At 42.4% G+C, this 107,915-nt stretch overlaps 6 protein-coding genes across 11 annotated transcripts; 4 read left to right on the forward strand and 2 right to left on the reverse strand.

Moving 5' to 3' along the window:
- Nucleotides 1–1,010: 1,010 nt before the first annotated feature.
- LOC118088932 (vitellogenin-2-like) lies at nt 1,011–29,821 on the forward strand. Its single transcript, XM_035123162.2, has 31 exons — nt 1,011–1,051; nt 1,233–1,253; nt 1,912–2,063; nt 3,588–3,839; nt 5,707–5,868; nt 5,988–6,136; nt 7,385–7,535; nt 7,641–7,798; nt 8,152–8,317; nt 9,610–9,735; nt 10,759–10,977; nt 11,945–12,162; nt 13,411–13,508; nt 14,348–14,469; nt 15,593–15,694; nt 17,725–17,844; nt 17,940–18,111; nt 18,704–18,797; nt 19,418–19,603; nt 20,250–20,382; nt 20,785–21,013; nt 21,876–22,084; nt 22,713–22,925; nt 23,747–23,889; nt 24,161–24,299; nt 25,799–25,934; nt 26,172–26,358; nt 26,958–27,055; nt 27,607–27,701; nt 27,796–27,955; nt 29,490–29,821. The coding sequence occupies exons 1-31, from the start codon at nt 1,012–1,014 to the stop codon at nt 29,528–29,530; spliced, it is 4,491 nt and encodes a 1,496-aa protein (XP_034979053.2). The 5' UTR covers nt 1,011; the 3' UTR covers nt 29,531–29,821.
- Nucleotides 29,822–31,226: 1,405 nt separating this feature from the next.
- Nucleotides 31,227–40,139, forward strand: CTBS (chitobiase). Its single transcript, XM_035123163.2, has 7 exons — nt 31,227–31,482; nt 33,854–33,992; nt 35,897–36,105; nt 36,866–37,037; nt 37,271–37,368; nt 37,853–38,014; nt 39,765–40,139. Exons 1-7 carry the CDS (start codon nt 31,351–31,353, stop codon nt 39,951–39,953), a joined length of 1,101 nt encoding a protein of 366 aa, XP_034979054.2. The 5' UTR covers nt 31,227–31,350; the 3' UTR covers nt 39,954–40,139.
- A 4,665-nt stretch (nt 40,140–44,804) lies between these two features.
- On the forward strand, nt 44,805–51,601 carry LOC118089131 (di-N-acetylchitobiase). Its single transcript, XM_035123548.2, has 7 exons — nt 44,805–44,846; nt 45,184–45,322; nt 47,146–47,354; nt 48,673–48,844; nt 49,344–49,441; nt 49,784–49,948; nt 51,048–51,601. Exons 1-7 carry the CDS (start codon nt 44,805–44,807, stop codon nt 51,255–51,257), a joined length of 1,035 nt encoding a protein of 344 aa, XP_034979439.2. The 3' UTR covers nt 51,258–51,601.
- Nucleotides 49,934–82,238, reverse strand: SPATA1 (spermatogenesis associated 1). Of its 6 annotated transcripts, none has more exons than XM_060276780.1 (14): nt 80,257–80,542; nt 77,518–77,624; nt 75,558–75,675; nt 71,503–71,556; nt 71,065–71,407; nt 69,839–70,114; nt 68,301–68,445; nt 67,733–67,793; nt 66,560–66,683; nt 63,981–64,106; nt 62,124–62,302; nt 59,503–59,601; nt 57,837–57,954; nt 49,934–50,313 (listed from the first exon to the last, which is right to left on the reverse strand). In XM_060276780.1, exons 1-13 carry the CDS (start codon nt 80,290–80,292, stop codon nt 57,850–57,852), a joined length of 1,773 nt encoding a protein of 590 aa, XP_060132763.1. In that variant the 5' UTR covers nt 80,293–80,542; the 3' UTR covers nt 49,934–50,313; nt 57,837–57,849. The 6 variants fall into 6 exon arrangements, with proteins under 6 accessions (XP_060132763.1, XP_034978998.2, XP_034979000.2 ...); XM_035123107.2 differs by lacking the exon at nt 49,934–50,313 and adding an exon at nt 82,220–82,238 and having other exon boundaries at nt 53,805–57,954; nt 80,257–80,486; XM_035123109.2 differs by lacking the exon at nt 49,934–50,313 and having other exon boundaries at nt 53,805–57,954; nt 69,839–70,054.
- A 6,066-nt stretch (nt 82,239–88,304) lies between these two features.
- On the forward strand, nt 88,305–94,552 carry GNG5 (G protein subunit gamma 5). The gene is made up of 3 exons (XM_035123112.2): nt 88,305–88,620; nt 92,798–92,953; nt 93,948–94,552. Exons 1-2 carry the CDS (start codon nt 88,540–88,542, stop codon nt 92,921–92,923), a joined length of 207 nt encoding a protein of 68 aa, XP_034979003.1. The 5' UTR covers nt 88,305–88,539; the 3' UTR covers nt 92,924–92,953; nt 93,948–94,552.
- Nucleotides 94,553–96,678: 2,126 nt separating this feature from the next.
- On the reverse strand, nt 96,679–106,656 carry RPF1 (ribosome production factor 1 homolog). The gene is made up of 9 exons (XM_035123994.2): nt 106,425–106,656; nt 105,755–105,811; nt 103,732–103,812; nt 102,942–103,037; nt 101,564–101,717; nt 99,040–99,122; nt 98,782–98,963; nt 98,574–98,700; nt 96,679–97,331 (listed from the first exon to the last, which is right to left on the reverse strand). Exons 1-9 carry the CDS (start codon nt 106,632–106,634, stop codon nt 97,290–97,292), a joined length of 1,032 nt encoding a protein of 343 aa, XP_034979885.1. The 5' UTR covers nt 106,635–106,656; the 3' UTR covers nt 96,679–97,289.
- Between the last annotated feature and the right edge of the window lie 1,259 nt (nt 106,657–107,915).

The following is a 107,915-nucleotide window of genomic DNA, read 5'->3' on the forward strand; positions in this document are numbered from 1 at the left end:
AGAGCTTGGGCCATGTGTGTCAGGTCAAAATGACCTTGCCAACCTTATGATCTAATTCCAAATGTTTCAAAACCTTCCAGCTCATCATGGCCTTCCACAATTCTCCTTCTGGAGTAAATATTTCTATATATATATTCTTAAATAATCATGTAACCCAAGTTTGCCATTTTTTTTTAAAAAAAGAAATTAAATCTTAGCAAATTCAGGAAGCTGAGCCATGACAGCAATGTAGCTAAAACTGAGAAATAAGAGAAGGTATCAACGTGTGAGAGGAAGGGGTGGGCCCAAAGTTTACAGAAGTACAGATAAAAACATATTTAAGAAACACAGAAAAGGCCTAAGGGGCAGTGAGGAGGAAACATCCCCAAATAGGCCAGTGAGAATTCTCCAAATTTTGCATTGCACTTCACCGACCCAGTAATGAGTACAAAAATTCGTATACTGGGGAAATGTGTGCATAAAAACCCATTATATATATATATATATGGAATCCGCTTGCAATAAATGGGTACAAAAACGTTTACTATGAGAAATTTGCACAAAAATGCTGATTTTTCATGAAGATAGAAAATGTTGCAGAAATGTGGAGGACTGAATTTAAGTTTGGAAAAATGAGAAACTGACAGCACCAAAATGGAAAGATCTGCCCTGCCTTACTGGTGGTATGAATGAGAGAACAACCTTCAGTATGCCAAAAGGAACCATAGCTTGCTGGCTTGCTCAGATCACGAGCAGCAGCACTTCACAATTTCGTTGAAGTTGCCACTGTTTCCTGCCCTCCTCCACCCTGTGCTTGCATCGCAGCAGTGAATAGTTTGAGGGGGGCGCATCAATATTTTCCGTTCTCTTTATAAAGCAAAAAAGCCAATATGGTTGCCAACAGAATGTTTGAGCAACTTGAGTAATAGAGTTGATAACTCAAGAACTCCTCCCCCAGCACCAAATGCCTGTTAATCATTCTTTGTGTATAAAAGCTGATGCTGTTCCCTGACATTTTCATTCACCTTGAACATGAGGGGGATCGTTTTTGTGCTGCTCATCACTCTTGTGGGTAAGCTCCCTACTCCCTCTGCCACTAGGTAGGGATGGTGATCTCTAGAGGGCAAGGTGGAAGTGTATTTGGGGTATCTCACCTTACCCTATCCCAAGTGAAATCTCTATCTATCATAGATCTGTCTATCATATTAAATTACAGTTCTTTCCATTTACAAATGTATTTCTTCCCCACACAGGGAGCCAGAAAAATGATAACGGTAAGTCAGGTTCTCATTATTAACATGCTATCTTTTTGGTAGTTATTGGCTAAAGCGTAGAGAGGTTCTCTGTGGATTTGTGTTACAGTACTTTACATTTTGTCATCCCCCCCCTCAAAGGGCACAAGACAGCACAAGGGACCATGTAAGGGTTGTTTTCATTTTTGTGGCGTGGAGGGGGAGCGAGAAGGATAAATTTCTGGGAGGGTCAAGATTCACAGCACGAGTTATAGGCCTGCTCTTAGCTACTGTATGTCCAAGCTGTATAGCCTATTATGTAGTTACTAGTGAGTAAGCCTATTTAACTCAGTAGGACATATTTCCAGGTACACATGTATAGGACTGAATTGTGCAAGGTTTTTTTTTTCATTCAGCTATGTTTAGGAATCACAGAAATTGTTATTTACATGTAAACCTGCTTTTGAGAGACAATTAACCTGTTGGTTTCAAGCTGAATTCAGCATCCTAACATATACTAGAAATATTATATTCATTCACGTATTTTGCATAGTTTATTTTGTATAATTTTTAGTACTTTGGGAATGTGCTCAGTTCCCAAGCACCACAGATATTACTGTTACTGTTGTGTTCTTATTTGTGTAGGGTGCTATAGGTACTCAGAATTATTCCCTCCTTTTTATCCCCTCCTTTTTAACAGAACCTAGTTTTAGCAATCTCAAATCCTACCTTTACAACTATACCGGACTCATTCAGATTGGATTGGAAGATGGGGATTTAGAAAAATCTGTCTTAAAACTGTCTTGCCAAGTAAAGATCAGCAGAGTGTCCCAGGAAGATCACATTCTTAAGGTAGATTATGATAACAATTTTTAATTTTAGTGACTTACCTGCCAAGCTGTCTTTCTTTCTTCACCTGGAATTGTGTGGCTTCTGTTGGCTGGCATCCATCTATCTATCTCAGGGAGTGTGCTTTCAGGGGTGAAGTAAAACCGTCGCAGAGTTACAGAGCATGCTATGGCTGTAGAGACCAATATAGGAGAGACGTGGTTTTTTAGATAACTGGTTTGATATGGGGCCATTTTAAGTGGAGACGGTATAGGCAGCTTAAGCATGGAAGCAAGTGTCTAGAATCTCATGAGAGGCAGGCAGAAACAGGTTGAAGGGTCCCCATCCAAAGCTCTTTTCTTTAGAACAAAAATGCCATTGATGCTCTGTTATGTGTATTGGTATGTAAGGTGACATCAATGCTTAAGACTTAAGGCTATTGATTTCAGTGGTTCTATTCTGAAGATGACTAACATTAGATATCACCCAATACTTTTTGGTTAACTTTTTAAGCCAAAATATACAGATGTTATCGATACATTTTCATCCGTGAAGGAATTGAAGGAGAATGGCTTATTACAACTTGCAGAGAAACAAAACATGGCTAGTCTAGTGATGTCCGTTTATTCAGAATAGCTCAGAAAGACAGAGCCATCAATTTAGCTATATGGGATCTTCTAGGAGATTTCTACTGAGCTAGTGAAGAAGATGTGGACCAGCCAACCAATGCCGGCAACTCCTAAAGCAGGCATCCGCAAACTTTGGCTCTCCAGATGTTTTGGACTACAATTCCCATCTTCCCCGACCACTGGTCCTGTTAGCTAGGGATCATGGGAGTTGTAGGCCAAAACATCTGGAGGGCCGCAGTTTGGGCGTGCCTGTCCTAAAGAATTAGATGGGCAAACTTGAACACAAATACAGTACAAAGGTTTGGTAGCTTAACACAATTTTTTATACTGGGATGGACAAGTGAGTTGTACGTCTGGGAAACTGACAAAAGGGGGGGGGAGTGGACATAACAGTAACCTCATCACATGCTTTAGAAATGCAGTAGCTGTTTGTCATTCTGATAGGCCTTGTAAAATTGAACAGAGCTTGTGAGGGTAAGCCTCCATTAAGAGAGGGGGTGGAATGAGCAACCAGAAACAGATAAGGGGGAGGGTGTGCGAAAGGCAGCAGAAGAGAATAAGTTGCAAGCTTAACCAAAATGGAGGACTCTTGTACCAGAGCACAATGAAGTTTTTGCCAGCATACAACAATTTCCAGCATTGTGTCATAACCCAAGGAGCAATGCTGAGATCATGATGAACTGCACTCAGCATACTATTCTGGTTCCAGCTAGAAAGAAGAAATAAGGTTACTCAGGCATGTTTTCCATAGTTACTTAGGAGTAAGGGCCCACTCAGGAGATACATGTTCTCAGTTTTGGTGCCACATTCAAATTTAGGTAAATTTTTCTCTCCTCCTTATATGACTCTTCTGTTGCTTGCATGTAAATGTATTTTAATTTGGTTCAAATCTCTACTCCTCCGGTGCTTTTGCTCTTAGGTTCTTTCTCCACAAGTGGAAGAATACAATGGAATATGGCCCAGAGACCCAACCCTCAAAACACCCATACTCACTCAGAAGCTGGATCTATGTTTTCCTGAACCATTTAAGTTTGAATACAGAAGAGGTTGCATTGGAAATATTTATGCCCATAAAAATGTCTCATTCGAGTGCATAAATATAATAAGGGGCATCCTGAACTTGCTGCAGATATCTGTAAATGAGATGGAGAGTGTGTACGAGTTGCAGGAGGTATGGCATTTTTTTTGTCTTTTCAGATTCTAAAATGACTCATTTTAAGAACAAACATTAGAGTATTAGAATCATGTGTTGTTGTTTTTTACATGGGCACTTTCTGAAAGTGTCCCCCAGGGCTTGTTCCTGTGAACCACTTAATTGCTTTCTAATCACTTGATTACTTAGCAATTAATGACTTGCATCTGAACAGAAGTGAGCTAACTCCATTATGAGCATTGTGTCCGAAATTATGAGTGGTGCTACAAAAGCTCTTTCTGTCATGTTTGATCGTGGCTTATTCATACATTAAATGTGATGCTGTAATGATCTAGTAACGAACATGAATCCGCATGCAGAACTATAGGGTTGGAAGAGATGTGTGAGGGGGAAAGAGTACAGAGAGCCCCCCCCATCCTGAGGAGCAGTTCCTCCACCAGCAGCGGCGCCAGCGGCATAGCTGCCAAGTTTTCCCTTTTCTCGCGAGGAAGCCTATTCAGCATAAGGGAAAATCCCTTTAAAAAAGGGGATAACTTGGCAGCTATGCAGCGGGGAGGGGGAAGAGTCCAGTGAGGAAGGAGGAGAGAGGAGACGGGGCTCTGGCAGGATAGCAGAGCCTCTGCTGCACGAGGGAGAGGAAGAGAGAGGGGGGAAGAGGGGGAGAAGGAAAACATGGAAAGGAGACCCTTTTCCCCTCCGGTTCCGGAATTACGCAGGAGGAAACGTGGGAGGAGATTTGGGGTGCCCAGACTCTTATGTTGGAAGAAGACGCGGAGCGCGCCATTCCAGGGTTCTGGGTCAGACTAAGCGGATGTATCCTGTATAGCTCTAGCACTGTAAATAGCCTGCACTTAATAAAAGCATGAAAAGGCAAAGGTCTGGAGAGTCGTTACTCTAGAGTAGTCGCAACGCATCGCCTGTGACAAGATGTAAAGGACATCCTGCCAAACTTCCTAGACCAGCCTTCCTTTATCTGGTATAATTCAGTTAGCTGCAACCAGCATGGCCAGTGATCAGGAATGATGGGAGTTGTAGTCCAAAATATCCAGAGGGCACCAGGTTAGGGAAGACCATCCCAGACAATGTCCTTAACCACCCCTATTACAATCTGCCATGCCAACTAAATTAGAAAGTGCCAAAAGTAATGTGCTACTCCACACATTTTCTAAATTAAAGAACTTCATTGTCTGAGTAGAGCAAAACATCTGTGTAGCTTGTGATGTGAGATTATTGCATCACATGCAAATATTGATCAAGAAGCCACAACACACCTCAGGTTTCCAGCTATATAGAAGCAGTGAAATAAACATATATGTAGTGATCACATATGATGAATGGCTTTCACATTGACCAATGAACTTTAACCTTGAAGATGAAAGCAAAACTTTCCTAGTGAGCTACATCTGGGGATGGGGGAGAATTCAACATAGGTTTCTCACATAAATTATGCCTTCTCCACAATGATCTCATTGCAGATAAATTGATTTCAAATGATAACTTTCTCCAGATTGGGATCAATATCACTTTCCCCAAGTTGCACCTATCTCTGGTACCTCAAGAGAACAACGGGTGAAGAAGAACATCAGAAATGAAATAAATTCCTTCCCACACAGCCTGTCTAAATATCTATTGCCTTGCATTGTCCATGCTTACCTATTCCCATCCTGAAAACATATGACTTTATTCACTTCACTCTGATGAGCTTAGTGTGCCTTGTTCATTCCTGATCTCGCCTTTTAACAAACTGTAACCTGAATTATGCGGGTTAATAGGAAGTGAGGGAGACGGTTATGTAGGGCACTGCATTGTTATGGTGCATGAGGCTTTCTGATCTTCCTAGGACCTAAGATTCTGTGATTTCATTGTTGCCCATTGCTCTTTGCAGGATGGAGTTGGAGGAACTTGCCTCACCAAGTACATTGTCCAGGAGGACAAGGTCAATAATGAAAGCACCATTTCCCGAACCAAAGACCTCAACAACTGCACAACCAAAGTCATGAAGAACATTGGAATGGCCTATGTCCGGCCTTGTCCTACATGTCCTTTGGTAAGGAGCCTTAACAGCAGCCATTGATGTAAATATTCCCAATGGAGGTTGCTTCAAATAGTATAAACCAAGTTAATTTTAAAAGAACTTGATATAAGCAGTTTATTTGTCCTTTTCAGAACATCACAAACACAAGAGGGGCTGTGGCCTTCAACTACCAACTAAAATACATGGATACCGGAGCCCTGATCACACACGTTGACTCCCGGCAGGTGTATACTATCTCCCCATTCAATGAAGTTGGCAGTACTGCTGTTATGGATGCAAGGTATGTCTGACATGGTGGTACAATCAGAGCAAGGGACAGCATGTCACCAGAATTGTGGCTTGGTTTGCACATGCATGCACATCACTCTATTGGTACACGATTAGGCTGTGCTTACTGACTGGCAGCTGAGTATGGGAAACCCTTCAAGAGCCTTGTGTCTAAGGTGATGTCAGGGGAGATGCAAGCGTTTGGAGTGTTTGATCTGTCATGGCTGCAGCATCACATGAAAATATCACTTCATTCTGTGGTCAACAAGTGATGACATCATTAAAGATATGGCAGCTCTCCAAATGGTTAGCTGATTTTCTCTTGAAGCAAGAGAACTCCCAAGGACTGCCTCTCTCCACATAAACTGTCCCAGACTCTGCGTTCATCATTCCCTTCTGCATGTGGCTCCTCCATGCTAGGTCCGGAGGGTGATAACATGAGAACGGGCCTTTTATGCAGTGGCTCCCCATTTGTGGCATGCTCACCCCAGGGACCATCATTATATATTTTTAGGCGCCAGGCAAAAACACTCCTCTTCAACCAGGCCTTTTAATTGTTTCTGTGGAAAAGAGGGGTTATTGTTTTTGTTTTGCTGTTTTGGTTAAATTATTTACTTGTGTTTTACCTTGTACAGTGGACGCTCGGGTTGCGAACGTGATCCGTGCGGGAGAAACGTTTGCAACCCGCGTCTGCACACGCGCGGGTCGCAATTCGGTGCTTCTGCACATGCGCAAAGCCCAATTTAGCATTTCTGCCCATGTGCCGAAACCCGGAAGTAACCCGTTCCGGTACTTCTATGTTCAGTGCGGAGTGCAACCCGAAAAGACGCAACCTGAAGCGACTGTAACCCGAGGTGTGACTGTATTTTATTCTGTGAACCGCCCTGAGATCTTTTGATGAATGGCCGTAATCTATATAATCAGTGTTTGATGCAACGCTGGATGAAGAATGCTGCCCTGAAGCAGCTCTTAGAGAGTTTGAAACAAGAATCTTTCCCAGTTCTACCTGGAGAAGCCAGGGATTGAACCCAGGACTTTCTCCATGTTTAACATGAGATCTACCATTGAGCTGCATGTACAGGTTGTAGAATCCTAAACTGACCAATGCTTTGAGCCCTCAGACTGGGCACCATGGTGATGCTGAACATTGGTTTCTCTTAATCAAAGGGAATGCATTTCCTTTCTGTCGGAATCTATAGACTTCAACCTTTAATCCTTCTTCTCAGCATTAATACATGCATTTATTTCTTACCCCATCCAGACAAAACTTGACTTTGATCGAAACGACAACCAACCAAGACAAAATGCCAGGGATCTTGCTGCAAAACTATGGAAATATTCACTATCAGTTTCCAGAAGACCTTCCCCAGATGGCTCTGCACCTAATAAAGACCGATAACCCTGAGCCACGGGTGAGACGTTTCACAACAGAAAATGAACGGAAGGCCTAGAAAGTGAATCTAAATAGCCAAGGAGGGAATATAACCAGTTCCTGTCGCCCTCTGTTTGCCTTATAGATGGTGGAAATGCTGGAGTGGCTAATTCAGGAGAACCAGGTACAACTCCATCCAGAAGCGCCAGCCAAGTTCTTGGAACTTATTGAACTTTCCCGAGCAGCCACCCCTGAAGATCTTGAATCTCTCTGGAAACAATTTGCAGATAGACAGCAATACAGGTATTTGATGCTGTTAATGTGCAACCCATGTTTATAGTTGGCATGGCCAGCTCTAGGTGTGAGTGGGGCCTCAGTGTAGTTCCCTCTGGTGGACCACTTCCTCTGTGCACTGGCAGTTCTTACTTGATTCGAATGGGTGGTTGGAGGTCATCATGGGTGCTCTGTGCAATTTTAAGCAACTCAAATGGTGGCTTGCTAGTCAGCAGAGTGCTGAAAAAGAAGGGACCAAGGCAGCCATCAAAGGTGGGCTCCGCTGGGGCACTGGAAGTTGCCCAAGGATGCCAGGTGATTATGCTGGTCCTATCAGTAAGGGGAAACAGAAGATGATGATGATCTCTCACCTTGCTTTACAGGCGCTGGCTATTGAGTGCAGTTGCTGTAGCAGGAACCACCAATACATTTATGTTCCTGAAGCAAAGAATTCACGAAGAGTCTCTCAATTCCCTGGAGTCTGCTCTCACTCTTACTTTGGCCTTCCATTTAACAAAAACCAGTAGCCTTACTTTAAAAGCAGCAGCAGTAAGTAGTATACTGTTTAATGTTACCCACTTCCCTAAGCGGTAGGAAGCTTCAGAGCAGCGTTTTGGTCTCAGTTTTTCTTCTGCCATCAGTGAAAAAGATCACAAGAGTACAAAGCTTCCTTTTCTTTTGAATAAATGATATGAAATCAGTTTTTAAAAGTATGTTTTTTTTGTAATCTCTCCACTTTTTCGAGGTGGTTAAAGCGTTTGAATAATCTTGAACCTCAGATATTGAGATTTACCTCAGAATTAATATGCTCAGCAGCCCTGAATAAATTACCGTACTGAAAATAATGACCTTGTTTCAATGCTTTCTGTAATCCTTTTGTTCCTATGTGGCTAGTGTTTCTTCACAGTATCATTTTCTAGCTTTTTGGGGGGGGCACATGCTGTCCTTATTTGCTCACAAAACCATTTGATACAATTGGTAGTGGCAATGACCCAGATTACTTTGTTTATGGAGTCCATGATGTTATCATAGTGGTGTGATGTCATTGGTTCTGACGCCCCATGTGATCTTGCTTCAGGTTGTATAGGGAAACAAGAGCAAATCAGTGAGGGCAAGCAGAAGAAGTAAATTGGTGCTGAAACGGACAGCGTCAAAGCAATATACACTTTTGTTGGTGTCAGAATAGGGCGTGCTTTTGACATTCTCAGGAAGAAATATGTAATGGGACCGGGAGTTGAGATTTAAACTATCGCACAAGGCCCATCTGTGTAGTAAGGCTTATAGATAGCAAGATGGTTGGTTTCATCATCATCATCATCATTACCTGTCCTTCATCCTTCAGTCAAAGTTACAACAATTAAAAAAACTAAATTAAAAATTATTTTAAAAGCTTACAATTACAACAACAAAAAAAGCAACTGGAAGAAATAGGCTGGTTCTGAAAACACACACCTCAGGTGTCAGAGTAAAGGAGGTGTGTCTTCAGCATTTGCCGAAAACATTTGCTGGTTGCACCTCTATGGGGAGAGAATTTTAAAACTGTGGAGCTGCCACAGAAAATGTTCTCTCCCAGGTCACCACTATCTAAACTTCTGAGGACTGCAGAACTACTTAGAGCCAGGGAAGGAGGTGGTGCTGAAAATTGTAGGAAGGGCTGAAAAATCTTTATAGTGTGTCATTATTTTTTGTTTCAAGCTGTAGTTCTCTGTACCAGAGGTATTAATGTAATAATTTTTGTAAGCCTCCTTGAGCTCTGAGGAAAGTGGGTCAGATATATTTCAAACAAACCAATGGTTCTAGCAAATATCCACATTACATTGACTTTGTTTTGATTTCTTCAGGACATGATTACCTGTCCTGGAGTTCAGAAATCCTCAGCGCTTCGCATTGTCGTTGACTTAGGATATGGTGCCATGGTAAACAGGCACTGCGCTGACTTCCATCCCTGCCCTGCTGAAATTCTTCAGGTAACAAAGCAGTGCTCACATTTCCTAAAAGTGTGCAAAAAACCTGCCTTCAGATTGGCGTCTTGGCCTGTGGGAATTTGATTGGGACTCAGTTATTCCCTGGCTTTCATGCATCCTTTTTTTTTTTTTTTTACTTCACAAAGTTGTTATTGTACTTCACCAGATCATAACCTATTTACAGTATTTGTCAGAATGGATTCCAAATAGCATTGAATTTGTCCATGGCAAGTCTGCGTTTATATGCAAGTTGTTCATATGTTGCAAGTTTGTATAAGTCTTCAATCCAATCGTAGAAGTGAGTCACATTTTTGTTTTTCCAGTTCATCAGTAAAAGGTAAAGGTAAAGGACCCCTGGATGGTTAAGTCCAGTCAAAGGCAACTATGGGGTTATGGAGCTAATCTCGCTTTCAGGCCGAGGGAGCCGGTGTTTGTCCACAGACAGCTTTCCAGGTCATGTGGCCAGCATGACTAAACCGCTTCTGGCACAACAGAACACCGTACTGGAAAACAGAGGGCACGGAAATGCTGTTTACCTTCCCGTCGTAGTGGTATCCATTTATCTACTTGCACTGGCGTGCTTTTGAACTGCTAGGTTGGCAGGAGCTGGGACAGAGCAACAGGAGCTCACCCCATCATGGGGATTCGAACCGCTGACCTTCTGATCTGCAACCCCAGGAGGCTCAGTGGTTTAGACAGCAGCACCACCCGCATTCCAATTCATCAGTATCAGTCGTTTTGCTGTGGTAAGGGCACAGAGAGTCCACTCATATTGTCCTTTTATAAGGTCTCATGTCCTGGCTTTCACACATCCTAAATATCCCAAAGCAGCTCTCATCTCCAAATGTTCATGTGCATTCTGAGAGATAAAAGGGATTCAAGTTGTGAGTTTTATGTGGATGAGCTGCTGTTTGTTTTGCTGTTCTAGAGTTCCTGTGCATCCCACGTAGGCAGACATTACCCCTGAGCTTCCTAGGAAAGATCAGCAACTGAACGACTAATACGAGACCCTTGTTCTGTTTCCAGCCTCTCCATGATCTTGCAGCTGGTGCAGTCAGCGAAGGACATGAGGAAGACATGGTGCTGGCCTTGAAGGCCATGGGCAATGCAGGAGAACCAGCCAGCATCAGTTACATCAAGAAGTTCTTGCCAGGGTTTTCATCTACTGCTCATGCTTTGCCAGAGAATGTCCAGACCGAGGCAGTACTAGCCTTGAGGAAAATAGCAAGGAAGCAAGCCCCAGAAGTAAGCAAAGTCATTCTTAACCAAATAAATGGGACCCAGAGCAAATGCCATGTGTAATCTAAGATAGGGACCAGGAAGCATGCACATTTATGTAGGTTATCAGCAAATGGATGCCGTGCAGTGCAAATTATTTTGCTAAAAGTGTATTTACTTAGCAAAGGATCCTCCCAAAGGCACATGAGAGGCATTCACTGGGATGGTTACGTGGCCTTCTGAGAGACCTACAGCCTCTCACAGAAAGGTAACATGGCGGCAAGCAGGAGGTGCAGTGCCTTGCAAAAAGGCATTTAACTGCTCGTGTCACAGGCAAACTTTTAATCTCTGAATTGCGTCCGAAGTGTCAAATCACGGGCTGGTACAACAGTACCAATTTCTACAAAACACTGCAGCTCAGATGTAGGAGGGTCCTATAATTCACTATTATGTATATGCAGTGCTTTTTTCTAAAAAAAAAGTTTAGGGGTACTCTCATTTTGACTCAAGAAAATCACCATTTTATAGTTCAAATCAGGAAAAATAAATAGAGTAAATGGACAAAAGTACAAAGATTCACAAAATGTTTAGGGGTATGCGCCCCCCAGGGAAAAAAACCACTGTATATTTGTGTGTGTATTCTCCTAAGTTTGCAAAGCAGTTCTCCAGCCAAGTGATGTGTATTAAAATGTTTATTCTGGGGGTAAAATGTGCATAAAAATGCATAAATTCGTGAAAATCACATGCAAAAATGCATTATTTAAGGGGAAATTGCTCTGCAAAACTTGTGTATTAGGCAAAATGCCACACAAAAATGCATATTGGGAGAAATTTGCACTAAAATGCTTGTGGATTTTCACAACATGATGTGGAAATTGTGGAGATTGGAAAAATGTGAAATCGACAAATTCGCCCATTTCTAGTCATAAAGCAGCTTCCTATATTGGTACATAAGTTATCGTTTAACTTGTGGCATTGTCCTTTTTCTCTCCAGGTGCGGGAAATTCTCTTTCAGATCTTTGCAAACCACTCTCTTCCTTCTAAAGTCCGGATGGTGTCCTGCATTGTTTTCTTTGAAACCAAACCTCCTGTCCCTCTAGTGACAGCTTTGGCCAATGTCGTGCAAAGGGAGAGAAATCTGCAGGTTGCCAGCTTTGCCTATTCACACATGAAGGTGTTGGCCATGGGCAAGATTCCACAGCTCTATGACCTGTAAGTAGAAGAACTACAAACAAGGGAGCTTAGTAAACCTGCACAGCATCAAGAGTTACCACAGCTTAATTGGCCTGGTTGCAAAAGCCCTGTCCAAGCAATTTGTTCACACCTCTGCCTGTTTGGAAGGGAAGGGTCTTTCAGAAAGAGAGAGAGAGAGAATTAAGGTCAGAGAGAGACGACTGGTGGCCATTCACTTTTTTTTTTTACCTCTGGTCCCACCACCAGCATGCAGCCCCCAAAATGTTACCCAAGCGACTTCAACAGAAATAAGGTTCTACATCCTTAACCGACACAGTCAGCCCACCCTATGTGGTTGGATCTTGAATTGATTTTCCCACCTGCACAACACCGCTCACAAAAAAGCAGGCCAGGGAGTCGCACCAGACGCATAGCCAAGAAAGGCACCTTCTCAAAGTCTGGTGAGCACTTGACCAGCTTCGGAAAGGAGGCATGAGGGCTCAGGCAGGGCCCTAGAGCCCTCCTTCCCCCCTCCCAAAGACGGGCAAGCACTTACTGGGCTTTGGGAAAGAGGAGAGAGTGCTCTAGGACCCTGCCAGAACCTCACACATCCTTCCCAAAGGCTGGCTTAGGTCAGCGCCACAAGGTCTGGGAGGAGAGCATTATGTGGCCTTGCACAGGGCACCATATGACCAAGGTCCTGAGCACGCCCCATGTGACTAGGAGAACCTTTAAACTCCACTAGGGTCTTTAAAAACAAACAAAAAACAACAACGTGGAAGGTTTTGATTCCCCTCTCCAAAATAAGTAAACATCTTCCTAAAAGTTGCTAAGTTTATTGCAGTGTCTTAAATACAGTGGTACCTCGGGTTAGAGGCGCTTCAGGTTACAGACTCCGCTAACCCAGAAATATCGGTAGTACCTCAGGTTAAGACTTTGCTTCAGGATGAGAACAGAAATCGCATGCCGGTGGCGCGGTGGCAGAGGGAGGCCCCATTAGCTTAAAGTGGTACCTCAGGTTAAGAACAGTTTCAGGTTAAGAACGGACCTCCAGAACGAATTAAGTTCTTAACCTGAGGTACCACTGTACAGTGCTTTTTTCTGGGGGGATGGGGACGCAGGGGGATGCATACCCCTAAACATTTTGTGAATCTATCGTAAGTTTGGCTTCATTGAGGGGCAGTATTTCAATATGAGTAGGAAAATGAGAGTACCCCTAAACATTTTTTAAAGAAAAAAAGCACTGCTTGAATAGGATTATGATATTGTTTCACTGCTGTCCCTTAGGTCTGCAGCTTGCAGAGTTGCCCTCGTGCTGCTCTCTCCCCAGCTAGAGAAGTTGAGCATTCGCTACAGCAGTGTCACCCACATTGATGGCTTCTACCGTGAGTAATTGGTTTGGCTGCAGGATTTTTTTTTCCTTTTTAAGCTGGATTTCTTGTCCTGCAAAAAAAAAACAACAACATTGCTGCTGTACGAAGCTCTATCTTTATATTGCAAAAGATTGTGACTGCATCATCCCATGCTGTGGTTTGGTAATATACTAAACGAGGAACTTATGATGAAGGGAAACTCATGTGACAAGTTCCCATGTCAATGTTGCTGACTTTAGATGGTGAAGTGGCGAGGGATCTTTTAACTTCACACCAGCTCTCGTTCCTCAAACAGGTTTCCGTCCCATCATCAAATCCAGCACAAACTCCTTATCTTTACCTGCAAAAGCCTTCCATAATATATCTCCCCACACCAGGGGTGCTATCTATGTGGGGCTGTTGGGGCAGAACCCCCACAACATTTTCAAGAAGGGGGCTAAGCCACCACAAAATTCTGCGGCTATCCTCAAAAGGGCTCGCCACATCCTTTTCAGGATCTCCACTGGGGATGCGGCAGGGCAAAACGTCTTCACATCTAAAGCCCTAAACAACTTGGGGTCAGGATATATAAGGGATCACTTGACTCCCTGCCTGGTAATTGCACTCATTGGATGAGGCACTTCTGAGAGTACCATACGTACGAGACCCCTGCCTACAACCCTGGAGAGCTGCTGACAATCAATGTAGACAGTACTGAGCAAAATGGACCAGTGGTCTGTCTCGCTATGATTCCGCTTGCTGTGTAATTTGCAAGTGAGTATATCAAATCGCATCTCATTGTCTGCATGGAACAAATCCTACAATGAGCAGCAAACCGTTTTTATTTATTTTTTAAAAAATTCCTATCCTAGGAAATTACAGAGCTGGTGCAATTGGAAGAGTCTACCTAATGAATAGTCCGAAGACACTGTTTCCATCAGTCCTTGCAAAGATGAGAGGCTACTACGCCACTTCAGCAATGGATATTGCAGAGGTAAGTACATAACAATGGGAAATGTTATGCAATTCCTTTTTCTAAAGCTACGATTTTATAGGGAAATGTTAGCTTTTTCATTAGCGCCAACATTATTATTATTTTTTGAAGGCATGAAGCTTAAAATTAGGGCCTCAGTTTTGTTAATGGTGCTGGGAATTGGAGCTCTCCAAGATTATTTGCAGATTTGCAGATTATTATTATTATTATTATTTTAAAAAAACCTCATGGAAACTCACCAGCATTTTAGTGTGAATTTCTCCTAACAAACAACTTTTTGTGTGCAGTGTACACATTTTTGGAGTGATTTCCCAATATACAATGCATTTTTTTGTTATGTTCACTTATATCTCAATTTTTATTCTTACTTTCCGCTAACATATGCACTTCTGTAAGCATTGTTAGGTTGAAAAACTGCACTGCAAAATTCAGAGCTGTATGAATTTCCAAAGATAGCTGTGTTTCGGTTCTCATTTGTTTTGAAAAGTACACATTTGATAGATTCAGCTTTAAATATGAACTGAATTGAATTTTTCCTCCACCCCTCATTTGAAGGTTCCAACATCACTGGTTTCTTCCTATCTGGACTTCCTCTTACAGTGGTACCTCGTGTTACATACTTCATCCATTCCGGAGGTCCATTCGTAACCAGAGACCACTTGTAACACGAGGCACGCTTTTGCTAATGGTGCCTCCTGCTGCTGCCGCGCCGCCAGATGTGCAACTTCCGTTTGCATCCCGGGGCAAAAGTCGCAACAAGGGGCATCTACTTCCGGATTAGTGGAGCGTGTAACCCACAGCATTCGTAGGGGGGGGGGGCGGTATGTAACACAAGGTACCACTGTATTCCAACCAGTCATTTCAATTTGTGTCAGCGACCACCAGCACAATGCTTCAGTGTAGGGAAGGTACTGAAAAGAACACAAGTTACCTAAGATGAAATCGTACGGCCAATGGAATTCCTCCAATATCTTCTCTGCTCTCTTTAGTTTTCTCCAGGCCTTTTCTTTAGAAAGATTTACTAAACAACCTTTCTTCGTTTTCTGTTCATCAGTGATTCTGAAGAATCACTGCTTCATATGCTTCATGTTTTTGCGCATATAAGCTTATTTACTTTACATAGGTTCGTTTCGACCTGGAAGGCCTTGCTGATATCTTCAGAACAGAAGATAATCCATTTGCCGAGTCTTCAACGTACCAAAAAATTAGGGCACTTGGGAAACTGGTATGTGTGTGCCTTTTTGTTGTTGTTAGTTTGAGTCGCAGTACATTTTTAATTGGAAGTGTGGCCTGCCACTTCGTTTGCTTCTTTAGCCTAACCGCATCCCCGCTGAAAGGGGTTACTACTGCCCTGATGGATCAGGCCAATGGTCCATCCATTCCAGCATCCTGTTGTCACAGTGGCCATCCAGATGCCAGTGGGAAACCTGTAAAGTGGACCTGTGCACAACAACACCCTGCACAACACACTTGCAATTCCCCAGCAACTGATATTCAGAGCCATACTTCCTTTGACAGTGCCCATAGAACATAGCCATTGTGGCTAGTAGCCGCTGCATTTTGCATGCATGGATATACCTGTTTCTGGATGTTGCTGCAAACCACTCTTCCTCCGACCAAACCTGATAAGTAGCTGAAAGGACAACAATACCCCATCTAGCCGGAACCCTCCTAAGAGAAGTCAAAAGCTTATTCCCAGAGCCAAGCACTGCATCCCATGTGTATCTTGGCTTGATCTCTGCTATCCCATGTTCTCACCATTTGTTGCCGAAATGTCCCATTTATCATCCTTTTCAGTTGTTTGTTTCAAGAAGTTTTAGACAACATTGGTAGCAAATAATAGGTGTTTAGCTGTTGTTGTTGTTGTTGTTGTTTAGTCGTTTAGTCGTGTCCGACTCTTCGTGACCCCATGGACCATAGCACGCCAGGCACTCCTGTCTTGCACTGCCTCCCGCAATTTGGTCAAACTCATGTTCGTAGCTTCGAATTGTCTTTGTCCATGGAGTTTTCTTGGCAGGGTTACTGGAGTGGCTTGCCAGTTCCTTCTCCAGGTGGATCACGTTTAGTCAAAACTCTCCACTATGACCTGTCCATCTTGGGTGGCCCTGCATGGCATAGCTCATAGCTTCTCTGAGTTATTCAAGCCCCTTCGCCACGACAAGGCATTGATCCATGAAGGGATGGATGTTTAGCTAGCATAGGAATACAAAAAGAGCACTGCTGGGTCAGCCCAAAGGTCCACCTAGTCCTGCACTCTGTTAACACAGTGGCCAAGCAAATGCCTATGGCAAACTTGTGACCAGAGAACAACAGCATGTGCCCCACAGCGTTCTCCCCAGTAAATGCTATATATATATAGGGGAATACTGCCTCAGCCAGTGAAAACAGAACATAGTCATCGTGACTAGTAGCCGTGGATAACTTTATCCTCTGTGAATTCGTCTAATCCTCTTGTAAAGCTGTCCAAGTTGATGGCCATCGCTACCGCTTCTGGGAGTGAATCCCACCATTTAACTATACCCCCTGTGAAGAGTACAATCTCCCATTTCAAGTCTCCCATTTTAGAGGAGTTGCAAACAACACATTGTCAGACTTTCCCACAGTGGCTTGACTGTATGTCTCGACAATGAGAGTCATTTAACCAATCAGTGACAACCATGTGCATGCACACGCAATCTGTAGTTCTCCTCTTATATAAATAAAATGCAAGGGTGTCGTCACGTTGCGATTCATGCAACCATCTATTGGAAACTACGCCAACTTTGGTGCGATAGCAGACAGGGAGATGAGTGAGCAGCATGGATGGTAGGTGGCTAGGCAAGCTGTTTAATGGAGGGGGACAGGTAGCTTCACAGAGTGGTTTGGTTCAGTCACCCCAAAGTTGGAGATGTCTATAAATACATTGTTGCACCCAGGCACGCAGAAGGCATTATTCTGGTTCAATGTTAAATTCCTGCCAGGCAAAATAAAGAGAGGAGGATGTGCAGCAGGAGCAGTGAGGGATATGACCCAGAGAGGAGAGGAGAGAGTTGGGGAGAGTCCCAATGACCAGATAGAGAGATGCCCAGAGGGTTGTATTTGGCCCCTGAGCTTGTGGTTGTTCACCCCTTGTCCAAAGAAAACTGAAGGAGTACGTTTCCATTTCTGCAACGATATAATTTATGCAATAATTAAAGGTAAACTGACACTATGTGAAACCTGACATGACTATAAACAACCTTAAAAAAAAAACCCCAATCATTTCTCTCTTTCCAGCTAAAGGGATGGAAGGAACTTCCTGCAGAAAAGCCTCAGTTGTTCAGCTCTCTGAAATTATTTAGTCAGGATATTGCCTTTGTTCTTGTTGACAAAGAACTAATTGAAAAGGCCACAAAGGTACGTCAACTTTTGTCAGTCAGAAGGGTATGGAAGGATTCTCCCTCCATCTCCAATTGTTGATTAAACATGTTTGCATTTTTAATTTTGCTTAGCTTGTGACCCAACCAGCAGAGATGCTAACCGCCCTGTCCCAAAATGGCCTAACAGGCAGATGGACCCAGCCCATACTGGCAGGAGAACTTCGACACATTGTACCTACCTGTGTAGGCCTCCCACTAGAACTTGGCTTATATAGCGCCAGCGTGGCAGATGTTTCAGCAAAAGGTGAGCACTGGTACAGCTCCAATACCACCTTAGCTTTGTTAGTGCTCATTGGGGTGGGGTAGGGTGGAGAGATTCAGTTCAGCTCACATGATAATGTGAACCTATCTAATTTACATTCTCAGAAACAGTATGTGAAGCAGAAAACAGCTATCCTTCAAAAAATTGCACTTCTCCTGATTTTGCAGTGTAGTTTCCCCATCCAGAAAATGTGTACACAGATGTGCATATTAGAGGAAAGTGTGCCTTAAAAATGCACATATTCACGAAACTAACATGCAAAATGCTATGTTAGCAAAATATGTATATGGGAAATTGCTTGCAAAAATGCACATAAAATGCCAACAACTTTTTGTGATCACACACACACACACATATTGATGCAGAAACATAGTGAGCTGAATTTCATAGCTGGTAAATTAGAAACTTCAGAGAAACCAATATTGACAGATTCACCCATCCCTAGAGCTTAGTGAATTGCTTATACATTTGTGAAAATGAAAATATGCTAGCTGATAACAGTAAATCCATGTCTTGAGTTCCTTTTTTGCTTCATGCTTTTGACAGTTAGTCACTCTTTTTTTACTTCCTGCAGTCGATGGGAAGATATTTCCTTCCTTGACTACTGACTCTGGACCAGAGCAGTTGCTTAAAGCCAGCCTGCTTCTTAGTGCTGACATTAACTCAAGGTAGGCATGATTGCTGATATGAAGTTAGTATTGCTTAATTATCTGATGAATGGTGAAATTAAGAAGGAATTGTTTACATAGTCCAAACTGAGGTTTGGTGATGCCCAACTTACTAGCATTGGCTTTCTGTCTTCTGTTCCAAAGATGGGAGATATGAGTCACACTATTGCAAGTTTTTCAAGTGGGGTCACCTGGCACTTGGGAATGTCAAATTGTAGGTGTAGCAGACAGCACTATACCTTTATCAAAGAAGAATATTGCTTTGTGCTTCCATTACCTCAGGCTGTGAGAAATTACGGAGGCTGTGCTTAACAGGTTTGGTTTCCATTCAAAGGAAAGGTGACAAAAGACCTTAAAAGTTTATTTAATATTTGAGTTTATTTGTAACTCCACCAAGAATGAAAGTCCCTTACCACTAAAATCCATAATCTGCATGATCTAACAAAAATATTGACACAGCTCCTATGTTTGAATCACTAATAGTTCCTTATGGTTATATTTACTGACACATTCTCATTCTGTATGTTGCATATTAAATGAGATTCTAAATATGTGTAATATGAGCGTGAGGGAAGAATTTACATTATTATCTAAGTTGGCATTTCCATCTTTTTTTCCAGTGTATCAACGCATTTGGTAGGAGTGATGGCAATCAACACACCACATTTCCAATCTGGCCTTGAATTCCACGCTAAATTCCACACAAGCATTCCGGTTAAATTTGATGCCAAGATAGACATGAAGGAGGAAATATTCAAGTTTGAAATGACCCCAGTCCAAAAGCAGACAGAATTACTGGCTGTGAGGTACAGTAGCCATATCTTAATTGTGGCAAATAGCAGCGAATTGGTGCTGTTGCAAGAATTATAAATATATGTTGGTTTCTTAATGAGTAATACTTCTGGAAGTATACAGGGTTGCCTTTTCTTTTTAATTCGTCATGTTCTCAGTGGTTTCTAAACATCTATTAACCTTTACAGGCAATTTCTATTATTTGGTGGCCCTGATCTTGCAGTCCTTACCAAGGCAATGAGTAGATGAGAATTTTGCCTAAGTAAGGACTTCAGGGTCAGCCTCAATAGACACTAAAGTGGCTACTACAGATCAAAATGCAATTCTCACTGCACTGGAATCACAAGAGCAACTAAGGATGTGCGACGGAGTGGCTACTACAGATCAATTCAAAATGCAATTCTCACTGCACTGGAATCACAAGAGCAACTAAGGATGTGCGATGGAGTGTGCTTTGGAAAGGTTGGCCAACTTTCTCCACCTGCAGATTCCTGAATCACATGCCTCATTTGTGTCTCAGTTGTTCTCAGTATCACCTCTGTCACTCATTCAAGTCACGACAAACATGAGAAGGACTGGACTGAAAATTACAGCGACCTTATATTATGTATATTTGTTTATTTCACTTACATATCGAGTGTTTTACACCTGTGCTTTCAGGACTAAATTTTATGCTGTGTCAAGGAATGTGGATGAACCAAATTCACCTTTGATGACCGCGGTTCCACCAGACATGATTGGATTTGATGTTCTAGAACAATGCTTTGGATCATCAAAAGTTAGGACCAAAAGGGTAATGGATAGTACATTGTAAATATACACACAGCAGATGGTCCAGGACTCCAGGTCCTGCTGCTGATTCCAGTTTATTTCTAAATTTCCATACTTATCCAATATGCCCAATTAAAGAATCAAAATATTTGTTTATCCACTGAAATATTGTTAAGTAAATATATACCGTTCCAGTAATTCACAATTGTAGCCTATCTATATAATAGAACTTCATCGAATCTATTACTTTATTGGAAATGCGTTGGGGCACCCAGTTTACCTATCTACTCATATCCAGGCCTAAACTTTAACTAATCTGGTGAGGTAAATCCAGTTTCATATAAGGGGGGGGATTGCCTCTGAGTTTATTTACTACTTATTTTCCTGTCCAATCTTTTATCGGTTGTTGTTCTTTTTAACGCAGCAAGGAAGTGTGTTTGATATTGCATCACGGGCATTTACTCATGGCTTGAAAGAAAAGTTTCACCACAGTCAAAGAAACGCCTTGTGTTCGCCCAGCTCTTATATCAAACTATCTAGCTTAGGGTATCAAACATGTATCACCATGAAAGAGTGCAGCACTGCGTTCTTCAGAGATTCATACCTACACAAGTTTTTTGGGCAATGTGAAGTCAAACTAGCTGTGAAACCAGGTACAGTACAGTTTTTATTAGAAATTTATCATTACTAATCAAACTTGAATACACACACTAATTTTGTGGTTCTCAACCCTTATACTGAATTGTAAACAATTCCTATACAATAATATTTTGCCTTTCTTAGGGGCCTCCCTCCATACTCTGCATAAGCCCCATCCCATCAACCCATGGCAGTCAATTCTTTGCAAGAAGGAGAGCATCAAACATTTGATTAGAAAAATACTTTCATAAATGCAGTTTCTTCTTATCATTGAAGAATAAAGTGCTGAGGAATTTTCTGTCATCTTAAAAGTGAACAAGAAGCCCCACTAAAGGGGGTAATCTTGCCAACATTGATCTGTTTTGGCAGTGTGCACCCTGTGAATCAATGGGAAATATATCCAGGCAAATGTGTTTAGGTCTGGAGAAACATTTTATTGCAGTTTCCATGCAGTAGGTTAATAGGTTCATTAACAGTAATCTACGCCCACAATGCTCACTAGTGTCAACACCAGGCTTTGAAGAGCCCTTGGCCAATATGCTCTCTGTTGGTCCTTCCCTCCATGAATGGACCCATCTCCATTACCGTTATCCATTTGCTTGCCCTCCTTCTCTGGGCCCAGTGCACAGTTATTCAGAAGAAGGGGAGAATCTCTTGACTCTGTTGTTTGCATGTCTGGAGGGAGGAACAAACAGCACCTGCATGTTAGGAGGAGCAAGGCTGGAAGCTCTGGAGGGCAGCAGTCATCCCCAGCCCCCTGCATAGTTGCGGGCCAGTAATGTCAACACTTGACACCATACCTGATGCTCCCCACAACTCATTGTTGTCACCCTTTCAATAGTTATTGTTCTAACTCATGCACGGTGTTTTCGACAGAAGCGGCTAGAACCAAAATACAGCTGGAGGTTCAAGCAGACTCTAAATCGCATTCAAACACAATCCACCTGAGGCAATCTGAGGAAGATGAAGATGCTGCAGATAACGAATCCTCTTCTTATGAAGACCAAAGGGCTAAGAGAAAGAAGTGGAAGACTAAAGTGAAGAAAGAGGCCGCTAAAACCAAGACGAGTAAAGGAACTGAACTGGTTTGTATGGCTTGAAATGAAAATGAAACAAAGGTGTGTGGAGGAGAGAGGGAATGAATTGGAAAAGAGGTGGGTGGGTGAGACATCTTTCATAGCAACTCTCAGAGGGAAAGCACCCAGTCTTGCAACTAAGTGCTGGGACAGTCATACATATTCATAACTTGCATGTGAAAATGGGCTATCACAATGAATGGGGGAACTTTTTCAGCACCTACCCTGTAGTCTGCTCAGTTCTAGCTAGGCTATATAGTTCATATATATGAAAGTTAAAATCGCTGCATTATTAAATACACTTACTAGTTGGTGTACTAAAGCTTTCATAGATTATGAACCTATTTCAAAATGGTTTTGGCTTATTAACTAATATCCAGCCTATTACTTAATACTGCTTTGTTTTTTCAGCCCTTGTGCTGATAAAATTAGAACCTTTTAAATGATACAACCTCATTAAATATCTGATCCCACACAATAGAATTACATTGGAAATGCTTTGTAAAACAGCATGTTATACCAGGAAGATGTATTTAAATTTCAGGATGCTGTTCAGTTTTGCTTCAACGGCATGATAATGTTTGTACTGTAGTAATGTTTCTGAAGTCTGCCCCCCCCAATTTACTTCTGACTTTAGCCCAAATTCTTGAGACACAATAAAACATCGGTGCTGGTTGCTGATCTCCATGCTATCCAGAATGAAAAGAAGGTCACCCTATTTCACCTTGAGCTCCACGATGAGTTACACACTTCCAGGCCAACAGTACAAGTCTTTGTGTCAGACTTAAAAGAATCCAAAAGACCCAAGCTCTGTGCTGGTATTTCCATTCTTGACCCTCAGAAGGCTGAGGTAAGAAACAACTATATGACCAAAAATACCGTATTTCCCCAACCAAATCATTCAGCAACAATTACAATATTTATCAGTAGTAGTGGGGGCAGAGCTGCAGAACCACCTTACTCCTGACACCAGTGTATCTGCTGCTTATGTGGACAGGTCTGGGGAGAGGTGATGGCAAAGTCAGGGCCATGGGGTGTAGTAGTAGTAGTAATTTATCATTTATACCACGCCCATCTGGCTGGGTTTCCCCAGCCACTCTGGGCGGCTCAAGGAGGAGGAGGAGGAGGAGGAGGAGGAAGAAGAAGAAGAAGAAGAAGAAGAAGAAGAAGAAGAAGAAGAAGAAGAAGAAGAAGAAGAAGAAGAAGAAGAAAGTGATAAAAGATCAAACATTTAAAACTTCCCTAAACAGGGCTGCCACAGGTGTAAAGGAGTCAAAGCAAGAAAGAAGTTTATTTCAGTTGTGGCCTGCTTCTTAACACTTTTTCTCGGGTTGCCATTTTGCTGGTCGCTTTTATTTCAGGCAGAAGTTTGGAAGTTCTGCCTGAAAATATTCCTTGCAAATGGTGGCAGAAATGCCATCTCAGTTGTGACCTTGGGCTGCAATGGATGGAAAGTGCTACTTGACTTTCAGAGGCCATTATGGTATTTGGTTAAGATGCTTTTTTAAAAAAAGAAAAGAAAAGACTGTAACCTAGAACTGCATCTCCCAGTAATGGTTAAGGAAATAGAAGAGTGCAGTGATCTGAAAAATCAGTGTAGTAACTGCAGCGATGTAGCTGCTTTATTTTTTATAACCAGAGGCATAAAATCCACTACCTATTTCTTCTCAGGGTTATCTAAAATGGGGCTGGGATTGTCGAGACTACAATATTGCAACGAAGGTTGAATATGGATGGCTTGCTGGTTATCCGGCTATGCGAATCAAGGTGGACTGGCTCAGAGTTCCTCAAAGACTAGAAGCTGCTGCAAGTGGGTGAGAATTAAGTAATTCAGAACTTCAAATATATGTTTAAAATTATATGTGGAAATTGAGCTGAGCTACATCTGCAGAGAACTACCAGCAAGGGATGCCATTATGTGTGTGTTTCTTTCCCCAGCAAAATGAGTTGGATTAAAAACATTAGTGCTCTTCCTCTTCTCCTTCCAGTGAAGATGCACAAGGTTGTTTCTAGTCTGAAACGGACAGAATTTCAAGCCATTCTACCAAATATGGATTAAATCCTTTCACCCCCTTTTCCCTTTAGGCTATCCACATTTGTTCCTGATATGGCCTGTAGGCTTGGATTGTCCCAGAGAGAACAGAAGAACCCTTCACAGCAGACTTCTGTAGTCGTGGCTCTCACATCTCCGAGAAGCTGTGCTCTTGTTCTGAAGCTACATAATGTAAATTATTTGCTTTGGGGTTTTCACAGCACAGCAATCCAAAGTGCACGTGTGGGGCGGGGGATGGGGTGGGGAGAGAAGATCTGTCGTGGAACTGCCACGGCATCCAGAACCCTGTGAGCTCACAATGGCCAGGGCAGGAGGTGAGGGATGGCTTTTGTATCGTCGTTCCTGGCAATCCTTTGCCGTTCTGAATCCCACCACCTTAAAACAATTGTTTAAATGGTCATTTATATCGGTCCAATTAATCAATGACAGATCAGCAAATAAAACAAAGCTTCCCACAGAGAGAGTCATGGAATCATGCAACTCTCAAGATAAATTCCTTCACAAATCTGCAAGGGCTGCTGCAGATGGAAAGAAGGCTACGTGTGCCAACCGCTCATATTGTACCATAGGGAAGAAAGAACTATTGCGATAAGATTGTGCAAATGAAGCAAATGTGTTTATTTTCCATTAATCTGTTCCATTTCCAAAGAGCGTGTAAGGCTTTGTTAAGAACTAAGCAAATGAAAAGAGGAAAGCAAATACAGATGAAGGCTAAAATCCTATACTTGCTTACTTGGGAGAAAGTCCCCTTGAACCTAGTAAGACTTACTTCTGAGTCAGCATGCATAGGATTGGGCTATATGCTTGACACTAGACCCGAGACAAAACCAAGCAGGAGGTGGCTTTTGTTAACCAGATTCCACTGGGAAATGGCCATGTCTTGGTGGTAGAGCATCTGCTTTGCATTCAGAAGGCCCCAATTTCAACCCCTGGCATCTCCAGGCAGGGTGACCAAATGACCAAATGTCATTTTTGTTCAGCCCTAGTTTCTCTAACAGTGCCTTTGGGATGCAGAAATTTAACAAGTGAAACATTCCCCATTGCTGCAACTGGTCTTAGTGCCTGGTGTTCTTGGGCAGCTGCTGGGCACCAAACACATTGACACAACCCACCATGGACACCTGCCTTGGAGCCCTTAAAAAACAAAAGCGATTTCCAGCAGGGCACTCTAACAACCACCAGGCAGCTGGGTCCAGCTGCTATTTAAATTTCTCACCATGCCCTGGAGTGCTGTGGCATTCTGGAAAATTTAAATGGTGGCTGGATCCAACTACCTTGCACTGCTCAGAGTGCTGCCGCCGGCCCCTGTCACCAGATAGAGCCACCATGAAGCACCAGCAGAGGAGAGGACCCTCCAGAGGGCAGTTAGCCCAGAGGTCTCTCAAACCTGGAACAGACACGGCCCATTGCAATGGAGTGCAATTGTTTTGGTTAACATCTTTCCAGTATGACTTTCTAACCATTTCTACCACCTGTGTTGCTTCCCCTTGCAATAGAAATATTATGCAGGGCCTTTCAGCCAGAAATCAGCGGAACTGAGTTCTGGCACTTCTCAGCTTGGCGCCATTGCCATTATAACACAACAAGGGAGGGGTTGGTGGTGAGTTCTGGCACCTCTTTTTCTAGAAAAATAGCACTGACATTATGTATACATGTTACTTCATTTTTAGGTCACACTTTATGACACAAACATCTGGCTACCACTTCCACTCCCTGTAGCCCAACACGCAGAAGGTTTAGCAATGCAGCCCCATGCCTGGAGTTTCATCTCTAATCTGCCATCCTTATTTGTTGAAAATCTGAAAGGTTAGTAGGTCAAAAGTTGGTTTACACCAGGGCTACAAACCACAAATCCTGGAAGCATCTCATCAGGCGGTTGAGAGATCTCAGTTGGTCCTCAGCACACCTTCCAAACTCCATGCCAGTTACTGAATCACTTTCTGGGTTGAAAATTCAATAATAAAATATGCCAGAAGAATCTCTCTTATCAGAATATTATTTCTAACCATTTGAATATGCTTACTGATAGTGTTTGCTTTTTAGGTCGTTGTTCAATAACACAAGATAATATCACAACTTTCAACAATGTTAGCTTTAGCTATAAGATGCCTGTAGACTACTACCATGTCTTGGTCCATGACTGTAACCCGGGACTGAAATTCCTGGTGAGGACAAAGAAAGCAGAAGAGTCAACTGATCTGATAATGGCCCGTATCGACTTTGCCAATCTGTAAGTAAAGCATTATAAATTAGGGTTGCCATATTTCAGAAAGTGAAAATCTGGACAAAAAAAAGTTGTTGACCTTTTTATTTATTTAAGAGGGAAAGGTTATTTAGCTTCTTCTTTTTTTCAAAACCACCAGAAAAAAATAAGTTTTTCGGCTACTTTTAAGAAAATAGGCAAGAAGACCCACTTACGACATGGGTTGCCATACGTCCAGATTTCCCTGGACATTTAGAATGGACATAACAAATTCCACCCGGACACCAATTTAGGGGTCAAAATCCTGGCAATGTGTAGGATTTTCCAGACGTATGGCAGCCCTACAAAGTCAGCCTGATCAAAATATGAGAAGCAAAATAGTTAATGAAAATTGGTAATATGACTAGTAGAAAGATTAGTTATACTGGTAATCACACTAGATTGACACACTTTCCCCAACAAATATCTGAATTTCTCATACAAAATATTCTTAACTACCAGTGATTGATAACAAGGTAGAATGTTCATTGGTCCAATGTGAACAAGTTGTCAAACAAGGTATGCACTTGGTATGTATGACATAAATGTATCATTGCTTTAATTAAACCAGATTTTTCTGTTTGAAGGCAGGTTGACATGTATTCTTCAAATGGACTTGAAAAGCTGAGGATTAACAACATTGAATTTCCACCAGAGCATCTCCCATTCACTTCCAATTCCAAAGGTAGCATACCTTTTCTGACTCACTTGAACTATCTATAGCAAATTGTAAAGGGGCTTATGTATGCCAGTGGTTAGCAACTGAAAGGACGACCTTAGAGTCATGTACTAGGGCTTACCACTACCACAGCTAAAATGTCACATGCCCACACAATCTGGCACACATTTTTCATCTGTCCTTCCCATTGGCAACTTGGAGGAGAGCAGATGGTTTCTCTCAAGGAGCCAGACTGGGCCCCTACTTTGGCAGGTGTTGATATGACCATATCTATGGTCTGGTATATATCTGATTTTTCCTTTGGGACCAGTTGATTGTGGAATTAGGCCTAAACGTTATTCAAATATTTTATTTATTCCAGTAACCTTTTATATCGCAAACACAGTATAGAGTAATTCTCACTTGCTGGGCAGCTTTCACATAAGCAGCAGCAAGATTTCAGCTCCACATATCTGATGCTTTAATTGAAACAGAGAGAAATCAGTAATGGTGACAATTTGCACTGAGATGTTACACCACAGTTTTTAGGGGGAAGTAATTCTGTTTTCTGGTTACAGGTAATATCACTATCACTCGTGAGAAGAATGGCTTATCACTAAAAGCTCCAGAAGTTGGCATTGAAAATCTCTTCTATGATGGACGCATGCTTATGGTATACTTTTATCTGCTATCCTACCAATGTCTTGGATTTTTACAAATACATATGCAGCCAGACGTGCATTGACTTTTACCACGTTCCTGTGCAGATTCAAGTACCCTTTTCAATGGCTGGGAAAACCTGTGGAATGTGTGGAAGATACGATGCTGAATACAAACAGGAATATAAGATGCCCAGTGGAGATATAGCCAAAAATGCTGTGAGCTTTGCTCAGTCTTGGATTCTTCCGTCAGAATCCAGTACCAAAGGTTAGACAATTATCTATTAATAGGTGACTATCTGGGCATTGATGCACACATTTTTTCTTCACAACCTCTTATCTGAATACAGGTCTGGGGAAAAACACACACACACCAAAAAGGGAACCAGAAATTTCCATGACTGTGACTAATTTCCAAATCATGGTTCCATCCACCCCTTCACAAAAATTTTAGGAACTCACAATGACCACTTTACTAATCACCAAAGCCAACATGTGTTTTTAAAGATATTTAGTAGCAGCAGAAAAGTATGAACAACCTTCAGCTCTGGGAAGTATGTGTCTTCTAAAACACAATTGTATACCTCACACATTATGGCTTTCTTTCTTTCATGCATTGCATTGATGTAGTCAGGCAGTTGGGCTTCCCATTGCAGAACACTGGTTGAGTCCCACACTCCAGTATAGCTCATAATCCCTGTTCAATTTAAGCAGACACCTTTCTCTATTCTATCTTCATGTCAGGCTGTAACACATTTTGCACAAACAAAACAGAATAACCCACCCACACAGGCAAGTTATCAATTTGCCGTGTTTTCACAATTTATTTTGTAATGCGAGATTTCCAGCTGCAGTTTGGAAGCTTTAACAAAAATCAGGTTTCTGAAAATAGTCCAGGCTATAATTTAGATATAGTTTGAACTCCATGTATTTCCTCAGTGTGGCTTGCCTAAATGTTCATGTACAAATGTTTCAAGATATGAGAAAGCAACTTGCAGCTGAATATGACATCTTGACATAGCATAAGTATGTGAAGCAGTATTTTAATCCTTATTCCATGGGGAGGGAGGGAGAAATAGTATCCATCAATATTACCCAGAATATGTTGCCTTTAAGATACAGTTTGCTTGGGCTTTAGTTTGACTACCTTATTCGATGAGCCTGTGAGGACTGACATGACTGCATTCCTGGGAGTCTCAGAAATATACTTGTAACGGGTTGCATCCCTTCCTATTCCAGAAGTTTGAAGGGGATACGTAGGTAAAAGTCTATAGCTACTGTTGATTAGCCCTGGGCAGGTAAGCACTTCATTTCCCTTACGTCAGAGGACCAAGGAAATAGGAAGAGGCACCTGGGTCACGACTAAGGATGAGAGGGTAGATTTCTTCAAGAATCATTTTTTTCTTCCCAGAGTAGTGGGTTTGAAAGCTGAGATAAATAAGTAAATAGAAACCACCCTCTCACACCAAAGCATATTACCATAAAACAGAGAGCTATGTAATACAGTACAGAATGCAATCCACTGGGGTTGATCAAGTGAAGTCTCACTGAAGTTACTTTGCTCTTGAAATCCTGCCCAGAAATTTATCGTTCATTACTGTACTTTGGCTGCAAGCTATGTCCATTGTACTCCAGTTTGTTGTCGATCCAGTGATAAATCTTTGAGATAAATCTTTATCAGTGTTCTGCTCAATAAGTAGACTTCTAAATGCATAGTCTTTTTAAACAGTCACATGGTGAAATTGAATTAACAGGAAAAGTTTCAAATAGCAAAACTGTATCACATCCCATTTTTGTTCCAGAATCTGCTACCATTCCACGGGGAAGAGCAAATAGGTATTGACCAGAAGCTCAAGGATATCAAAATTGTATCTGAGATTCAAGCAGCATGTTCCTGTGAATACCTGCAATGCACAGCTTGATGTTATTTGGCGGAAGATTAGAGCTTCAAATGGTTTCCATTCCAAGGCCAATATATTTAATGGACAGAGCAATTGAATTATTTCAAACAGGAAAAGTAGCATCACTTTCTCCTTTGAAGAACAATGCATTTCTACCATAATCAGTAATTTTCAATAATAATTTTTTAAAAATCTATTTGAGTTAAGACATTTAATAAAACATCATGATTCCAAGAGCACAGCTGCACTTGTTCTGTGTCTTATGAAATACCATGTTGCATCGGGTCCAGATTCCATGACACACATTCACAAAACACACCCTCAGTATTGGCTCTTGCAACCGATACTAAAAATAAGCAGCCAGGCGTTACTGCAGAGCAATTTCAGAATTGGGAGCAAGGTGATTTGGCTTTTAGGTATCCAAATGATGCTTTTTAAAAAAAAAACCCCAAAGACCTGGGATCTCTATGCCAGCGGTTCCCAAAGTGGGTGGCACTACCCCCTAGGGGCTGGGGGCATAGCTGTCAAGTTCTCCCTTTTTTAAAGGGAAATTCCCTTATGCTGAAAAGGCTTCCTCATGAGAAAAGGGAAAACTTGACAGCTATGGCCAGTGGGATTACCTAGGGGGCTGCTGGAGGTGTAAATGGCCACCAAACTTTGAAAAGCTGCTATCACTGGATCATGCTCGGCAATTTCAACTATTCAAACTGAACAGTTTAAATCGAATTCTCAATAAACGTAGGAAATCGTTACTGCCTCAAATTTTATGGTGCTGCTATCTTCCTTAGCAGGTTGTGCAACCTGCCATTCCGAATAACAGTTTTTATAGGGTTGATGGGTACCAGGGATGAGTCTACAGTATATTTGACGTTTTATTATGTTTTTATATGGGTTGGAAGCCACCCCTATTGGCTGGGGAAACCCAGAGGGTGGCAACATGAGAATGGGTCTTCTCTGCAGTGGCTCCCCGTCTGTGGAATGCTCTCCCCAGGGAAGTTTGCTTGGCACCTTCATTGTGCACCTTTGGGTGCAAAAACATTCCTTTTTAACCAGGCCATTGGTTGATCCGATTTACATATGCCCTTTTTTTTCCTGTGAAGGGGGGCTATTGGGTTGTTGTTTTTATTTTTATTAGGTATCTTTGTGGCTTTATATCTTGATTTTATTCTGTGAACCGCCCTGAGACCCCCGGGGTATAGGGCGGTATAAATTCAATCCACCAGTAAATTGTGGTTTTATTTATTTATTTTTGTTTTGTGAACCGCCCTGAGACCTCTGGGTATAGGTCGGTATATAAATGCAATAAATAATAATAATTATTATTTTTTTATGGAGCCAAGCAGTTGTGGTGCGACCCCCCCCCCTCAAAGTTTGGGGAAGTTTACACAGTGAATAGAGAGTGCAGAGGATCAGGTACTGCCGTCTTTAAAGTGTCCAAATTAGGCAGCTCCTGAGGGATTTATTATTTTATTATTTGTATTATTATTCCACTTGTGTTTTGTCTCTTAACTGTTAAGGCAACTGGCACAGCCCAACCCCTGAGGGTGAAAAATGGCGGGTGACGCTAAGGGGCGCTCATGGAACGCTTCCCTCAGCGTCTCCCCCTCCCTTTCTGGGCGGGGCCAGCTTCCCACCTTCCTCCTCGCCGGCCCTCAGCCAGGCATTATATACTCTCGAAGAGGCAGAGGCGAAAAGGAGCAGCCGCGGCGCGCACGCACGCACGCACTCACGCACGCCCCGCTTAAGCACCTGATACGAAGACATGGAGGGGTTGCTAAGCGGCGCCGGCGGCGCGCTCCTCCTCCTCATCTCCCACCTGCGGCTGAGCTCCGGCGCGTGCCCGTGCGAGGACCCCGCGCTCTGCAACCCCATCTCCGGAGCCAGAGACTTCGAGGTGCGCAAGCGCAACAAGCCTCTTAGGCAGCGGGAGGGGGAGAGGAGAGGAGAGGAGAGGAGGGCGCGGTTGCTTGTTGAGTGCACGTGACGGTCCTCTTAGCCAATCCTCGTCGGCGTTGGTGAGGGGAGAGAGATCGGGAGGTAGTGGTAGCTTGGAAGGTTGTTATTGTCAGGGGTGGAGAGGAAGCTTCTCCAGACGTTGCTGAACTACAAACTCCCGTCCTATCCCCAGCAAGCATAGCCAATGGCTAGGGACGACGGGAGGTGGTTATTCAGCAACACCTGGGCCAGGGTTTCCCGAACTTGGGACGCCACCTGGGTTTGGACTACAGTTCCCATCATCCCTGACCAATGGTCCTGCTAGCTAGGGATGATGGGAGTTGCAGTCTAAAAAAACCAGCTGGGGACCCAACTTCGAGAAACACTGATCTAGAAGGCTGAAGCTTCCATACATATCCTGCAGTGCTTGTTAGTCTGTCATGCCTGCTCCATAGGTAGAGATTCAGCAATTGCAAGTTTTCTGCACCATGGGAAAGCTTCACCTGTTGGATTTCTGCTTTTCATGCAGTTGCTAAAGGCACTGGTGCCCTCTCAAGGAAAGTGCAAAACCTGAATTACCCCCCATCCTCAATTTGTTTTGGGGCTTACGGTATATGTAACTCCAGATTTCCCCTTGTTGAAAACTGATTGACACTGCCTTCTGTGGCCAAAGCACTAGGAAAATGAGTTAAAACTGAGGCTATGCAGTGTGAAAGTCAAAGAGTTTCCTACACACCATTTCTTTATGCAGGTAAGCTGGAGGCATTATCAGAGCTCAATGACACATTCCACCTACGCAAAAGCAGCAGTGGAAGGCATGAAGTAGGGCTAGGGAGGAGAGAATATATATCCTAGAGAGGAGGCCTGGCATGGGCAGAGGACTGAGGGCCAGATAGAAAGATACTGAGGGTCACATTTAGCTTCAAGGCCTAAGGTTTCTTACCTGCTGTACATAATATATAGCCATCATGGCTAGTCTTATCCTCCATGAATTTGTCTCATCCCCCATTTTAAGCTGTCCAAGGTGGAATCTACACACATAAAAAAACCACGCTCTGAAAATGCTTTTTAAAAAAAAAGTTTTGAAAAATACATTGAATTTGGCATAGCTCACTGTCACCATCTAGTGTCACATTTGTATATTGCACTTTACAACACATTTAAAATGTTTTATTTGCAGCTGTATAACCTGGGTCTCAAGCTGCAATGCTGTGCAGAGTGGTGCATAGATTGCAATCCTGTGCAGAATTAAGCACGCTTGGACCCATAGATTTCAGCGGGCTTAGGTGTCTCTTGTGCTCCATTGAAATATATACAGGACTGTTTCATTTATTTTTCATTTGAACATCCTCTTTTTTTTAACCACAGCACTGCTGAACCGTAATAGAACCTTTTACTGAGAAAATTTGTCTGAGGCAGATACGTATCTGAGGAAATGAAACCAATGTGCCCTGCCCCTTCAGGCATGCTTCTAATTGTTGAAATGCTCAAATTAGATGGGAAGTGCATCTCACCTACTTATCTGAAAGTTAACTCCCTAATGTATTGTCTCCTGCTTCCCAGGGATAATAGGTTGAGCCCTGGAAAATCATCACCAACTTATATTACAAGATGTTCTGTGGGTTGCTGCCTGGAAGTGGTTTAATTAACGATACCCATCTTTGTGCTTCACATTAGTAAACCTTGAATTTTAGCTAATCTCTTTAAAGATAATACTCACTTATTTGAAAGGATAAATGTTAATCATGAGATCCCATAATTTAGGAAACTATCTTATTTGATTCATACAAAGATTAAGTCTCTTTAGAGCCATCATTTTTTGACAATCTACTTCCTGAATTAAGAACATTCCTAGCATTTGACTATGAGAGCCTATTGTGGGAGCTACACAGATGACCTATGAGTGCTTTTGTGTTTTTTTCTGGTCCTTATCTCTTTGTGTTGCACCTGCCTTTAGAGTTTTAAGGCACTGGGTGCAAACTCTTTTATTTACCTAGACATTTAATGATGTTCAGTAGGTTTTCCTTAGCTGCGTTGTGTCGCTGCTGTTTCCACTGGCTTTTATTTTTGGATTAACATGTAACTTAAGTGTTGGTGGGCTTAAATACAGACGTTTTTTGTGCTTATAGTGTTATAAACCACCTTGAGGATTTCTGTTGAACAATTGATAGAACTATATTGAATAAGTAATAACTAAATGAACAAATAAATGGTTTAAATAACACCAAATTTTGCTTAAGACAATAACAAGAGTTAGCACATCTGGCTGTTGTGGGAGGAGAGGGAGACTTTTATTCTTTTTCTTTTCTTTTTTTGTTATGCCTCTGCAGGTCTTTATATTTGACATTGGTGGGCAGGCCTGGAAATTTTATGACTGGTCACATATTACTACAGTGGCAATTTTTGGAAAATATGACCCTGAGCTTATGTGTTACGCTCATTCGAGAGGAGCCAGAGTTGTTTTAAAAGGTACGTTCTGCAGTGTAATGAGAACATTTTGGTGCATCAGCAGCATCTTGTATGCGTTTTCTCATAAGTAATTCCTACTGAGTTACTCCTGTTAAGTGTGCACAGGAGGGCAACCTTAATAATTATATGAGAATATTGTGATTGTGTGAAAGTAAGCTTGCACTGTCAACTTGCACCACCAGTCTCATGACACACTAGCGATCTCCATTATGTTAAGCTGCTTTGAGCACAAAGGGATGGTGGACCGATCAGTTTGTCTTTGGGGGAGCTCTCTTTTGAAATCTACTAGCTTTAGATTCATGCATACCAAGAAGTGTAAAGCATGCAACATTCTCCTCCCATCTGCCATAGTTCTAAACTCACTTACACAGAAGATAAAGTTCTGATTGTTTCAGGAGAACTTCTATGTAAGCTCTGTTAAATGGTTGTGTAATTGATCATGAGACTTCATGTAATATCCAGTACTGTTGTCATACTGTGGACAGCCAAGGATAAAAGCGGATATAGCTGCCTGAGCACATGATGCCAGGCCAGAACACAAATGTGTCGCTTCAGAAAACCATGGTCTGGATGTAAAGTTGAAGCAGTCTGGAAGCTATGGTGTTTCCATTTAGAGCCCATCTACATTGAAAGTGCTTTTAAAAAACACACATTAAAACATTTAAAAAAAACATAAAACAGTGACAGTGATTCTGCCTGTCTGACATTGACCATAAGGTGACTGCGGGAGTAGCTGAGTTTTTGGCAGTAGTGTCTCAAGGAGTAGTTTAATAGGAAGAAATTTCAGATATATACATATACATACAATTAGTATATGCAGTTTACTGTTGCCTCTTTGTATGCATTTTAAATACTTTTGTATGTGATTCTTTTTCTTGCGATTCTATTTGTAAAATGCCTAATAAAGGTTTGATAGTAACATAAAACAGTGTTGCATTTATTTTGAGAAAGACGCACACTTGCATATGTTCAGACTGGTAGCGTGCTCCCAGTCTAGATCAGGGTCCCATGCAGATCTGCTGCCAAGAAATCTCCTGTGGCTGCTATTTGTCGCCAGCACCAAAGGTGCTGTAGTGTTTACTGCAAATAGCATCTTCAGAGGAACATGCCAGCCAGGAGACTAGGGACTCATACAACTGCTTTCCTTCAAAATAAAAGTGGTAGCATTAAGCACACTTTTATATATATATAAAAAGTGTGCTGGATGTAACATGTAGTTTATGTAACATGTAGCTTACTCCTTGGGCCCCATTACATAGTGTAAATTGTTAGTGTAAGGTAGCTCTGGCACACAGCAGGGTTAACTAGATCAAGTAATTGGGAAAAAGAATCTGGATCATTAAAGATGGAGGATATAACTCAGTTTTATTCAGCAGTAAATCAACAAACCAATCCAGTGGTTTCAGCAAAACAGTATAATAAGTTCAGCACAACAATATATGTGCGTTCACAAAAGTTCAGCAATATATCTTGTGACTACATTTAGTTCTTAAGCAACTTTTGAAGCAGTTTCTAAATGCTTTTTTTAATTTCTCGTTTCACTTTCTCCTTTCCTTTATGAACATTGGTGTTCATGCCCTCTCTTCTTGCTAATATCCATAGCCCACTGCTAATCACATAATCCACTTCAGCAGATGGTCATACAAACCCTGATCTGTCGATGAAGGCTTTTTGCCCCAAGATGTGTACAAAGAGCTCTGGGTGGATAAATTGGGGTAGTTTAGTTATGAAGTAAGGGATCAGGGCCCCAATCCTAAGCATAGCCTATCACAAAGTAAGCCCCCTTGAATTAAGTGGAATATACTGCTATATATTGAGTAATATTTAACATCACGGTAGTCTAAAATGTTTCTTGTCCCTTCCAGCAATTCAAGCCTGGCACTTAATCACATTTTCTTATTTAGGAGACATATCTGTGAAGTCAATTGTTGACCCTGCTGTCAGAGCAGCCTGGATAAAAGAAAAAGTGGATCTGGCCAAAAGACAGCATCTGGATGGAATCAATATAGACATTGAACAGGAGGTTGCAAAGTCTTCACCTGAATACTATGCATTAACAGATTTGGTTAAAGAAACAACAGAAGCTTTTCACAGAGAAATTCCAGGATCACAGGTAAAAAATAAAGCAGAGATTACCCTTTCACAAATATGAATTCAATTCTACATCAGCCAAATTCCATTGATTCATCTCAGTGCATGGCATTAAAGACTCTTTTTTGACACCATTTACCGTCGGTCACGACTGGACCTAATGGTCAGGGGTCCCTTTACCTTTACCTTTTTTTACCGTTGTGAGCACAAATTTTGGTACTGGATATTGATAGCAGACACAGCTATTCCATTAAGTGTCAGCCCAGCAACAAAAAAACAGTAATAGGCCAGGAATAATAATAATAATAATAATAATAATAATAATAATAATAATAATAATAATTTATTTATACCCCGCCCATCTGGCTGAGTTGCCCCAGGCACTCTGGACAGCTTCCAACATGTATAAAAACATAATAAAACATCAAACATTAATGATAACAATCTGATTCAATATAAAAAGTCACAATAACTTTTAAATAAACAAATTCAGAATCTTATACCTTGTTGCCAAGTATACACAGATGATGCTGTGGTTGTGTCCCCATCTATTCCAAGAAATTTACAGGAATGGATGGTATTCAGCTGAGTTTTACTTAGAGTAGACCCCATGAAATTAATAAACATGAGTCAGCTAGGACCTTAATTTTAATAGGTTCACCCTGAGTAAATCTAAGTTGAAGAACACAGTATATGCAATGTTGAAATGAATTGCAAATTGTGTATAATGTACTAAGAATATCCATTCAGAGATAGATGAGTGTTTTTATTTCCCACCACAGGTGACTTTTGATGTAGCCTGGTCTCCAGACTGCATAGACAAACGATGTTACAACTACACCGGGATTGCAGAGTCTTGTGATTTCGTATTTGTTATGTCTTACGATGAACAGAGTCAGGTGTGGTCACAATGCATAGCCAGAGCCAATGCTCCATATAACCAAACCATAATGGGTAAGAACCAAATATATAATATTTCAAAAAATTGAAGCCATGGAAATTTGTTCTCACTTTTTTTCCCCAAGGAAGAAAACAAGTAAAATAAAATAAAATGGGGGAGAGGGGGTTGAAAAATGGAGCTCTGAGGTAGGCGAGAGGATTCAAGAATTGTAAAATTTGATATATGATTGTTCCAGTTGAATTTCAGATGGTTGGATATATTATTATTATTTTTGTTATTTAATTAGAATATGAAAAATATATTCACATGGGCATTAATCCAAAGAAGATTGTGATGGGTGTTCCATGGTACGGCTATGATTATACCTGTCTAGGCTTAATTAAGGTAAGAGAAAGATAGCTGATTCATTATATTTCTTATTTAAAACAACTTCTATATATTATTTAAAATGCTTACAGAGATACATAATATATAACATTATAACTTTCATATTACAGTAACTTAAAAAAATTATACGGATATATGTTTCCCTTAAAATCATTATTCAAAACAATAGCAATGCCAAATGTTCTTAAAAAAAACAAACCCCTGCTTATTTGCTTGTTATTTTCTCTTCTAATACAAGTTCAGATAATGTTACAATGTCCCAAATATTTTCAAACCCATCATGAGACTGGAGATGCAGTGCTCTTTAGCTTTTGCAATACAGTACTTACTTTTTACAGTAAGTTAGACAATAAGGTAATAGCTAACATCTAACTGTGTTTTGTTCACTGTCTCTGAAGTTTAATTCAGGGGCATGGATTATAGACTGTTCCCTTTTTTTGAGATTTAACACGTCCGTGTAACAGAAGTTGCTTTTCTTCAGGCCCATGTTTGTTCAATCGCAAAAGTTCCTTTCCGAGGGGCTCCATGCAGTGATGCGGCAGGACGTCAGCGCCCGTATAAAGTAATCATGGATCTGGTGAACAGTTCTATTTCTGGGATCCTGTGGGATGCGGAACAGGAAGCCCCATATTTAGAATACAAGGTGAGTTGTTAAAAGTCTTGCTTTCTGAAATGTATTTCTTTTATAAGAATGTAAGTTGTACGACAGGGGTCCCCAAACTACGGCCCCCGGGCCGGATGCGGCCCAATCGGCCTTCCAATCCGGCCCGCGACGACCCCCGGCGCCCGCTGCCGCCGCCCGCTCTCACGGCGCGCGGCGCAGCGACGATCTAAAAAATCGGCAAAAAATCGCTGAAAATCCTTTGTGCGCATGCGTATGGGCCTCTCCCGACCCGGAAGAGGTCATTTCTGGTGCACTTCCGGGTCGGGGGAGGCCCATACGCATGCGCACAAGCGATTTTCGGCGATTTTTTCCCCCGCCCATGTGCGTGTGCGCATGCGCACGGGCGCGCACTCCCCCGCCCTCCGGCCCGCTGCGCGCGCACTCCCCTGCCCTCCGGCCCGCCGCGCGATCGGCGCGGCGGGCACCGGCCCGCCGCACGGTAAATCTGGGGACCCCTGTTGTACGAGTACACCAGAATCAGATAGTAGCCGTGTTGATCCATTAAGGAAAAAAAGCCCCAGTGTCACAAAGTGGTGAACATGCTTTGGAGTTTGCCGGAACTCTTCAGGGAGCAATGTGCTGAACAAATTAAAAGCTGGGGTGGGAGTGAGTTGGAGAAAGAGAAAAAGTAGGTGGTGGTGGTTTTGTCCCTCATATCTATGATTAAGATGGAGAGAGTAAGAGGCATCATGCAGACATAGCTGGAATAGCCACATCTGGCAAGACAGACTACAAGATCCATTTTTTAAAATCCATCTCCCTGGCCACTTCACCCCACAAACTCTCCACTTGGATGTGGATGGATATACAAAACGAAACTTGGGCGAACTTATAATGGTTTTCATCTTCTAAAAATGGGGGGGGACCCCTTATAGTAAAAAAAATAAAGCAAGAAGACATGTGTTGCCTAGAAAACGAAAGATAACAGGGGAGTCACCAAGCAGATCTCTGTTGGAGGGAGTTTTATAACTGAGGCATAACTAGAGAAATGTTCCTCTAATTGATCACCACCCATCTAAATTTTGCAAGTGAAAGCAGTTGCCTCTAATAATGATTATTTCAGCTGCTGGGCAAACACTGTTGGAGAGATGGAATCTTTCAGGGACCCTGATCCCAGACCATTTATGACTTTTTTAAATTGTGCCCAAAAGCAAACTTTGATCTAGTGAAGCTCTTTAAGTATAAGGGTGAAAATGCTAATACCAACCAGCATCTCTCAACAACCTAGCTGCTGTATTCTGCACCAACTGGTTTCTGAAATTTTTCCAAAGCTTTAACATGTTGCATTCCAGAAGCTTTAACATGTTGCATTAATCAAGCATTTCCTGATGAAATGGGTACTTGTCATGTCTTGGCTGAAGGCTTCATATATGGGGAAAGTAGACTTGCAGAATATGCAAATAATTATTGGAAACATAAACAGTAAGCAGGCATATTATTAACCAATACCCTGTGTAACATGTTGTCAATAACCAATCATTTTATATAGTGTTTAAAATTTGCGACGGACTTCCTCGTGCTTTGCCTAATGGCAACACTTTGAGGTGTGTGCCCATTAGCTCCATTTTCCAAAGGCCGAGAGAAGTTGTTTTGGCCGAGTACATGCAAAGGAGCATTTGGCAGAGACTTGAGTTCGGCTCTCTTGGATCCAAGTGCAAAAACCTCTCATCATCAAGCTTACTTTGCAGGAGGCATATTAACACATTTTCTTTGTTTCGCTGTTTTGTAGGATGAACGTGGTGCTTTCCATCAAGTGTGGTTTGACAATCCCAGGAGCATTTCTCTGAAGGCAGCCTATGTGAAAAACCTTGGCTTAAGGGGTATTGGCATGTGGAACGCCGATTGCCTTAACTACTCCGGTGGCTCCTTAGCACAAGGGCAAACAGCAGCAATGTGGGCAGCCTTGATACCAAAGTGACTTAAGGAGAGTGTTTAGTTTGCCTGTTAGCTGTCATTATTTTCAGTTTTAATGCATCTTTACATACAGATATAATTAGTTTTAATTATCTGGTTTTTATTTTTTCAATTTTAATACATCATCATCAACAAATAAAATTAAATACCTGCTTTATATTTTGTTCAGCATTAATAAATAACATTTTAAGTACCTTTATATCACATGTATTTCTTTTATCCTATAACTAACTGATTAGCAAAACCTTTCGATAGTACCATGGGCAGTAGGAAGAGCCCATAGAATGGGGGAAGAAGCAGAAACCGAGGGGAATCACCCTAACATTTCTAACCTACCTTCCCCTGTAAAGGCCCATCCTTTTCAACCCATCATACGTTCCTCTGTTCTCCACCCTATGCAAACACATAATCTAATTCCAATGTACCCATCCCTTTCTGACTACAACAGGGGGGCAGCAGTGCCCTATAACAAGAGCCAACCTGAGCCCATGGCAGGAAAAAAAAATCAATACAGCAATAAAATTTTAAAAAATCACAAAGAATTCCTCTGCTCACCAACACTCCAGCTGCTTGGCTTGATTCCACCACTAAGAGACAAACACTGTTCCACCCAGACAAGGTCAAAAGGCAGAGCACCCTCACTCTTGTGACACAATACACAAGCTGGCCTCAGGACAACCTCTCCCTGACCAGCCACTTGAGAAAGCACCTTGGGGGCACAGCTTCTACATGGGCTCAACATGCCACCACCAGCTCCTCCTTCCAACAGCAGTCTCAAGAAGTAGGATAGCATAACCTTTTTCAGTTAGATCTTGGAAATTTCTCCCCCAAGGAAAGAGAGAAGTCCAAAGACTCCTGGCGATCAGTCAGCAGCTTGTGCATTCATTCTATTTGCATGCCGCTTTCCCACAAATATAAGCCTGCTCAAAGTGGCTAAGGGCAAAGAGAAACAATACATTTCAACACCAAACAGTGCAAAAAGCATTTCCTAATAACACAGCAAAGCAACACAATAGCAAATATAATAAACATTCCAGAATTCTAAATATAACAAGACTACATAAACAATATTCCAACATCCAATAACAAAAATAAAGGAGCTTTATAGTTTCACCTTGGTCCTAGAAACACCCTTCACATGAAGTTGCTTATGGTCCTGCAAGGCTTCCAAGGACAAGTGGGGCAGCTGGAAACACCATTCCTATGGGGTTAAGTTACCCGTTTTCTTTATAGGCATACACAGATCTAAATGGATGCACAAACTTATTGGGACGTAGCAAAGTACACTGTGCCCTTTTCTCAATGTGCCAATTTTACTCCATCAACTGTGAACAATCAGCTCTGACTAAAGTATTCTGACTGCTGTTCCTTTTCATAGCTCCAGGAGGAACTTCTCTCTTTTGAAAATACATATCCTAAGAAAGCAAAGGACAGAAAACTGTTGGTCAGTGTAAATAAAATGCAAGGGGAAGATGCACATAAAACCATGAGCCATATCCTGAGCTGCCAACATCGAGAGAACTGCCAGATCAATGATTTGAAATGGGAGAGGGGCAAGATACTGTTCTGGTTAATAATTTACTACCCATGTTTACAGCTTAGGTCAAGGTGCATAGTTGTTAGTGCTTAGCTTTTTTCATCACATGGGGACTGGCCTTATATATGTAAGGCCTTTACCTTTACCTGTACAAATTATATTAACTCTGGAAAAATCAGCCAAGTTTTATTTTACCTTTTGTGTAACATTTCAGTTTCTTTTTATCAACTAAGCTGAAGAACAAATCAAGGAATTGCTTAGGAAGATAAGGTGGTGTATTACACCAGGTCACTCAGACCATTGCTCCATCTAGCAGTAGCCCTCCAAATTTCCAGAGGAAAGCATTTCCCAATCCTGGAGATAGGATTGGACCTGGGACCCTTTGATGCAAGGCCAGTGTACTACCGAAGGAACATCCCTTTCCCAGGGATATTTACCTCTTACCAGAGGAGGTAGCCTATTACCAGTAGTCAACTGTAGCAAAAACAATGAAAAGTCTTACGACACCTTAAAGCAGCAGTTAGGGGACCTCTGGCCCAGGGTCAAAATACAGCCCTCCAGGCTTATCTAGTTCCCCTTGGGACTTCATAATACAGTATAGACAGACGGGATGCCAGTCCCTAGCTACATGTAACTTTATAACCTGTTGATAAGGTAGATATATATCTCAGCTTTGCTATCAACAACAGTGAAAAAGGCCATCTGTCCAAAGGAAAAAAATGTTTGAGAGTAAGATATTCTACTGAACGGAACAAAATATGGGCCAAGGGTCTTAAGAACCATGAAACAAGTTACATGAGCCCAAGGGGGCTTTTCTCACACAGTTCTCCTTAATAATAATAATTAAGGGAAAGGGAGGGGGGTTCTGTTGGTTGATGTATTTAGGGATACCAAATACAGAGGGCTAGGAGGCGCAGCTCTCTCAAACCTTGTGAAATTAGGCTGCTTCCTCTGTGTTGAAAAAGTTCCACCTTCACAAATAAAATGCTGCCTTCCTTCTTCTTCCAAAATCCCCCTCAGTCTGCAAACACTGGCAGGGGCAGCTGATTGAGGGAAATGGTGACTGTCTCCATCTACAAACCTGGTCAGAGGCACTGACTGGCACTAGGGGGAGCCCACAGACTTACTCACTGAGTAACCCCAGCATGCACACCCCTTTTTTTCTCGACATCCCCTAGAACTTACTTCCTTGTTAAGAATCAGGTGAGGAAGTGTCCCCAAAGCGACAGATCGGATAGCCATGTGCAAGGCCTAGTCCCCAGTTTGACCAGGAATTTTCATCTGAGGGCTTAGTGTCTTGATTTGATAGAGTTGGGTTTTGGGTTAGAAAAGGAACCAGGGGGGCAATGTTACTGAATTTACTGTTGATGAAAATTTAGGCTGCAATCCTGGGCCTGCTTAACTCATGGAACATAGTGCTGTTTGCCAGGACTGAGCCACACAGCGTGTTTTCTGTGGCGTGGTTCTTTTGCTGAAATCCCATTCAAACCAGCTGCAGACTGAAAGTGACCAGTTGGTGCATTTCCACCGCTGCATTTCCAAGCAGCATTTACCAGTCCCGAGTATTGTGCAAAAGGATGGCTAGTCTAGGGTTGCCACCTGTCCATTATAATAAGGGGACCTGCTGACCAGGGAAGCGGTGAGTCCTTGTTGGTTTTACGTGCTTCCTTGACCCTGTTCGTTTATAGGGGTTGGGTGGGTATTGCAGGCATAGTCTATAGGTACCAATGAACCCCCCCCCAAAAAAAACCTCATGACTATTTAAGTGTTTTAAATGTGTGCTGCAAATGAAGACTCAAACTCCTTTGCAAGAAACGGTTAACAGTCCCAAATTCTCTTTCAGCCTAATCTTTTGAAAATAGAAATAAGTCCTGATTAGTTCAGCTGAATATAGTATGCAGAGGACCGGAGCCTTAAAATGGTGGTTGTTTTTCATTTATTTAAATAAATAGGATGGAAAATATTGTCTAAAGGACTATGGAATTATCACTCTCATCCTTTTGAAGTCTACGTTGATTCTCTGGCACCTGAGACAGAATGATTTGACCTGTCCCACTTCCCGTAGGATGAAAATGAGGAGGGGGGAGGGGAGTTCTGTACACACCAACGAAGAATCTTGATTCCGTTGGGGGGGGGGGTTGTGGAAGTTAGATTGTGGCATGGGGAGGTTGCTAGGCGGTAGAGACACACACCTGCTGGCCGCCCTTCTCCTCCACCTTTGGTTGGGCTCAGGCACTTGCCCCTGCGAGAACCCCGTGCTCTGCAATCCCATCTCTGAAAGCAGAGAGTTCGAGGTGCACATGGGAACCATGTGGGGGTAAAATTTATTATTATTGTTATTTTGCAATGAATAGGGTTAAAGGGCACATCATGTGGACCAGCCAATCCCTAACAACGAAATGGAGAAATCTAACAGACAGTTGCAAAGTCACCTCCTGCCCTGGCCACCTGTTTTAAGGCTCCCCTACTACTTGGCCTGCTGTGTTTTCTTCCTCAAAGGCTAGCTCTCATTTTATTGAGCAGGGGAGAAAGGAGCTCTGGCAGAAGAGCTTCCAGGGAATATAGGACACTCTCCCCTTCCAAGGCAGATTTCCAGGCCTGCGTCCACTCCATCCAGTGGTGTATCGTGGGTTGCCAGCGCATGGGGCCCGCATGGGAGGAAGGGAAACGGTCAGAGTACACATGCACACACTCAATGGCCTAACGTCATCCAGGATATTGCAGCTGCAGAGAAAGAGGAGTCATTCTCTTGTCTGGAGAGGTTACTCCCTGGTTCGCATGGAGAAGCCATTTTCAACAGAGCCCAGCGACGGAAGCATGCAGCTGTATTGAGGCAGCACCGGATGTTGAAATTTTGTACCCCCTAACAATTTTGCACCCGGGGCAACTCCCACACTGTGGCCACCCACCACACCACACCAATGCCTCCATCTGTTCAGAAAGGAAGGAAGGCAAGCTTTCCTCAGATGAGGTGGAAGGGGAGAGGAGAAGGCAGACACTGTGGGATCTCTTGAGTTACTTTCCCTTAACAAGTTATGTTTTTCACTTCCTGTTCTGTTGTTTATTTTTTGACTTACTTGCTTAAGCACGAATTGAACTGGTGAGGGGCATGTCCTGCCCACCAGATGTACACGCTAATTTTACTCCCTGCCAATGAGGGTGGGGGGGGTAACATCCCACACAGACTCCCCTTCCTCCCTCCAGAGAAGGAACTTATCGTGGTAAATACCAACTTTCACACCTCCATATCAGGATCCCCCCCCCCTGGTGACACCTAACAAAGGCACAGAAGCACAATCATAGAAATCCTGTCCTGGGATGTCGGGTGAGGATGCCTCTAGGACTCAGAAGGGCTTATGTGTAAGTCGGGGTTTCCCCTTGTACAAAACTGGGCGACAGTGCATTCTGTATCGAACACTAGAAAAAGAGTTGTAATTTAGTTGGAGACATGTGGGTGCAGAGTAATGACCAAAGGAGACAAATTGAACATATATTTTTGGGTGGCAGTGTACTGCTGGATCCACTATCTGTTGGGCATCCTACTTTTTATGAATTTGCAACGCAACACTTTATTGGTCAGCTGCGAGAGAGTGCTTGGCATTCGGGACATTAAATAAATAGAGCTGGTGAAGAGAGTTTACACCTCCAGCTGCTGAGGGAGAGAGAAAGAGCTATCTACTTTGCTGTGCCTCTGCAGGTCTTTGTATTTGATGTCGGCGGGAAGACTTGGAAGCTCTACGACTGGTCGCAAATTACAACAGTGGCGACTTTTGGAAGATATGACCCTGAGCTCATGTGCTACGCACATTCGAAAGGATCCAGAGTAGTTTTAAAAGGTATCTTCTGAGCAGGGTAATAAGAACATTTTTGCGCAGACTCGGAATGGATGCTTTCTGAAGTATATGTCCCTCAGGGCAATGAAGTTTACTTCCATTAAGTGCACATACAATGGCAAACCTTAATACAGTGGTACCTTGGGTTACGAACGCTTCGGATTACAAACTCTGCTAACCTGGAAGTAGTACCTTGGGTTGAGAACTTCTTTGCCCCAGGATGAGAATGGAAATCGTGCACCAGTGGCACAGCAGCAGTGGGAGGCCCCATTAGCTAAAGTGGTACCTCAGAATAAGAACGGTTTCGGATTAAGAACAGACCTCTGGAACGAATTAAGTTCGTAACCCGAGGTAGCACTGTATGACCCTATGTGAGAATCACATAACTGTGATTCTCCTCATAGTTTCTCTGTAGTGTGTGAAAGTAAATTGTTCCACCAGTTGTACTACCTGAGAGGCCTAAAACTGGCTAATAATCTCCAGTCTACGTTCAGAAAATAGTCTGCATTGCATTGCTTTTTGGGATCTCTCTTTTGAAGGTTCACAGCTTTAGATGCATGTAGAATCTGCTGCGTTCTTTGCTCATCCACCTAAACAAGTTCCACTGATTTCACAGACGTTATTCACGTAGCCTTTCCCAGGAATGCTGTTCAACTGCCGCCACCTGCCTTGCCGTGGAAATCCCCAAAGGGATATGGCAAAACATCCTCTCCCTGATTCAACAAAATCAGCTTGTGCATTCAGCCACTGCGGCAACAGATACACATCTGGCATTAGCTTTGCCCAAGGCATGATGGAGAGCAGCAATGGCTGGAAAATGATAAACATAACATTTTACAAGGACAGGAAGGAACACCACGGACAAAATAATTGTCACACACAGGAGGAATAAGGATGTAGTTTGAATGTTTCACCTATAGATTTATAAATCCTTTAAATGCGTGAAGAGGAATGGATGTCGTTAATATTGCAGTTGTTATATAAGGGATTTTTTTTTTGACTGAAAGGTAATTGAGATGAATAAGATTTCGGAATGCAGAAACAAAGTAAGTCATCAAACCATCAGTTCTAGCATGCGGGAGGCCACCTAAATTATATAATTTGGCATTTGAATGATTGGGATTAGTAATTGTTTTATAATTTGGCGTTGTTATAATGGGACTATCATTGGATTGCTGAAATTGAAAACTAATGAAAATTATTGAAATAATAATAAAACACACCTGGCAATCCATCTGCATCTGTATCACAAATTGACTTTTATTGAGTTGGTTGTATGCAGCTGTGGCCTGTGAATCCCCATCTGGGGCCACTAATTATTGCGATTGACTAACTGCTATAACAAGACGAATGTGTTTACTTTATTTCCAACCATTTAAAAAATCTCCTCTCCCCCCTCCGCCAAAAGGAGATTCAAAGTCTATAGGTGTAGACAGTAATGAAATAAGTGGTTCAAACTCTAATCCCAAAGTCATGGGTTAGACTTCTGAGTAAACATATTTAAGATGTCGGTGGTATTTTTATATACAGGGAACAACCATTTTGCATGTGTTCAAAGCACATGCAACCATGTGTCATTTTCAGACCTGGAAGAGGGCATAACAGGAGTTCGTGTCCCGCTGATGTGTGCAGTGACCCAGAATGCAACTGTTTATATGAACATCTCATCTAGTGAAATTTGTATTTAGATTTGTATTAATTTGGTGAAAATTTGTTTTGTTTTTTTAAAAAAGGAAAATAAATAAAAAATAATTGGCCATATATATATATCTATATATCATCTAGTGATGCAAAATTTTGACAACTAATCACCATTTGTTCTTTAGGAGACATACCTCTGAAGAAAATTGTTGACCCTGCTGCCAGGACAGCCTGGATAAACAAGCAGGTGGCCCTGGCCAAAAGGCAGTACATGGATGGAATCAATATAGACATTGAGCAACAGGTTAAAAAGTATTCCGCCAAATATTATGCATTGACAGCTTTGGTTAAAGAAATGACAGAAGCATTTCACAAAGAAATTCCAGGATCACAGGTAAAAATAAAGCAGATTCCTCTTACATGTTTTTCGGGTTTGGTGTGTGTGTGTGTGTGTGTGTGTGTGTGTGTGTGTGTGTGTCAGTAAACGAGGGGAATTAAGACTAAGAGAGCTGAGTAGGGGTGCTCGTGTAATCTCACTGTATACAAGTTGTACAAGTGACAATAAAGTATTTCCATTTAATTTCAATTACATATCACATAATGAAGTATGTCACTCCAATGGATGAGATTCAAGGCCTCCAGTTGGCATTTCCCATTGTGAGCACAAATTTTGGCCCTGAATATAGGTGTAGAACTCTAAAACTATGAAGAACTGCAAAATTATACAGTACAAATTCTACAAACACCTTCCATATCTCCTCAAAGTCATTTCTCTTGCATATTCCCCGTTTTACCTTAATGGCACATGTTAATTTATCATTAATAGCTATATCCCACATCTCTTTATTCCATTCTTCCATTTTATATTCTGCTTCCCCCTTCCACTTCCTATCTATAATAATTCATGCAGCTGCCAATAAATTTGTGAGCAAGTCCTTCAGAGCCTCTTATGTTCCTATTTGTCGAAAACAAATAACCTAAAACCAACTAACCAACCCTTTATCCACTTAAGCCACAATCCCATCTGAAAGTACCGTTGAGTTCTTTTAGAGTACCGTATCTCTGCCAGATTTCTGGCCTTCTGTGAACACCTATTCTGTAATGGATAGCCAGTGCTTTTTTTCTTTTAAAAAAATGTTTAAGGGTACTCTCATTTTCCTACTCATATTGAAATACTGCCCCTCAGTGAGACCAAACTTAGATTCACAAAATGTTATGGGGCATGCGTCCCCCTGCATCCCCCCCCCAGAAAAAAAGCACTGAATAGCTATTCACAACAGATACGTGTTCAGCTAAGCTGTGGGGAAACCCAAATATATGCAAAGTGTGAAGAGCTGGCTGCTCAAATTGTGGGTGGCTGCATTAATAGAGAAAACTGGCAAGCTAGTCTTGAAATTTAGGCTGGAATCCCACACTTACCTGGGTGTGTGCCCCATTAAATACAGCAGGACATACGTCTGAGGCAACATTCATAGAATTCAGCTCTAATGACACTCCCTTGTTATAATTTGGAAAAAAATAATGGGCGTATATATATATGGTTCTGAGAATGCTGCGGTTGAGGTGGAAACATTTTTTCGATTGTAATTTTTAATGCAATGTTATAGGGTGTGTTTGTGTGTGTGTGTTGCTGCTGCTGCAATAACATTAACAATTGTTTCTACAAATAATGCCTGTTTAGTGACAAATGTGCAGTTCTCTTTCCTCCGCAGGTAACTTTTGATGTACCCTGGTGCCCAGAATGCATATACATGAGAGTATACAACTATACTGGGATAGCTAATTCCTGTGATTTCGTGTTTGTGATGTCTTACGATGAACAGAGTCCGATGTGGTCACAGTGCATACTAGGAGCTAACGCTCCATACAACCAAACCTTAGCTGGTAAGAATTAGCCTCAGTTTATGGACTATCAAAATCTACTGGACATTGGCAGTAGGCTTAGCAACCCTAAGAACCTTAATTAGAATAAATTATGTATACTGTGGAACTTTGAATAATTCTGTATATTGCTTGGAAGCGATACATTAAAACGATGTTTGACAGAGTTGCAATGCACATCTTTAAGTAGCTGCAGCAGTAGAAATCCCAGATGTGGATCTTGGTTCTAAAGGAAATGTAGCCACCTTAAAATCTGTCAACATCTGCTCTCATGTTAAGGTGCCTTCTTGATCAGAGTAAGACATAAATCACATGGAAAATGGAATCACACAGCACTCTTCAAAGGTAGCTAGCTGCATATGAAAAAGACTCGGAGGGCTAGTTGTATCTTGAATATCTTTCTCAACAGCTTGTGATTTATTAATGCTACAAACGTAGCTGCAGGCGTGGAAGTAAGAATAAAAAAGCAGGCAGGTAAATGTTAAATTTTATATTAAATTAGGCTATGACAATTATATTCGCATCGGCATTCATCCCCAAAAGCTTGTGATGGGTGTTCCATGGTATGGCTATGATTATACCTGCCGAGGTTTATCTAAGGTAAGAGAACAACTGCTAATTTCTAACTATGTTTTGCTCACTGTGGTTTATAAAGTTTGTTTTTGTGGGCACGGATTCTACACTGCTTCAAAACTGTTGTAACAGCCCACGTTTTACTTCTGCCCAATTCTATAAATCTGCACACCGTGGTTGGTGCGTGCACTTAAGCAGAATTTTGTTAAGAAAATGGAGGGCTTGTTAAACAGGAGATATCTTATTTCCAAGAGATTTTAACGGGGTAGTAGACTCTTGTGTGGACGAGGAATTAAAATATATCACATGATCTACATATCGCTTCCTGGGCTTTAGTACATTTGCATGACACAAGGTGTGTTTCTTTAGGACCATGTTTGTTCCGCTGGAAATATCCCCTTCCAAGGGGCTCCATGCCGTGATCCTGTGGGACGCCAAGTGCCCTACAAAGCAATAATGAAGCAGATACTTCCCAGATCACTGTCTGGGATCCTGTGGGATAAGGAACAGAAAGCTCCATATGTGGAATACAAGGCAAGTTGTATAAAATTCCTTTATATGTTGTTGTTGTTTAAAAAAACATTTATTTATTATTCTATATATAAAAAAGAAAGTTACAGCAGTGTATCTGTTCATTCAGGATTTAATCCTTCCTGGCAAGAAGCCACCTCGTACATTCCTAGTTCCATCACACAAAATTCCGGTACAGTGGTACCTCGGTTTGTGGACCCGATCCATTCTGGGGTGCCATTCGTACCCTGAAAAGTCTGCAACCCGAGTGGCGCTTTCGCTGGAAGTAAACACTTCCGGGTCCGCCGCGTTGGTATCAAGAAAAAACGCAACCCGCAGCAGACGCAACATGAGGTATGACTGTAATCTCATGGTGGTCTATTAGTTTTCTGTAATAATTGAAGAAGAGAGAAAATGATAAATGCACAACTGCAATAATTCAACCAAGGGAGGAGGAAAGGTGGATAGAAATGAATCTGTTTAAAAACACACACACACACCCTCAAAACTTTAACCCATATTTCCTTGCTAGGATCTCATTTTTTCAAAAAAAAAAAATTAAACAAATTTCTCTTTTAGCTAGTTGCATGAGTCCCTGTAACCAGGCCTGTATTGAAGGGGATTAGCTTCCCAGTGGCACCATATTGATTTTTCTTTTACTATCAAGCAAGTTTAATAATGATAATAATAATTTTATTATTCATGCCCCGCCCATCTGGCTGGGTTTCTCCAGGCAGATTGCAGCATATCCAAAAAATATAATAAAGAACACACATCAATCATTTGAAACCTCCTGATACAGGGCTGCCTTCAGATGGCTTCTAAAAGTTGTGTAATACTTTATCTCCTTGACATCTGAAGGGTGTTCCACAGGGCGGGCGCCACTACCGAGAAGGCCTTCTGCCTGGTTCCCTGTAACTTCCCTTCTGGCAGTGAGGAAACCACCAGCTAGGGATCATGGGCGTTGTAGGCCAAAAACATCTGGAGGGCCGAGGTTGAGGAAGCCTGCACTAGTTCCTTGGATTTCTCCTATGCTTATGAACACCTAAAGCTGTGAGGCTGGGTTTGGAAAGAACACAGGGAAAGCATGTTGACATATTTTCTCCGTTTGACACTTTTGCAGGACCCACGGGGTGCTTTTCACCAAGTGTGGTTTGATGATCCCAGGAGCATTTCTCTGAAGGCAGCCTATGTGAAAAAACTTGGCTTAAGGGGTATTGGCATGTGGAACGCCGATTGTCTCAACTACTCTGGAGACTCCGCAGCACAAGAGCAGACAGCAGCAATGTGGGAGGCCTTGAAACCAAAGCGGCTTGATGAAAATGTGGGTTAAAATTTGGACAGCTGTGAATGGCTACTTTCCTTCATGGGCATAGAATGCAAAGAGGGGAGAATCCTTTGAAATGTACCTGAAATGTATCCCACCTTTCCCTCACTGCAGTAAAAAGGCATACTGTGTACTATTGTACCAATGGATTCTTACTGTCATTTATTTATTTCTGTATAAGAAGAAGAAAAAAATGTTACAGCAATGACCCTGTGTATGTTACCTTGAGTTCCCCGGAAGAAAGGCAACATTAAAAAAATGTAATAAATGAGTCACCAATCGAAAACCTTCTATAGCTGACGTTGGACCTCATTACTTGACTTAAAACATGCATGCTATGAATGTTAGGCAGTATTGGGGGATATGCTGCTGCAATTAAAACGAGCATCACGCTGCGCAAATGAAAGCCATGCACAATTTCTCATATACAAACTGAAAAATGAAAAGTCTATCATTTGGATGGGAAGTAAGAAATATCGCATTGCTGAATCATTTGTAGTTTCCATAGCCTAGTTCAAGATGAGTAATTCAATAGGCCTGCTTGGTTGTGCCTTTAGACCTTCACTTTTAAAAACTATATAACAAAACATTGTTAACAGTTGTATTTGTTGTTGTTTAGTCGTTTAGTCGTGTCCGACTCTTCGTGACCCCACGGACCATAGCACGCCAGGCACTCCTGTCTTCCACTGCCTCCCGTAGTTTGGTCAAACTCATGTTCGTAGCTTCGAGAACACTGTCCAACCATCTCGTCCTCTGTCGTCCCCTTCTCCTAGTGCCCTCCATCTTTCCCAACATCAGGGTCTTTTCCAAGGATTCTTCTCTTCTCATGAGGTGGCCAAAGTATTGGAGCCTCAGCTTCAGGATCTGTCCTTCCAGTGAGCACTCAGGGCTGATTTCCTTAAGAATGGATAGGTTTGATCTTCTTGCAGTCCATGGGACTCTCAAGAGTCTCCTCCAGCACCATAATTCAAAAGCATCAATTCTTCGGCGATCAGCCTTCTTTATGGTCCAGCTCTCACTTCCATACATCACTACTGGGAAAACCATAGCTTTAACTATACGGACCTTTGTCGGCAAGGTGATGTCTCTGCTTTTTAAGATGCTGTCTAGGTTTGTCATTGCTTTTCTCCCAAGAAGCAGGCGTCTTTTAATTTCGTGACTGCTGTCACCATCTGCAGTGATCAAGGAGCCCAAGAAAGTAAAATCTCTCACTGCCTCCATTTCTTCCCCTTCTATTTGCCAGGAGGTGATGGGACCAGTGGCCATGATCTTGGTTTTTTTTATGTTGAGCTTCAGACCATATTTTGCGCTCTCCTCTTTCACCCTCATTAAAAGGTTCTTTAATTCCTCCTCACTTTCTGCCATCAAGGTTGTGTCATCTGCATATCTGAGGTTGTTGATATTTCTTCCGGCAATCTTAATTCCTGCTTGGGATTCATCTAGTCCAGCCTTTCGCATGATGAATTCTGCATATAAGTTAAATAAGCAGGGAGACAATATACAACCTTGTCGTACTCCTTTCCCAATTTTGAACCAATCAGTTGTTCCATATCCAGTTCTAACTGTAGCTTCTTGTCCCACATAGAGATTTCTCAGGAGACAGATGAGGTGATCAGGCACTCCCATTTCTTTAAGAACTTGCCATAGTTTGCTGTGGTCGACACAGTCAAAGGCTTTTGCATAGTCAATGAAGCAGAAGTAGACGTTTTTCTGGAACTCTCTAGCTTTCTCCATAATCCAGCGCATGTTTGCTATTTGGTCTCTGGTTCCTCTGCCCTTTCGAAATCCAGCTTGCACTTCTGGGAGTCCTCGGTCCACATACTGCCTAAGCCTGCCTTGTAGAATTTTAAGCATAACCTTGCTAGCGTGTGAAATGAGCGCAATTGTGCGGTAGTTGGAGCATTCTTTGGCACTGCCCTTCTTTGGAATTGGGATGTAGACTGATCTTCTCCAATCCTCTGGCCATTGCTGAGTTTTCCAAACTTGCTGGCATATTGGGTGTAGCACCTTAACAGCATCATCTTGTATTACGTTCAGGCTTATTTTTATCAGATCAGTTGAAGAGTCACTTTTAAAAAAAGTTCTAAACTTCTTTCCAAAAAATAATTACATATATTCATTAGAAATTATCTTTAAAACCATTCATACGACATAACACGATTTTTGTCATGCACTATTTTAATATTGAAAGAGGAAGCCTGTTGTAAGTGGCATTTGGGAGTCTGTTCAGAAGTGCCCAGGGTGGGTGAAATGGGAAGCAATTTTTTCCATTGGGCTAGCGCAAGCCTCTAGCACAAGCCTAAGTAACTTGCTCAGTCCTGGCACTGATCTACTTTAATCAATCATCTGGTCAAGGAAGTGAGAAAGTCTGATGGTCTGGACTGAGACTTTTATTCTCTGCCGTCCCTTCGAAGTTGACTGGCTGTCAAAAGTGAAGATTACAGGTAGGTAGCTGTGTTGGTCTGGGTCGAAGTAAAATGAAAAAATTCCTTCAGTAGCACCTTAAAGACCAACTAAGTTTTTATTTTGGTATGAGCTTTCGTGTGCATGCACACTTCTTCAGATACCATGCACACGAAAGCTCATACCAAAATAAAAACTTAGTTGGTCTTTAAGGTGCTACTGAAGGAATTTTTTCAAAAGTGAAGATGCCACCCATTTATTTAGAATATTTGTGCACAGATCACGATATACACGGGTGTTTAACTTGCATAGTATACACACACGAGAGAGAGGGAGAGAGGGGGGGGGGTAATAAAACTTCTAAGTGGTTGACAAGGAATATTAACTCAATAAAGAAATAGTTAAAATAATTGAAAATCCTCCAAACTTTGTCAAACAGACCCCACTCGGAAACAGATATGTACATTGCTAAAAAGCAATGGCATACCTCTTCATTTCATTTTTCGTGCGATAGCATGGCAGCCATTTTGGGTGCTACGATCTCACCCCAATAACTCTGGTCTCCTAGATACATCTCTGATGGCTAGTAACACCTGTGTGCCATTTTTGAAGTTTAGCGGCTTTATTTTGCATTGTTCTGCATCACTTGTTTTAAAAAAATCTTTTGTGGAGTTCCCCTCCCCCTTGCTAAAAAGATTTGAAAGCGGCGCATTACTTCTGCCCAGTGATGGACAACAGATCTCCCCTGTTTAAACAGAGAGGCAAAAAACATGAACCTTTGCCTCCTGCAGGAAGATTGCTCCCTCCATGTAAATAAAGCTTATGTCACCAAGGATTCAAAACACATTTGAACCAGGGCTTTTTCCCCGCTAGAACTCGCTGGAACTCTGTTGCGGCACCTCTCAGGTGGGCGCCATTGCCATTCTAAGAGAACAAGGGAGAGGTTCATGGTGAGTTCCGGCACCTTTTTTTCCTACAAAAATAGCACTGATTTGAACCAGCCCTTAATTTTAAGTCTTTCACAAGGAATGAATTGGCAACTTCTGTTTTCTTAATTAAAAGCAAACAAATTTGGCATCAAAAATTAAGCACGAAGCGAAATAGAGTGAGTCCCTATCCTAAAAAGGATTTAAAGTAGGCATCTCCAAATTCCGTTTCAGGGGCCCCCATGGTGGTACATGTCCTTGGATAAAAGGCCCCAAAAAGGTCAGCAACTTTGGGGTAAAATTATTTTAAAAATCTCAATAACTTTGGTCAGCCCTCACGCATGTTCACTTCATCAAATCTGGCCCTCTTTGAAAAAAGTTTGGGCACCCCGATAAAGGTTTTTACGGAATAATGCTAGTGATAGGGATTGCTCGACGTATGCAGAGTTCCTCTTCCCAGAAGCGCTGCAGAATTTTAATATCCTCTTTCATATTTCATATCTTCTATTACTCATAGTAATTAGCACTTCCTTGTCAGCTTTCCAGCTGTTACCATGTTAATGCCTCCTATCTGGCTCCTTGACGAGACTTATGACATGGTTTTCAGGAAGGAAGAGCTCACGGGCAGGGCTTGCCGAAATTTACCACAAATGAGGCATTTACATTCCAGAAACTCATTTTCTGAGGATGATAACAGGTCTAAGATCTGATCTGAATATGGTGGCTGATGGATTTACTTTGACGCATTTACCTTTTTTTAACCAAATCCATTTTTGTTAAAAGTAAATCCATCAGCTGCCATTATTTAGATACATCGTGATCTTGTGAAGGGCAAGTTGTTTCCTCAACTTTTACAGAAAGAACGGAAGCTTGTTTACACCAATGTGGGGCCTAAGGTGTAAGGTTTAGATAGATCTCCATTATCTGCTTCTTGCACCCTTCACCTATCTCAGCTCCCCACTAAGCCACCAAGGGACTTCAACTAGCCACGAGCAAATGTAAACTCAATAGCAGTCTTCCTCTACTACATTGTCAGTCTTGCTAACAATTAAAACCTTGGGGCTTGAGAGTGGAAAACAAGTTGGTACGTAGCAGCTTACTCAAAAGCAGATACCTTTCTTTTACACCAAAATTGCAACTGCGGAGGAGGAAAAAGGAGTCAAATGTAGTTTCCATAAATATGAATGAATATAGTAATAATACTAAATGCTGCCTACTTCCTCCTATCTCACTCTACGTGGAAGCAAGACTAGGGCTGTGTAATTGCTATATATCTGAAGCCCGTTCCTTCCTTCAAAGAATTCTGGACACTGTAGTTTTACCCCCTCACAGTTGCAATTCCTCCCCCCCCCCCAATTAACAAACTACAGTACTCAGAATTCTTTGAAAGAAAGGATGTGGCTTAAAGTGTAGTGTGTCTACAGCCCTATTCAGATGCAACTTACAAGTGTGTTTAAGGTTGTGTTTAAGTTTATAACCAGTTTTTGCTTTTCAAAACACTTAGATTTGAAATAAATACAAAAAGTGGAGAAGTTTACTAATAGTTTTCTTTTGTCTTTTGTATTTAGATTTCTTATAAATGTTGTTTCCCCCAATCCGCGGCAGTGTCCACATACACTGTTGCACATGCAGAACCAGCCCTGCTTAACCGGCAACGTCAGAGCGAAGCTTCAGACAGCATCCTAATCACCAGAGGATGGTGGGAAGAACTCGGGAGTCAACCCAGGTGGCTCTTTGCCATTAAGAAGAAGGCAACTACTGGAGCTGCAATGGTTGTGGAGTCAGGCTTCCTCTGTCTCTGAAGGGTGCCATTGCAGTACACACCAGAAGGATTTTCCACCTTCCCCTATGAGGAAAGGTTCCAGCATTGGGGACTTTTCAGTTTAGAGTAAAAACAAGTAATAGGTGAAATGACAGACATTTATAAAATTTATAAAATTATGCGTGGAATGGAGAAAATGGATAGGGGGAAGCTTCCCCCCCACTTTCTCATAACACAAGAATTCATGGACATCCAATGAAGCTGGATGTGGGGAGATTCGGGTGATATGGAGCAACTGCATGTTTGAACTATGGAGCTTATTCCCACAGAAGACAGTGGTGGCCATCTACCCGGATGGCTTTAAAAGAGGACGAGATAAATTCATGGTTCAACAAATCAACAGCTACTAGCCAATTCATAGCTGCCAAGTTCTGGATTGAAAAATCCGGGACCAGCAGCGGCGCGGCACCAGAAGTTGCTACTACATGACTTCCGGACATGCGTAGAAGCAACTTCCCGCGCCGCTCCGCCCATTTCCAAAATGTCCGCAGCGCCAGAAGTTGCTTCTACGCACTTCCGGACATGCGTAGAAGCGACTTCTGGCGCTACAGCCATTTTGGAAATGGGTAGAGCGGCACCAGAAACATGGCTGGCAGGAGCCGGCAGGAGCTGCTTTCCAGGGGATTTATGGGATATAAATCCATTCGGGAGACCGGCGGAAAGCGGTAAGAAAATACGGGGGGGGGGGTTTCCAGGGAAAAACTGGATACTTGGCAGCTATGGTCCAATTCCTGACTGAACAGACTGTGATGCAGCCAGTTTTTATGCCCCTGCGGTGGACCCGACTGAACACTGGCTCTGTCAGGTCCGTCACTCTTTCAGGTCCCGCCCAACTAGAGCCATGATTGACCTGTTTTAAATTTTCATTTTCAGCAGGCCATCTCACTAGCTCCCGCGGCTGGCTGAGGCCGACTGTGACACCAGTTGGTTGTGAGGGCAGGTCCCCCTCACCCACCTACCCCAGCTATCTAACGACCAGGCTGCTATTGCCACCGCCACCTGGAAAACAGGTGTGCGGTCTTTCTGCTGTCAGAGGCAATGTGCCTCTGAATAATAGTTGCTGGGAACTGCAGTGGAACAGAGTGCTGTTGCGCTCATGCCCTCCTTGCAAGCTTCCCACAGGTATCTGGTTGGCCGCTGTGAAGACAGGATGCAGAACTAGATGGGTCATTGCCCTGATCCATCAGGCTCTTCCTATCTTCCCCCTTCCAGCTGACATTTTGCCCCTGCACATGGATATCCGTTACTGGAATGAGGTGATAATGCCATTTGACGCCAGCAGTAGAATTATTACATATTGGCGTCATGATGAATTACTGTTTTTCAACATACATTTTCAACACATTCAACATCTCTGCTATAGCGGAACAAATTTAAAGCTGAAAGAAATAGGTTCTGGGAGTAGCTATACAAATATGCAGAGAAGAATCTCACGAACGGGAGCCAGCTAATATACTTGTCCTTCCGAGTGGAGTCTTAAAGAAGACTGAACTTTTTTGTGGGCCAGTTCTGCCTTCAGTGCTCGCAGATCAGAAGCTGCCTGCTTTCTCATCTAGAAAAAAAGATTCCGAGATTGCAAATGGAAGAATGAAATTAGAACCTTCATATTTTTTTCATAGGTATAGTTCTACCTTTATGTGGATTAAGAACCATTCCCTTGTTCTTTCATCTTTCAAGGCTAATGAGTTAAAGGATGAATCATTTCGGTTTCTTTCTGGCATATCAAGGTCACTAGTAATGGCAAACCCTTGTGTACAAATTACATCATATTTCCATTAATGAGAGTGGGAAATGCGGCGAAGAAATACCACAGATTGTACTGCAGATCTCAAAGTGGTGTGTTTCTGTTCCTGTAATTTTTCTGAACACAAATTGCCAGTTGTTGTTGTTGTTGTTGCATTATTAGTACTGTACAATACCATAAATACAATACCATAAATGTACAACACATTTTACAGAGTAGCATAAGCAAAAGAGGTCCCTGAGACTAGCCTACTGAAAAGCACATGCCATCTTGGTACTGCATGTTGGCAGGTACAATGTTTAAAGCAGAGGTGCTCAACCTGTTTGGATCCCAGGCACATTTGGAATTTTGAAAAAGTGGTACAGGCACAGTGGATGTGAGAAAATATTATGTTCTGTCCCATCCTGTGTCAGTTGCATGCAGCACTGTTTTCTGTTCCACTGCAATTCATCTCCTGCCAAAATCTGTGCTATTCATCTCGCTGTCCGCTGTGGCAAAATTATTTGTGTATCCTATGCAGTTACGCTGCCCGTATGCTATTCCACCCATCATTTCAGTGCAAATAAAAGGCAAGGCGAGTGGTTTTTTCATCAGTTACATTATCTTGCCAACTGAAAACAAGCACACCAGTTGTATTTGCTGGTTCCAGACATGGGACGAACAAGTAAAAAGCTATATTGCTTTTCTATGTGGTATAGGACATTCACTGGTGCAGCATTACAATCTTTCAGGTCCCTATTCAAAGAACAAGGCTTGCGTATTTGCTTTTTGAAAAACAGCCTCTCCTTCCTCCTTAGTGGAGTAGTGGCTGCCTACAGAAACACTGCTGATATGGAAGCAAAGCTAAAGTTCAATGTTTTGGTGAACTAGATCTCAAATATGACCATGTGCTTAACTCCGGGGTGAACACTCTTTAGTCCTCAGCTCCATAGTGCAATGAACTCAGAATACGCCTACGGAACAAAAGCAATTGAAAAGCAAGAGAAGTTATTTCCCTTGACCTCCAGCTCTCCAGTTTTAAGCTACTGAAGAGCCGAGTGTGGTGTAGTGGGTGATGTATTTGACTATGACTGGGGAGGTCCAGGTTCAAATCCTCACTTAGTTATGAAGCTCTCAAGAATCTATGAAGCTAGCCCATAGTTACTTTTTCTCAGCCAAAGCTTCGTAAGAGTTATTCTGAGGATAAAATGGGGGGTGGGGGGTGGGATGTATGCCACTTTAAACTCCTGAAAGCAAAAGTGTGACTTAAATTATTATTATTTTTAAAAAAGAAAACACTAAAGATATAAACTTGAGATAATAACCTACATTCTTCACTTGGCTATAAAATGAACTAGGCACGTTAGTGTGTAATACCTTAATTTCTATGACTAGCTTCATTTTTGCATTATCAACCTTTCTCCTTAGTTGTTCAATTTCATGCTGCAGAGTGGTGATCTGGATTATTGTATTATTCTAGAAGAAACAAAGAAAGGTTTCATATGGATCAGAGTTAACATATATCCTTTACTTATTAATATCACTGTGTGCAAATTGTCCAAATCTGCACCTCTCCTTAAAATTATATGATTTAGTCCCTCAGCTCCTGTTGTATCACCTTCCTCCCAGAAACATACATAGTGCAGAACATCAGGGCTATGTCTCATACAGTTACTCAAATGGTGGACTGATTGGTCACATTGCAGGTGAGGCCATGGGCTCACTGTATTAACATAAAAGAATGCAATTCTGCATGTGAATTTACTTCCATGCTTAGTTGGTACACACCTGGTAGACCTTGCTAGAGCTGCCCTGGATAGACCCAAGCCCAAAATAAACTTGTCCTTCCCTTCTCCCAATGAGACTTCTATCTATTAAAAGGCACAGGTGAATTTCAAAGAGAGAGAGAGCTCATGTCCAGATATGTGTGCTTCCAACATGAGTTATCTTCCTGTTTCTCCATACCTCTTTGTTGTGAGAGGGCATGTGCTGGACTCCATTTTGGGGACTGGGGTAGACAAGAGGCTATTTTCTGGAATCAAGGGATCCAGTTTTGTCTAATATTTCTCTGGCAAATGAAGGAAAATAGGCAAGGAATCTTGTGGTTTGTATTTTGATTGTACTGCCAGTTTTAGACTCTCCCATCTCCCCTTTTGATATCACACAGTTTTGAGTCTGAATGTGTGACTATATAATAAAATTGAGTATTAATTTCTCCTGATAGTTATTGTTTCAGGCAATGATTGCATCTATCTCTCTATCTCTCTATCTATCTATCATCATCATCTATCTATCACAGGCATGGCCAAACTTGGCCCTACAACTCCCACCATCCCGAGCTAATAGGACCAGTGGTCAGGGATGATGGGAATTGTAGTCCCAAAACAGCTGGAGGGCCAAGTTTGGCAATGTCTAATCTATCGGATGGCTTTCCTTCACAGCTACTGTACTTTGTAAAGGAAAATGGCAGCGTCATAGCCACAAAGGAATACTAACACAACAAGTGGTGGCTGAAACGGTTGAAAATGAAGATAGAAAGCTGTGAGAAACTAAATGAGGAAGCTCCTGGTGCTATCGTTCGTGCAGTAGCAAAAATGGTCAAAAATGTGTTTCCTTTACCCCTCGGAGTGTGTTCAGATAATTTCATCTAGCGCATGATCTAAACCAGGAATGGAGAACTTGTGGCATTCCAGATGTTGCATTCTGACTCCCATCACCCCTGACCACTGGCAATGATGGCCGAGGCTGGTAGGAGTCCAACAACATCTGGCAGACCACAGGCACCCCATCACTGCTGTAAACAGAAGGTAATCTGAAGGGGAGGGAATCATTCATGCCTTATAACTGGGATATATCAAATCTTGGTTTAACAGGAAAATAAGTTGAAAGATGTAAACAGGAGGAAGTTTGCTACATAAGAAATGGCTGAGACACAAGCAAATCCTTTGGTTCTCAGAGTAATTAGCGGAACTGTGTCAATATTTCAAGGGCATGATTCATATGGGAAACATTTAATTAACTTAAAACTGTATTCTCACGAGTTTCATTGTCGAGCCAGCGAGAAAGCTATTTTACACACACAAAACAATTTAATTACATATCGGAGTTGAATCAGGCAAGCAGTGTGTTATGCCAATTCAAATTGAGGGGGAAAGAGCCTGCAGAGAAATTTCCATCTTTCCTGTTTGTAAAGCTATGATTTTTGGCAAGGCCACGTTGTTACAATGCTATGTACAGTATATTCCTGCATATAAGACTACTTTTTAACCCAGGAAAATCTTCTCAAAAGTCAGGGGTCGTCTTATACGCCGGGTCGTATTTCTTATACAGTGAGTATATCCCAAACTCTATATTTTAACTGGAAAAGTTGGGGGTCGTCTTATACGCCCAGTCGTCTTATACACCGGAATAGGTATCAATTTATATTTCATCTAGTTTTGGGGACCTCTCTCTCTCTCTCTCTCTCTCTCTCCATTATAGTATTTGTCTTCTAGTGCAGGTCACTATCAGTTTTCATTATTTTCACATTATAAACACAATGCCTTGATACAGGAAAGTTTGCATGGGCAACCTGTGGTCCCCCAGCTGGCATGGTCAATGGTCAAGGATGAAGGCAGAGAGCTGTAGTATGACAACATCTGAAAATTCACAGCTTGCCCATCCCTGTAGTAAAGGAACTGACTACCCAGGTAAGTGTATGTTTAGGATCGTGGCTTGAAAGTTAATCTGCATGGATATCATTTTCCTGTGCAAAAGAAAAACAGTCTGATACAAATATTTCTGATGAGCATGTTCAGTTATGGAATTGAGCCTTTGAGATATAAAAAGTAGCTCAGTTTAAATTAGACAGGCAGGGATTATGTCAGATTAGTGAAGGAAATTATTAAAATCTCTTCTAGGGTTATTATAAAATCTGAAGAATACTTATCTGTCTAAATGGTATGAAGGAGCTTAGATTTTATGGAAAGGGGAGCTAAAGACTGAACAAACAGCATTACCTTTGAAATAGCAACTTGTGTTAAATTATTTCGTTTTTTCCTTATATCCCTGGCTTCTAGCTGCATCAACAATTTCTGGTAGTGAAGTTCTAAGTCTTCCCGCAGTTTATTTGAAACTAACTCCAAGGAAGCTGTGACTTTTTTAGCTTCAAAATATTTCTTTTTCCAGGAATCACGAGCTGTATGGGAAAACCAGAGCACAGATCAAAACGATATTCTCAATGGCGCAATTCTATTCAGGTTTTCAGACCCTGTTCAGTTCAGTGAGGCTTAGTCCTAGGAAAATACAGGATTGTAAATCGTGTCCTCCCTTAAAGAGGGCACGAGTTGCAGTGTGACCTGGCAACCAAACCCTGGGTACGATTGGATAGCTACAACACCCGATTGGTAGGTCCCTTGATGCTGGGTTTTATCAGGCCAATGGGACGCTAGCCAAACTGATCAAGAAACCTATATATGCCCATGCATGTGACCCAGAGCTTCCTCTTTAGGTCAGTGCATCAGAACACCCGCCCACCTCTCCCTATTTTTAGGGCTTGTGTGCTTGACCTTGCTATGCTGTCATGTGTCGTCTGTCGTTTGGACAGGGGCACGGCAGGAATTTTCCCCATTTGGCTGATTGGCTGGTGCAACTTGGGTTTCACCTGCCGCATAGCAAATCGTCACAACTTGTAAGGTTGCGGATAGGCTCTGGTTCAGGTGATAGGGATGGGGGAACACTCTTGCCATCCCTATGTGAAGGGCATTCCGTTAAAGGAATCCAAGGACTCAATGGTTTGGTCTGGTCAACCCTGAGAGGGTTTGTGCCCGTGCCTGAGTCCAGGGGGACATCTGGGTGGTGGACATAATGGCTTTCCGCCATTCCAGGTTGGGTCAGTGCTACCTGCAATGGTTCAGGGAGCTAGTCGAACCAGAGCCAATGCAACCACTCACCTGATAACGTTGTGGCCTAAATTCTGCCAAAAACCAAAGCAAAATTTGAGTCTTGTCTGAATTTAAGGGGGGAGGTTTAAAGGTCTAAACACACAACTTAAGAATCAGAATAGTAAGCAATATTGCTCTGTTCAAACATAAACCAAAAATATTAAGAGTTGAAAACATTGTATAAATCTTAACATGCTAGGTCAAGTCCCACGGCTTTCATACAGTACTTAAAAAAGAATAGCTGGACTCTAGTATGTGGAAACCCAAACTCTCAAATGTGTGGTTTGCAGGCAGGTATGAGGCTTCACTTTAACAAAGATAAAGAAGGGGTATAAACTGAGAGACATCTAAGAAAGGGTCCAACTCTGATGGAAACCAGGGTGCTAGATGACACACTGCCGTGGAGGGGGAAGCAAATGCAAACCCACCTCCAACAATGATGCTATCTTCTAGCTTTTCTAGCTCCTCAGTCATCCACTGCCTCCACTCAAGCAGAAACAAAGTTATTCCTCCCTCTCCTTCTTTATTCCCTGGGCTCTGTCCCTTGACCTGTCAAAACCCACTAAACCACACCCATGACTGGCCAAAAGCTACCTTGGTTTTTATATACATAAAGCAGCTACACTTTGTCAATGTATCTCTTGGGCTTCCCTTTTTCCAAGATACTGCTTTGGTGACTCCCAAGACAATAGAGGCCGATGCAAAAGCTGCCTGTTCACCTACCGGTAAGTACAACTTTTAAAAAGCAGAAGGTGGGGTGGAGGGGGGAGACTTTGCCATTCATTTTTTCCCTGGCAACTGGCCTAAAACAAAACAAAACAAAATCTAAGGAGGGGTAGGTGTGTGTGTGTGTGTGTGTGTGTGTGTGTGTGTGTGTGTGTGTGTGTGTGTGGATAACAACCTCACCAGATATCTCAGCCTAATAACACATACCCTGGTATCTCCTGAGTTTGTTCTGTTCCAGTAAGCCCTTCACCTTTTTAACCAGTTCTTCTCTAACCCTCTCCAGGTGCTTTCTTTCTGCTTTGATGTGTTGCAGCTGTCTGATCAGCTCACTACCTGAGGAAAAGAAACCTCAAGATTAGTATACTTGTGCTGATTAAAAAATGCGGAAAGCCCAGGATAAATAAATCCGAGAAAAGAAGTGCCTCCAAGAAGAAAAGAACCCCAGGTCTACAGAAAGATCTGCATTATTTTAGGGGTCTTTGGTGTTGCAATTTGGAGCATCAGATCCCTGCCTGCCTCCCAAGATCTATGCACACAGCCCACACTAATATTCTGCCTTTTTCTGTCCTGTACAAGATGCTAGTGCACAAAACTCCACACTGTAGGAAACAAATCTTTCTCTGTGGCTTTTCCTTTCACATACCTCAGACAGGGGTGGGAAAGGAATTTTAAAACTTGCAAACACATATTGTGTTGCCCAGGCTTTCCCTGATGAATACATTTCTGCCAGGATGGTAATGTTTTAATGCTTGTATTTTTGCATAGAGATTTTGAATATTCAGCATTTTAGAAATGCTTTTAAATAAACAAAACGATGCCTAAACGCCTAGAGATCAATGAGACCAGGTATGTCTACTGGGAACCTGCCACTGAATAGCTCCTATGAAAAGTAGAAATTGTGCAACATATGCACAATTACAAAAAGTCTGCACTACTCCAGAGAGGTGTTGTGGCTAGAGTTGGACTAGGACCAGGGAGACCCAGGTTCAAATCACCTCTCCGCCACAAAGTTTACTGGGTGGCCTTAGGCCAATCATGATCTCTAAGGGCAACCTACCTACCTCAGGGGATTGTTGTGAGGTTGAAATAAGGAAGGGGGAGAACCATGTATTGACATGGTTGAACTCCTTGGACAAATGCTCTATATACCATATTTTTCCATGTATAACACCCCCCATGTATAAGACACCCCCTGTTTTGGGGGACTCCAACTTGAGAAAATGGGGGGGGGGTTGTATCCGTGTATAAGACGACCCACAATTTTGAACATAATTTTTAAATAAAAAACCATAGTCTTATGCATGGAAAAGTACGCTATACTGTATATACTGTATGTGAAATAACAAATGTAAGTTCTATGGGATTGTGCTAATTGTATAACAAAACACTTAGTCTGTGATGTGACACAGACGGCTGGATTAATTTTAATGATGTAAAAACTGAATTAAGCCAAATTATCCTCCCTCAGGGGCACTCGGTCAAAGGAAAGGCAAGTACCGGGGTTGGGATTAGTGTCTTTGGAACATGCTGGCAATGACAAGTGACTCCTTAGGCTCTCCGACAACGGTGTTTGCTTAGGCAATGTATGCACTGGGGGTGCTTATGTTTAAGCAAACTCTGCCTCCTACTTTGTAAGAGAGCCAGGAAAAGCCTGCTGCTGTTAAGTTATGCCATTTTTTTAACTACCAAGGTGTTGCACACCCTCAAAAATGAGTGTGGTGAGAGGAGTCCTGGCGCATACTTTGTACTTGGTTTCCTTGGAATGAACGTCCCTAGAGAATTGTCGTGTGTGTGTGTGTGTGTGTGTGTGTGTGTGTGTGTGTGTGTGTTATAAGGTTTATTTACACACACGTACAAGCAGAGCATGAGATTCAAGGCTTTTCCTGCTTTTCCCATTGGGTTTCCAGAGGCTTTGATTTCTGTCAAGTCATATTCACACAATACGTTTAAAGAACATGGCTTCCCCCCAAAGAATGCTGGGAAACATAGTTTACCCCTCATAGAGCTTCAGTTCCCAGCACTCTTAACTATGAACGTAAGACAGTGATTTGAGTCCTGACCTAGCTTTGTCGCAATCTGTTTCCATTCTGCTGCAGTTTGACAGCAGTCACGAAATTTAAAGACGCCTGCTTCTTGGGAGAAAAGCAATGACAAACCTAAACAGCATCTTAAAAAGCAGAGATATCACCTTGCTTACAAAGGTCCGTATAGTTAAAGCTATGGTTTTCCCAGTAGTGATGTATGGAAGTGAGAGCTGGACGATAAAGAAGGCTGATTGCCGAAGAATTGATGCTTTTGAATTATGGTGCTGGAGGAGACTCTTGAGAGTCCCATGGACTGCAAGAAGATCAAACCTATCCATTCTGAAGGAAATCAGCCCTGAGTGCTCACTGGAAGGACAGATCCTGAAGCTGAGGCTCCAATATTTTGGCCACCTCATGAGAAGAGAAGAATCCTTGGAAAAGACCCTGATGTTGGGAAAGATTGAGGGCACTAGGAGAAGGGGATGATAGAGGACGAGATGGTTGGACAGTGTTCTTGAAGCTACGAACATGAGTTTGACCAAACATCTGCTGTTGTTTCAATTTCCAGCAGAATTCTTTGACATCCCAACCATTAACTATGGTGCCCAAGAACCTTCGGGGGAAGGTGTGCTTTCAATGTATGGTGTGCAAGTGTGGGTCTCTTGCTGTCAATCTTTGTTCTCTTTCACGGTCAGGCATGATGTCGCTGGGTTGCGGGGGAAGACTTTAACCCCATAAAATCTCTTAGAAGGATTTGCTCACCCTCTGTTGGAAAGATTTCGCTGGGAACTTCAGCTCTGTTAACAGACAGAGCCAGAAGAGGTGGAGTAGGAGGCGAAATATACTGGCTCAGATGTGCAAAGTCATTTAGGTTATTTTCATCAGTCTAGGGACCAAATGGAAAAAGCATGTCAGTGTTTTCTGCTTTCCCTACAGTACATGAAACGGGAGATTCTATTTATATCAGTCTTAAAAGGAAGGCTAACTCAAGTGCCCTTTTAGTGGAAAACAATAAAACCCTGTCCGCAACCTGTCTAGGAATCCATGTGCCTCTGCCACCGACCTCCGAACATTGCAGAGTATCGAGGGCATGTTTCATGGCACACATCTGACCCATGTGTTCTGATGGACAAGCAAGCTGAACTTCAGCATTGCCCCCGATAGTGGGGTAGGAGAGCTGAAAATAAGGCCAATATACAGTATTTCACATCTGCCAACCCATGAGCTGCTCGGTTTCAGATACATGTGTACACGAGTCTAAAAGCCAGGGCCACAAAGTTTCATGGCCCTCTAGCAGCTATGGTGGCTCGCTTACCAGGAGTAATGTATTTAGTGTTAGCTCTGGAAGTGTATACTAATCAAACTAAACCTCCCAGGATTATTTTTTAAAATACAACACAAAAATGCATTATATTGGAGTAGGTTATTTGCAAAAACATTCGCCAAAACAGGATATTTCACCCTAAAATGTTTAAGGATTTTCATGAGGATTTATGTCCAAAAAAATGCGAATTGCTGCAGAAACGTGGAGAACTGAATTTAAGACTTAAAAAATGAAAAACTGAGAGAACCAAAATTTACATAGCCTTCCGTTCCTATTTCCAACTAAATATGCATAGACTTGGTCTACTCCTTGGTACTTTGGTACTGAATATATCTCTGCGTATGTGTACAAATGCATACATATGCAAACATTATATACCCACACACATCTCCAATTGCTTGTAGCATATGTGCTACTTCAAATGTATGGCAAAAGCGCTTGTTTCATGAGCATTTTTCCAAGAGTGGGTAAAAGTTATTCTGCTTCAGCAACGAAATCTTATTGTAATCAACAATCCAAAAGAAAATAAAAATGAGCTCAAGTTACTGAAACGATTGCAACCAATTTCAACTACCTTATCTATTTACTTTGCTAGACGTTTTGAAACATACCTGGCTATCTTGCACGCTACCAGTGTCAGCAATAGACTTGCCAATTTCAGGATGCTGTTGGCTAAAGATGAAATTAAAGAACAGTGCAATTACATTAGAAGCAATAAATAATTCCAGGGTGCTGTTGGCTAAAGATGAAATCCAAGTGCAGTGTAGTAATTACATTAGGAACAAACCACCTTAATTAAATTTGTTTAAAAGACTAGTGGGATCTAGCAAATATAGAGTGCTGGGGTGGCAGATTACCAATCTGAAAACGGGGTGCTGAAATTAGGGTGCGGCAGCTTGCTGGTAGCCAACTGGACCGGTAGCAAACATTCCATGGAAGCGCTAACCTCACACACAGGAAATGAGGTGAAGAGAACAGGTTCACAGGTTTAATTATATTTGTCTGAAAACTAATTAAAGTGTTTGCTCCCCCCCCCCTTATCCAACATGTTGGGAGCACTTAATGCAACTTTAATGAAGGGCAGCTAATACTGTCAAGCATGACAGCTTGTTTATTTCATGTGTTTTTAGCCTTTATCACAAAGATACGGTATATAAAAAAAATTCTCTGTTTTGTTACCTCCTCATTCTGTGTGAATAGTCCATGCCTCTGTCCTCCAAAGATTCTGGGATTCCAGAATCCCCTGTGGTGTGTCTTCCCATTCCAATACCTGTCAGGTTGCCTTCGTTTTCTGTATTTGCATCCAGCACAATAGGAGCTTCTTCTGCATCAGAGGTCGAAAAAAAAATTGTTTAGCTGTTTTTAATGGTGTGTTTTAAATGTTGTAACCTGCCCTGGGATGTTAGGGTGTAGAGCGGGTAATAAATAATGCCTAATATTAAATAATATTTCTGTTTCTATATAGATGTTTTTACTTCTGCCATCCACCATCAGAAGCAATGGCTTGGCGAAAAAATGAGTGTGTACAGATTCTGGGCATATCCGCCTGAAGCAAAAATGGAAATTATCAACGCAGAGTCAAGAATGCCAGTTGGCTCACAGGCAGGATATAGAAGGAAGACCCTGAGATGAAAGAAAACTCTAACGGCAACTGCCAGTATGTTTTAATAAAAACGTGTCCAGCCCTATCACACAGGAGATTGTAAAATGTAGAAAATGGGAGGCAATCTGGACAAAAGTGCGTATCAGCCGATGGGCACAATACATTTTCCCTTTCTTAAACTGCTGTAGTTTGCAATGTTTCTATTTTTTTCATCTAGGTTAGGACTGGTGTCACTCCTGGCTTCTAATTAGGCCTGATGCAAGCAAGCGGATCTTATCACCTAAAGAACCACCAATGTTTACTACTGAAAAGCTGTCCTCGTATGGCTTCTGGACCAGTTCTGCAGATCACTGAGCTTTATTAAATAGATTAATGCAAATTACTGCATTTTTCCATGTATAACACGCCCCCGTGTATAAGACACCCCTGTTTTGGGGACTCCAAATTCAGAAAATGGGGGGGGGGAGATTGCCAAGAGTTGTTAAGGTTTTTTGGGGTGCGTGTGTGCCAAATATCGCTCAGCTGCCTGATCAACACTGCCAATCCCACGCATCGCCAGAGCCACCAATCGTCTGCCCGCTCGCCGCCCACAGCCACCAATCACCCGCCCAATTGCCACAGCAGCAGCCAATCAATAACAGCCCTTGCCGCAGCCACCAATCACATGCCCAATCGCCGCTGACAATCTCCTGCTCACGGCTGCTACCGATTGCCCGTCCCCCCTCTGCACTATCTGTGTATAAGATGGCCCCAAATGTTTAACATTATTTTCTAATAAAAAAACACCTTGTTTTATACATGGAAAAATACGGTTAAGGGCATTATTTATTAAATGCTTTCATGCAAACCACAGAGTTGGGGTTCAGATTGGCTATTCCGTAAATGGAAGGCCTCCTTCTGTTGATGGAAAGCTCTCAGATCCCGTGGAGGTTCCCCAAGTAGAGGAAGGTGGGAGGCAATCTTTGCTTATTCTTCTGCCCCTTGGAATCCTGCATGGTGCCTCTCATGCTGTTCCAGGTGGCTCCCTGAATCTCCAGATAGATTTTTTTGTTTACAATGCTAATGCAAAATACAAATAAACTTTAAATGGAGTGCTTAGTGGAGCAAAGTATACCTTTTATCTTCTGTGTGATGTGATTGACTTGAATCTGGTTGTTTCCCTCTTGCTCTCGCTTCTGATTCATACGCACAGGTGCAACAGAATCTTTGCATTTCTTGACCTTTCTAGGAGTATTTTGCTGCCGTTCTTGAGCTTGTCTGAAAGACTTTTGCTGAGGAATTTTCACTGATGTGGATTTTCTTACAGAGTTTTGTCTTGCAGAAATTTTATCTTGGAATGTATAGGGAGATTTAATGGATTCATTTAGGTCTATGTTACAACTAATTTCTCCTGGAGGCAGAACATAATTATATATTAGGCTATATATACTTATGATGAGAGTTGTGTTAAGTTGTAGATTTATCATATATTGTTATAAATAATTATATTTAACTATAATAGTTATGTTCACGTAAGTAACGTGAACTGCTTTATGCACATTTCAAACTTTTTTTTGTAAGCCACTTTAAGTTTATTTTATTTCTAAGAAGGCTGGGTATAATTTTTTTAAATAAATATATACCCAAGTAAATAAAAGTTACTGTAAGTTTTTTTTTTTAACAAGTGATATTGTTGGAACCTTTGCTAAATTAAAAAAGCAAATGTTACATATGCCACAGTCTAGGTAGGACCAAAATACAATTAAAGATCAAGAACTCATATTGCAAACAAGTTGTTCTGATTTGATTTCCTCCCCACCCCTGAAACCTTGATTTTGAACTAAACCAGTCCAGACATAGGATTAACTGAACAAGGGAATGGCAGTGTGACAAATGAAGTTTCAGGGAAGAAAAACCTGAATGGGACCCAAACTCTAGCAAAACTGTTAACACCAAAAGGCACAAAAACAGGTTAGAAGACGGGAATCCTACTACTAGCATCATCAATACAGACAATGAAATAATGGCCAAGTTAAAGATGCTTAATCTCCCTCTCAAATAAGGTATGGTGGGGCAGAGGGAAGTGATCATTTGCCCTCTCCTGACACAACAGGCGCCAAGCCTCAATTGTGGAGAAAGAAATTAAAACTATGCTTTCCTCCTCATGTTGAAAACTCCTCATGGTTCCAAACAAGGCATAACTTGTCTGATCTTAATATGAAGTGCAGCTCTTGCTGCAGGAGAAATAATTGAAAACCATTTTATAAAAAAAAATGAGAGGAAAAGAAATATTTGTGCTGTCATTGCAATTTGACCTGAACTTGGTTGTTATAGCAATTAAGCAGCCTTGACATATCTCACCTTCCCGTCTTTGTGAATTATATTTCTCTTTAATCCTTTCGTTCTGTTCTTGCTTGGAGATTTGTGTTGCAGGGAGATCTTGAGCACTTCCTTTTTCAGTTTCGTCCCATCCTATTAAATTATTTTTATCCTGAGTTGGGCTGAGATGATATTTCAAGGAACTCTCCAAAACGTTGGGGTTCTGACCAGCTTCACGATCTGGAGCTGAGACGTCAGGTGGCCTTTGATACGATTTATATGCATGTATATAGTCTGCATTACTGTGATGTCTTTCTGGAGTTGACGATGAAGATGAATAAATAGTTTCTACTCCAGGCAACAAATAGAGTTCTGGATGAAATGCCTGAAATATACAGCAAGTTAATCTGAAATAAATAATATATATTTTAATAACATAGCTTTGCTTTTACACTAAAATTGATGTAACAATATACGTACATAGGGAGGAGCAAATGATTTGAGCTTCAGTTCTGTTTCTTGCTTTGCTTTCACCTTGGAAGGTCACAACAGAAACGACGTTATCAAAACAGAATAGTGCCATACCATTCAAAATGTAACTTTTTTTAAAAAAATGCTATACTCATACTTTTGTGAATAATGGAAAACACAGAATATATATCTTGGGAATTCTGCTAGATAGTTATGCCATTTTTTATTTACAAAGGCTTATAAATTCTTTTTCAATTCAGCAGTTTTATTTGTATTGTTTTATTGCATCTGTCTGTTTTTGGCTAATTTCTAATTATTTTTAATAGGTGTTAAATTCAGAGATACCCTTCTGCAAACAGCTCATTCCATTTCTGGCAGGGAATGCGATTCAGCAGAATTGTCTGAACCATCTTAGATCACTGCTCCCTTAGGATTGCTCCATTGATCAACCGATAAATCAATTAATTAAATCTCATTAATCACCTAAGGTTTCTTCAGTTGTGTGAGTGACTGCCTTAGAAGTAACATAGAAAATGCCGCTATAAATTTGGCTGCCCTTATTATTATTCTGAATTTATACGATCAGAGGTTTATCAAAAGTACTAAATGGTCCATAATGGTTCCATTCTTCAGAAAGTCACACTCATCAGCGTAAAGGGGGAGGCACAAAGAGAGTTTTAGAAGCAAGTTTTGGCAGTTTTGAATCTGGATAGAAAAAGGGAAAGAGTGCCAAGAGCACTTGGTGTTTATAGATAAGCTGACTAAAACAGAAGTAAATTTGGGGTGCAATTTTTCTTTTGAGAGCTAATAGAGAATTGGTGGTTTTGCTTTGGAAGTCTGTCTTTATTACTTTCTCCTTATAAATAATGAACTGTTATAAATTCTCTCTTGTGCCACCTCTGGACTTCTCACAGGGAAGTTTGAAGTACATAACAATATAAGAAGATGCTTGTTTAAAACCACACCAGATTTTTTCTGTGAAGGGTTGCGGTTCATTAAAAGAAAAGCATGTTGCTTAATTTGAATGTCACTTACTTTAATGGCTACAAAAAATAAGGCTGCTGATTCCCCTAAAATAAAAGCAACATGTCTTTACAGAGTTCAAGTATCTCTTCTCTTATTAGAAAGAAGTATCTCTGGGAAGAGATTAAGGCGCTGTTGGGCAATGGTAGAACTGGGAAATTCAGCAAATGTTTGTTCACATGCGTATAATTACATATAATTGCTCTGACCGCTCAAATATTATAAAACAACTTCAACCTTTCCTATCAAGTAAATCAAAAGGGTGTTTTGTACCATTTGTACAAGGGCTTTTTGAAACGTACAAAAACAGGAGGGAGAGACCAAAACAATATACATAGTGATTTGCTAAAGATATAGCATGGGCTCTCTACAAACTATAATTTGTAAATTGGGATCATGGCTCGAGAATATGAACTCCCTGCTCCTTTATTCCTCCCCACACCTTGATAGAATCCCCCAATGCATGATCTTGTTGGACTTAATCATGGTTTGATTATAATGCCTGCAGTGACACTAATCAATTCTGATATTGATCTGGATTTGAAACCCAGGTCTGAAGCAGGTTTGGAAATCTTTGTTATGATGGAGCCAGATTGATTTGGTTAACATCACAGCAGATGTGACACTACAATATGAAAAGATGACCGGCAAGCAAATGACAACTTGCACTGAAGGGGCCAGGAGGAAGGGAAGGAAGTGCATGTTCCTGAGGCCGGCTCCCAGTCTGCAAACCATAGTTTGCAGGAAAACAGTGACTCGTATCCAAAGAAAATGGGTCACATTTCTTACAGAAATCAATGGGACAAGTAGGTCATGACTAGCTTATATTCCAGATATTTCACTGGGGAAAAGTATGAATCACTTTCTCTTGATAAAGCCCAGTGCCTCCATCAAGTTTGTTGGGAATACCAATGACTGTGTGGGTAACTTCTGTAGCTCTTTAAATATTATGACACTAAACTTTTCTTTGTCCTTAGCAGAGCAGTTAAAACATGATTTGATTCTGTAAATACAACTGAGAGATTTGCATTAAGGAGAAATATGTTTGGACAAGAAAATAGCTTGCTGGCTCTTCCTGGGGAGTCTGTGACAACTATCTAGAGTAGGCTTTCCAAGCTACGCACTCTGTACACAGGCAGATCGTGCACTCGAAAGAACCATCTCATTTTCTTCATGGTTGCGTCTTTTATTAGTCTTGGCTCGGAAAAGAATTGGGGCAGTAAAAAAAAAAAAAAGCAAAAGCAAAACAAATTCCAAACCTCTTTGTTAGAAAGGCTTCCAGCAGCTCAAAGGGAAATAAATGATTAAAACTTGCAATTAGACCATTACTTTTCCTCGGAATTACTACTCTCCGCTATGTCAGCTATTAAGATCAAAACATTCAGAGTGCTTTTAAAATGCCGAGTGTTTTTACATGGGAGGTCTATCTCATTGCATTCATGGGGATTTACGTTGTTAAAGGTGAAATGAAAGTGAAAGCGAGAGGCATTTCTGCATAGAACAAACATTGTGGACAATGTAGGTTTAAAGTTTGCTTTGCAGGCCAGTTAACAGCAGGACTCTCTTAAAGAACCTAACACCCGTAAGGTTGCACCCAACTAAGTTACACTCAGGGTGCTGCAATACAACCTATTTAATGAGCAGTCATTTGGACTTGATTGCAGATGTTGCCAGCTACTTTATGAGTGTTCGTCCTGATTTGCTCTTGGGGAGATTAGGCAGGTGTTGCATCAACCAAGCATTATCTCACACTTTCCAGTGCATTTTCCTATCATTTCCTTATCACAAAAAGAAACAATGTTTTGGGAAAGCAGGTTTGCTTTGCAAGAGCTCCATATTGGCTCTAACTGCACAACCTGATGTCTAGGGGGCTTAGTTTGGTCAGAATCTGAGTACAGTGGTACCTCGGTTTATGAACACAATTGGTTCCGGAAGTCTGTTCATAAACTGAAGCGTTCATGAACTGAAGTGAACTTTCCCATTGAAAGTAATGGAAAGTGGATTAATCTGTTCCAGACGGTCCACGGAGTACTTAAACTGAAGCGTTCATAAACTGAAGCGAACTTTCCCATTGAAAGTAATGGAAAGTGGATTAATCCGTTCCAGATGGGTCCGCGGAGTACTCAACCTGAAGCGTACTTAACCCGAAGCATGGATGTAATTGGTTCCGGAAGTCTGTTCATAAACTGAAGCGTTCATAAACTGAAGCGAACTTTCCCATTGAAAGTAATGGAAAGTGAATTAATCCGTTCCAGATGGGTCCGCAGTGTTCGTAAACCGAAAATTCATAAACTGAGGTGTTCATAAACCGAGGTTCCACTCTACACAGATTCAGGGTTAACGCTAAATACATTACTTCTGGTAAATGAGCCACCATCGTTGCTGGAAGGCAATGAAAATTTGTGTCGCAGGCTTCTTGGATTCATCTACCATGTATTATCTGAAACCAAAGGGGCGCATCGGTTGCCAGATGTTATTATTTTTTAAAGCTCTCCTAGCCCACTATTGTTATATTCAACCCTCCGGGTTGTAGGTTCAAGCCCCATGTTCGGCAAAAGATTTCTGCATTGGTTGTGCTAGATGTTCCTCATGGTCCCGTCCAACTCCATGGTTCATATTCTTACAAGCTCCCTGCTCGTGAATGGCAGTTATGGCAGTTACAGAATTTTAGAAATGTAAGCCTTGATCAAAATCGCAAAATTCCCCAAATATTCACCTCCTCACGACTTCAAATTAAACTTGTAGTGTATAGTGTAAGGGCAGCCATGCAGAAAGATAAAGCCAAAACTCTTTTTGGCATCTACATCACATGAGCAAAGGAGCCTACTGGACTGTGACCAAAAAATGCATAATTTAAAAAAAATTCTCCACCTGCTTTGTTTTATAACTCTTTGTTTTGAAATGGTAGCTGCCAGGGAGAGGGGGGGGGGGAATCACATTTTTTCCCTGACTGCCACTACATGAAAATGAAATGTTAAATGGGAACATTTGAAAATAAGCATACAGCTCTTCTCGATAACCCACTCGCAGAAGAAACTTACCACTGCAAGTTTCTTCCCTATACATTTTAGGAAGATATACTTATCCACAACAGCATCTTCACCCAGGTAGTTTCCGAGCTGCTCTCTTAATGTTCTCAACGTCATATAAGGTGGCACCCTAGAATACCAGATTACATTACTGCAGAGAATGATGATTGATAGATTTGTTTTGGAAGTGGGTGTATAAAGGAAATGTACATTAATTACATGCCACAAAGATCTAATTTTACCTCTGAAAGCCCACACTGATGGCTTAATCCTTGAACATTAACTTTTAGAGCCCTCTGGTATCAAGGTGGGTTTTTTTTGTGCACAAACAACGAAACATTTATTTTGTGATAACAAATAGAATCTCCAAGGTGCCAGAAATCTCTTTCTTCACATGATTCATCCATGTCAGGCTCTGTTAACACCATAGCTGAAACTTCTAATTTCATGCGTAAGATCTTAGCTAGCAAGACCGATGTTCTAAGCAGTTTCTCAGATAATTAAGGCAGGAATTTTCTTCATTATAAGATAGCATTGTATTATAATTCATAATGCTAGGAATGAATAACACTAATAGGACATTAATAGTTTCTGTGATCTATAGATAAGAAACTATTAAAATTCCCTATGATCTTGGAAATGTAACTAGGTGGGTACAAGTTTCTGAACTTAGTAAGGTGATTAACCTGAAGATAATAAGACTCTTGCCTAATTTAAAGTTGCCGACATTTTCTACAGTGATTGCCAACATCCTTTCCCACCAATATTGAAGGAGTGCACTCTATACAGAAGAACACTAAACACTTCTACACAATAAACCTGAACAACCATTACTTATTTCCAGCAAAATATAGGAATTGTAGTCCTGGGATGGAAGATAAATTTGATTCAGTACTCGTTTAAAGCCAAATCTATCAAATTGGCTCATTCTGAAACAAGGCAAACCAAAACACCTGTCCTTCAAAATTCATACTTATCTGAATATTGCAATCCAGTTCTTCAATCAGTGTTTACAAAAAATGTATATGGGGAAAGTGTGCATGAAAATGTAATTAGTGAAAATAGCATTCAGAAATGCATTATATTTAGGGAAATACTTGCAAAAAATGTGTATAAACTGCATGTAAAAAGGTGTTTATTAGGAGAAATTCAGACTAAAATGCTGGTGAATTTTCCTGAGGACTTTGAAAAAACATATAAATAATGAATTGCTGAAAAATATGGAGAACTGAATTTCAGACTGGGAAAATTAGAAAACGAGAGAGCCAAAACTAAGAGCTTTGCATCCCTGATTGTAGGTTGCTGAGAAGAGGGAGAGTAGAGATCACTAACAGAAAATAAGCAGAACCTTATAATCTAAAATTCACAAGATTCTTGGCAGCAGGAGCCTGAGAGTTAACATTATATAAATTGACATAGCTGTGCTATGAACAAGTGCATTTATTTTAAAGTATTGTCTGACTTAAATGGTTGGGGCAAGTTGTTCCTCTTGATTGAACCTGAACTCTAGTTTCTAAAACCTTAATGATAATACTTTCCAATACAAGGAATATAACACACATTTTGCCACAATCTCCAATGTGGCATGCTGAAATCAAGAGCAAAGGACCAGGCTGAAGGAACTCTTTCCCTTCCTGTTACTTGTCCAGTCAAAACCCCGTTTAACCCAGAAGCTCATTTCTTATTAATGAGAGGTCATTAATAAGATACAAGAAACCCAAATCTTTTCCCCTCAGGGAGAAAAGCAGCTTGAGGGTGGTTTTGAGAGTACACATGATTGAAAAACCCCTCCCCTCCCCTTGAGTAATTTGGCTGCTTTCCATTTTACAAAAGAATTGATGGAAGAATCATGGAAGCTTCCCAATATATGACATTTGGCTTTTAGGAAACTATACAGCTTATATAATGGATAAATTGTTACTAGAACTGCTACACTCAAAAGGCAGACCCGACGTTTATTATTCCAACTCACCTTATAAATCCCGCTGAAAAAAATTTGCTGGCAACATCTACAGAAACTGTATTCAACTTGAAATTCCACACGTCTTCCGGAACGTAAAAAACGTGAAGCTCTAAAAGCTAAATGCATTAAAATAATTTTTAAAAAAATCTTATAATCAATTACTATGGACAAACTAAATATGCAAAGGGCAACCCAAACCCCCAACCCACCACTCTGGGGGGGCTTTAGATGGGGTGGAGGTTTGGACTGACCCAAATTAGATATCTTTGATTTCTTATACACACAAGTCCTGTAACAGGAGTAGGAACTATTAATGGTGTTTGTTTGTTTGTTTGTTTGTTTAGTCAAACACTATGTAGGGATGATAGAAACTCTGACATGGTAACAAGACACAATGAAACTGAATACTACTGTTAAAGGTTTGGCTATCAGATTTCTGCAACTGGCCTGCTTGTCACTTAATGCTAATCTAAGGTTGTTGGGGGCAGTGGAATGTGCTGTTGGAATGTTTAAGCTGCATGCTTCCACATGTATGCTGTACGCTTCCACACTGCTCAGAGAATTGGGGCAAGCTTAACACATTGTGGTGATCAAAAGAGGCTTCAGATAGGATGAAGCTGTGTTAGTTTTGCTCTTGAACTGAGACAAGAGCTTCCCCTTCCCCAGTATCTAGCACTGTTATCCATGTTTGACTGACTACTAAGTAGCAACACTCAAAAAAGAAAAGTAATGTCACCTCAGAACCAGTGTTGGAAACTCCCGTTGTTCTAGGCGCATTTTGCGACAGGGAATTTCATTAGCATAAGTCGTTTCTGAGCTCTAGGCGCAGTACTGCACCTAATATTTCAGATTAAAACTGCAGAGTGGAAGGAAAGGAGGACCTTTTCCTGCCTCCCCACTTCCAGCTACTTTTCAAAGACTGGAGAAGAGACCCTCTTAAGAATATTTTTTGGGGGGAGCAGGGGAAGGACTAGACCAGGGTCCCTAAACTAAGGCCCGGGGGTTGGATGGCGCCCAATCACCTCCTACCGTGTTTCTCCTAAAATAAGCCATACCCCGAAAATAAACCATAGCCCCAAAATAAGCCATAGTGATAGGCAGTTTAACCTTGTAGGTTAAACTGTACCATACTTAATTTTAAAAAATAAGACACCCCCTGAAAATAAGCCACCGTGGTTTTTTTTTGAGGAAAAGTAAATATAAGACGGTGTCTTATTTTTGTAGAAACACGGTAGGTTTACCTCCTAGCTTTCATATCTCAGTTTCTAACACTGCTCAGAACATAAAAGAGCTGTGGCCAATCATTGGGTCAAAATGGCAACACAGCCATTTAAATTTATGGAAGCTGAATGGAGAGCTGTACCTGATATAATCTAAAAGTGCCATGGGATAATTACATTACAGTACCAGTTTAAAATACTGTTTGAGCATTTTGGAATATACGGGTTGTGGAGACACTTTTATAAAGGGAGTTAAGGCAATATATATTGATCATTCAGCAAAATTGAAAGTAAATATTGACTGAGAATTGTAAAATAACTAAAGGAACCAGACAAGGCTGCCCGCTGTCACCTTTATTGTTTATAACAGTTTTAGAAGTTTTGGTGCAAATAAAAAGATGTAATCAAGAAATTGAAGGAATAAGGATGGCACAGAGACAATATTAAAAGCCTGCTCAAAGTGGCTAAGGACAAAGAGAAACCATACATTTCAACACCAAACAATGCAAAAAGCATTTCCTAATAAAGCAGCAAAGCAACACAATAGCAAATATAATAAACATTCCAGAATTCTAAATATAACAAGACTACATAAACAATATTCCGGCATCCAATAACTGAAATAAATTTAAAGCTTTTGCAGATGCTCAAAAGATGACAAGTGGGGGGGGAGGGGCGGCGTTGACGAAAACCCTACATCTCCATTCATGCGATCCTTTCAAAATGTGTCATTTCATTTCTAGGTTAAACTGATTAGGCCAGAACCTGCTTTCGATCTGGTCAGTCTAGATTTTATTTTCACAACTCGGTGGACTTGCGGGGAGGTTGGTTTTAATTAGAAATTAGGAAAGCAGAGTAATTAGCGAAACAGGGCTTTGTTACCCCTGCCCCTCCCTCCATTAGATCTGTACAGTTAAGCTATTAGCGACATGATAGCAGGGAGGAGGTGCTCCCTTCGCTGTATTAAGGTAGCCTAACACTCCTTTGCTTTGAACTTCTTCTTTTAAAGTATCAACTGTTGCTAATAGCATTTCAGGTCTATTAGTCACAGAAGATGAACACTGAGCACTCATGTGCGTAACTAGCAGCTGTCGCAACCTTCTAAACTGAAGCACCACCACGTAGGGTAATATGACCCTGAGCTTAAAGATAAAAAGTGTAACAGGCAAGAGAGAATGCTGAGCAGACTTCAGTTACCACCGGCACTGTTCCTGATGGAGACGAACGCCCACTGGCAACAAAGGAAAACCTTTACTAAACCACACCCAATGCCTATATGTATTTGATCCCCATAAAGCAGATTTGAAACATTATTTGGGTAATGTTTAAAACCAGCCTACTTGTAAACACCTTTCACAGACGGTGAGATTTGATCGCACAAAAAATGAAGATAATTCAGGCTTTGTTTCTAGGAAAAAGCAATTTATACACATTGCTCTTACCTCATCAATCTACAGCAGAAAATGTTGCAAGATTATGTACATTTAAGATCGGATAGACATGCTTTCTAAGATCCATTATTTCTCACCTCTGATGTGGGAGGTCTGATATGGCTGGATGGCATAGTTCCGGTTTAGCCTCCTTCACAGCGAATTCCGGATCATTTTTTAAAAAATCGCACAAACATAATTTAACAGAGGATATCGGTCTCTCGGAGGTAACATTCCACTCATTTCAGATGTATTTCCATGTCAAAAACATTGCTGCGTTTAAATATGAGACTACTTAGGAGGACAGAATACTTTGTTTCTAGCTAATCTGAAAACAAAATGAAAGGATTCAAACGTTGGCTAACATCACGCTTTGATGTGAACACTCCTTCTATACAAGTAAATATCACCTTAGTAACCCAGTGAATTGCACAACCAGGGCCATGTAACTGAGATTTATTTCAGTAATCAAAGATCTGCTCTACGCACATTGCTTACATGGGGATAATTGCCATGTAGAATAAAAACAATAACATGAATGCCATCGGTTGGACAATGTAGTTTAAGCTGTAAAAAGGCACTGGCCAGATATTCCTATCTGTGACTCGACACTCAGAAAAACGAAGAATTAGTACCTGAATCTGCTTGCTCCTTTCCTCACTCATAACAACAACACAAATATCTTATACTTGGCAGTAACCCAAATAGAACTTATGTGTAAAAACGTGCATAACTAGAACGAATGAGCGACACTCACACATAAACAGAGCTTGGGAAACACAGTATGCACCACTGCTATTGGCTTAGGTGTTTTGTAGATCATATTGTCAAGATGTGTACTGGTTTTATGATCTTTGCGGAACGAGGGCTGAGCCTGAGGATCATACAAATGACGGGCACTCGAAGCCAGTTGATTTATGATATTCATACCCCTTTTGGGAGTTGAAGGTTTATGCATGTCAAACAGAGCATGAGGATTATATGAAACACATTGTCGTGGTGCTCAGTGCATGTCCTGCAAGCAGCCCAGTTGATGAAGGCCAGCCTTGCAAGGGTCAACACCTATATATTATTATAATTATTATTTTATTATTACTCAATTTATTACCTGCCCTTCACCAGCAGGTCCCAGGGCATCTTATAACAATTTAAAATTCCATATTAAAAACAATTAAAACAAAGGAGCGTCGCGGGAAAAGGATGGTTTCTGAAAACATTTATCTCAGGTGTTAGGGTAAAGGTTAGGGTAAAGATGCGAGTCTTCAGCAAACACAGGAAACTATGTAATGAAAGTGTCCAATGCAACTCTGTGGGAACCTAGGAGTTGCCAGAGAATATCATTGCCCAGGCTGCCATCTCCAGAACCTCTGAGGGTGATGGAATTACCAACTACTACTCTGGTCAGTCTTAGCACCCAAGAAGGTCTGTAGGGAAGAAGAAAGTTTGTAGGGAATACAGTACTTGGCAACTAAGTTGTCTAGGGCTTTAAATACTAGCATGAGCGCCTTTTAATCAGGCCTGGAAACAAACCGAAAACAGGGCTTATATGAGCTCTAGAAGGAACCACAACCTGTCATCTAGCTGCTGCTTTTTGGACCAGTTGGAGTTTCTGAGTTGTCTTTATTAAGTTTGGTTTCCCGATCCTATCTTGTGAGAAAGAGTCTGTATTTCATTAAAGATATACAAATCTTCCTGTCACCTTTGCTACCTCGGTTAGATCAGTTGTGAGTTGTGGTTAGGTCATAAAACAAATAGATATTTTATTATGTCTTCCTCCTTGTTGCCGCTTGTGGGCATCTTCCCTCAAAAGACAAACAAGTAAACAGATTTCCACTGTTGCAACTGCATGCCTAGCAACACTAATTTTTTTATCATCCTGCATCCCCGCCCCTCCCTCCCTACGCATTTACTCAGCATACTACATCAAAGGATATTAGCTAATGACATGAAGTTCTGTTGAGAAAAATCATGCCCATACTTTCCAGATGTGGGCCTTTTGCCATTGGTTGTTTTTGTTTTAACAGCCTTCTCACTTGAAAATATAGAAGACTATAGTTTTACCTGGCGTGGTAAATGATTGGGATTGCTTGATCCCTGTATTGATTCAGGAATCAATGATTCAGTCTTGATTCAGCCTGTTGTTGTTGTTTGTTTTTGTTTTAAGGGCGGAGGGCAAACCTACGACAGACAGCAACCCTGTATGTAAGGAAAATGCAAGATGAAGGATGCACACTGAGCTGGAGAGCAAACCCCACTGAGATACAGTAAGTGGAATTTACTTCCAAATTAGCACGCAGAGTTAAACAAACAAAACCAAAATGAAATTAACTGTGATAAAAATTTTAAAAAGCCTGGCCCAGACAATCATCTCACATGCATTTGTTACTTTTCTCCTAGTGTAGTTATAAAACAAGTTCAGAAGTTAAACCCTTGAAAAATAACAAAAACAAAGGAGAGAGCTCACTGGGGGGGGAGGGGAACAACTTTTGTTGTTGTTGTTGCCTAGTGAGCTCTCTCCTTTGTTTTTGTTATTCTTCAAGGGTTTAACTTCTGAACTTGTTTTATAGCTACACTAGGGGATATATATATATATATATATATATATATATATATATATATATATACACTAGTGGAATTCAGCCCGTTTAAAAACGGGCGCTAGAGCGCGTGTCTCGGCAGAAGCCGGGGCCGCGGCGCCACCTCCTCGGCCAGGACACCATGGGCGCCGCTAGGAAAAGGAGAGGTGTCGGGGCTCAGGCAGCCAAGGGGCGGAAAGGAGGCGGCGGTGGGTGGATCCCAGGGCCAGCGAGCCTACTCCTCCTCTTCCAGCAGCCAGCCAGAGGCTATGGCGACGCCCGTGAGGAGCCGCGAGGGGCGGCCGGAGCTGCCGGGAGATGGGAGGAGGGGGTCCCACCATTGTCGCGCTCCTGCTGCTGCTGCTGGAGGAGGAGGAGGAGGAGGAAGGAAGGAGCCCGGAGCTCGAGGCGGCCTCCCCGGCGGCCCCCTCGGCTCGACGCCCGCCACCTCGGCCCGGGCCGCCCTCCTCAGCCCGCCGCCTCCTCAGCTGCACATGGCAGCGGTGACTCTGCCGCTTCCCCGGTGTCTCCGGCCCGAGTCCTGGCGCCGCTGCCTGGCCCGAAGGAGCCTCCGCCGGGGCGAAGGCAAGCGAGGCGCTGAGTTGCGGCTCTCTTTCCCCGGCGCCGCTTCCTGCCTTTGCCCCCGGCCTGAGAGGTGGCAGTTCCTGGCGGCTGCTTGCCGTCATGTCCCACCAGACCGGCATCCAAGGTACTGAGCCCCTTGGTCTGCTGGTGGTAGGGGGGGAAGGGGGCTAAAGCAGCCTCCTCCTCCTCCTTGCTCTTTAGCGCAAGCACACTGAGGCGCTTGTCCGGCCGGGAGCGGCAGTTGGCAGAGGGGTGGGGTGGGGAGAGCGTGTGCGCGTGTGTGTACGTCGTCTCTGCTGTCCAATCCCTTTGTCCCTGGGGCCCATGCGCAGTACCCCAGGGACACACGGGAAAACTGGACGCAGGGACAACTTGGACATTATTATATAGGATATATACACACACACACACACACACACACACACACACACACACACACACACATATATTGCAGGCCGTTTCACTTGCTAGGGCAGAGTGTCCGGTTTGCTCTAATAATGGACCAATCTCCTCTGGTTGGTCAGTGCACAAATAGGCCAAAATTCTCATTTCTGCTGCGTCCCCATCGCCCCTTACTGGCAGCAGAAGGGAGAAAGGGCAGCTAGGCAGGAAGGTCTGTGGAGGAAAGAGGCCTGCACATGGCATCAGCCTTCTCTGTAGGGACTAAACTCTGCCCCCAAACTTACATACGAGGCTGGGCAGGAGCATTTCAAAGCAGTCCCGCTCCCTCGGTTCCTCTCAGGGCGAAACAGAGAACATTCAACCGAAAGGCCTAGATGGTGCCCTGAAGGTTGGACGCATTGGCAAAGAGAGGCAGAGTGGGGGGGATCCTTGGCACCGATAGGAGGGGGTGGTTCAGGGCTGGGTGCCAATTTAAGGGAAACAAACTGACTTCCCTTCCAGCCTCTCCGTTTGCAGCAGCAGCGCCAGGTGGAGGCCTCAATCTGGGCTCAGGCCGGCACCTCAGCCTGAACACAGTGGAGCAGGGAAGGGTAGGCGTGAGCCTAGAGTGGAGGCCCCCTTACTCACAGGAAGGCCAGTTGACGAGGCAGGATCCAGTGTCTTCCCCAGGAGTATCCTGAGCAACCTGTAGGCTGGAGCCTGCTGGCTGCGGAAGACTGGGCAGTTGCTGCAGGCCTTGCCGGCTGAGCAAAACCTGGACTGTGGTACTGGTTGCAGGAGGGCCCTCCGAAGCATTGGTAGGCCTACTAAACCTGGGGGGCGAGAGCAGGGGGACAGCACTACGGCCAGCCCTTATTTTTTTGGGGGGGGAGAGTCTCCTTCAGGGGGATTTCGGCAGTTAGCAGAGGCTGGGGTTAGAATATTGCCCTTGCTGTTGCGAGGCCTGGACTTGAGCAGTGGTATAGGGAAGGGTGAAGGGAGTTTCTTCCGGACCTTGGTACTCATTTGCTGTGGTCTTGTTATTTTCTCGGTAGGTAGTACGGTATAGTGGTTAGCGTACTAAGCCCAAGGAGCTGGTTTAAAAATCCCCCTTTAACTGCAAGCTCATGCCGAGTCTCATTTAGCGGTTGGCTCCCAAGGGTTGCATTTTGCAACTGTGCTTCTGTTTCCTATGGGCTGGGGCAAGGGATAATTTTTTTTATAGCTGCGAATTCTTTCCCAACCTGCATTTTCTTAGCATGGCTCTAGGTCAAGGCAAGGGGAAGCCCTAAGGGTAAAGGAGAGGGGTCACCTGCACCCCAGAGGAAGCGTGAGGAACCAACCCCCTCCCCCTCACCTGAGGAGGTGGAAGAGTCCAATTTTGGGGGGGGGGGCGCTATATTGACACGCCTCAAGGCCTTGGAGGGGCAGAAATTACCCCCTGCCGCAGCTGCGGCTTCCAATTCAGCAGCTGGCAGCAGCAAAAAAGAAAAAGCCTAACCAGGGTGCTGTTGATTTAATTTTAGCTCATTTGGATGCTTTGGGGGCACAGCAACAGGTGAGGCATGTTCTTCCCATCAATGGAATTGGCCAGGGTGGCACCCACAATCGCCATGGGCTTGCCAGGGTTGGAGTTCTGTCCCATGGCCATTCTCCCTTTCGGTGGTGGCTGAGGCTTTTTCTGGGACCCCCCCCCAAAATATACAAACTTACCCAGCATCTTATTGGCCGCCGTGGTGGGCTACCTGTTATCATGGATAATGGATCATGGATGGGGCCCTGGAGGTGTGCCTGTGACCAACTCACCCCGGTGAGCATTATCATTGCTGCCCTATCCTGATCCATTGGGTGCAGTTAGAAGGGATGCCATCCCATTTTCAGAGCCATCAGACCCACTGGGTTTTCACCTTATCCCAGCTATGAAGGAGAGGATTTGGGAAGGGGAATGTGCTGGCGTGCTTACTCTCTTATATAGAGAGATACCCAAGAAAGAAAAGGATGAGTTGGACGGAGGCAAAGCTAAATGCAGGAAGGTGGAGAGGATTTGGGCCAATAGGTTACCTGGATATTTAATTTACGCCGGTGTTGTTAGACAAAAGGAGCCCCAGTGTGCCCGTGTTTCTTTTGAAATATTTAGATTTGATTTGTACGTTGATTTACAGAACATACTCACGAGTTCACAGGGGAGGTGTGGTAGGCCTACAATGAGCCTTTTTGTAAGTGGGCGATCTGGCTCCATTTTATGTCTCATGCACATCCTGTATTAGGGGATAGGACTGAAAGTGGGCACTTAATGCCTAGGCAAGGCCAAGCCACATGTTGGTAAAGGGGTCCAGCCCAGCTAGAATACGTCTGGGCATGCGCAGAAGCGATTTCTGGCGGACATGCTGCGGACATGCGCAGGTACATGCTGCGGACATGCGCAGGTACGACCGGCTCGCAGTCCAGGGCCGGTGAGGTCAAGTAATCCACCTTGAAAGTGTGGTTGGGATGGGGTTGAACTGTATAAGCCAGGTGGAATCCATCTGACAGATGTCAGCAATGACATCTTCCTACTGACCTGCAGAGGTGACTGCAAACCCACCTCTTTGGGGTGGGGAAAGGAGTCTAAATAGAGATTTGTCCCCTTTAAGTGGCAGTTTAAATGCAGGAAAAGAAATAGTTTGGTTTAGCCTGGTGACGTCTTTTAGGCACCTTTCAGGCAATGGGACTCACTTCTTCAACTCTGCGGTTCAGAGGGTGAGATAGGGGCCTCCTTTGAGGCCAAACTCCATCATCCACCTGGGGTTCTGTGGTCTGATGCCGTGGGGACAAGGTAAGGCCTCCCCTTCTCACCTTCAGGATGTGTGGCCCGGGAATTGGGGCAGGCTAGAAAGCCGTGCCCTTACTTCCTTAGGCAAGGGCGGGTCTCCCAATGGCTACAGTTATACAGGTGAAACTCAAAAAATTAGAATATTGTTGAAAAGTGCATTTATTTCAGTAACACAACTTAAAAGGTCAAACCAATATATGAGATATATGCATGACATGCAAAGCAAGATATGTCAAGCCTTTATTTGTTGTTAGGCGGGTCAATTATAAATGGAATGGAATTAATGAAATGTAATAGCGATGTTAATTTTTGTATTATTGTAACTATTTGTTTTATTACTGTGGAATTTCCAAAAGAAAGCATTTGTAAAAATTAAAAGGAAAAAAAAGTTGCATTACTGAAATAAATGCACTTTTCGATGATATTCTAATTTTACGGGTTTCACCTGTACAGTGAAGTTGGTTCCCGCCCCATAGTCATCCCCCTCTGCTGATTTTGAAATTTAAATAAAAGTGGTGCAGTTCAACTTCAGTTTATGTGGCTGCCTCTTGGGATGCAAGTGCTTTCCTTTACAGCACCCCCTTCAGGCGAAGCATGAGTATTGCTTCTTCCGCCCACCGCCAACTCCCAAGAACCTGAGCTGCAGACGAGGAGAGCAGAAGTAGGAAAAGTGTAAAGTGACACACCCAGTTGAAAGGTGGTGAACATATCCATAGCTGCCAAGTTATCCCTTTTTTAAAGGGAAATTCCATTATGCTGAATAGGCTTCCTCGCGAGAAAAGCGAAAACTTGGCAGCTATGCATATCGCCCGTTTTTGTGCTGCTTCCCATTTCTCCCGCTTGGGTTCAAAGCGAGAGCTTCCCGGCCAGGGAGAATCCTGTGTTCGAGCCCCAAGTTGGGCAAAAGAGTCCTTCATTCCAGGAGGTTGGACTCAAAGACCCTTGTTGTCCCTTCCAACTCTACAATTCTATGATAACATAACATAATATATAAGTTTATACAATTTTAATTATGCTAATGTTTAAATGTTTTTTTTTAATTATTGCCTTCCTACCCAGCTTTGTTTTTATGTGTGAGCCGCCTTGAGTCCCTGTCAGGGAGAAAAGCAGGGTATTAATACATGGATAATAATAATAATAATAATAATAATAATAATAATAATAATAATAATAATAAATAATAGGAACTGCATGTAACTGTAATCAAGTGCCCAGAAGCAAATCCAATAATTACCCCTAATCCTTCCAATATATTTTTTAATTACCCTGCAGAGATAACCCACCCATCCTTATTTATTGCAAGTGGGTGATGAGTGGAGGCTTATTACGAACCTTCCATGGCTAAAACTGCGGCTAGTGTGGGCTGAGTTCGGCAGTTTTGACACGGCTATCAATCCTACCTGTACTCAGAACTATTCCCAGGTAAGAGTGACAAAAGGCCATCCATCCTTTGCTTAAAAAAACTCCAAGGAAGGACTCTGTCATGGGAGTGTAACAGGTCTTACTGTCAGTCTTCCTAACGTTTACGATGCAAAGTGTGGGTGTCACCTGCGTAGAATCCTAGAACGGTAGAATTGGAAGGGATTCCCAAGGGTCGTGTAGGGAAACGTGGCTCTTTCAGAGCAAGACTCAGCCCCCAGGATATCCACATCTAGACATTTTTGCAATGCAATGCACCGCGCTTCTTAAGTCTTTCTAAACCTCGCCCCGCCACCACACGAGGTTGGGAAGAACCTTAAAATCTCGTTTCTTCCCTTTTAAAACCCTTCCCTTCATTTCCCTCTTGGCAGCTCCCTCTTCCGCCCCTTGGGGCGGTGGGGTGGGGTGAGATCCGGGAGGCAGTCTTTTTTTTCTTCTTCTTCCAAAAAGGAGCCCGGCAGCGAGCGCTGCGCGTGAGTCTGCAAGCCGTCGCGAGTCTGCGGGCGGGAGTTTGTCGAGCGCCGGAAACTTAGTTGGGAAAGTTGCGAAGGCTCCTCTGCGGCTCGGCTTGCCCCATAAAACGAACGGGATCCTCGAGCGAGCGGACCATGTCCGGCTCCTCCAACGTGGCGGCCATGAAGAAGGTCGTGCAGCAGCTGCGCCTCGAGGCCAGTGTGAGCCGCGTGAAGGTGAGAGCCGGGGGGAAGCCGCGGGTGGAGAGGGTGCCATTACCACTGCCGCCATTACTGCGCCTCGGGGGAGCGCCTACTCATGGCTGCTCCCCGCCGGGAGTCCCCGGGGCGTTAATTTGAGCCCCGGGAGCTATTACTCCCGCTCACACAACTGCTTCAAATATTTCGTTTGCACTTCACTTCGCTAGGCATAGGAAAGGTTGCTGCGCAGCGCCTCAGCAACGGCAGAGCGCGCGTAAAAACCCTGTGCGTAAAATCCAACGCACTCACCAAAAACAGGGCGCAGGAGACACCCCAACCCGACCTTCCCAGCATAAAACTGGCTTGATCTCTCTCTAGCTTGGCCCGTTAGGCGCTTGTTCCTGGAGAAGCGGCTGATCGCCGCCGCCCAGTCCCCACCCATACTTGGATCTACGTTATTCCCTTTTTTCGGGGTCTGTTTTCTTTCTCTTAGAAAGTTGGAGGAGGAGGGGTGCTTTGTCATATCGGCTTTCTCTCCCTTGGAAGCTTTTTTGTTCCTCGGAGGGAGGGAGGGAAGGAAGGAAGGGGAGGTGCAACAAGCGATCTGGCGAGCCGAGCCGGAGTCCGCCCTAGCCGCAAAATGGGGAAGTGTGCGAGGCCCCGGGCAGGCGGAGGAAGAAAGATCGCGGCGGGGCGGGGGAATCCCCGGCTTTAAAAAACAAGCACTTTTGAGCCATTGGCCTCGGGCGTTCCGAGCAATCCAAGCCGACTTAAGAATGACGAAGTTTGGTTGTTTCCCCCCTCTCAAGCGCTCAAAGCACTTCTCATCGAGAAGCGGAATTAGCTTTGCATACAGGGCCCACGAACAAGAGCTTTTGAGAATGCTTGCTTCTTGAAGTGAGGACCTGGCAACTTTATGTTCAGCGTCGCTTCGTTTGCTGACTGATTCGTTAACTGTTAATACGCTTGTTGCGTTTTCGCCTTGCAAGGGCAATCTGTTGTGCAAGTAAGGATCCCGCAAATATTATTCCTCTGGTGCCACCATGTCTCCCTAAGGGAAACGTGGCTCTTTCAGAGCAAGAGACTCGGCCCCCAGGATATCCACATCTAGACAGCTTATATTTGTGGTGTTCTTGGGAAGAATACCTTACAGTTCTGCAGTGGAGAGTGGGCAACCCGTGGCCTTCCAGATCTTGTTGGACTTTCAGCTCCCACCACTGTTGCCAGTTGGTTGTACTGGCTGGGACTGATGTGAGGTGGAGGGCAGCATGTGGGGAGCCACAGATCTCCCCCCTAACTTAGAGGTTTAGTGCCAGATTCATTCTGTAACATCTCCCATTAATAAGAGTTCAGATGGCTGGTCTTAAAGGCAGTGGTGCTAAGTAGTACTGATGTGTAAAGGTAAAGGGACCCCCGACCATCAGGTCTAGTCGCGGACAACTTGGGTTGCGGTGCTCATCTCACTTTACTGTGGCGTACAGCTTCCAGGTCATGTGGCCAGCATGACTAAGCCACTTCTGGCGAACCAGAGCAGCGCATGGAAACATCGTTTACCTTCCCGCCGGAGCGGTACCTATTTATCTACTTGCACTTTGACATGCTTTCGAACTGCTAGGTTGGAAGGAGCTGAGACCGAGCAACGTGAGCTCGCCCCGTCGCGGGGATTCGAACCGCCGACCTTCTGATTGGCAAGCCCTAGGCTCTGTGGTTTAGACCACAGCACAACCCGCGTCCCTAGGGCTGATGTGTGGGGCCCACCAAATGACCCCCCCTCGGTGAGCGGCAGCATTGGCATGAGGGGGCTGATGCAGATCACTGCATCCTTCCTGGTTTTAAAAAGTAGTATAGTCAGACTTCCGGTCTGCCGCGCTGGAATGGAGGCGCAGAAACCTCGCGCTGCGAGGTTTCTGGCATCGCGGGGGGGGGAAATCCGCGGGGGCACGCGGATCCCCGTAAATACCCCTGGTTGAGCGTCCAGGGGGCAAATTTTGCCTGGCAGAGCTCCAGAAGCGACTCCTCAGCTGCCCAGGAAGCCCGCAAGAGCTCCTGAGAGCCAGCCGAGTGGCAGTCGCGGGAGCCATTTTAGGCATACCATCGTTACCTCCAAGAAGCGAAGCTCCGAGCCTCCAACCTGCAGGCGGTGGATTCTTCCTGAAAAAGTTACGATCTGGACGAAGTAAGTTGAAATCAATCAATTTGGAACAAGAATTTGGCAGTGGGAGGCGGAGATTAAAAAGGGAAGTCATCTCCCCCCGATTGAGTAATTAAAGATCGCAGCAAGCTAGAAAACCCAGAAATGCTGTAAAAAGAACTTTTTCCTGAGGCAGAGTAAAGGAAAAAGTAAGCGGTGTATTTATCTCTGCAAAAGACTGAGATCTAGTATGAGAAAAGCCCCCTGCGAGCCTGGAGTCGGGTCAAAGGAAAGATCAGCCAGTCTGCTGAATGACGTCACAATACAAAGGAATGTGTCTGGCTGAATGTGAGAGACTGAGAGCTGTAAACAGTGAAAGAGGACTTGTTTTGCCTTGAGGCTGCTCAGTATTGACTCTGAGGAAAAGAAGGAGTAAAGAGAGAGATTTTGACCAAGTGGGACTAGATTCCTGGCTTTTTGCTTGTTTGTTCACTTTTCATTTATATTGGACCAAAACATCAACTCCACTGCCTGTCTGCACAAAGATGGAGGAGGTTTTAGACAAAGGACTAGGAGAGAAGGTTCCAGAGAGTGGACAGGAAGTCACACAGTGGGACTTAATATTGGCAACAATTTTGGATCTTACTAAGCAAGTGAGTATCTCCAAGCTTGATGTAAATTTCCTGAGAGAAGAGACTGTCGAGACTTTTGTTTCTGACTTTAAAACACAGGAACCAATAGAAATAGAAGATCAGGAGAAGGGAGAAGAAAAAAGATTGGAAGACCAGGACCGTGCTGGAGTGACGCATGTAAAAAACCTAGAAGAGGAGAAAGATAATATTGAAGGACAATATGCTGAACCAATGGATTTATTTCCTGAAAAGAACACTGTTCTACTGGTGGGAGGGGTGGAACAGGGAGGAAAAGTAGGAGAAAACACTGTTTCACTGGTGAGAGAAGTGAAACAGGAGAGGGTAAAAGCAAAAAAGCACCCCAAAAAAGAGGCTGGGAAAATCAGCGCCCCGGTGAGAGAGGGGAGGATGCAAACAGTTGGGGGGCAGAAAGATGATGAAAAGGTGCAAAGATATAAAGTGATGGGATTACAGAAGAGGGGGGCAAGAGTTCGGCAAAAGTTGGTATGGGACAGACTAGGGGTGGGTTGAGGGGTTCTGGATTATCTGGTATTGTCTGAAATAATATGGTCTGATCTCGGAATGTATTAAGGATTGTATGAAGAACCTGGCTGATACATCTGGAGACTTCGATTTCAGGGAAGGGGGGGCGGGAACTTTGTTGTGTGGGTGGAAGTAAATGGGTAATAAATCTGGATGCGAATCTTATATATTTTTGGGTAAGGGAAAGAGATTAGGGATTAGATAATAATAATTTTGGAGAGAGGATGCTAAGAGAAAAGAGGTCAAAGTATAAGGAGAATGGATAATAGCAATGAAAAAGTTGAAACTTAGAAAAAAGAATGTGAAGTTAGAATGGGAAAATGCGAGAACTATTTTTTATAATAAGAACTCAAGAAGGGGAAATGAGGAAGCCTGAATCTGTTTTTGTTTTTGTTTGTTTTTTTTGATTGTTGTATTTTTATTTCTTGTTAAAATCTAATAAAAATTATATTAAAAAAAATAGTAGTATAGTCAGCTGGGTGTGTACACAAATACAGGTGCTCACTTAATTTTGCTTTACCAAATGTACAATAGTTGTATACCAAATTATGCTTACTCCCAAGATTGCATGATGGGGCTCTGATTTGATGTTCTTTGTTAGCTTTTGTTCTAAAGCATGTAGAGTGGGTGAAGAAATACTGTGTACTTAATGACTCAAATAATACACACAGCTGTCAGAACATTAGTCCGTGAAGTCTAGGATCTAAAATTACCAAGCTGTGCCGCTTCTTGAGATCTGCTGCCAGTGAAGGAAAACAATTACCGGTAGGCTTGGGCCAGATAGAACATCCGTCCAACTGGTACCTTGTGTGTGTGGGGGGGTGAGGAGTCCATTTTGATTTCTGATTAGCATATGCATATTAACATTCTACCAAGTATATTACTGAATCATGTGAATTTGTTCTAGGTTTCACAAGCTGCAGCTGACTTGAAGCAGTTCTGCCTGCAGAATGCACACCATGACCCCCTACTAACAGGAGTTTCTTCAAGTACAAATCCATTTAGGCCGCAGAAAGTGTGTTCATTTCTCTAACTTGTGTGACCTACGTGGACTCTTTTAGTGGTATGTTTTTAAAGTGAATTATATGGCTTTGGTGTCTTTATAAAAGGGAGTCTGTAGCCCTCTAGGTGCCGTTCGACTTCAGCTCCCATCAAATCCAGCTAGCATGTCCTAAGGGTTAGGGATGCTGGAAGTTGTAGCCCAGGAACATATTCTTCACCCTACCCAAATTAATTATGGTTCCATTTCTTATGCTACATAGTTAAACTAACACCCACTTGAGTTGAATGCTAGAAATGCTTTGTAGGAAGTAAGTCCCACTGTGTTTTATAGGACTTCCTAGGCACGGGCATAGTAGTGCAGCTTAAGTTTCACCAGTTTCTAGGCTAAGAACTTGTTATTGTGAATCATAAATGATAACGGATTGTGCATAACTTACTGTAATTTTTAAATAATAAAATTTTGTGGAGATACAGGGCTCTATTTACAGTTTCACATTAAAAACTTCTTATTAAATTTTGATAGAACTAATGTTAACTCTCTTGGCTGCCTGTGGGCTGGGGCAGTCATCCTTTCCTAACCTTGTGCTGCAGTCCAATGCCTACTGACCTCAGCCAATGTGATGGGAAATGTAGGCCAAAACAGCTGGATGGCACCAGGTTGGTGAAGCTGGTCTGTGCAGGATATATGAATGATCAGATAATCCTATGTGCCATATGATCTTTTTTGGGGGGGGGGGAACCGTTGTATGCTCTCTCAGCCAGAGATACACAGATGAGGGCTAGCTAGCCTTCAGCCTTCCTAGAGCATCAATCTCCCTGCAACTCCTAAGTAAAATAAGCCTGACTAGCAAACTTCCTTTGTAACTAAAAAAACATTTAGTGGCCACATGGGAGGAAAGCTGCTACCTTTTTTTCCCCATCTTGGCAATTTTGTTTAGCTCTATGTATTTGGAATTGCAGGCAGAAGAGCTCAGTTGAGGGAGTTAGTAGTTTTCAGAATTCACACATATCAGCAAATAGTTTCCTGGAGTGAGTTTTTCTTTTGTGTTTTTCAGATCTAATAACTTTTCAATCTGTTGTGGGTCTGGTGAATATGGAAGTGAAAGAGAGTGACCTGGAACCTGTACAGAAACTTTGTGTTAAATGTGCCAACGTAGAACTAGTAATACTGCTACTGTTGTCAAACTTCTTACAATCTACCTCTCTAAACTTGTATGCTAGTTGCAATAACTTCTGTTATCATGATGGAATCAATTTTATATTCAAGCAATAAAGAGTTGATTTAATAACTTTGCTGGTATAATGCTTTACACATTAGATAAAAAAAACCACAGGGCATTGTCAAAACATAGTTTTCTAAAATGGCACAAGCAAGAAACCATCGAACTGCTTGCAGCAGCAACCTGCCACTTCTTGTTCGTACTACAATGGCTAGAGCAGGGGTAGTCAACCTGTTGCCCTGCAGATGTTGGGCTCCCAACTTCCCATCAGCTCCGGCTGGTATAGTTAATTGTCAGGTTGATGCGAGTTGTACTCAACATTTAGAGGGGACTGCATCAAGTACCTTGGGGTTAAAGGATTCTACAACCGAGGACAGCAACCAGTTTGGCATTATTCTAAGATGGAAGCTGCTTAGGGTTATTACCTCCATTTTAAAGTTTAAGTTGACCAAACAGTTTGAACCAGGCATCCCCAAACTCTGCCCTTCAGATGTTTTGGGACTACAATTCCCATGGGAGTTGTAGTCCCAAAACATCTGGAGGGCAGAGTTTGGGGATGCCTGGTTTAAACGCACCAGTTTCTGGCAGTTAAGACATAACAAGCCACAGCTAGTTGAAAATAATAAATTCCCCTCTCCTTGTGGCTGTGCATAGCTGGTAGGCCATAACCATGAAGACTGGTTTTTAATGAAATCTGTTTTATATGCCTTTTAACCCTTTGTGAAGTTTTTCTGTGTGAAGAAGGGAGAAATTTGGGGTACACTGCCTTCCATGAAGCCAGAATGCCATGTTAGTCACTGTCTCTTGTATTTTCAGAGTTAAATAAGAGACTTGGACCCCCCCCCCCCAAAGTCTTACAGGTTTAGAATCAGAGTTGGAAGAGACCACAAGGGCCATCCAGTCCAACCCCCTGCCAAACAGGAAACACCATCAAAGCATTCCTGACAGAAGGCTGTCAAGCCTCCGCTTAAAGACCTCCAAAGAAGGAGACTCCACCACACTCCTTGACAGCAAATTCCACTGCCAAACAGCTCTTACTGTCAGGAAGTTCTTCCTAATGTTTAGGTGGAATCTTCTTTCTTGTAGCTTGAATCCATTGCTTCGTGTCCGCTTCTCTGGAGCAGTAGAAAACAACCTTTCAACCTCTTCTATATGACATCCTTTTATATATAATAGGGTTGTACCTGCCTCCAGCCTAAGAGCCGCTGTCCCTGCGCAGCAGAAAACATCCAAGGCTGGACATGACAACGTATCGTAGATGACATGGGGGGTGGGTTTGATTTTCTTTGTTAGCACAGGCCTTGTACATATCAGGGAGACACTGAACGAAACATCCAGAAGCACAGCTCCCTCAGAACTACCAAGCCAATCAGAGTGCAGGCTTCCTGAGTAAGCGTCAGCAAGCAAAAGCTCCACCTTTCCCTCTTTTGGTTATTTGACTTGAACATGAACACAATTAACCTGGAATGACCTCCTGTTGGAAGGGTGAACTTCCAACAAAACATTTTCTTCAAGGAGTGTGGGAGGTCATCCCACCACTCCTGCTTAGCACACTCTGAGAAGGCCATAAAAATCTGGTCTCCAGCTGTTTTTGAACTACAATTCCCATTGTCCCTGACCACTGGTCCTGCTAGCTAGGGGTGATGGGAGCTGTAGTCCAAAAAAGCTGGAGACCTAGTTTGGGAAACCCTGATCTAACAATATTGTAAGAAGCTTTAAACAGTTCCTAGGGTTCTGTGGGGGAAGTAAGACCATTCATGGGGCATGAGGGTGCTTCTAATATCTGGGGCAGACAGAACTCCAGTTTATTCTGAGCTCAAGGGTCCACAGCAATTGGCTTCCCCTTTCCCCCTTTGGAAGAAGAGAGGGGGCAGAGAATTTGGCAGTCTCCCTCATTGAGCAGCTTGACCAACTCTGCATCTTCTGGCTGTCCCCGCAGGGAATAACAGGAGGTCGTCTGAACGCAACCCGCTGCTCAGGTTTTCTCTCTCTTGGCAACCAACAACCGTGCTGCAGGCGCGGTGCCACGAAAGAGAACACCCTCTCCCAATTTCTGTCATGGAGGGTGGGTGGGGAGACCCGTAAGAGGCTGCGGGTGCAGGTATTAGTTCTCTTAAAAAGCGGGAAGAACCTAGGGTTAGTGCATCTAGGACAAAAGTGAGCTTTCTGGGTAAGACCAGCAGCACAGTCCAGCATCCTTATCTCACAGTGGCCAACCAGATGCCCATGGGAAACTGGAAAGAAGAATTCAAACACAGAGGCCCTGTTTAGCCTGGAGAAGAGAAGATTAAGGGGTGATATGATAGCCATGTTCAAATATATAAAAGGATGTCATATAGTGGAGGGAGAAAGGTTGTTTTCTGCTGCTCCAGAGAAGCGGACACGGAGCAATGGATTCAAACTACAAGAAAGAAGATTCCACCTAAACATTAGGAAGAACTTCCTGACAGTAAGAGCTGTTCGGCAGTGGAATTTGCTACCAAGGAGTGTGGTGGAGTCTCCTTCTTTGGAGGTCTTAAGCGGATTCTTAACAGGCATATGTCAAGAATGCTTTGATGGTGTTTCCTGCTTGGCAGGGGGTTGGACTGGATGGCCCTTGTGATCTCTTCCAACTCTATGATTCTATGATTTTTGGAATACTTGACTTGTATTTCCATACCTTAATCAGCACTGAATACATGACCATATAAGTTAACAGCTGCGGTAATTTAAGATACAAGACAACCCTTGCAAGTTATTTAAAATGGTGTTTGACAAACTTTACTTTTGACAGCAGATCTTGATAAACAACTGAATTAGCATGTGTGCTGTTACCCGAGTACTGTATCAGGATTCTACTCCTAAAACAGCCTTCTTTAGAAACAAAACACCCTCTGCAAAGAACAGGACTAAGAATGTTCATATCTTAAATACAAAGTGATTGGCAGATGATTCATTTTCTTGCTATTGTAACATGAAATCTGCCACATACAAAGTAGCAGTGATGTGAGGAATGTACCCAAGGCACTGAAGAAGATGGGTACAGTTAGACTGATGCTTATGTAAAGTTTGGTAAAAATAGTCATTTGGGGGTTTTTCCGTGTAGACCAAGAATAGACTTGAGGCAACTCCTTAGCAGTCCCTGTGTTCCTGAAAACTCAGCGGAAAATAAAACAGCAGTTTCACATTTTTAGTCTGTTATAGGTGGAATTTTCTTCGACTTGTGTCCATTTCACGGCGCTAAAAGATAAAGAAGTCATGAGTAAGAGACAAATTATTAAATATTAAACAATTTTAATAGGGTTTTTTTTTTTTGCATGTTAGGAATGCTAAATACCAAGCATAGTTTCACAAGGGGTTTAGGTAGCCACATAAGCACTTCAAAAGTTAAAAGTCAGCCTCACTTTAGGTCATCAAATAATTTGGCTTGTGCTTCCTGGCTGGGCTAGCCCAAGACTTTCACTGCCCGAGGCTGATGGCAAGATGATGGCACTCGGGCTGGCAGCTAAATCTTACTTTGACACTGGTAGGCAAAAAAGGACTTGTTTTGGCACATGCCTAAGTAAGTCCCTGCTCCCGGTTTGGCGTTGTAAAGTGGCAGGGACAATCCCTACAATTTTACTGGGCTTCTGTGACCACCTAATAGGAACTGCCTGTGTGCCCCATCAGCTCTAAACATGGAACTGCAGAAAGAAAGCTGGGGTTGTCCCCGACCACAGTAATAAAAAAGGCACAGGACTAGGGACCAACAGCCTGAACCTGTGCATGCTTGCCATGTTCAATGGACCTTACTCCCAGGTAAATTATTTTTGCTTGGCAAATTGCCCTGCTTACTTTGTTATGGACAAGTCCATTAAAATAGTACCTAGGAACAAGCATAATTGAAAACAGGATTGCCTCAAATGGACAAGGTGCTGGCGAGTACAATGAATGATAGGGATAAGGCCCTCACAAGCAAACTTCTGGCTTGGTTATGAAAGACTGCACAGAGGAAGATGGAATTCTCTCAACAGCTGATCCAATGCCTTAAAAAAAGCCTTGAAACTACCCAAAAATATGGTTTTGCCATGGAACAAAGAGAACACATGAACTAGATCAGGCATCCCCAAACTTCGGCCCTCCAGATGTTTTGGACTACAATTCCCATCATTCCTGACCACCCGGTCCTGTTAGCTAGGGATCATGGGAGTTGTAGGCCAAAACATCTGGAGGGCCGCAGTTTGGGGATGCCTGAACTAGATGCATGGCTCTTTGCATTCTGGCTGCTGTCCAAGCTAAATATATAAAACTCTGTCACTCCATATTCAGGAAAAGCAATATGGAAATGGCAATTTCAAGTATTTTAAAATATTTTTAGAAGAAAGAAGTTGCATACCCAATTAAATGCACTACTACTTGCACCCTGTAAATGTTGTCTAGCCTCTTGACATTTCTTACATATACAGAATTCTTCATTGTTAAGAGATTGTTGAAATATAATACCTTGTGAATCCATTCATATTCGCCAAATTTAGAATCAAACGTTCCCTTTTGAAGAGACCTTAATTTCAGGGTAAAGCGTGGGCCCAGTTCTTGAATTGCCACCCTTTTCTCATTTTTGAAGATGTATCTTTAAAAGATTATAGGAAACATTAGCAAAAATGTCAAACGCAGTAAGTTCTCATACCTTATAACAGAAGTTTCCACTCACCTATGGAATCTGAAAAATATATAGTCACGCTGATTGTGAAATGTAGCTACTTGTCTACCGACGAACTGAGGATCGTGAGGGAATAAAGAAGCAAACATCCGCCCAATGGAATGGCCCAACCGTGTTGTAAAGTTGTTCAGGATTATTTCAGGCTGATGTTCTGAGGGAGCTTTTCCTTTTCGCTAGAACAAATCAGAGTATTACACTGAGCACACAGTCACACAAGTTGGAAGACTCTGCTTGTGAAAATAAACTCACCTTTATTTCTTTACGCAGACGAACACTACTCATCCTAAAATGAGCAGTTGGACCTTCAGGCAAGTGACTTAACACAAGCCCATCTATTCCAACAGTTAAGACAAACACAATTAGAAAGTTACAGGTAGGTAGCCGTGCTGGTCTGCCATACTTGAAACAAAATAAAAAAATTCCTTCCAGTAGCACCTTAGAGACCAACTAAGTTTGTCATGGGTATGAGCTTTCATGTGCATGCATACTTCTTGAGATACACTGAAGAAGTGTGCATGAACACGAAAACACCAACAAAGGAAGAATGGCAAGCCAAGGATATGCTGTACGCCAGGCATCGGCAACCTCCGGTCCATGGAGGCCGTTTATCCGGCCCACGGGCTGCCCATGAACCGAGCTGCCCGCTTGGCAAGTCCCCTGCGCGCTGCAGTAAACCAGCGCAGCGCGGGGACTCGCCGAGCAGCACCGGAAATCGCTTCTGCACAGCCGCAGAAGCAATTTCCGGTGCTGGCTGCCCATTTCCAAAATGTCCGCAGCGCCACCAGAAATGGCTTCTGTGCCTGTACGGCCCTTGTCCGGCCCACAGACAGTCCGTGGGAATCTTCCAGCTCACAGGAAGAAAAGGTTGCCGACACCTAGACTACGTGGAACTGCCTAAGTTGACAGAGAGGATACATGAGAGAGACAACATTGATTTCTTTTTCTTTTTTTAAAAAATATTTTTATTAATTTTCCAATTAAAACCAATTATATCACATTCAATATTTCAAATTATACACATATATATATCAATCAAACCGAATGTTATGCCAAATCATCTAAAGAATTTTTTATTTGGGTTCCCATGCTTCAAGAAATTGGGAATTCCTCGCAACTGTCCACTGCCGTCTTTTTTCTAAAGTTCAAATCGTCCTCCAAGTTCATAATAATCCAGATCTTCCCCTTACAGTCACATAGATGTTTTCCACTTTCATCCGATTGTTTCCCAGCCGCTGAGATAAATATCAAACAACGTTTCACAGATGTTCTTTCTCCTGTGTGAGTTAATCAGTCCAGCCTCCCCATAAATCTTCTTAATGGAGCTCCTTGTTGCGTCGAAGCAGCCCGAAGCAGCGCCATCTCAAAAAGCTCAAATCACTTTCGCTTTCTCTCATAGCCATGAAGATTCACGATCATTATAGAATTTACAGCTTTTTCAGGCAGGAGACCCAAACATCAAACCATAAACTCTTGGTAAATTAATGGATCTCCTTGCCCTATAGCTGAACTTAGCTTCAGGTCGCTGCTCCAATTTAAAGTGCGTCACAACTCATAAATCCTCCGAGCGCGTCCAGAACTCCTTCCGCCCAACTAGGGGGAGGCTTTTCTCATCGGCAACTCCACATCTTTAAAAAAAATATGCTCAGTAACAACAGTTATAAAGTTCAACTCACACAGTCTTTTGCTTCTCTTTCACTCCAAACAAGCCAGGACATCGCGTCCGGGAAGGTACAAGGCAACAATATGAAGGGAAAAAAAATAAAAACTCGCTTCCCTTATCGCTCCGTCCCCATCAATCCTTCTTCCAGATGCAGTACAATCTTTGACTCCTCTCCTTTCAGCAGCATAAATTTCTCAGCAGTAAACAGCGCTTCTTCCCCTCCTTCTGAAGTATGTCCATAGATTTAAGCCTAATTATCTTCTTTAACCATGGAAATCCCCGCCATGCAGATTAGCGTCCGGGAGTCCTGGCCCTCGTAAGTGCTCAGCCCAAGCTCCCCCCACTCCAAAAACAGTCGGAGTGGGTCTGGGGGCATCGCGGGCCAACGGCCCCTCTCCGTAACCCCCGGAGAGGGTAGGGGGTTGCCATTTACTCCCCTAGCAACCGCCAAATTCCTTACGAAGGTCAGAGAGATGGAAAACAGGTCCGCCATTCCTGCAGGCGGAGACAACATTGATTTCAAAAAGGAGTGGGAACCATTTATAAACTATATAAAAAGACAGTATAAAGATTTGGACTCATTGGCAGGTTTTGACTAAACTTTCACAACTATATAAGAGGTAAAACCATCAGGGTATAGAAATTGTTTAATAAATCAATACGGAAACATGGGGGAAGCCAAAGAGGGGAGAGGGGAAAATATGGATATATGGATATATAAATTGTTTAAGATTTGTGGAAAATTTGTGGTTATAATTTGAAAATTCAATAAAAAAATATTATTATTTTTAAAAAAGACAAACACAATTAAACAATTTTCAAATAAAAGCACTCGGTTCAAAGGCAGCTTCTGTAGAAACTTAAAATAGTGACAGACTATCCAGCGCAAGAGTAATAATTATTGCACTTACCATTCTATACTTTATGCAAAACTGCAGTTTCCACATTACATATCATACATGCACACCCTTAAGGACCACTAAAATGCTGTTTTTGCTTATAATCTAATTGTGCTCTCATTATTATTGTCTGTCTTGCCAAGGACAGCAATCGTCAACAGTAGCAGTACAGTAACTACTGTATAAAAGAGAGTCTCTCATATGTGAAGGATACTTGGTACTTTACGATCTTCATTAATAACAATCAGATCTGTGAAGTCCCTCGAGATACACTGTGGAATAATTCTTTTTAGAGCCAGTCCTCTTCGATAGTAAACATGTGAATTCGGAATACAAGTTGATAACTGTTCACAGAATCTCACAGTTCTCTGCAAAAAAAGAAAGAAAAATGTTTATGCAAAAGACTTTGTTGAGTGAGATAATTCTGGAGGAAAACACAGCAGATAACCAATTAATTCTGATATCTTGGCTAAAAAAATTATATCAAGTTATTCTTCCATTATAGCCACCAAATATTTTAAGAGTTTTTCTTCAAACATGATTTTTGTGAATGGGTTATTGCACTTCAGTTTTTAAGGTTATATGGAAATGTGTATAATTAAACATTATATATATATATATATATATATATATATATATATATATATATATATATATAATATAATATAATATAATTATATATATATATAATTAAACCTACGGGACCGCCTCTCCTGGTATGCCCCGCGGAGGACCTTAAGGTCCACAAATAATAATATTCTGGAGATCCCGAGTCATAAGATGGCTAGATTGGCCTCTACTAGAGCCAGGGCCTTTTCAGTACTGGCCCCAACCTGGTGGAACGCTCTTTCCCAGGAGACCAGGGCCCTGCGGGATTTGTCATCTTTCCGCAGGGCCTGCAAGACAGAGCTGTTCCGCCTGGCCTTTGGGTTAGACTCAGCCTGACCCCTGTGTTTTCTCCCTCATGGCTTGGATTTATGGCCTACTTGAAATGAGGCTGCACTTTAAATTTTAATACTGTATTTTAATCTGTATTTTAATTAATTGTTTTTATGTTTTATTGTGGTTCTGTTGGTGTCAGCCGCCCTGAGCCCAGTTTTTGACTGGGGAGGGCAGGGTATAAATAAAAATTTATTATTATTATTATTATTATTATTATTATTATTATTATTATTATTAAAAATCATGATTGTCCTGAATCAATTCTTAAATTTATGCACTGTAGCCACATTAAATTCCAGCATGCACTCTCTACAAAATATGAAGGAAGGCCCAACTGGGGAATTCTGATGTGCCAGAAGAATGCCACTCCATTTTCTGTGCGTGTCTGACCAAACATTTGAATTGAATGTGGCTGGAGTAAATAAATGTTCAAGAAAACAGTAACTGGATGCTGTAGATTATTGTGCGTCATTCTTCTTTAAAAAGAAGAAACTGGCAGTAGATCATACACATTATAGTTTACAAACAGATAAGAAATCTAGAGCAAATAAACAATCCTGCAATATTATGCCTCCTGACCTTACGTATAAGCTAGGTGTAACAAGCTTTTACCATCTTTCTATTTATTTTATTTAAAAGTTTTTTTTTACCCCACGGGGCCTGTCAGATGTTGTGATAAGAATCTTTGGAACCGTCTGCCTGTTGAAATAGGGTGCAAATTCATCTGTAGCTTCATCCAAAGTAACCTGGAAATATAAAATGATAAATATTGCATTGATGACGCTAAAAATCAAAACCTTCAATTTGGGAGAGTTAACAGCCAGTAATCATTTCATACCAGAAAAATACATATACTTGTAGACATTTGGATAACAATCTTTAAATATTAAGCAACACATATGAGGCCCTTTAAAATAAGGTTGCAACATAAGGATCAGAGGTACTTCTTTTAATCTACCGTCAGGCAGATACTTCAGGTATATTTTCAAGACAGGACCATACAAGGCTGCCTTAAGCCAGGTCAGACTGTGTGTGCCCATCTAAATTGGTATTATCTTATCTAACTTGCAGCAGCTCTCCAATCTTTCACACCTTCTGCTTTCAGATCACTTTAGATTTCAGAGATTGACCTGGGGCCTTCTGAGAAAAATCTTAGGGAAACTTGCTTTATCTTGCAAAAGAAAAACCCAGTGTTTAATATTTTATTGAGAAATAGGCTCTACCAGCTTGAAAATTTAATATTTGATCAGTAACCTAAGGCTATTAATGGCCTATTACAAAACAGAAAAAAAGGAATTAAAATACTTTTATCCACATCCGTCTACTTTGGTTATTTATTAAATGTAATCATGCAAAAACTATTCAGAATATACGTAAGGGAAATGTTATTCGACATTGGCACATATTAAGGGAAACCATAGTTTTCTCAAATAGTGCTACCTCTTCATCGTTTGGATCAACTGTGGTTTCATCATATACACGCTGGTTTTCAATTGTCTTTGGTACCGGCTTTGGTGGTGCCTGTAAGAAATAAAAATAATATAAATAAATATTCATGTCATCTCTTTTTCCAACAACTGCTCCAGTAGATTTTTAAAATAAAAATATTATTATAGCATTTACTGAATTTATATACCGCCTTATACCCGGAGGTCTCAGGGCGGTTCACAGAACAAAATCAAAATATAAAACAATATATATATATATAATCAAAATACAAACAACAGCCCAACAACCCCACCCACCCCCATTTTAAAAGGACATAGGATGTCAATCAAATCAACCAAAGGCCTGGTTAAAAAGGAACTTCTTGCCGGGCGCCTAAAGGTGTATAATGAAGCTCCCTGCGAAGAGCATTCCACAGACTGTGTTAAGTGTGTTGATTAAGTCTGGTGGTAGAAAGAAAGTTACTAGGACCTCCTCTAGCCAAAATGTACTAACACCAAAAACGTAACTGTCCTCTAAAACTGTACCGCAAAGTAGCTAAGTTTCTATTAGCTACTCAAAACAATGTGCTCACATCAAGTGTAATCAATTTTAATAACTTCTGAATGTTTAAGGGTTTTAACCAGAATTATAACTATAGAAATTATCAAAATTCTGCAATTACTAAAATGTATTACATTTGCATACAAGCAAGCAGTGGTTGTGCTCCAAAACTGTTTTTCTTACAACAGCATAAAATTCACTAATACAGTACTTCTGTAATGCATGAAAAGGCTAGCAAAATGGCAACACCACCTTAGTATTTGGTTATCACATTGCATATTTTCAAAGTCCTGCAGCTGCAGACCAGTACTCAAACCCACTGTCAAGGGTCTACCAGAGTTGGTGGCGCTGTAGGTTAAACCAGAGCCTAGGGCTTGCCGATCAGAAGGTCTGCGATTCGAATCCCCATGACGGGGTGAGCTCCCATTGTTCGGTCCCAGCTCCTGCCAACCTAGCAGTTCGAAAGCACGAAGTGTAAGGAGATAAATAGGTACCGTTCTGTCAGAAAGGTGAACGGCGTTTCCGTGCGCTGCTCTGGTTCGCCAGAAGCGGCTTAGTCATGCTGGCCACATGACCTGGAAGCTGTACACCGGCTCCCTCGGCCAGTAAAGTGAGATGAGCATCTCAACCCCAGAGTCATCCGCAACTGGACCTAATGGTTAGGGGTCCCTTTACCAGAGTTGAAGGCTCTCATGCTTTGGGTCTATCGACCCACACCCACATTTTCCCATTAAGTTTTTATCTAGCAGGGGACAACTGCTGTCAACCATTTTCAATTCCCCACAACACCCAGGAGCAACACTATGCCAGGGCTTTGTGGGCAAATTGTGGGTGCTTACAGTCACATATTGCAAATAATGGAACTGCTGCTACCCTTCACCATTCATACACATACCAAGGAGCTCCCATTCAACAACTCTTCATTGGAGCTTCCCTCAAGCCTGGAAGATGTTATTATTTGCAATAGTATCCATGTAAGGCAGAATAGTATTATCACCTCTATGTTACGGATGGTGTGAATCCATAATGTGAAAACATTGTGTGTGTTTGTGTTATGGGGGGTACAGTTTGGTTAACAGAGTAGAGGGCAATTTGATGATGAAATCAGTTATCTAGAGCAGTACTGGGCTCTCCACTTTCAAGCTCAGACTGGGCAGCCATCTGTTGGGGATGCTCTAGTTCTAATTTCCTGCACTGAGTAGGAGGTTGGACTAAATAGGCTATGAAGGCCCCTCCAGGTCTAGTATTTCACGGAGTCCCCACAGTCACATAACCTATCTATCTAATGGTATTGCACCCAATGGCGAGAATGTTTTCTAAGACCACTTGCTTCAACAAATGTACACGTATCAGTAATTCACTGTACAAGAGAAAATAAACTATACAAAGTCAGTTGCATGTCAATGAACATTTACTTTTATTAATAAAAAAGTACATATTAAGACACATTAAATTCCTATTTCTTCCCCTTTACCTTGTCTCCAAGTGCTTCTCGCTCCTTTTTTCTCTTTTTCTTAATGGCTAATTTCTCCTGGACCATACAGGGAGGAAAGAAAGAAAAGAAAATGTGCTGATAAACTTGGGAACTAAGAATGAACGAACAGGCACATCCTTCTCACGAACGATAGCAAAGCTAGTATATATAGAAGTTCAGGTACTGATCACATAGATGAGATAAAAACCTCAACACACTGTTCTCAACAATAAGTTTTAAAGCCAGAAGAACTTGCCCCAGTTCTTCCCTACCTCTCTTCCAAGATGTGCACAGTAGTGTTATCCCATTTTCTTCCCCCCAGTCACCCTGTGGCTCAATCTGAGGGAACTGACTTGCCCAGCCCATCGATTTGAGTTTTTGCCTGAGTGGGCACTTGAAATTGGGTCTGACGGGCCGAAATCAAACGAAAAGGCGTACAGTACCTCCAGGTCCCTCTCACGATCCTAAAGACGAAGCATCTCCCTGTCCCAGTCTCGGTATTTTGTTAATATTTCATCCCAAAAAACACACCCACGTGTTTAAACGTCCTCACGTCTAACGCTCCCAACCATCCCTCCCCCTCCTCATTTCAGGCTCCCCAAACTCCGAGCACCTGCGAAGATTATCTGCCAGCGACCACCCTTCCCAACCTCCCTCCCTCAACTCGCACCTTCCTTTGCTGCTGCTTCCAGCGCAGAAACATGAAATGACGCCGCTGCTTGTTCTTGATTTCCGAGACGCTGAAAGACGGCGGGAACACGACCTGGCCCTGCTCGGGGCCGCTGCCTTGTCCCCCCTCAGGGCCAAGCCCTTCGCTGGATCTCTCAGCATCGTGCTGCTCCTTCTGCCGCTTCTTCCCTTTCCCCGGGATGCCGGCCATGCTGTCTCCCTCAGCCACTGACCTTTCACCCCGCTCTTCCACTTCCTCTTCCGGGCTCACCCCCCCCCCGCGACAGGCTCGCGTGAGTGCGCGTGCGCAAGCGGGCAACCGCCGCATCTATTTTCGGATTTTTAACGTACCTGAGTCACAGCGTTCTATACGCGCGACTCTGAGCCTGCGCATTATGCGAAGGCTGAGACAAAGTTGTTTTTCGTAGGGGAGCGTAAGTAAAATGGGAGATTATCAGGAGGGCTGTGTGTGCTTTACCGCAACGTTCCGAAATCGTTACATTTAAAACTTTCGGGGTAGGGGGGAAGTAAAAGGGTGCTAAGCGCATGCTCAGAGCCGTCAAGCCTCGCCCGGCAGGACGAGTTAGGCGTGGAAGACACTTTGCGCATGCGCGAAATGACGCCAAGGGCAATCCTTAGAGATAGAAAAGATGCAGAATGTATCTTAAGGATATATGGTTTACAGTATTTGCACATTTATACAACCTGAGCTTAAACCATGACCACCCCAAGAAGGTGTTCATAGGCACAGCAGAATTAGATTCCAGCAGAAATCATGGATGCTTTAAGTTGAAATTTCTGCATTGCAGGGGGTTCAACTAGATGACCCTTGGTGTCCCTTCCAACTCAACTATTCTGTGATTCAATGTCCATCAGAGGCCCCAGCCCTCTGCTCACATACACAACTCACTCTGATTTTGTTCTTCTAGCTACCAACCAGTTGAGGGAGCCCTTTGGCACAGAGCCACTACCTTATGTTCCCTTAAGGACAAGTGTGCATGCACACAAAAGCTCATACTAACTTACCGGTAGTTGGTCTCGTAGGTGCTACTGGAAGGAATTATGCTGTCACCAAGAAGCTGGCCCGGCTATTCCAATAATTCAGGCTTCCTCAACCTTGGCCCTCCATATGTTTTTTGGCCTACAACTCCCATGACCCCTAGCTAGCAGGATCAGTGGTCAGGGATGATGGGAATTGTAGTCTCAAAAACATCTGGAGGGCTGAGGTTGAGGAAGCCTGCAATAATTGAAATCCTTGCTGGATCTGGGAATTAGAAGGGATTCAGGCAAACAACCTATCCCCTCCTCCAAAAAAAACCCTCACAACATTTAAAATACATTGTTAGATTTAAAGCGGCAATTAGGGTGAAATTCCATTATTCTTGTTGGGACAAAATCCTAGCATGTGACATTTTACCCAACAATTTATGATAATATATTTAGAAGCGGGCAGCAATCCTAATGTGTGTGTGCACAGTTCCACACATACAAG

This window comes from Zootoca vivipara, chromosome 7 (assembly GCF_963506605.1).
Source record: "Zootoca vivipara chromosome 7, rZooViv1.1, whole genome shotgun sequence".
NCBI classification, from domain to species: Eukaryota; Metazoa; Chordata; class Lepidosauria; order Squamata; family Lacertidae; genus Zootoca; species Zootoca vivipara.

Coding starts and splice junctions, on each gene's coding strand:
- LOC118088932 (XM_035123162.2), top strand. CDS start 1,012: ATGAGGGGGATCGTTTTTGTGCTGCTCATCACTCTTGTGG. Junction 1,254..1,911: donor GAGCCAGAAAAATGATAACG/GTAAGTCAGGTT, acceptor CCTTTTTAACAG/AACCTAGTTTTAGCAATCTC. Junction 27,056..27,606: donor ATTCACTTCCAATTCCAAAG/GTAGCATACCTT, acceptor TTCTGGTTACAG/GTAATATCACTATCACTCGT.
- CTBS (XM_035123163.2), top strand. CDS start 31,351: ATGGAGGGGTTGCTAAGCGGCGCCGGCGGCGCGCTCCTCCTCCTCATC. Junction 31,483..33,853: donor CCGGAGCCAGAGACTTCGAG/GTGCGCAAGCGC, acceptor ATGCCTCTGCAG/GTCTTTATATTTGACATTGG. Junction 37,038..37,270: donor ATATAACCAAACCATAATGG/GTAAGAACCAAA, acceptor TTATTTAATTAG/AATATGAAAAATATATTCAC.
- LOC118089131 (XM_035123548.2), top strand. CDS start 44,805: ATGTCGGGTGAGGATGCCTCTAGGACTCAGAAGGGCTTATGT. Junction 47,355..48,672: donor AAGAAATTCCAGGATCACAG/GTAAAAATAAAG, acceptor TTTCCTCCGCAG/GTAACTTTTGATGTACCCTG. Junction 49,442..49,783: donor CCTGCCGAGGTTTATCTAAG/GTAAGAGAACAA, acceptor GTGTTTCTTTAG/GACCATGTTTGTTCCGCTGG.
- GNG5 (XM_035123112.2), top strand. CDS start 88,540: ATGTCCGGCTCCTCCAACGTGGCGGCCATGAAGAAGGTCGTGCAGCAG. Junction 88,621..92,797: donor CCAGTGTGAGCCGCGTGAAG/GTGAGAGCCGGG, acceptor AATTTGTTCTAG/GTTTCACAAGCTGCAGCTGA.
- SPATA1 (XM_060276780.1), bottom strand. CDS start 80,292: ATGCCATCCAGCCATATCAGACCTCCCACATCAGAG. Junction 77,625..80,256: donor TCAGACCTCCCACATCAGAG/GTGAGAAATAAT, acceptor TAATGCATTTAG/CTTTTAGAGCTTCACGTTTT. Junction 59,602..62,123: donor CACAAGTTGCTATTTCAAAG/GTAATGCTGTTT, acceptor TGTTTCTTCTAG/AATAATACAATAATCCAGAT.
- RPF1 (XM_035123994.2), bottom strand. CDS start 106,634: ATGGCCGGCATCCCGGGGAAAGGGAAGAAGCGGCAGAAGGAGCAGCAC. Junction 103,813..105,754: donor GAGAAGCACTTGGAGACAAG/GTAAAGGGGAAG, acceptor TATTTCTTACAG/GCACCACCAAAGCCGGTACC. Junction 98,701..98,781: donor ATATTTTTCAGATTCCATAG/GTGAGTGGAAAC, acceptor AATCTTTTAAAG/ATACATCTTCAAAAATGAGA.